Source organism: Coregonus clupeaformis, chromosome 37 (genome assembly GCF_020615455.1).
Source record: "Coregonus clupeaformis isolate EN_2021a chromosome 37, ASM2061545v1, whole genome shotgun sequence".
NCBI classification, from domain to species: domain Eukaryota; kingdom Metazoa; phylum Chordata; class Actinopteri; order Salmoniformes; family Salmonidae; genus Coregonus; species Coregonus clupeaformis.
Genome location: NC_059228.1, coordinates 7,120,083 through 7,264,261, shown reverse-complemented (window position 1 = coordinate 7,264,261; position 144,179 = coordinate 7,120,083). Strand labels below are relative to the sequence as shown.

Here is a 144,179-nt window from a genome sequence, read left to right as displayed (position 1 = left end):
ACTCCACTGGCTTCCAGTTGAAGCTGGCATCTGCTACAAGACCATGGTGCTTGCCTACGGAGCTGTGAGGGGAACGGCACCTCCGTACCTTCAGGCTCTGATCAGTCCCTACACCCAAACGAGGGCATTGCGTTCATCCACCTCTGGCCTGCTGGCTCCCCTACCTCTGCGGAAGCACAGTTCCCGCTCAGCCCAGTCAAAACTGATCGCTGCTCTGGCACCCCAATGGTGGAACAAGCTCCCTCACGACGCCAGGACAGCGGAGTCACTCACCACCTTCCGGAGACATTTGAAACCCCACCTCTTTAAGGAATACCTGGGATAGGATAAAGTAATCCTTTTTACCCCCCCAAAAAAAAAAAAAAAAAAAACTTTGTAAAGTGGTTATCCCACTGGCTATAAGGTGAATGCACCAATTTGTAAGTCGCTCTGGATAAGAGTGTCTGCTAAATGATGTAAATGCAATAATGTAAATATGGAAGTATTGAATATCACATTGATTACCTTAGACATACTGTCACAGAATAATCGTTTTCTCCATTTTTGTCAGTAGCCTCACATGATCAAAGTCAGACTCCTTTGGAAATGTGAACATTTTACCTGACAGGTCTGATGAGACACTGAGAGGACATGGTAAATACTGGTAGCCACCGTACGATGAACAAACTATTTACAGTACAATATATGCTCTGATATAAATGTATCTCCATCCTGTAGGCCATTGACATCTGAATAATTAGCATATTTGCCATGTGGAGAGAGTGGTGTCAGGTACCATCAACTTTTGAGAGAATTATGTATTCATTTAAATTAATTATTTTAATTATTCATCTTTGCATTTATTCTCAATTCATTTCTAACTAGAAAATAGACTGATTGCTGTTTTCTCAAGATCTTTTGGATACTTTGGCACCTACTTTCTGTCTCAGAAAAAGGGTACGTAAATAAATAGAATACATAGACAATATACATGTAGCATGACAAACTTTAGGTTCCCGATTTATGAATAAAAAGGTCAGAATTCTCACCTTGAGGCACAGCCCAACACATTGTAAACAGCACATGCAATTGAAGTACATTTTTATTATCTTAATAGAAAATTGCATTATATTACAGAATACATATTATACTGTACATTACATTTACACATCTGTACACATATACAGTGCATTCGGAAAGTATTCAGACCCCTTCCCTTTTTCCACGTTTTGTTACGTTACATACAGCCTTATTCTAAAATGGATTAAATAAATGTTATTCCTCATCGATCTACACACAATACCCCATAATGACAAAGCAAAAACAGATTTTTAGAAATGTTTGCAAATGTATTAAAAATAAGAAACAGAAATACCTTAATTACATAAGTATTCAGACCCTTTGCTATGCGACTCAAAATTGAGTTCAGGTGCATCCTGTTTCCATTTATCATCCTTGATGTTTCTACAACTTGATTGGAGAACACCTGTGGTAAATTCAATTTATTGGACATGATTTGGAAAGGCACACACCTGTCTATGTAAGGTCCCACAGTTAAAACAGCAAAAACCAAGCCATGAGGTCAAAGGAATTTTCCGTAGTGCTCCGAGACAGGATTGAGCAATCGGGGGAGAAGGGCCTTGGTCAGGAGTTAACCAAGAACCAGATGGTCAATGACAGAGTTTCAGAGTTCCTCTGTGGAGATGGGAGAACCTTCCAGAAGGACAACCATCTCTGCCTGAATGCCAAGCGTCACGCCTGGCACCATCCCTACGTTGAAGCATTGTGGTGGCAGCATCATGCTGTGGGGATGTTTTTCAGCGGCAGGGATGGGAGACTAGCCCATTTAATTTTTTTTATATTAGCAAAGATGTCAAAAAAACTATTTTAGTTTTTTTATTATGGGGTATCCTGTTTAGATTGATGAGGGGGAAAAAAACTATTTAATCCATTTTAGAATAAGGCTGTAACGTAACAAAATGTGCTTGCCTATGGAGCAGTGGAGCAGTGAGGGGAACGGCACCTCTGTACCTTCGGGCTCTGATCAGTCCCTACACCCAAACGAGGGCATTGCGTTCATCCACCTCTGGCCTGCTGGCTCCCCTTCCTCTGCGGAAGCATAGTTCCCGCTCAGCCCAGTCAAAACTGTTCGCTGCTCTGGCACCCCAATGGTGGAACAAGCTCCCTCACGACGCCAGGACAGCGGAGTCACTCACCACCTTCCGGAGGCATTTGAAACCCCACCTCTTTAAGGAATACCTGGGATAGGATAAAGTAATCCTTCTACCCCCAAAAATTGTAAAGTGGTTATCCCACTGGCTATAGGGTGAACGCACCAATTGGTGAGTCGCTCTGGATAAGAGCGTCTGCTAAATGACGTAAATGTGCCCTTGAGCAAGGCACCTAACCCTAATTGCTCCTGTAAGTCGCTCTGGATAAGAGCGTCTGCTAAATGACTAAAATGTAAATGTAAATGTAAAATATGGAAAAAGTCAAGGGGTCTGAATACTTTCCGAATGCACTGTACATTACACATTATAGTGCTTAAAATAACATTATTATAATGAACATATCTTAATGTTATGATAATGTTGCCTTCCTTGTAGGATTTGTGAGCTGTAACTTAGGGGATCCCTTCTCCTGTTATTCAAATACTCATCATCATCATGCAAGGGAGTAGCCTTTATTACAAAAAGCCCCTGGCTACCAGAAATTACATTTAGCAAGTTATGCGCTTTCACACACAAATAAGGTGATTTGAGCCAAAGTGCCTAAAAATGATGGTCAAGAAATAGTTTTCTGACTTCCCCATGATCATTAGTCATGGAGTTCTAATGTATCTGCAATTGTTTGTTCTAATGTATCTGCAAAGCCTTTTTCTGACTTTCTGTTATTCTTTTCAATCCGATTCTTTTCCTCTCGAATTCAATGAGTCAATTTCCCTTGACTTTAGAAATGTATTATTAAAGACTAAAAAAATATTCTGGATCAGGTTTATGACCATATAATAGAAATTAAGCAATTTGGTCAGATGCTCGTAGTCTATCCACGAGACATTGGTAAAGTATTATATTCTAGTGGATTTTATTATATTTTATTCTATATAAGCACATACAAAACATCACATAGAAGTAGTGTAGGCCTACGCCCTACATTATAGGCCATTGGACATTGAAACACAGTGCATCTGTAGCTCCTTTACTGTGATCATAAAACATGGAAACAGATACCAAATCAAATTCCTTATTCATAGGCTTACACTGTAGGTAGCCTACTGAATTGTATATGTGCCATGTGAAAAGATCCCTCTAACAAAATTATTTTACATCCCAATCTAGTGTACAAACTGAAGTATGTAAACGGCCTTTGTGCATTGGGATTGTGTTCTAAGAAAGACTGTTTTCCTTACTTTCAATGATTGCCACACACATTTCTAATTTATAAATTCATAAGGTAGACCCGAGGTGTTCTTGCATGGCTTGTACATAGGTTACTCTGGGTCACTTTAAACCAGCTTTACTCCTCCCTCATTTCCTTATCGTCAACGTGGGAGTACTGTTCTTTCACCCACATCAGAGATGGAAGAGGAAGGGAGACATCCCACACCCTCATTTTTTCTGTTACAATGGAGGTCAATGAACTAAGTAGACCAGACCCAGCTGCTATTGCATTGGTGTCTGTGGGAGAGCCACCCCCTTAAGTAGACAGGAACTGACTTTTCTTAATGGTAAACGGCCTGAGTGAACTGTCTTCATTTATCCACCATCTTTTTGCACATATTATAGATCCTATGAGTTATGCTGCATTCATAACCAATTGGGAAGTGGGAATTTACCACCTTAGAGTTGGAGGGCTCTAGATAGATTAAACATGTTTTCACATGGACATTGCCATTGAGGGCTTAAACCATTTTAAAGTAGTGAACTGGGTGGGACTTCCTATGGGTAAAGGAAGGATCCCATTATTCCATTGGGGTCATCAGAAGCGATCAGCCAATGAATTACACTTCTTAGCAAATATTCCATAACTGTAGGTGGCAGTAAATCGCCATCCTTGGCTTTCTACCTGTTAAAATAACCCACTCTAGGTGGCAGTATTCAACCTTTCAGTTTGTTTACCAACTCATAGAAGCAGTAAAATAAGAAAACAGACTACTTCGAAATGGAGATGGCCTCTCTTTGATCCTCTGTTTACCACATAGGACTGGGAAAAATCAACGGGTTTTATTATCTAGAGTTCTCTATCTAACTCTATGGTGCTAACTTTCCACTTGGCTACAAACGCAGCATCAGACAAAAAAACAGACTTACGGTAGGCGACAAAAGACAAAGTAGTTAGTCACAAAGCCTAGATGTCAATCTAGACGTCTCAGGATGAGGAAGAGGACTGCTGACCGTGACTCCAAGAAGCAGAAGACTGCCGAAGATGAAGCTGGTGTGTCATCGAGTGCGCAGCCGAGGTAAAATTGTGTAAATTATGCTCTCTAGACTAGAGTATAGTCTAGTAAGTAAATAGGCCTGTTAGGAGCTCGCCAGTTTGTAGTCCTAAAAAACAGAAATGAAACCTCAGGTTCGTTCAGCCATTCCTATGGGGGAAATTAATGTTTTGGGGGGATAAACGCCGAATGAAAATAAGGTCTGAGCAGTGGCGATTTTAGCATGTAAATCTTGGTGGGCAAACTCACCTATTGTTTTTTTTTAGAGACATGCCGTCAAAGCCACGACACGACACAACACAACACTAAACAATACGTTAATTGACCTATAACGATGACAAACGGTGCCCACAAACTGTTAGGGGCTACATAATGCTGTCCCAACACGTTACCACTGCTACACCTGGCTATCAGCTGAGCCATGTCTGGCAGCGAAACAGTTCATTCAGCCTCATTTACTGCCTTTTAGAAAAACGTAGCTGATATGGCTGACTTGCTTAAACAAATGTGGTTTCTACTGACAGTTGAGATATACAAACTATGGCATAAGGGGACGACGAGTGGATAAGAGACAATCCGTAATTTTGATTAATACATTAATAAGCGAGCTAGGATGCATGTAGTCAATTAACTATTTGTTCAGCACTTTTGAAATGTACAGCGACAGAATTCAGAACATGGGCCGTTCTTACAGTATTCTCCCTGTACACCAAGTCAGAACCGTAGGATAAATAAAGGGGACATATAAGCAGACAATGAAAGCTCTTACAATATTAAATGGTTACATTTCTCTAAAACAGGCTATAGGCTACATGTGCGCCACCAAGTCAGAACAGTAGGCTAAGTTATGATGGGGAAAGGGACTAAATTATTAGGGTGAGGCACATGGGCTACTAACAGCTTACTGCACAACATACACTTAGCATTACTTTCTTAGCTACAGTATACATATCTCCCTGGCATATTACATCATTTATGCAGCAGCATACAAGACATTTTTGGACTCCCCTTGTTGTGCAGTGCTCACTTGAACAGGAAGGTGGCACGGCGGTCCTTCGTGGGCAAATTGTCATCAAACTTTGTCATCAAAGTCTGGCATTCTCTGGATTTATGGTTCTTTCAAGACAACTGGGAACTCTGGGGGGAAAAAACAAGGTTGAATCATGACATCAGTGATCTTCAGGTCGGAGCTCTAGAAAGAGGCCAGAGTTCCCAACTTGGAATTCCGAGTTGGATGACCGTTCAAAATTCACTGAAGTCTGAGATTTCCCAGTTCAGAGTTTCCAATTGTTTTGAACGCGGCAGAGGTCATGCTGGATTGACAGCATGGCCAATGTTGAATGTTTATCCTTTTAAGCTTGGAAAAGAGACCCTTAACCCCAGACTTGGACCACACTCCCACTCCACTGAATAACAGGCTAGTGATTGCTTTGCAATGCTTGCAGTTAGCCACTGATTCCTTCCAAACCACTCATTGTTGAATTTGCAATTTCCAATTTGTTGTGTAATGTGTATGTCCAATGGCCGATGAGCACCGATACATTTTATCTATAATTTCTCTTCATAACTTCTCTTCATATGACAAGGATTGAAAAGGATTCGTCAGTAGATTGTTGATTTTGAAAGTATGATGTTGACATGGTCAGTCCAATCAAAGCTACGGTAGATATAACGTGATTTGACGTCATTTTATCTGTGGCCAATGACCTTAAGCTTTTTTGGATGGGCACTTCTAGTGTAACTCTATGGCAGCAGCCAAGGGGCTTGAATTTTCGAGCTCTCCCCGTAGATTTTGCGTTGACGTAGTGTCCCCATGAGTGACAGAACACTGGGCCAATCACGGCGCGACTAGAGAACATTTCCAACCCCTACGCTCTGTATTTTCCGCTGGCTGCCCCACCACCACAGAAAGCACTGAGCTAGGCTGAAAAACCTACATTTTGGAGCTGCCTTGCTCAAGAAAGCAAAAAAAGACACCATGTTTGGTGCAGTTTTACTAACTCAATTATTATTTTGTAAATACATTGTTTGCAAACTAATGTGACATGTATTAATGCCAAAATAACATGCAAATCAGGCAAACATGTGGGGCTCAAAACAGGCTCTGCCCCACCTGCCCTGAAATGGGTCGCCACTGGGTCTGAGGTCAACACAGGCTTAGGTGTAGTGGCCTTTTAACCATTTAAATGAGGATCTTCCTGCTATGGTACATGGGTAAGAATGGCTGTCCAACTGTAGACAATAAGAACAGACCCCTACGTAGCCCATGTACAAAGCACTACAAGCTTACTGAGTGACTGCTTCAGAGTACAGCAATATTTTCTGCCACGTATAAATAACCAGACAGAGATTTGCAGACCTTTTGCTAGAAATGTATTTATTTCAATGAACAAAATATCACAAAAGGGGACATGTGCAAAGGCAAACCAGTAAATTACTCACCACCTTAACATATGAATTATAAAATAAGCCAATGGCAAAGAAACCTAAAACAAACATGCAAAATACCCCCAGTAAATTACCCACCAACATAACTTGTGAATAAGAAGGGGAAAAAAATACAGAAAAACATGTTCACCACCAACATCTGTACAAATGTCTTTAGCACACTACAAAAGTTCAACGTCATGTCCCTGACAAATGCAATATGGTTGTCAGGAGGAAGACGCGCCATCCATGGTCCAATGGTGTCAATGAGGGCACTTGCTGGACTATGTCGCCGTTACATTATTTCCGCCACCTGCTGCATAATTTCAGCTTCCAAAGGACTCTCATCGGTCTTCCTCTTCCAGCCACTGGAGCTGGGTCGGGCAGATGGGGCGGAGGTTGATGGAGTGCTGGGTCAGAGAGCGATGGTGCGTCTGGAAGGTGCATTGAGCATTGGTGAAAAGGGCCAGGGAGGTGCTGAGATCGGGGAGATGATGAACCACCTGTTGATGGGCCATCGGGCCTCTGCTCGGTCTCTTGGCTGTCCACAACGCCATCCCCCCTCCAACACCTACAAGCAGATGGAGAACACATTCGAATACATTGCAAGCAATCTTAACATCTCCATGAGCTCCTTTGAGTTAAACATGCTCACACAAAACATACTCACCTCCTCAGACAGACGCTGCTCAAAACTGAGAGGGACATACAGTGCATTCGGGAAGTATTCAATCAATCAATTTTATTTTATATAGCCCTTCTTACATCAGCTAATATCTCGAAGTGCTGTACAGAAACCCAGCCTAAAACCCCAAACAGCTAGTAATGCAGGTGTAGAAGCACGGTGGCTAGGAAAAACTCCCTAGAAAGGCGAAAGCCTAGGAAGAAACCTAGAGAGGAACCAGGCTATGAGGGGTGGCCAGTCCTCTTCTGGCTGTGCCGGGTGGAGATTATAACAGAACCATGCCAAGATGTTCAAAAATGTTCATAAGTGACAAGCATGGTCAAATAATAATCAGGAATAAATCTCAGTTGGCTTTTCATAGCCGATCATTAAGAGTTGAAAACAGCAGGTCTGGGACAGGTAGGGGTTCCATAACCGCAGGCAGAACAGTTGAAACTGGAATAGCAGCAAGGCCAGGCGGACTGGGGACAGCAAGGAGTCACCACGGCCGGTAGTCCCGACGTATGGTCCTAGGGCTCAGGTCTCTCAGTTGGCTTTTCATGGCCGATCATTAAAGAGTTGAAAACAGCAGGTCTGGGACAGGTAGGGGTTTCGTAGTCGCAGGCAGAACAGTTGAAACTGGAATAGCAGCAAGGCCAGGCGGACTGGGGACAGCAAGGTGTCATCATGCCCGGTAGTCCTGACGTATGGTCCTAGGGCTCAGGTTCTCAGAGAGAAAGAGAGAACGAGAGAATTAGAGAGAGCATACTTAAATTCACACAGGACACTGGATAAGACAGGAGAAGTACTCCAGGTATAACCAACTAACCCCAGCCCCCGACACATAAACTACTGCAGCATAAATACTGGAGGCTGAGACAGGAGCGGTCCGGAGACACTGTGGCCCCATCCGAAGAAACCCCGGACAGGGCCAAACAGGAAGGATATAACCCCACCCACTCCGCCAAAGCACAGCCCCCGCACCACTAGAGGGATATCCCCAACCACCAACTTACAATCCTGAGACAAGGCCGAGTATAGCCCACAGAGGTCTCACCACAGCACAAACCAAGGGGCGCCAACCCAGACAGGAAGATCACGTCAGTAACTCAACCCACTCAAGTGACGCACCCTCCCAGGGACGGCATGAAAGAGCACCAGCAAGCCAGTGACTCAGCCCCTGCAACAGGGTTAGAGGCAGAGAACCCCAGTGGAGAGGGGAACCGGCCCGGCAGAGACAGCAAGGGCTGTTCGTTGCTCCAGCCTTTCCGTTCACCTTCACACTCCTGGGCCAGACTACACTCAATCATATGACCTACTGAAGAGATAAGTCTTCAGTAAAGACTTAAAGGTTGAGACCGAGTCTGCGTCTCTCACATGGGTAGGCAGACTGTTCCATAAAAATGGAGATATATAGGAGAAAGCCCTGCCTCCCGCTGTTTGCTTAGAAATTCTAGGGACAATTAGGAGGCCTGCGTCTTGTGACCGTAGCGTACGTATTGGTATGTACGGCAGGACCAACTCGGAAAGATAGGTAGGAGCAAGCCCATGTAATGCTTTATAGGTTAACAGTAAAACCTTGAAAACAGCCCTTGCCTTAACAGGAAGCCAGTGTAGGGAAGCTAGCACTGGAGTAATATGATCAAATTTCTTGGTTCTAGTCAGGATTCTAGCAGCCGTATTTAGCACTAACTGAAGTTTATTTAGTGCTTTATCCGGGTAGCCGGAAAATAGAGCATTGCAGTAGTCTAACCTAGAAGTAACAAATGCATGGATTAATTTTTCTGCATCATTTTTGGACAGAAAATTTCTGATTTTTGCAATGTTACGTAGATGGAAAAAAGCTGTCCTTGAAACAGTCTTGATATGTTCGTCAAAAGAGAGATCAGGGTCAAGAGTAACACCGAGGTCCTTCACAGTTTTATTTGAGACGACTTTACAACCATCTAGATGAATTGTCAGATTTAACAGAAGATCTCTTTGTTTCTTGGGACCTAGAACAAGCATCTCTGTTTTGTCCGAGTTTAAAAGTAACTCGGACAAAACAGACCCCTTGACTTTTTCCACATTTTGTTACGTTATAGCCTTACTCTAAAATTGCTTTTTTTAATGTTATCAATCTACACACAATACCCCATAATGACAAAGCAAAAACAGCTTTTTAGAAATTTTTGCAAATATATATGAAAAAAAAACAACTGAAATATCACATTTACATACAGTGAGGGAAAAAAGTATTTGATCCCCTGCTGATTTTGTACGTTTGCCCACTGACAAAGACATGATCAGTCTATAATTTTAATGGTAGGTTTATTTGAACAGTGAGAGACAGAATAACAACAACAAAATCCAGAAAAACGCATGTAAAGAAATTTATGAATTGATTTGCATTTTAATGAGGGAAATAAGTATTTGACCCCTCAGCAAAACATGACTTAGTACTTGGTGGCAAAACCCTTGTTGCCAATCACAGAGGTCAGACGTTTCTTGTAGTTGGCCACCTGGTTTGCACACATCTCAGGAGGGATTTTGTCCCACTCCTCTTTGCAGATCTTCTCCAAGTCATTAAGGTTTCGAGGCTGACGTTTGGCAACTCGAACCTTAAGCTCCCTCCACATATTTTCTATGGGATTAAGGTCTGGAGACTGGCTAGGCCACTCCAGGACCTTAATGTGCTTCTTCTTGAGCCACTCCTTTGTTGCCTTGGCCGTGTGTTTTGGGTCATTGTCATGCTGGAATACCCATCCACGACCCATTTTCAAATGCCCTGGCTGAGGGAAGGAGGTTCTCACCCAAGATTTGACGGTAAATGGCCCCGTCCATCGTCCCTTTGATGCGGTGAAGTTGTCCTGTCCCCTTAGCAGAAAAACACCCACAAAGCATAATGTTTCCATCTCCATGTTTGACGGTGGGGATGGTGTTCTTGGGGTCATAGGCACCATTCCTCCTCCTCCAAACACGGCGAGTTGAGTTGATGCCAAAGAGCTCCATTTTGGTCTCATCTGACCACAACACTTTCACCCAGTTCTCCTCTGAATCATTCAAATGTTCATTGGCAAACTTCAGACGGGCATTTATATGTGCTTTCTTGAGCAGAGGGACCTTGCGGGCGCTGTAGGATTTCGGATTTCAGTCCTTCACGGCGTAGTGTGTTACCAATTGTTTTCTTGGTGACTATGGTCCCAGCTGCCTTGAGATCATTGACAAGATCCTCCCGTGTAGTTCTGGGCTGATTCCTCACCGTTCTCATGATCATTGCAACTCCACGAGGTGAGATCTTGCATGGAGCCCCAGGCCGAGGGAGATTGACAGTTCTTTTGTGTTTCTTCCATTTGCGAATAATCGCACCAACTGTTGTCACCTTCTCACCAAGCTGCTTGGCGATGGTCTTGTAGCCCATTCCAGCCCTGTGTAGGTCTACAATCTTGTCCCTGACATACTTGGAGAGCTCCTTGGTCTTGGCCATGGTGGAGAGATTGGAATCTGATTGATTGATTGCTTCTGTGGACAGGTGTCTTTTTTATACAGGTAACAAGCTGAGATTAAGAGCACTCCCTTTAACAGTGTGCTCCTAATCTCAGCTCGTTACCTGTATAAAAGACACCTGGGAGCCAGAAATCTTTCTGATTGAGAGGGGGTCAAATACTTATTTCCCTAATTAAAATGCAAATCAATTTATAACATTTCTTACATGCATTTTTCTGGATTTTGTTGTTGTTATTCTGTCTCTTACTGTTCAAATAAACCTACCATTACAATTATAGACTGATCATTTCTTTGTCAGTAGGCAAACGTACAAAATCAGCAGGGGATCAAATACTTTTTTCCCTCACTGTAAGTATTCAGACCCTTTACTCAGTACTTTGTTGAAGCACCTTTGGCAGCAATTCCAGCCTCGAGACTTCTTGGGTATGACGCTACAAGCTTGGCACACCTCTATTTCGGGAGTTTCTCCCATTCTTCTCTGCAGATTGTCTCAAGCTCTGTCAGGTTGGATGGGGAGCGTCGCTGCACAGCTATTTTCAGGGCTCCAGAGATGTTCAATCGGGTTCAAGTCCGGCCTCTGGCTGGGCCACTCAAGGACATTCAGAGACTTGTCCCAAAGCCACTCCTGCGGTGTCTTGGCTGTGTTCTTAGGGTCGTTGTCCTGTTGGAAGGTGAACCTTCACCCCAGTCTGAGGTCCTGAGCGCTCTGGAGCAGGTTTTAATCAAGGATCTCTCTGTACTTTGCTTTGTTCATCTTTGGTGGAGTGCTGCAGAGATGGTTGTCCTTCTGGAAGTTTCTCCAATCTCAACAGAGGAACTCTGGAGCTCTGTCAGAGTGACCGTCGGGTTCTTGGTCACCTCCCTTACCAAGGCCCTTCTCCCCTGATTGCTCAGTTTGTCTAGGAAGAGTCTTGGTGGTTCCAAACTTCTTCCATTTAAGAATGGTGGAGGCCACTGTATTCTTGGGGACCTTCAATGCTGCAGACATTTTTTGGTACCCTTTCCTAGATCTGTGCCTCGACACAATCCTGTCTCGGAGCACTACTGACAATTCCTTTGACCTCATGGCTTGGTTTTTGTTCTGACATGCACTGTCAACTGTGGGACCTTTTATATAGACCGGTGTGTGCCTTTCCAAATCATGTCCAATCAATTGAATTTACCACAGGTGGACTCCAATCAAGTTGTAGAAACATCTCAAGGATGATCAATGGAAACAGGATGCACCTGAGCTCAATTTCTCATAGCAAAGGGTCTGAATACTTATGTAAATAAGGTATTTCAGTTTTAAAAAATACATAAATTAGCAAACATTTCTAAAAACCTGTTTTTGCTTTGTCATTATGGGGTATAGTGTGTAGATTGATGGGGGAAAAATAATTTAATCAATTTTAGAATAAGGCTGTAACGTAACAAAGTGGAAAAAGTAAAGGTGTCTGAATACTTTCCGAATGCACTGTAATTGCGTGTAGCGACAGTCGAAATAAAAGCAAACGTGCAAGTACTGTGGCAGTAGGAGCATGTCCATTGCTTCCGTGTTCATAAATACCATAAGGGTTGTGATGTAGACACACTTCTGTTGCAAAACTACCTCAATACTGCCCCCCAAGTCTGCGCAAGTAACTATACGCTGCGTTCCAAATTTCATGGGGAGCTCATGTATGTACAAGGAGCAGCCCATTTTGTGACTTAAAATGACACTGCGACACTCCGTCGGCTGTTTGCGTAGACAGTGTAGAGTCCTTTTATGAGATCTTATTAGTTTTGTTCTATCAGATAATATCAGTCAGCTAACATGACCTTTATGAATTATGAAGCCTTTCTGTGCTTATTTTGATGACAAATGCTTCAAAAATCAAAAAAGTGATGTTAATTTTCAACTATCTCATAGAACAAAACGTATAAGATCTTCTAAGCCTGTGTTTGCCACAGGCCTTATTTTCTGCGTTCATCCAAAAACCCTACAAAAAGCCCATTTATTTCTCCGTAGGCTTTGGCCAATGAGCCATTGCGGAGTTAGTCTCCATTAGCGCCTACAAAAAGACCCCATTACTATTGCTCCCTGTTATTGACCTAAAAAGCGCTTCAATGCCAATATCCAGTAAGATCCGCTGACACAGCATGGACCTTTGTCATTGCAATGTTGATACTTTTTGTCTTGCATTTGGGGAAGTGATGATGCTTTCTCTCTCTCTCTCTCTCTCTCTCAGACCTAGCTCCCGTTTGCTGTGGTGGTTCAAAAGAGGTCTCCTGGCCGTATGTGTCATTTATGTTTCTGTGCCTTTCATGATGCGACTGTTCCCTGACATCATAAAACACCTGGTGTATTCTCACAGAGGTGAGTGTAAGCTAATCATGAGAATTATCCAAAATACTGGACAAATCAGGAATAACAAATCATAAAACTTATAGTCTGTTTCTCTCCTTGTTTTTAGTCAGGGTCCCATTCTTTGTCAACCTTAGCCAGCCAGCTGACCTGTCTCTTAACCACACAGTGAACATGTACCTTCAATCTGAGCAAGGGATCTCATTGGGTGTATGGTGAGTAGGCTTTCTCCAGGTTACTTTGTGAGTATGGTAATTTAGCCTAATTACCTTACTTCGGAAGTACACTCACTGCCACTGGACAGTGTAGCTTTATAAAGACAGCATTGAACTTTATACATCAAAGTCTATACATCGTCCCTTCCACTTGTCACTTCCTAATGTTACTTACAAGTGTTGTCACTGTACAATATCTTCAAGGCACACAGTCCCTGAAAGTCAGTGGAAGGAGGCACAGGGAAAGGATTTGGAATGGTACCAAGATTCTTTGGGAGCTGGAATTCCGATTATCATTTATCTTCATGGCAATGGAGGCACAAGGTAGCAAGAACAATGGATTCCTGTACAATAAAATTGCAAATGGCCACTGTTCTCACTTTGAATCTAAAAGTACACATTCTTTCAAACAGGGCAGCAAGTCACCGTGTGGGAGTAATAAATGTAAGTGACTGTCGACTACATCAAAAGTTACTTCAACATGGCAGAATTACATTGGTGATTGATAAATTGGTGATTGGCCTTTGTGTCCACAGGTGCTGAGTTCAATAGGTTACCATGTTTTGGCTTTGGACTACAGAGGTTGGTTATACTTACATTTGACTAGACTGTTGAAACATATATGCTTTATTTATTTAGTCTGAATAAATTATAATAATCATTACACATATCCTTGATAACCTAGCATTAGTCAACATTTTGTGGTGAGACAGTGTTATTTCACCTTGCTTGCTGTAAAGAGACTCCGATAACCAACTCCCATTTCCTAATACTGCAGTAGAGCTTACCTCACCCTCTGTTGTGGGTTGCCTGTGACTGCCCCCTTGTGGTCATATACAAATCAGTGTACAACTCTGCATCAAGTTTACAGCAGACAGACATGATATGATAGGCCTATACATAGTCTAGTATGTTTGCATAATGTACAGACATTGATATAAGAAACTCTAACAGGTTTTGGGGACTCCACCGGAGAGCCCACTGAAGTTGGTCTCACCACTGACACCCTCTACTTGTACCAGTGGGTAAAAGCCCGCAGTGGGAGCAGTCTGGTGGTATTATGGGGACACTCCCTTGGCACTGGGTGAGTGACCAAACGTGTGCCTTCAGGTGGATGGTTCAGTTTGTAGAGATGAGATAAGCGAGTGGAAATGATTATTTATATCAATGCACAGCAGACCTGGGCAAAAAATAGTTGTATTTTGAAGTTTATTTGAATATACTAACTTTTCAAATACTTGAGGTAGTCTAATATAGTTTATATAGAGTTTCAACTAAAAGGCAACTATTTTCTTTGATATTCAAATACAGGTCTAAAAAACCCAAATAATATTTGAAAGTATTTTGAATACCTCTCAGAAAACCACATTTATATTTGAAGGTATTTGAAAAAAATATATGTATTTGATGAAGAACAGTTAGTTGAATTAGTCTAAATATATCATCATTAGCACATGGTCTGGAGTGCTCTTAATATAGCTTATAGCCTAGAATTAAATACATGAGGGACATGGAATCAATCACCTCAACATTAGAGTAGAGCACTTTTGCAGCTTCAAAATGACTAACAAAGTATTTTCATAATGAGTGAGACAAAGTAATACAGTAACACTTAACATCAAGTTATTATACATGTGTAGTACTAGTGCCTTTGTGATTATTACAATAGCAACATTGTTGTTACATAGGACTTTGGAAATTGCTTTATAATTGCATAATAATGGCGTTATTACTTAAGTGGAATAAGGAACAGTCACTATTCCTCTTGTGTACAGTAGAACACAAAAACTCTCAGCTCATTGCTATGCAATTAAAATGCAATTAAAGTATTATGTAACAACATGTTAATAAAATGTTGCTCTAGTAAGTGTCGAAAGGAAACAAAATATCCCAAAACAGCCTTCTTGAATCAACTACAGCCAAGGTAGGTGGAAAATCACGTTAGTTTGTATTCTGAGTAAAGTTCAGAGTAAAGTATCCCTTTTTAAAGATGGTATAGTGTGTGTTTGAAATAAGAACCATTCCCCTCAGATGGACAAAGACGTTCAAAGTTATTTTTGCTAAGCATCCAACTTGCTGTTTGCAATGTTTGCAAAAAATGCCTTTGAATTTCTCTTCAGTATTTTCAGGTATCATAAAATGAATTGCTGCTTAAACCTTTTCAGTGGCACGTTGAAAGAGCCACACAGTAGTTGAGCATCACAACTTATTTATACATATGTACTAAATATAATTGGTTAATTGGTTTGACTTGATTATGTACACCCGAGGCAATGGACGTTCAGGAGAATTTACATTTACAGAATGTTCAGATAGAAATGTATTGTGTAGATCAAAAATGATTGTCAGATTGGAATAGTATAGGAGATTCATTCTATTTCTATATGCAGTTTCATACAACCGTGCCATTAGTTAAAGGCAGCCAATCCAATAGTTTCTGAAAAGTAGTCACTTCCTGAGATTTGTATTCAAATAGTTGTAGTCACCTCCAAAGTAACTATTTATTCCCCCCAAAATAGTTACTTTCTACAAAGCATATACTATACAGTGCATTCAGAAAGTATTTAGACCCCTTCCCTTTTTCCACCTTTTGTTACGTTACAGCCGTATTCTAAAATTGATTAAATAAAACATTTTCTTCATCAATCTACACAGAATACCCCATAATGACAAAGCGAAAACCGGTTTGTCATTATTAAAAATAGTAGAGTGGCCAGACAGAAGCCATTCCACAGTAAAAGGCACATGACAGCCTGCTTGGAGTTTGCCAAAAGGCACCTTAAGGACTCTCAGACCATGAGAAACAAGATTCTCTGGTCTGATGAAACCAAGATTGAACTCTTTGGCCCAATGCCAAGCATCATATCTGGAGTAAACCAGGCACCATCCCTACGGTGAAGCATGGTGGTGGCAGCATCATGCTGTGGGGATGTTTTTCAGCGGCAGGGACTGGAAGACTAGTCAGGATCGAGGGAAAGATGAACGGAGTAAAGTACAGAGAGATCTTTGATGAAAACCTGCTCCAGAGCGCTCAGGGTGCTTCAACAAAGTACTGAGTAAAGGGTCTGAATACTTATGTAAATGTAATAGTTCCGTTTGTAATTTTTAATACATTTGCAAAAATGCTTGGTCATTATGGGGTATTGTGTGTAGATTGATGAGGGGGGGAAAAACAATTGAATTTCAAAGTAAGGCTATAACATAACAAAATGTGGAAAAAGTCAAGGGGTCTAAATACTTTCCGAATGCACTGTAGTTATCCCAGATCTGATGCACAGTTGCACACAATTGAGGGGTGGAAGTCACAAAAAATCTAATGAAACAAGCAAGCTTTAAATAAAACTATACACTGCAGTATCTTAAATGAACAATGTTCTGCTTTCAAATCAAACAAATATCAGTTAAATCATATGACCACGATTCGAATCATGAAAAGCCTAACAGTCAAATGAAATGCACGTCTCATGTAATGTAATTGGGGTGTAAGGCAAAGGTACAGATGTAGGATCACTCTTGGTGCTGAGAATTTTCCTGCACGGCAGGAAATGCAAACTTGTAGTGTATGTTGAGTTTTAAAAAGGCTTCTAAAGTTCGTAATTTCCACTTTGATATTTCAGACTTCATTTGACTTAATGAAAAATGTATCAACCCCTAGGAAAATGTCCATTTAATTATAATCCACATAATAATTCACATTTCCTGGATTGCATGGTTATTTTCCTGCTGTAGGAAACTGGCTCAAATGACGATCCTTCATCTGTAAAGGTAATCAAAGGTAATATTGTGTGTTACTGAATAAGCAAACAAAATATTACATTTGATTACTTGTACCTTGATTAACTTGACCTGTACCTGTATTACCTTTGCCTTACATTCCAAATAGATATGTATTTCATTCCACTGGTAGGCTTTTCATGATTTTAAATCGTATTATATTTAACTGTTTGAGCAAGGCACTTAACCCTCATTTTCTCTAGGGGCGCCATACTACTATGGCTGACCCTGTAAAAAAACAACACATTTCACTGCACCTATCTGGTGTATGTGACAAAAACATTTATTTTTAATTAACACTTATTTGTTTAATTTGTTGCTTGATCCACCCCTCATACACAATATATATATTTGTGAGATGTTTAAGTTATTAGAGAATGTCACCACTACTACTACTACTACTACTACTTATCTACCACCACTAATGGTGATGATTGATTTGAAATACTCCAATCAATGATTAGATATGACAGAACATTTTGACAGTGACTCAGAGTATGAGACATGATCAGTAAACACCATTTTACCCCTCATCTGTGTACAGAGTGGCCACTAATACTGCAGTCAAACTAATGGAACAAGGTAGGCTTTATTGAACCCATTCAACTTTAATATTTTATACCCTCTAGTTACAGTACAATACACATTTCATGAATGTTTTTTGTGTGACTCAGTTCATGGAAGCTGACTTGATATACTTAAGTTTTTGCTTTTATCAGGGATTGTTGTTGATGGTGTGATCATTGAGGGAGCATACACCAACATTCGACAGGAAGGTGCCCATCATCCGTTTGGCTGGGTAAGACTCACATCCTCTCCTCTCCATGGAGATGCGGTACATCTTAAAATGCCATGATTTTGTATTCATTCATGTACTAAACTATACTTGTCTTCATGTTTAATTTTCCTTGTGTCCTCAGTTTTATTGGACGTTCCCAGGTTTTGAGTACTTTTTCCTGGACACAATGGCAGAAAACAATGTCATCTTCCCTAATGATGAAAAGTACGTATTTTCTCGATTTAGATTCAGATTATTATTTTATTTTTTACATTTATTTTGCTTTATTCAACTTTTCTGTGTAGTTATCATCCTTTATTTTGAGGTTAAAAGGTTTGCAATATGCGGAGGTTATAAGGTTTGCAATATGCTGTATCAAATCAAAATAACTGCTACAGTGCCTTCAGAAATTATTCACACCCCTTGACTTTTTCCACATTTTGTTGTGTTACAGCCTGAATTTAAAATGGATTAAATTGAGATTTTATGTCACTGATCTACACACAATACCCCATAATGTCAAAGTGGAATAATGTTTTTACAATATTTTACAAATTAATTACAAATGAAAAGCTGAAATGTCTTGAGTCAATAAGTATTCAACCCTTTGTTATGGCAAGCCTAAATAAGTTCAGGAGTAAAAATGTGCTTAACAAGTCACATAATAAGTTCCATGGACTGTGTGTGCAATAACAGTGTGTAATGTCATTTTTTATGTGACTACCTCATCTCTGTGAATTGCAAACACAGATTCAACCACAAAGACCAGGGAGGTTTTTCAATTTCTCGCAAAGAAGGGCACCCATTGGTAGATGGGGAAAAAAAAAAGCAGACATTGAATATCCCTTTGAGCATGGTGAAGTTATTAATTACACTTTGGATGGTGTATCAATACATCCAGTCACTACAAAGATACATGCGTCCTTCCGAACTCAGTTGCCGGAGAGGAAGGAAACCGCTCAGGGATTTCACCATGATGCCAATGGTGACTTTAAAACAGTTACAGAGTTTAATGGCTGTGATAGAAGAAAACTGACTATGGATCAACAACATTTGAGTTACTCCACAATACTAACCTAAATGACAGAGTGAAAAGAAGGAAGCCTGTACAGAATAAAAATATTCCAAAACATGCATCCTGTTTGCAATGAGGCACTAAAGTAAAACTGCAAAAAATGTGGCAAAGAAATGAACTTCATGTCCTGAATACAAAGCGTTATGTTTGGGGCAAATCCAACACATCACTAAGTACCACTCTTCATATTTTCAAGCATGGGTGGTGGCTTCATCATGTTATGGGTATACTTGTCATTGGCAAGGACTAGGGAGTAAAAAAACAAACAAACTATTCTAACATGTATTGACTCAGGGGTGTGAATACTTATGTAAATTAGATATTTCTGTATTTAATTTTCAAATACATTTGCTAACATTTCTAAAAACATGTTTTCACTTCATTATGGGGTATTGTGTGTAGATGGGTGAGAGAAATGTTGAATTCAGGCTTTAACACAACAAAATGTGGAATAGGTCAAGGGGTATGAATACTTTCTGAATGCACTGCAACCAAATGTGTTTGAGAATCGTTCTGAGAGATTGAGGTTGACTGTTCATGAAAAGTGATGTTTCACCATCTCTCCACAGCTTGAAGAGGATGAGGAGTCGTCTTCTGATCCTTCATGCAGAGGATGACCACATAGTGCCCATCCACATGGCACAGCAGGTGTGGAATGATACTTTTACTGTAACTAACAATCATTTCTCGATTGTGATCTGTCCATAGTATCCCAAGCAACATTTTTGATATTATCTGTATGGGTTGAATGACTATATCAAGAAGAGTTCCTGGAAACATGATATTTACAGTAAAGGAAGTTTCCACCCCTAATACTTTGTGTTCCGATCAAGCTGTATGAAATAGCACAGAGTGCACAGAACTCGGAGAATCAGGTAAAGATGATACCGTTCGCCGGAGCCCTTGGGTACCTTCACAATGGATTATACAAAGACCCTCGCCTGCCAGACATCATCCGGTTAGAAAATCTTGTCAACTCTTCAGTTGCCATTTCTATTTGGCAAAAATTGCAATTCTGATTCTAAATTGTTTTATTCTAACAAGAATCGTAAAAATATTTCCATCCATATCGTTACAGGGAATTTGTACATACATTGGCCCCCTAATCCAGTGACCTATGCAGAAGAGCCTTTGGACATCAAGTGTTTCAACATAACTAGAGGACTGCAAATCCTAGATGCACAGTTTGCACATAAATGTGTCTCTTTACCTTATGGCAAATCAATAGGGTAAACCTCAATCACATGGTCCAATCATTGACCTAATATCAGATAAAAGTTACATTGTTAGGAATGTAAAGCACTTACTTAGCCGAAAGGACTGGGGAGGGAGAGAGTCTGAGGTCCAGCTCTGGGCTGAGAGGTCCAATGCATTATTATCTAGCTATAGCCTATGTGCAAATTACAAAACTTCTGAGATGGAACCAATGAATTTGTTGACTGTCAGTATGTTGCCTTTCTATGAATGATAAATGTGAAGAATGATGACTAATCAATGTTTAAAGTGTCAAGCTTAGGTGAAATCTTTGAGTTGATTACAGAAAGGTTACTGCTGTAAACTTTTATTTTTGGCTAGTATTATCCCCAGATTCCAAAATCATGTTTGCAAGTACAAATAAAACCTGATCAACGCTCATGAATCTTACTCCATGACTCATGCGCGCTTTGTTGACTATGAACTTGCTCGTTTACCCGACCGTGGGACAGACTACCCACTGGGAAAAAACTGGTTGAATCAACATTGTTCCCATGTCATTTCAACCAAAAAATTCAATGTGATGATGTTGAATCAACATGGAAAACTGATTTAGATTTGCAAAAAGTCATACATGTAAGGGAATTTTGTTAATTTTTTTAACCCAAATCCAATGACTGGGTGAAATTGTTTGTTGATTTCAGGTTGAATTCACTTTAGTTGACAACACAACCAAATGTAAATCAAAACTAGATGTTGAACTGACGTCTGTGCTCAGTGGGAATGTTTGTTTCCACATTCGAGACACTGACTATTGCCTACACAGACAAGGCCTTCCCACCAGCAATTCTACACAGTTTGGCATTGAGCTGAGAAACAATTTTGCAGTTTTAAAGCTAATTTCCTGCAATTCTATGTATTCTGTGTTCCCCTGCTCAAACATTACAACAAAATCAATGGGCATGTACTCTGAATGCACGATTTTTGGAATTTTCGATTCTCCAAGAATGTCTAGCTTTTATTTGTTTGTTAGTTCTCAAAGATGGTATTATTTTAAGAAATTTACACTTAGATGGCCAGCTTAACAAATTTCTATGCAGAAAAAAAAACGATTTAGCTCTCACAAACAACACTGTAGCTCAGCCCCGTTAATCACAGACTAATGGTTGGTATCTACGGATGCAGAAGAAATAGACTAATCCAATTAGTCTATTTCAGAAGTCTATAGCTCAAACAAACAATGTTTAAAAGGGGTTGGAAGTCCAAAATGAGCCGGCGTTACGGTGGGACTCATTTTAAATGACCTATCCTGATTTGTCAGACACTTGCTGAAAAACTTTAATGAGCAAGCCTTCCTTCAGGACCTCAAATCAAATGTTATTTGTCACATGCGCCGAATACAACAGTGAAATGCTTACTTACAAGCTCTTAACCAACAATGCAGTTTTAAGAAAAACAAGTGTTAAGTAAACAATAGGTAAGTAAAAAATTTAAGCAGTAAAATAACATTAGTGAGGCTATATACAGGGGGTACTGGTACAGAGTCAACGTGCGGGGGAACCGGTTAGTTGAGGTAATATGTACATGTAGGTATAGTTAAAGTGACTGCATAGATGGTAAACATAGAGTAGTAGCAGCAGCGTGAGGGGGTTGGGGGCAATGAAAATAGTGATTAGCTGTTCAGGGGTCTTATGGCTTGGGGGTAGAAGCTGTTAAGAAGCCTTTTGGACCTAGACCTGGTGGTCCGGTACCACTTGCCATGTGGTAGCAGAGAGAACAGTCTATGACTATGGCCTCTGTAAATTACATTTACATTTTAGTCATTTAGCAGACGCTCTTATCCAGAGCGACTTACAGTTAGTGAGTGCATACATTATTATTATTATATATATTTTTTCATACTGGCCCCCCGTGGGAATCGAACCCACAACCCTGGCGTTGCAAACGCCATGCTCTACCAACTGAGCTACATCCCTGCCGGCCATTCCCTCCCCTACCCTGGACGACGCTGGGCCAATTGTGCGCCGCCCCATGGGTCTCCCGGTCGCGGCCGGCTACGACAGAGCCTGGATTCAAACCAGGATCTCTAGTGGCACAGCTAGCACTGCAGTGCCTTAGACCACTGCGCCACTCGGGAGGTTAATTGGTATAGAATCAGCTTGATCCCCTCTGTCGAAGATGCTTAGACCTAATTTTTAAAAAATCTTTCAGTGGTATTGTTAACAAGCACACCCCCATAAAGAAAATGTGTATTAAAAACAGGTTCAGGCCCTGGTTTGACCGTGATCTGGCAGCATTACACCACCTCAAGAACACCTTTTGGCGAAAGGCTCAGAACACAAAAACTCAGGCTGACTGGCTGTTGTTCGGGCAAATGAGAAATAAGCGCACTCAGGCTATCTGGAAGGCCAACGTTAGTAACTTTAAGGAGCAGTTCTCTCTCTGTGGGTCTGACCCCAAGAAGTTCTGGAAGACGGTGAGAGACCTGGAGAATTAACCCCCCTCCTCACAGCTGCCCATGTCCATTAATGTTGATGATGTGGTTGTAACTGACAAGGAGCACATGGCTGAGCTCTTTAATCACCACTTCATTAAGTCAGGATTTCTATTTCACTCAGCCACACCTCATTGCCCGTCCAACACTTCCTCATCTCCCAGCCCTTCTGATGCGACTAGCCCTAATGCTCCTCCCTCTTTTTCCCATGCCCAGCTTCTCCCTGCAGGCGGTCAACAGAGTCTGAGGTGCTAAAGGAGCTCCATAAATGTGACACACAAAAAAACATCTAGGTCATATGGTTTAGATCCTATGTTCTTTAAGGTTGCAGCCTCTATCATCGCTGAGCCTATCTCTCACCTTTTTAACCTGTCTCTCCTCTCTGGGGAGGTTCCCAGTGCTTCAAAGGCAGCCACGGTACATCCTTTATTTAAAAGGGGAGATCAAACTGATCGTAACTGTTATAGGCCAATTTCTATCTTGCCCTGTTTATCAAAAGTGTTGGGAAAAACATGTAAATAATCAACTGATTAGCTTTCTTGATGTCTATAGTATTCCCTCTGGTACACAATCTGGTTTCCGCTCAGGTTATGGATGTGTCACTGCCACCTTAAAGGCCCTAAATGATGTCACCACTGCCCTTGACTCTAAGCAATGTTGTGCTGCTATCTTTATTGACTTTGCCAAAGCTTTCGATACGGTACACCATTACTTTCTTGTGGGTCGGATAAGGAGTATTTGTGTCTCTGAGGGGTCTTTGGCATAGTTTGCTAACTACCTCTCTCAAATAGTGCAATGTGTAAAGTCAGAACATCTGCTGTCTCAGCCTCTGCCTGTCACCAAGGGAGTACCCCAAGGCTCGATCCTAGGCCCCACGCCTTCTCAATTTACATCAACAACATAGCTCAGGTAGTAGGAAGCTCGCTCATCCACTTATATGCAGATTATAGAGTCTTATACTCAGATGGCCCCTACCCGGATTTTGTGTTGAACGCTCTACAACAAATCTTTATTAGTGTCCAGCAAGCTTTCTCTGCCCTTAACCTTGTTCTGAACACCTCCAAAACAAAGCTCATGTGGTTTGGTAGGAAGATGGTGTGATATTCATTTACCATTGGTGTTTTTTGGTAAGAAGAATGCCCCCCCTTTTTTTGTACATAATGTATCCGCCATCATTCCTATGACCGAAAACAGCTTCTGGACATCAGAACAGCGTTCACTAACCTCAATTTAGATTAACATTTCTACTTCAATGAGTCGGCAGCTCTGGACGTTCTGCTTACTCCAGACCAGGCCCTAATCCCCGGGACTCGCAAGAGGAAGCAGCGGAGACCGTGCAATCACTGGAGAACAAACTGGATGAGCTCTGTTCAAGACTATCCTATCAACAGGACCTGAAAAACTGTAATATCCTATGTTTCTCAGAGTTGTGGCTGAAAGAGGACATGGATATACATCTCTGTGGTTTTTCTATGCATTGTCAAGACCGGAGGGCAGACTCGGGTAAGACGAAGGGAGTAGGGGTATGTCTCTTTGCTAAAAACAGCTGATGCGTGATCTCTAATGTTAAGGACGTCTTGAATTGTTGCTTGCCTGAGTGAGAATATGATGATACGCTGCAGACCATACTATTTACTAAGAGAGTTTTCATCTTTATTTTTCGTACATGTCTATTTACCACAACAAACCGACGCTGGCACTAAGACCGCACTCAACGAGCTGTATAGGGCTATAAGCAAACAAGATGCACATTCAGAAGCTGTGTTTCTCGTGGCTGGTGATTTTAATGCAGGGAAATTGAAATCAGTTTTACCTCATTTTTACCAGCATGTCACCTGTGCAACTAGAGGTGACAAAACTCTAGATCACCTTTATTCCACATACAGAAACGGATACAAGGCCCTCCCTCACCCTACCTTTGGCAAATCAGACCATAACTCTATCCTCCTGCTTTCTGCTTACAAGCAAAAACTCAAACCGGAAGTACCAGTGACGCGCTCAATACAGAAGTGGTGTGGATGCTAAGCTACAGGACTGTTTCGCTAGCACAGATTGGAAAATAACTGCATCGACGATGTCATCCCCACTGTCACCGTACATACCCCAACCAGAAACCATGGATTACAGGCAATATCAGCACTGAGCTAAAGGCTAGAGCTGCCACTTTCAAGGAGCAGGACACTAATCCGGCTGCCTATAACAAATTATGCTACGACCTCCGACGAGCCATCAAACAGGCATAGCATCAATACAGGACTAAGCTCGAATCCTACTGCAGCTCGACGGATGTGTCAGGGCTTGCAAACCATCACGGATTACAAAGGGAAACCCAGCCACGAGCTACCCAGTGACGCAAGCCTACCAGACGAGTTAAATGTATTCTATGCTCGCTCCGAGGCAACACTGAACCATGCATGAGAGCACCAGCTGTTCTGGATGACTGTGTGATCTCACTCTCTGTAGCTGATTTGAGTAAGACCTTTTAACCTTTTACTGCAGTTGGCTAAATCAGGGTCACACAGTGTTTCTTGGTAGTCTTAAACACATCTACTTTGAAACAAAAAAACACCTCACACATGGTTATGGGCTTAAAAAAAGAAGACCTGTACCATGTCAGATTTAGAGTTGAAATGTATTCAATTTTGAGTTTGCATCCCTATATTACACTTTATATACATCACAGAAGACTGAAATATAAGAAAACCGTTTGACATAGAAACACCGGCTTTTCAGAGTAAAAAAAGTAATTGTATTAATTATGACATTATAAAAAATAACATTCCACCTAAGAGGCCATTCGGTCATTTGACTGCAAAAAAGGGATACACAGGTTAACATTTACAAGGCTGCGGGGCCAGGCGGAATACCAGGACGCGTACTCAGAGCATGCGCTGACCAGCTGGCAAGTGTCTTCACTGACATTTTCAACCTAACCCTGACGCGATCTGTAATACCAACTTGTTTCAAGCAGACCAACATAGTCCCTGTGCTCAAGAACACCAAGGTAACCTGCCTAAATGACTATCACCCCGTAGCACTCACATCTATAGCCATGAAATGCTTTGAAAGGCTGCTCATGGCTCACATCAACACCATCATCCCAGACATATTGGACCCATTCCAATTTGATTATCTCCCCAATAGATCCACAGATGATGCAATCTCTATTGCACTCCACACTACCCTCACCCACCTGGACAAAAGGAATACCTATGTAAGAATACTGTTCATTGACTACAGCTCAGTATTCAACACCATAGTCCCCTCCAAGCTCATCACCAAGCTCAAGACCCTGGGACTGAACAACTCCCTCTGCAACTGGATCCTGGACATCCTGACGGGATGCCTGCAGACGGTAAGGGTAGGCAACGGCACATCTGCCACGCTGACCATCAAAACGGGGGTCCCTCAGGGATGTGTGCTTAGTCCCCTCCTGTACTCCCTGTTCACCCACGACTGCGTCGCCACGCACGACTTCAACAATATCATCAAGTTTGCTGACAACACGACAGTGATAGGACTGATCACCGATGATGATGAGGCAGCCTATAGGGATGAGATCAGAGAGACCTGGCAGTGTGCTGCCAGGACAAAAACCTCTCCCTTAACGTCAGCAAGACAAAGGAGCTGATCGTGGACTACAGGAAACAGAGGGGCGAGCACGCCCCCATCCACATCGATGGGGCTGTATTGGAGCGGGTCGAGCACTTCAAGTTTCTCAGTGTCCACATCATGAAGGAATTAACATGATCCACACACACCCACACAGTTGTGAAGAGGGCACGACAGCACCTCTTCCCCCTCAGGAGGCTGAAAAGATTTGGCATGGACCCTCAGATCCTCAAAAAGTTCCACAGTTGCAGCATTGAGAGTATCTTGACTGGCTACATCACCGCTTGGTATGGCAACTGCAAGGCACCCGACTGCAAGGCGCTACAGAGGGTGGTGAGTACGGCCCAGTACATCATTGAGGCTGTGCTCACTGCCATCCAGGACCTCTTTATCAGGCGGTGTCAGAGGAAGGCCCAAAGAATTGTCAAAGACACCAGCCACCCAAGCCATAGACTGTTCTCTCTGCTACAGCACAGAAAGCGGTATCAGTGCACCAAGTCTGGAACCAACAGGACCCTGAACAGCTTCTACCCCTAAGCCATGAGACTGCTAAACAAGGCTGCTAAATAGCTAATCAAATGGCAACCCGGACTACCTGCATTTACCCTTTTTTGAACTAACTCTCTTGCACTGACTCTATGCACACACACTGTTCTGCCAGTCACATTCTGTTAAAGGTCACCAAAGCACACACATCCCTGGGTTGCTCCTCTTTTTAGTTCGCTACAGCTAGTGACTGGAACGAGCTGCAAAAAAAAACACAAACTGGACAGTTTAATCTCCATCTCTACATTCAAAGACTGAATCTTACTGACATTTGTGGCTGCTTCGCTTTGTGTTTTTGTCTTTACCATTTTTTTCTTTGAGCTGTTGTCTGTGCCTGACAATGTTTGTGCTGCTGCCGTGTTATTATTTTGCCTCTTGCTGGGCCGACATTGTAAATAAGAATTTGTTCTTAATTGACTTGCCTGGTTAATTAAAGGTTAAATAAAATAGATTGAAAAGGACTTGTTGGATGTTTTACATGGCTGGCTAAGTCTGAGATAAAGACTAAAAGAGACAAATCACTACAGTGGAAAATGATACAGTGATACATATTTTATGATTGTCACATGATGTAATGAGATGTACCTAGCATTCCAAGCAGATATGATGATGATGACAAATATGTTAAATGAGTTAGATATCACCAGTGTATGCCGCATTCAAGTGCTAGTCGGAACTCCGAAATGTTCGACTTGCTAACTGGTTGTAGTTATACGCTTGCCGCGTTCAACTAATGAGCAAGTCGAAAATTGCTGTGTTTTCTAGTTCCAATTAGCATGAGAACGCAATAGTCATACATGAGAAGTGGGCCGAGAAGGGTACAACTGCAGCCCGCGATTCGGGGCGTTCCAGCATCTGCAGGAACCCCTCTTTATACTAATATTGGTTCATTTTAAAGCTATGACTCCAGTACAGTAGATGGCGGTAATGCACCATAACATTGGATGCCAACTGCCGATAAACCCCACAGAAGAAGAAGAGGCGGGGCCGACAACAGTAGCTACATATAGCTAGTACACACCTGTAGCAAAGATTTTTATAACTCAACCTCATTGTTCTATCTGTGCTGGTAGTGTCCTTCGCCCCTGCCTGTCGGCCACTTTTTCCCCCCCGCAGTTCTGTTAACGACAGCGAGGGTAGGTGTTCGGCAGACTGGAGTGAAGGACACTGTGCTAGCTCAGCCAGCTAGTCCCAAGGAGCACTCCAGTACACAGCAGGCGGAAGCCGGAGGTGACACCGTGTGTTAACTAGAAACCTAGCAAAAGGTGTCACTCACGCCTACTGTGCTAACTAACAAGCAAGCTAGCACACAGTGCCGCTAGCTAGTTAGCACACTGTTTCGCCATTGTCTCCCGCCTGCTGTACTAGCGGGAGGCGGGGGCGACCGGTATACAGTGTCCTTCGCCCCACCTTTCGGGCACTGTTTTCCCACAGTTCTGTTAACATACCTACCAGGCGGGAGTGAAAAAACTCAGATAATACTGTTATTTCCCTTTTGACCCACATTCAAAGAGGAAGGGGGAGGGTGTTCCTGCAGATTCATGAATGCCTACCTGCAGGAACGCTCCTGAATTAAGGGATGCAGTTGCATACTATTGAGTGGCCCAGGTTTCATGCCAACAAAGGTGAGGCAATTCTGGTTCTCGCAGTTGGATGACGTGGCGGAATGTGTAAGCCCACAACCGGAGTTACATTATTCAACGGTTTTGTCATCGTCTTCGACTTTGATTGGCGAGTACAAGCCATGTGACATGTTTGCATCAATCACTTGCGAATGCGATGTGTGCTCGTGAGGCAATTTACGCCATATGCGTATGAAGAGCATCCTAAAAAACTGCCACTGTCATACAACCAGGAAGAAGGTGGGATAGCCTTAAGAAAGCTAACATCCCAAATCTGTAAACTTTCCCCAGAAAAGGATGGGGTCTTCCAGGTGGAAGATTGCAGTTGTGGTTCTTCTTTCGTTTGCCGAGTTATTAATGCTGATCGAGGCAGATGAACACGAACACACGGTAAGATCATTTGAGGCCGATTGAAAATGGAAAGCCTTGTGTGTGGCGGTGAAAATAATGGACGTTCTGGCTCGTTAGCTAGCTACATTATACAACCGATTAGTCTATATTTAAGATAAGAGGAATAATGTATGTAGTTAATATCATATTTGTGGTTGAACACTTTTTAAAGGTTGATAAAGAATTAATACAAGAACTAACGTTCGCGAACAAGTTAACTTAGGGGACCACGTAGCGTTAGTTAGCTAACGTTAGCTAGCAAAGAAGCTAACTAACAGTAGTTAGCCATCCAGTGACATCCGTGCATAGTAGTAGGCCTAACTATAACTGATTGAGGGCAATAATTTGCATAACCAGTTATCTATAGCATTTGGTTATTTAGTTGCTTAACTTGCTAGTTAGCTACGTATCGCAAAATATATCTGCTAGGAATATGCCCTAGCCAACTAGCTAGTATGTCAGTGCGAAGACTGCAGATCCGGTTATTCAGGCCTGTCGTTCTAGGTAGGACATCCAATGGTGAAGACAAAAGCAAATCGTCTAACGTGTTTTATGGTACAATTGGAAATGAAATGATTTTGCACGTCTTGATTTGTGGTTTGATCATGCTTAAACCTGATCTGGTAGCGTAGCCAGCTATCACACTAACGTTAGCTATTAAGTTTGCATCCGCACTCAGTGAAGAATGAACATCTAGCTAGGTAACTAACTACACCACCAGATAGCTGCAAGCAGACATCCTTAGTTACCAATGCTATGTTGTCAGTGTAAATGTGATCAGCAGAGTTTTTGCATTGATAAAGCACGTTGTTGTAGCTACATTGTGTTCTGCCCATAACTGTCAAGATGAAAACGACAAATGACAGTGCTTGTACTTGCTTGAGCTGTCACTCAGGTTGAAAAGACCTGTATGCAGTTAAGTATGCATTTCGTTGCTGTTGACTCATGCTTGTATGTCATGTGTGCATTGGTTTTGACATGGGGTCATTAAACAGTAACTTTATGACTCAATATCAATGTTTTTTTTGTCACAGACAGCTGATATCTGATTATCTTTATGGATGGAGGCTGCTTAGAATAGACTACCATGTTGGCTGAATAGAATACCAAATGGTGCCATCTGGCGACAAGCAAATCAAGTATAGCATGTTTGAAATGTGTAATGTGTTTCTTCCCTTTTGTAGTACACAGATAAAGAGGAGGTGGTTTTATGGATGAATACGGTGGGGCCTTACCACAACAGACAAGAAACGTACAAGTACTTCTCCCTGCCCTTCTGTGTGGGCACCAAGAAGACCATTAGCCACTACCATGAAACGCTAGGAGAGGCTCTGCAGGGAGTCGAGCTGGAGTTTAGTGGCCTAGACATCAAGTTCAAAGGTATCCAAAAAGCTACACCCACAGGCAGCTGTACTTATGTGGACTCTGTGGAATGACAGGAATAATAAAGATGTATATTATTAGTCACTATTTGATCCGCTTTGTGTGATTTGGAGTAGTCAATTGTATTCTTTCCTAGCATGAGGTTAGATCCAAAAGCAGCCTTGCATTCCTTCTTGTAGTGTGTTATGTCATACTAATACTAACACTTTTTGTTGTTGTTTTGTTCTCACAGATGAAGTCATGCAAACAACGTACTGTGAAATCGAGCTGGACAAAGCCAAACGGGATGCCTTTGTTTATGCCATTAAGAATCACTATTGGTACCAAATGTACATTGATGATCTACCCATCTGGGGTGAGTGATATTGCTACACAGCGCTGTTGCGACATGTCCAGTAATTTAGTTATGGGGATTCAAAGTCATGCTCCAGAGGCAGGTGAAAAGAAAGCATCCAAATGTTAATTCTGAAAGTTCTACTTTTCTTGGCTTATATATTACCTCTCTCACTGGTTGGTATAGAAAGTGGTTCGACCATTACAAAGGTTATCTATGGAAAAGCCTAGTTCACTAAGGTTGAGAAGGGCCCAGTTCTGTAATGAGGAAGGTCTTAAACATAGAGGTCTTTTATATGGAATGGTGCCTACAAACCCAATTTTTCCTGAACTTAGTCATTGAATACCCAATTGTATTTGGGTTCACAGTATATCTTGTCATTGGGCCTGTAGTTGTAATGTGAATCAGCCTAACTACATATTTGGTAAGTTCCTTCCTGTGAGCTTTCAACTGGGTACAGGTAACCAAGACGTCAATCATGGTCTATGACCTGTTTTTAAAGGGAAACAATCATGCATAGATACATTTGTATATATAGTGTATGTGGACACCCCTTTAAATTAGTGGATTCTGCTATTTCAGCCACACCCGTTGCTGACAGATTTATAAAATTGAACACACAGCCATGCAATCTACATAGACAAACACTGGCAGTAGTGACTTTCAATGTGGCACCATCATAGGATGCCACTTTTCCAAAAAGTCAGTTTGTCAAATTTCTGCCTTGGTAGAGCTGCCCTGGTCAACTGTAAGTGCTGTTATTGTGAAGTGGAAACGGCTCAGCCGCGAAGTGGAAGGCCACACAAGCTCACAGAACGGGACCGCCGTTTGTCCTCGGTTGCAACACTCACTACCGAGTTCCAAACTGCCTCTGGAAGCAACGTCAGTGCAAGAACTGTTCGTTGGGAGCTTCATGAAATGGGTTTCCACGGCCGTGCAGCCGCACACAAGCCTAAGATCACCATGCGCAATTCCAAGTGTCGGCTGGATTGGTGTAAAGCTCGCCGTCATTGGACTCTGGAGCAGTGGAAACGCGTTCTCTGGAGTGATGAATGACGCTTCACCATTAGCAGTTCGACAGATGAATCTGGGTTTGTCGGATGCCAGGAGAATGCTACATTTACATTTACATCATTTAGCAGACGCTCTTATCCAGAGCGACTTACAAATTGGTGCATTCAACTTATGATAGCAAGTGGGACAACCACTTTTTTTCTTCTTTTTTTTATGGGGGGGGTAGAAGGATTACTTTATACTATTCCAGGTATTCCTTAAAGAGGTAGGGTTTCAAGTGTCTTCGGAAGGTGGTCAGTGACTCCGCTGTCCTGGCGTCGTGGGGGAGCTTGTTCCACCATTGGGGTGCCAGAGCAGCAAATAGCTTTGACTGAGCTGAGCAGGAACTGTGCTTCTGTAGAGGTAGGGTAGCTAGCAGGCCAGAGGTGGATGAACGTAGTGCCCTCGTTTGGGTGTAGGGTCTGATCAGAGCCTGAAGGTAAGGAGGTGCCGTTCCCCTCACAGCTCCGTAGGCAAGCTCCATGGTCTTGTAGTAGATGCGAGCCTCAACTGGAAGCCAGTGGAGTGTGCGGAGGAGCGGGTTGACATGAGAGAACTTGGGAAGGTCGAACACCAGACGGGCTGCGGCGTTCTGGATAAGTTGTAGGGGTTTAATGGCACAGGCAGGGAGCCCAGCCAACAGCGAGTTGCAGTAATCCAGACGGGAGATGACAAGTGCCTGGATTATGACCTCTGCCGCTTTCTGTGTAAGGTAGGGTCGTACTCTGTGAATGTTGTAGAGCATGAACCTGCAGGATTGGGTCACGGCTTTGATGTTAGCAGAGAACGACAGGGTGTTATCCAGGGTCACGCCAAGGCTCTTTGCACTCTGGGAGGAGGACACAACGGAGTTGTCAACCGTGATGGCGAGATCATGGAGCTACGTCTTGCCGAGGTTCAGCGTGAGGTGGTGATCCGACATCCACACTGATATGTCTGCCAGACATGCAGAGATGCGATTTGCCACCTGGTTATCAGAAGGGGGAAAGGAGAAAATGAATTGTGTGTCGTCTGCGTAGCAATGATAGGAGAGACCATGTGAGGATATCACAGAGCCAAGTGACTTGGTGTATAGAGAGAATAGGAGAGGGCCTAGAACTGAGCCCTGGGGGACACCAGTGGTGAGAGCACGTGGTGCGGAGACAGATTTGCGCCACGCCACCTGGTAGGAGCGACCTGTCAGTTAGGACGCAATCCAAGAGTGAGCAGCGCCGGAGAGGGTGGAGAGGAGGATCTGATGGTTCACAGTATCAAAGGCAGCAGATAGGTCTAGAAGGATAAGAGCAGAGGAGAGAGAGTTAGCTTTAGCAGTGCGGAGAGCCTCCGTGACACAGAGAAGAGCAGTCTCAGTTGAATGACCAGTCTTGAAACCTGACTGGTTTGGATCAAGAAGGTCATTCTGAGAGAGAGAGCAGGAGAGTTCGCTAGAGACGGCACGCTCAAGAGTTTTGGAGAGAAAAGAAAGAAGGGATACTGGTCTGTAGTTGTTGACATCGGAGGGATCGAGTGTAGGTTTTTTGAGGAGGGGTGCAACTCTCGCTCTCTTGAAGACAGAAGGGACATGGCCAGCGGTCAAGGATGAGTTGATGAGCGAGGTGAGGTAAGGGAGAAGGTCTCTGGAAATGGTCTGGAGAAGAGAGGAGGGGATAGGGTCAAGCGGGCAGGTTGTTGGGCGGCCGGCCATCACAAGTCGCAAGATTTCATCTGGAGAGAGAGGGGAGAAAGAAGTCAAAGCATAGGGTAGGGCAGTGTGAGCAGGACCAGCGGTGTCATTTGACTTAATAAATGAGGATCGGATGTCGTCAACCTTCCCTGCCCGAATGCATAGTGCCAAATGTAATGTTTGGTGGAGGAGGAATAGTGGACTCAGGCTAGGCCCCTTAGTTCCAGTGAAGGGATATCTTAATGCTACAGCATACAATGACATTCTAGACATTCTGTGCTTCCAACTTTGTGGCGACAGTTTGGGGAAGGCCTTTTCCTGTTTCAGCATGACAATGCCCCCGTGCACAAAGTGGCCCGTACAGAAATGGTTTATTGAGATTGGTGTGTAAAAACATTTTTTACCCCCCATTTCTCCCTGTTTTTGTGATATCCAATTGGTAGTTACGATCTTGTCTCATCGCTGCAACTCCCCAACAGACTCAGGAGAGGCGAAGGTCGAGAATCATGCGTCCTCCGAAACAACATGACCTACCAAGCCGCGCTGCTTCTTAACACACTGCTCGCTTAACCTGGAAGCCAGCCAGCCGCACCAATGTCTCGGCGGAAACACCGTCCAACTGACGACCGAAGTCAGCTTGCAGGCGCCTGGCCCGCCACATTGAGTCGCTAGAGCCAAGGAAATCCCCCCTTCCAAACCCTCCCCGAAACGGGACGACTCTGGGCCAATTGCGCGCCACCCCAAGGGGCTCCCGGTCACGGTCGGCTGTGACACCGCATGTAAATTGTTGGTTTCATGAGCTGAAATAAAAGATCCCAGAAATGTTCCATATGCACAGAAAGCTTATTTCGCTCAAATGTTGTGCACAAATATGTTTACATCCCTGTTAGTGAGCATTTCTCCTTTGCAAAGATAATCCATCCACCTGACAGGTGTGGCATATCAAGAAGCTGATTATTACACAGGTGCAACTTGTGCTGGGGACAGAAGGCCAATCTAAAATGTGCAGTTTTGTAACACAACACAATGCCACAGATGTTGAGGGAGTGTGCAATTGGTATGCTGACTGCATGAATGTCCACCAGAGCTGTTGCCAGAGAATTGAATGTTCATTTCTTTACCATAAGCCACCTCCAGTGTCATTTTAGAGAATTTGGCAGTACGTCCAACCAGCCTCACAATCGCAGACCACGTGTATGGTGTTGTGTAGGCGAGCGGTTGGCTGACGTGAACAGAGTGCCCCATGGTGGCGGTGGGGTTATGGTATGGGCAGGCATAAGCTACGGACAACGAACACAATTACATTTTATCAATGGCAATTTGAATGCACAGAGATACCGTGACGAGATCCTGAGGCCCATTGTCGTACCATTAATTTGCTGCCATCACCTCATGTTTCAGCATGATAATGCACGGCCCCATGTCACAATGATCTGTACACAATTCCTGGAAGATGAAAATGTCCCAGTTCTTTCATGGCCAGCATACTCACCAGACATACTGTATGTCACCCACAGGTATCTGTGACCAACATATGCATATCTGTATTCCAAGCCAAGCTTTTCTGCCTCCTGAGGGGCAAGAGGCATTGTCATGCCCTCTTCATACCCATACCATGATGCAGCCACCACTATGCTTGAAAATAAGGAGGCAGTTACTCAGTGATGTGTTGTTGGATTTTCCCCAAACATAATACTTTGCATTTAGGCCAAAAGGTGTATTCTTTTTTGCAGTATTACTTTAGTGCCTTGTTGCGTGGAAGATGCATGTTTTGGAATATTTTTTTATATTTTTGTTCTTTTCAATCTGTCATTTAGATCATTATTGTGGAGTCACTACAATGTTGTTGATCCATCCTCTGTTTTCTCCCATCACAGCCATTGAACTCTGTAGCTGTTTTAAGTTCACCAATGGCCTCATGGTAACATCCCTGAGCAGTTTCATTTCTCTCCTGAAGCTCAGTTCAGTTCACATCTTTGATGTGTCTGGGTGGTTTAATACGTAATCCACAGCATAATTATTAACTTGATCATGCTTAAAGAGATCTTCAATGTCTGATTTTGTTATTGTTACCCATCTACCAATCACTGCCGTTCTTAATGAGGCTTTCGAAGAGCTCCCTGGTCTTTGTAGTTGAATCAGTGCTTGAAATTCAATACTTGACTGAGGGACCTTACAGATGTATGTATGGGGGACAGAGGAAGGGTTAGTCTTTCAAAAATCACGTCAACCCCTATTATTTCACACAGTGAGTCCATGTAAGTTACCATGTGATTTGTTAAGCCAAGTTTGACTCTTTAACTAATTTAGGCTTGCTTATACAAAGGGGCTGAATAATTATGCAACAACTATTTTACTTATAAATGTATTACAAATATATATTTTTTCTTCCACTTTGACAGAGTATTTTGTTTAGATTGTTGACACAAATGACAATGAAATCAATTTTAATCCCACTTTGTAAGGCAATAAAAATTGAACAAATCCAAGGGGTCTGAATACTTTTGCAAACCACTGTACGTATGCACAAACATGTATGCACAGGAGGTGGGGCAAATGGCCCAAGTTTTTACCCATACGGAATACTTCCATATTCTGAGTCTGAATAAATATAGACTTTGGCCCTGGATCTGGTTACAGCATTCCACACCATACTTGCCAAGTTGCCAGTACATTTCTGGTAGCAGTGCACTTATCCCACACATCTCTCTATATTCTAGGAATTGTCGGTGAGGCAGATGAAAATGGAGAGGATCATTATCTGTGGACTTACAAGAAATTGGAGATTGGCTTCAATGGCAACCGAATTGTCGATGTCAACCTGACAAGTGAAGGCAAAGTCAAGCTTGTGCCCAACACAAGAATTGCAATGTCGTACTCTGTAAGTATTTGCAATTTCGTGTTAGAGATGGGAAATGGGACTGGATTTTTCTAATATACACAGGGTTGAATATGTATTTTGGAGATGTGATGAAATTTCCCACAGAGCTTTATATTGTTTTACATAAAGTAAGGTCACATTTACATTTTAGTCATTTAGCAGTCACCTACGTCATCATCCATACGTGGCTCATTCGCCAAAGGAACAATTGAGTAAAACATCTCTTTTACCACAGGTAAAGTGGAAGAAGTCAGATGTGAAGTTTGAAGACCGATTTGACAAGTATCTTGATCCATCTTTTTTCCAACACAGAGTAAGTCTCTTCTTATCAGAAAAGCAATGCAATTTTGCACTGAACTGCAAAATACAGAAAAAGTGATCAGCCTGTTTGAACAATTCTCAAGGATGTCATGTTCTATACTCAGCAGAGGAATCTAGGGATGGGTTCTTTGTGTGCATTTTCGATATTCCTTGTGGTGTGGTAACGAAACGTTTTCTTCTTTAGATTCACTGGTTTTCCATCTTCAACTCCTTCATGATGGTTATCTTCTTGGTTGGCCTGGTGTCCATGATCCTGATGAGAACGCTAAGGAAAGACTATGCTAGATACAGCAAAGAGGAGGAAATGGATGACATGGTAACGTTCCATGGCCTTGGTAGCATTAATGATAGAAACTTAAATTGAACAACATGCGCTTAATATTTTGCTGTATTAGTTTAGGCTCCAGTACTTCGTATGATTTTGACTAGCTAGTCCTTTGTCTTAATGTACCCCTGGCCCTTTCCCGCTTCTCCCTGCTGCAGGACAGGGACCTGGGGGATGAGTATGGGTGGAAGCAGGTCCATGGAGACGTGTTCCGGCCGTCCAGCCACCCCATGATCTTCTCCTCCCTTATTGGCTCTGGATGCCAGATCTTCTCTGTCTCCTTCATCGTCATCATCGTGGCCATGGTTGAGGATCTGTACACCGAGTAAGTGATGAGCACCACCTGCAGACAGACACCTAATAGTGTGTTTCTTCACTGCTGTCTAACGTGTGTGTGTACGCACACTGCGGCTTCCCATTTGCCTCTACAGGAGAGGATCCATGCTGAGCACAGCCATCTTTGTGTATGCTGCCACCTCTCCCGTCAATGGCTATTTTGGCGGAAGTTTGTATGCAAAACAAGGAGGTATGTAAGGGTTTTTCTTAAAAATAGAAACTCTTCCTACACAGCACACTTCTATTATTAATGCATTCTGCAGGGGCAGTTTTGCAGACAGAATATTGTCACCTATGACATTTTCTTAACCTGAACATGGAGCTTGGGTTGTCAAAACATTGTTTGTGATACTTGGTGTGTTTGAAACATATTGACATGGATATTGACAAATTAGGCTACATTGTTAGTGTGATTATGTTTAAGTAACACATGGTGGATTATTGTAATTCACCCATAATGTGCACCCTTATGATAACTGATGATCCTTGATCACATAGGCAGACGATGGATTAAACAGATGTTTATCGGGGCCTTCCTGATCCCTGCCATGGTGTGCGGGACAGCCTTCTTCATCAACTTCATCGCCATGTACTACCATGCCTCCCGAGCCATCCCCTTTGGCACCATGGTGAGTGTAGATGCCACTCGCTCAACACCCGCCGAAACAACTAGCACATTTTATCTCATAGAAATTGGCATGCCAATTTTATTCCGTCTTCCTGTTAGTGTTTACATCAAATTAACCAAAAAGTGTATTTTCTGAAATATTGTCTGCTCTCTCACTATGAAACCTTTCTCATGGATTCTACTATTGCATTTTGTTTTCAGGTGGCTGTTTGCTGTATTTGTTTGTTTGTTATCCTGCCACTCAACCTTGTGGGGACCATTCTGGGAAGGAACCTCTCTGGCCAGCCCAACTTTCCCTGTCGTGTCAATGCAGTGCCACGGCCAATCCCTGAGAAGAAATGGTATCTATGACTTTTTTTTGTACAGCATTACTTAATAATAGCTATCTACAGTGAGGGGGGAAAAGTATTTGATCCCCTGCTGATTTTGTACATTTGCCCACTGACAAAGACATGATCAGTCTATAATTTTAATGGTAGGTTTATTTGAACAGTGAGAGACAGAATAACAACAACAAAAAATCCAGAAAAACGCATGTCAAAAATGTTATAAATTGATTTGCATTTTAATGAGGGAAATAAGTATTTGACCCCTCTGCAAAACATGATTTAGTACTTGGTGGCAAAACCCTTGTTGGCAATTACAGAGGTCAGACGTTTCTTGTAGTTGGCCACCAGGTTTTCACACATCTCAGGAGGGATTTTGTCCCACTCCTCTTTGCAGATCTTCTCCAAGTCATTAAGGTTTCGAGGCTGACGTTTGGCAACTCGAACCTTCAGCTCCCTCCACAGATTTTCTATGGGATTAAGGTCTGGAGACTGGCTAGGCCACTCCAGGACCTTAATGTGCTTCTTCTTGAGCCACTCCTTTGTTGCCTTGGCCATGTGTTTTGGGTCATTGTCATGCTGGAATACCCATCCACGACCCATTTTCAATGCCCTGGCTGAGGGAAGGAGGTTCTCACCCAAGATTTGACGGTACATGGCCCCGTCCATCGTCCCTTTGATGCAGTGAAGTTGTCCTGTCCCCTTAGCAGAAAAACACCTCCAAAGCATAATGTTTCCACCTCCATGTTTGACGTGGAGATGGTGTTCTTGGGGTCATAGGTAGCATTCCTCCTCCTCCAAACACGGCGAGTTGAGTTGATGCCAAAGAGCTCCATTTTGTTCTCATCTGACCACAACACTTTCACCCAGTTCTCCTCTGAATCATTCAGATGTTCATTGGCACGCTTCAGACGGCCCTGTATATGTGCTTTAATGAGCAGGGGGACCTTGTGGGCGCTGCAGGATTTCAGTCCTTCACGGCGTAGTGTGTTACCAACTGTTTTCCTGGTGACTATGGTCCCAGCTGCCTTGAGATCATTGACAAGATCCTCCCGTGTAGTTCTGGGCTGATTCCTCACCGTTCTCATGATCATTGCAACTCCACGAGGTGAGATCTTGCATGGAGCCCCAGGCCGAGGGAGATTGAAATTATTTTGTGTTTCTTCCATTTGCGAATAATCGCACCAACTGTTGTCACCTTCTCACCAAGCTGCTTGGCGATGGTCTTGTAGCCCATTCCAGCCTTGTGTAGGTCTACAATCTTGTCCCTGACATCCTTGGAGAGCTCTTTGGTCTTGGCCATGGTGGAGAGTTTGGAATCTGATGGATTAATTGCCTCTGTGGACAGGTGTCTTTTATACAGGTAATGAGCTGAGATTAGGAGCACACTCTTAAAGGGAGTGCTCCTAATCTCAGCTCATTACCTGTATAAAAGACACCTGGGAGCCAGAAATCTTTCTGATTGAGAGGGGGTCAAATACTTATTTCCCTCATTAAAATGCAAATCAATTTATAAAAAATTTTATATGCGTTTTTCAGGATTTTGTTGTTGTTATTCTGTCTCTCACTGTTCAAATAAACCTACCATTAAAATTATAGACTGATCATTTCTTTGTCAGTGGGCAAACGTACAAAATCAGTAGGGGATCAAATACTTTTTTCCCTCACTGTATGTGTGACATTTGTTTTTACATTTATTGGAGGCCCAAGTGTTTGTTTTAAGGCCCAAGTGCTGATATGGACTATGTTTGCTCCTTGTATAGCTCTGATTGTAAACAATTGGTGACACTCTGTTAGTATTGTGAGTTGACTGTAAATGATCAAATTTTACAGGTTCATGGAGCCAGCTGTCATTGTCTGTCTGGGAGGAATCCTTCCATTTGGTTCCATTTTCATCGAAATGTAAGTCCTGCCTCACTTTAACCACACTATACTATAATCTAGATACAGGTAACTACCTAAATAAAGGGAATACTTCTGGCAGCTCTGTTATGTTGTGGGGTGCATTTTCCTGGCATGGTTTAGGTCCATTCAACCCCTTAGAGCAGGGTTTCCCAACCCTCTCCTCGCCCCCCCCCAGACGTTTCACACCATTGTTTTAACTTTAAACTAGCACGCCTGATTCAAATAGTCAAAGGCTTGATGATTAGTTGACTAATTGAATCAGGTGTGCCAGTTTAGGGTTAAAACAAAAATATGAAACATCTGGGAGGGGGCCCCGAGGATAGGGTTAGGAAACCCTGCCTTAGAGGGCAAGGTAAATGTCAATAATACACAGCCGTTCTGGGTGATCACATTCAACCTATGGTGACTCATTTCTACCCTGATGGGAGTGGTCTCTTCCAGGATGACAATGCCCCCATCCACAGGGCACGAGTGGTCTCTGAATCATTTGATGTGCCTGAAAACAATGTAAATCAGGGGTGTCAAACTCATTACATGGAGGACCTAGTGTCTGCTGGTTTTTCCTTTCAATTAAGACCTAGACAACCAGGTGAGGGGAGTTCTTAACTAATCATCGACCTTAATTCATCAATCAAGTAAAACGAAACCCTGCAGACTCTCGGCCCTCCGTGGAATGAGTTTGACACGTGATGTAAACCATATGCCAGGGATCATCAACTAGATCGAGCTGCAGGACAATTTATTTATTGAGCGGATGATCAGGGGGCTGGAACATAATTTCAAATAATTTGTAGACTGCAAATTGACTGCAAGCAGCCACACAGATATAATATTTGACTAAAACATTATTTCACACCTTGCTTACATTTGTAGACGGTCACATATATATCTGTATTATGCGTGGGAATACTTTGGAACGGATTTCCTAAATTAAAATCACTTGGAGCTGATTTGCTGTTTTTTTTTACAGTCTTATGTCCAACAATGTTTTTGCTAAGAACTTCAGGGGCCAAATAAAATCACCCGCGGGCCGCCAGTTGGTGATCCCTGCCATTTTTTTTGGGGGGGGGGACATTTTAGTCATTTAGCAGACACTCTTATCCAGAGCGACTTACAATTAGTGAGTGCATACATTTTCATACTGGCCCCCCGTGGGAAACGAACCCACAACCCTGCCGTTGCTCTACCAACTGAGCTACAGGGGACTACATATGTCATGGCTGTCTCAGTCACCAGATCTCAACCCAATTGAACACTTATGGGAGATTCTGGACCGGCGCCTGAGTAGGAATTTTCCACCGCCATAAACATAACACCAAATTGTGGAATTATTCGTGTAAGAATGGTGGCACATCCATCCAATAGAGTTCCAGACACTCGTAGAGTCTATGCTTAGGCTGTTCTGGTGACCCAACGCTCTATTAAGACACTTTATGTTGGTGTTTCCTTTATCTTGGCAGTTACATGTATGTATACTTTTAGCCGATCGATCATTCACCATGTAAAACCTGTTCATGGCTAGAAGTGGAAATGCATTGTTTGCTTCTTATTTTACAGGTACTTCATCTTTACTTCGTTTTGGGCCTACAAGATCTACTACGTGTACGGGTTCATGATGCTGGTCCTGGTTATCCTCTGCATTGTCACTGTGTGCGTCACCATTGTCTGCACTTACTTCCTCCTCAATGCTGAGGACTACAGATGGTGAGTAGAAGACAGAGCCAGCGATGTATTTACTTGTCTCTACGATTACCTGAATCGTTAATTAAATGGAGGGACCTTGTGTGGGGGCCTTATACACCACTTGGTGTGATTTAGGTGTAAGTATAAGAACTATAACGCGGCTGAATTCAGGAAAATCCTGAACACTAAAGATACTGTAACACACTATCCTCATGCTGGCTATGGTATCTGTGGTGTTTTATTTGAAGTTCTCCATGTTTTTTTCTCCTCTCAGGCAATGGACAAGCTTTCTCTCTGCTGCATCCACTGCAGTTTATGTTTACATGTACTCCTTTTACTACTATTTCTTCAAAACAAAGTGAGTTCCAATACTATTTTTCTCATATAAAATACATGTTGTACACAACTGAAGTAAATCATCTGTTGACTGTAGAAAAGACTGTGTAACCCTAATGCATTCTGTCATAGATTAGGGATGGGCGTGAGTACTCAATTCAAGGTTTGTATTTGTTTACTAAAAAAACAAATACAAATACTCAATGTACAAATGAAACTGTTTAGCAGGTTACATTTATAATCACTGACAGAATTGAACTCTTAAGATGTTTGTTTGGAGTATGTCAGGTGCAGTGAAAATGTTTATTGAAAACATAAGTACATTTGCACAAGGAGCACATTTTGTCTCAAATACATCGTTACAGTTGTTTGGTTAGCTAGCTAGCTAATTTTAGCCATATTAGCATTGACATGAAATCAGTCAAAACACCTCAAAACAAGACATGGTATCAAGAACTAGATGAAACTAGCTGAAACAAGTCACTTACGATTCCCCACATGGCAGTTTCTTGTCATTGTTGGTAGTTATCTGGCCATCCAGAATCACAACAACTCAGACTTCTCTGCCCCATTTGAAGCGTATGAATCGTTTTCGTGACGTTGTCAGCTAACCTATCTGAGGTTGGAATAATATTGTGAAAATGATGATAATGCCCATTTAGTGTAAGAGCTGAGACCGCCTGAAATGTCTGCCAGTTGTGATGGGATGGAGTTTTGGCCTGCCTGGTGATAACACCAGGTGGTAAATTAGTTAATAGACCAATAAGAAAGAGTTCCAAACCTCTCTGCTAATAAGTTAGTTTTCCCCTACCCACTCAGATACCACTCCCAGACTATTTTGAATTGATAACAATCACCGTAAAATACTTGTTACCCAGAAATTATTTGATATTGAGATCAAAACAGCTGCATTTGGACCTTTTTTAAAGTTTTCAGTTGTGTAATTGGAACAACCGATGGTATGCAGCAAACTTCTTGCCTTCAGCCCCATTTCACGCTAACATGCGAGTACTCCAATATTTTCATGAAAGTGCTCGAACATAGACATTTTTTTTCAAATGACCATCCCTATTGTAGATAGTGTATGGAAGATGTTTCAGCATTGTCTTCCTGTATATTACATCCACTGACAGTTGTTTTGTCCCATCTGTTTCAGGATGTATGGTCTGTTCCAGACGTCCTTTTACTTTGGCTACATGGCAGTGTTTAGTTCTTCTCTGGGAATTATGTGTGGTGAGTTCCACTTCTCTTTTCACAGCATCTGATTTGATCCAAGTATTGGGATTCTTATGATATTACAGTTTAGGCTTTGGAGGTTGTTATTCCGTAAACGCAATAGTCTTTACATGTAGCTCAGAGTGCAAAACATGCATGGTTATTGATGCAATGACAATTTTGTAATATATCTTTATTTTGTAGGAGCTGTTGGGTATGTGGGAACAAGTGCCTTCGTGAGGAAGATCTACACAAATGTGAAAATTGACTAGGACAGACGCAAGAAACAAGGGATCCACAGATCAGCTGACGCTTTCCCCAACAGAAGGCATTTTTTTTTCAAATGTAGTTTTCCATTTTCTGAATGAATTTCAATGTTGCAAAACAAAGATTGTACAAGAGCAAAACTGCGGAAAAAAGAACATTCACACTGGTTCTGTTTTTATCAATTGCATTCAACCAACATTCTGGAGCAGATGATATTCAAAACGTAATATGGCTTCCACTTTCCAATCCAGTCCCACCCACCACCAGAGAACATAAAGATCTTTATTATGGAATAGTCTAGCTCTCTTCAGTGAAGAGGCCATATTGAAAGCCTTTGTTCTATTGTATTAGAATATCGGAGAGTTGGGTTTGCGTCCTTGCTCTGACTTTATTCTATTTTGTATTACTGAGTTACTCAGAATGCCATTATATTATTGAATTCTGACTTCCGCATTCATTTTTACTAGCTACACTAGACACAACATATACTGGATGTTATACTAACTTATCAGAGTTAGTCAAAATATGGGAGTGGTTCTATCTAATTTCCAAATACAGTAGTTTTAAAATCAGCCAACCAAGATAAATATTTTAGATCTACTGTAGTTTGCTGTACAGATGGGGGGGGAAAACATTCAGGAAAGGAAGGTGTGATCAACGGTAGGTTTTGAAGTACAGGATAAATGACAGATTGTTTTAAATGGATGTTTGATGCGAGTCAGTTACCCGTTTAGTCTTATGTTTTCTTAATGTTTGGGTTTGAATGAAGTCTACTTGTAAAGATAATATATGGATAGGGGGAAAAAAGTGTATATAACCTTAATAATGTAACTTTAGATGTAGATCTCAAATGTATTTTGGTTGTACAGATTTACTACAGGGTGTTTTTTTGTTTTTTTTAACAAATCATTCGGTTATAAACAAATATCTTTTTGTTTTTTTGGGTGCTTGGGCTGGGGCGGGTGGCGCTGTTATTGCCTGAAATTGCATGAAGTTTCCATCGAACCATATGCTTATCAAATTCTGTTTTGTTTGGCCATTCATTATCTATCTACATTTCTTTCACTTTCCCTGGTTGTGGACATCTCATGTAGCAGTCTCAAAAGATTCTAAGAAGCGTGTGCTGGCTGCTTGCCAAAGAGTGAGATGACAGAACTTACTCTTTATTTGGCTTGATGTATTATTTAAAGCTTTAAACGGCTCTCCATTCTTTGGTCAGCCACGTCCCTCACGTTATCTTTGGTTTTCATAACCTGAAACGTTGTGAATGTCAGACGAAATGAGGCAATTGTGCCGAGTTTTCACAAACAAAGTGACATTTATGTACACTTAACTAGATGTGTTTAAAAAGCATTTGTTTTTGCTGCTGTAAATACAGTATGTACCTTAAATGTATGAGAAGTGGCAATGCCTTCTTTCTCATTTCCAATACTGAAGTTGATTTATGGCACCTCGTTGTGTACCATACGTCTAAGACATTTTAAACCTGCATATTAACTTGCTGTAAAAAATGAACTAAATAAACATCTTTATGTACAGGGGTTATACAGGCATGGTTTGTAAATGAAGGTTAAGTTGTCTGACATTGTCATACATTTTTTAAACTGAGTCCTTTCTTTTTTTCAACTATCCAAGACCAGAAGCAACATTCTGTGTGAACACTGTTTTGGGAAAATACAATCTTTGTGTATCACACTTTTTAATGAATAGAATAAAACTATGATTTGATGGCTGTTTCCCCCCCCCCCCCTTTGCTTATTTTGATACTGTCAGAACTGCCAATATTTATTTACATGCTCTTTTCAATTTTAGAACCTTAGCCTACATGTGTTTAAAATAATGCAATCGCAATACTTGCAATGTGATGGAAGGAAAACTTTATTACATTAAGTTCATGAAGCTAGCTAACAGGATGAAATGTTTCAACTCAGACAACTGACCACTTCAAATCTTTATTTCTGATCTGATTACTTTGAACACAAATAAATGCACCTTTTTAAATCTAAACCTAATGGAAAATATTTGCTATATCTATACAGTTATTTTTCAGTGGTGTATAATTTATTGAATATTAAGCTGTGAAGTGCGAGTCCTCTAGTCGTTGACCTTCTCAAAGTACTCTTTTGAACCTTCGGGAGTTGGCTTGATCTGAAAAAGAAACAGTTCCATAATAAGCAAACTGATCATCCAAAAACAATGAACTGATGAGAGACCAAGAGTGCTTGTATTTTTTTCAGATGTCTGAGGCCCTGGCAGGGTAGTGAAAGAGGGCGCGAAGGGGAGTGGCCTCACCGTAGGAGAGTCGGGGGTCCAGCTAGCAGGGCACACTTCACCGTGAGTCTCCACAAACTGGAAGGCCCTCACCAGACGCAGGGTCTCGTCCACACAGCGGCCCACTGGCAGGTCATTAACGCTCATGTGCTTCACCACCCCATTTGGATCAATGATAAACAGTCCCCTAATGGACAAACAGACAATGGACAACTACTCAATATCATGGTAGAAATCCATATGATATACAGTGTCTAAAATTCAATGTTGATTTCCCTAAGGCAGTTTATGGTCTGAATACGTATGTATTTAACATGAAGACATCACTAATGGCACCCTATTCCCTATACACTACAGTGCATTCGGAAAGTATTCAGACCCCTTGACTTTTTCCACATTTTATTAAATTACAGCCTTATTCTAAAATTGATTAAATAAAAAAACAAAAACATCAAATCTACACACAATACCCCATAATGACAAAGCGAAAACCGTTTTTTTGACATTTTTGCAAATGTAAAAAAAAAAAAAAATGGACATAACTTATTTACATAAGTCCCTTTGCTGAGACTCGAAATTGAGCTCAGGTGCATCCTGTTTCCATTGATCATCCTTGAGATGTTTCTACAACTTGATTGGAGTCCACCTGTTGTAAATTCAATTGAATGGACATGATTTGGAAAGGCACACACCTGTCTATATAAGGTCCCACAGTTGACAGTGCATGTCAGAGCAAAAACCAAGCCATGAGGTTGAAGGAATTGTCCGTAGAGCTCAGACACAGGATTGTGTCGAGGCACAGATCTGGGGAAGGGTACCAAAACATTTCTGCAGCATTGAAGGTCCCCAAGAACACAGTGGCCTCCATGGAAGAAGTTTGGAACCACCAAGACTCTTCCTAGAGCTGGCCGCCCGGCCAAACTGAGCAATCGGGGGAGAAGGGCCTTGGTCAAGGAGGTGACCAAGAACCCGATGGTCACTCTTACAGAGCTCCAGAGTTCCTCTGTGGAGATGGGAGAAACTTCCAGAAGGACAACCATCTCTGCAGCACTCCACCAATCAGGCCTTTATGGTAGAGTGGCCAGACGGAAGACACTCCTCAGTAAAAGGCACATGACAGCCTGTTTGGAGTTTGCCAAAAGGCACTTAAAGGACTCTCAGACCCTGAGAAACAAAATTCTCTGGTCTGATGAAACCAAGATTGAACTCTTTGGCCTGAATGCCAAGCGTAACGTCTGGAGGAAACCTGGCACCATCCCTACGGTGAAGCATGGTGGTGGCAGCATCATGCTGTGGGGATGTTTTTCAGCGGCAGGGACTGTGCAACTAGTCAGGATTGAGGGAAAGATGAACGGAGAAAAGTACAGAGTGATCCTTGATGAAAACCTGCTCCAGAGCGCTCAGGACATCAGACTGGGGCGAAGGTTCAACTTCCAAAAGGACAACGACCCTAAGCACACTGCCAAGACAACGCAGGAGTGGCTTCGGGTCAAGTCTGAATGTCCTTGAGTGGCCCAGACTTGAACCCGATCGAACATCTCTGGAAAGACCTGAAAATAGCTGTGCAGCGACACTCCCCATCCAACCTGACAGAGCTTGAGAGGATTTACAGATAAGAATGGGAGAAACTCCCCAAATACAGGTGTGCCAAGCTTGTAGTGTCATTCCCAAGAAGACTCAAGGCTGTAATCGCTGCCAAAGGTGCTTCAACAAATTACTGAGTAAAGGGTTTGACTACTTATGTAAATGTAATATTTACGTTTTTTATATGTAATACATGCAGGGACGGCCTGTTCAATAGGGCGATATGGGCGACGCACTGCCAAACGGGAAAAGGAAGGGATTTTTTTTCTAATCAATTATATCACGGCAACAGTAGTTATCAGTGTTCACGTCTGATCTGCCAGCCACTAAATGTCAAATCAGGCTAAAGTCGTGCTTCAAATGGCCCCGCCCGTTTTTGGGGCGATTTCAGTCAAGTTGAAAATCGCCCAGAAGTCTCTCATAGCCTGTCATGTAAAATCTATTTTTTCAAATTTCAAAGCTTTCAATACATTCTCTATGGGTGTCTGTGGGCTTGCACTTACGCGCTTTCGTCATACGTGACGTAACCATGAACGTAACTAAGACAATAGCGGCTAGCAGCGTCTCTGTTGTGACCTGCAGTGTGGCGTTATTTTATGTTTTTAATTTGTAGACTTAGTTTACAAACATTCTGCCAACCATGGATTTCCAGTGGTTGGTTTTGGACTGATCTTGTTGATCGTGTACATACCCGCTACGAACGGACTAAATAATGAAAACGCTGCTGGCAGCGGAATCCCAATACAGCTGGGAGACTTGGCTGGATGACAGAGTCCCGGACAGAGAAGTGGAGCCGGCCGGCTTCACCCTGGTCAGAGCGGACCGCGATCCTGGTAAGAGAGCGACTCTGTACCCCGACATTGAACTGCTTTCTGTGTCATTGCGACCTTACTATCTGCCCCGTGAGTTCCCCCAATTGTTTGTTACCGTTGTGTACTGTTGATAATCACAAGTTTACTGGAGAACTGAGACCAAGTAGAGACTTTGGACAGGGTGGATATGGTATAATAAAGGCAGTTTATTCAGAGGTAAAGATATCTGGAATCGCGTGCACGGACTCGTTCGTGCACGCGAGTAAAGTAAAAGTGTCCTGTCTTAGGTCAGCTAGGATCACCACTCCTTGGCCACCTGCTGACAAGGCTGACAAGATAGGACTCTTTTGTCCATTGTTATAGGATAGGAACAGCATTGATTGAAAACAAACGCCCAACACAAAATGGGTCATGCACAAGATTTTAGTCAGACCAAGCTATAACATTATATATTTACTACGACAGTACATTCAACCAAAAGCTAATATAACAAAGGCATCAGAGATTATTTATAATCTGTCACAGAAACTGGAATCCATCTCCCCAGATCAGTCAATAAATGCTTCTGGTATTGACTTATATGCTGCCCCTGTCTTCATGTTGTTGCTGGACATATCTTTTTTAAAATGTGTGTAGGTCACCTAAATCATCAGAAAAATTGCCCCTCCTGAGAATTTTTTCAGGAGCCGCCACTGAATACATGTGCTAAAATTTTGAAAACCTGTTTTTGCTTTGTCATTATGGGGTATTGTGTGTAGATTGATGAGGGAGAAAAAACAATTTAATCAATTTTAGAATAAGGCTGTAACGTAACAAGATGTGGAAAAAGTGAAGGGATCTGAATACTTTCCGAATGCAGGCCAAAGAGTTCTTGGGAATAGGGTGCCATTTGGGACGCACCCATAGTTACTGTACCTCAGTGCAATGCCAGGGCCCTCCAGAAGTACACCATAGTCTCTAGACACCTGTTTGTTGAGGTCTGTCAGCAGGGGGATGTGGATTTCACCCAAACCTCCAGCCTGAGAACAAGACGCCATTACAAATGATTAGCATGTAGCCACACAAGTGCTGTTTGTGTCTCTATGGAATACTGTCTGTATTATAATAATAATAATCCTACATGGGATTTAAAGCACCTTTCAAAAAAAACAAGGACACTGTACAGCAAAGAGTGTAAAAAACTAAAACAGGGATAAAACAATTCAAATTGAAACGCAAGCTACTTAGCTTAAGTTATTGCTGAGTAAGGGGGCAAGCTATGTTGAGGGGAAAGCCAGACTGAACAGGTGGGTTCTGAGGCTGGTTTTGAAAGTGGTGATGGAGTCAGAGTTGCAGGTGGCAGGGGGGAGAGAGTTCCAGAGTTTGAGGGCAATGGAGCTGAATGCCCAGTCCCCCATGGTGCAGTCTTGTTTTTGGGATGGTGAGTAGTCCAGAGTTAGAGGATCGGAAACAGCAGGTGGGAGTGTGTGCGTGGAGGTCAGAAAGTTATGAGGGAGCGAGGCCATGGAGGGCCTTGTAGGTGAGCAGTAGGATCTATTGGTACAATTTCAGCCTGTTTAGGTGGGATAGAGTTTTGGCCTGCCTCAGGCGGTAAATTAGTTAATAGACCAATATGAAAGAGAGTTCCAAATCTCTCTGCCAGTAACAGCTATTTTTCAGTTTTCCCCTCCCCACTCAGACCACTCCCAGACAGTCCTAGCAAAATTCTTGCTTGAGAAATTGCTCTTTGCTTAGAAGTTATTTTTGATCATTTTAATTGAAAACAATCACAGTAAGGTACTTAATTGTTACCCAGAAATGACTTGATATTGAGAAAGAAACAGCTGCATTGGACCTTGAAGTTCAAAGACACACCAGAATGGCTTTACAAGAGGTGTCGAGTGTTCCTGAATGGTCCAGTCTCAGACCTGACTTAAATTTGCTTGAAAGTCAGAGACAAGGTTTGAATATTAATGATTCCCAATCAAATGTACTGAACTTCAGCAATTTTGACAAAAACAATGGATAAATGTTGCCCTAAGCGTTGTGCAAAGTTGGTAGAATCTTATTAAAAATTATTCACATCTGTAATGGCTGCCAAAGCCGCTTCCACCAAGTATTAACTTTACGGTGTGAAGACATCTTATGTTTTTAAATGTTTCATTAATTAGGAACAAAAAAATCTATGTATTCCCTTTTTATATTGAATTTTAAGGCAGCAAAAATGTGAAGACTGTGCAAGGGGTGTGTAGACTTTCACTAGCAGCAGTATGTACACTACCGTTCAAAAGTTTGGGGACACTTAGAAATGACCTTGTTTTCGAAAGAAAAGCAAATTTTTTGTCCATTAAAATAACATCAAATTGATCAGAAATACAGTGTAGACATTGTTAATGTTGTAAATGGTTATTGTAGCTGGAAACGGCTGATCTTTAATGGAATATCTACATAGGTGTACAGAGGCCCATTATCAGCAACCATCAGTCCTGTGTTCCAATGGCACGTTGTGTTTGCTAATCCAAGTTTATAATTTTAAAAGGCTAATTGATCATTAGAAAACCCTTTTGCAATTATGTTAGCACAGCTGAAAACTGTTGTGCTGATTAAAGAAGCAATAAAACTGTCTTTCTTGAGACTAGTTGAGTATCTGGAGCATCAGCAATTGTGTGTTCGAGATCTTTCTTCTGAAACTCGTCAGTCTATTCTTGTTCTGAGAAATGAAGGCTCTAACCAGAATAGAAAGAGGAGTGGGAGGCCCCGGTGCACAACTGAGCAAGAGGACAAATACATTAGTGTCTAGTTTGAGAAACAGACGCCTCACAGGTCCTCAACTGGCAGCTTCATTAAATAGTACCCGCAAAATACCAGTCTCAACGTCAACAGTGAAGAGGCGACTCCGGGATGCTGACCTTCTAGGCAGAGTTGCAAAGAAAAAGCCATATCTCAGACTGGCCAATAAAAAGAAAAGATTAAGATGGGCAAAAGAACACAGACACTGGACAGAGGAAGATTGGAAAAAAAAGTGTTATGGACAGACGAATCGAAGTTTGAGGTGTTCGGATCACAAAGAAGAATATTTGTGAGACGCAGACCAAATGAAAAGATGCTGGAGGAGTGCTTGATGCCATCTGTCAAGCATGGTGGAGGCAATGTGATGGTCTGGGGGTGCTTTGGTGGTGGTAAAGTGGGAGATTTGTACAGGGTAAAAGGGATCTTGAAGAAGGAAGGCTATCACTCCATTTTGCAACACAATGCCTTATCCTGTAGACGGCGCTTGATTGGAGCCAATTTCCTCCTACAACAAGACAATGACCCAAAGCACAGCTCCAAACTATGCAATAACTATTTAGGGAAGAAGCAGTCAGCTGGTATTCTGTCTATAATGGAGTGGCCAGCACAGTCACCGGATCTCAACCCTATTGAGCTGTTGTGGGAGCAGCTTGACCGTATGGTACGTAAGAAGTGCCCATCAAGCCAATCCAACTTGTGGGAGGTGCTTCAGGAAGCATGGGGTGAAATATCTTCAGATTACCTCAACAAATTGACAACTCGAATGCCAAAGGTCTGCAAGGCTGTAATTGCGGCAAATGGAGTTTGAAGGACACAATTATTATTTCAATTAAAAATCCTTATTTCTAACCTCATCAATGACTACATTTCCTATTCATTTTGCTATATTTCCTATTCAAACTCATTTCATGTATGTTTTCATGGAAAACAAGGACATTTCTAAGTGACCCCAAACTTTTGAACGGTAGTGTATATAGAATAATGGTAAGTCTATGTACACCCACTGTACCTTGCGTGGGGTGTTTATCCATGCCAGGTGGGTGAAGTGAGAGTCCACTGACACGCCCACCACTTCACAGTTGATGTCATGGAACTCGCTGGCCTTGTCACTGAACGAGATGATCTCTGTCGGGCAAACAAATGTGCTGTAAGAAGACAAAAAAATGTTTTTAAAATATATATAGAATGTCACATCCACAATCTCTTGCTTAGGTATCTATAGTGCAAAGAGCATAGGCCACTAAATAATTCCTTAAATTCTGAAGATGAATAAAGTCACATGTCACTGTGTACACCACATGCGGCTAATCATAGCAATCCATTCTTGTCTTTCCAGAGGAATAGCGGTACTCACAAATCGAGTGGGTAGAAGAAAAGGACCAGGTATTTGCCCTTAAAGTCATCTAGGCCCATCTCCTTAAACTCGCCATTGTGGACAGCTGTAGCTTTAAAATGTGGTGCATGTTGAGTGACAGCTGGAGCCCACCTAGCAGTACCTATTGGGAGAAAGATATTAAATGAATAAAGTTGATTCTATATTTACGTCATCATTACAAGAAGTGCATCCATCTCTCACTTTGGTCAACTTCATATCACATTCCCTGTCCTGAAGGTATATAGTCAATACCTACTGGTAGAGAAACAAGCTTTCTGCAGTGCAGGACAGGTGAGAATTCTTGAGGGCTTGCTCACTGAAGTTCCATGTGGCGAAGCTGCTTTCAGTCCTCCAGATGCAACTTTTACCTTGATGTGGAGCAGTGTTCATTTCATCAACAAAATATCAGTCAAACATGTATTTTTCAAGACTGACTAAATAGACCCAGAAACAAATATAACTGAACTAAAATTATTTTTCATTTCAGTTGACTAAATCGAGACAAAATTATCTCTGTGACTAAAATCTGACTACTAAGTAGACTGGGCAGTAGTTTTTCAGTGATAAGCACAATTAATATTATAATATTATAAACAACGTGAGCAAGACAAAGGAGATTATCATGGACCACAGGAAAAGGAGGGCCGAACACGCCCCCATTCACATCGACGGGGCTGTAGTGGAGCGGGTCGAAAGTTTCAAGTTCCTTGGTGTCCACATCACCAACAAACTATCATAGTCCAAACACACCAAGAAAGTCGTGAAGAGAGTATGACAAAGCCTTTTCCCCCTAAGGAGACTGAAAAAATGTGGCATGGGTCCCCAGATCCTCAAAAGGTTCTACAGCTGCACCATCGAGAGCATCCTGACCGGTTGCATCACCGCCTGGTATGGCAACTGCTCGGCATCCGACTGTAAGGCGCTACAGTGGGTAGTGCGTACGGCCCAGTACATCACTGGGGCCAAGCTTCCTGCCATCCAGGACCTATATACTAGGCGGTGTCAGAGGAAGGCCCAAAAAATCGTCAAAGACTCTAGTCACCCAAGTCATAGACTGTTCTCTCTGCTACTGCACGGCAAGCGGTACCGGAGTGCCAAGTCTAGGTCCAAAAGGCTCCTTAACAGCGTCTACCCCAAGCCATAAGACTGCTGACACATTGACTCGGTACCCCCTGTATATAGCCTCATTATTGTTATTTTATTGTGTAACTTATTTTTTTACTTTAGTTGATTTAGTAAATATTTTCTTAACTCTACTTTCTTAAAATGGCATTGTTGCTTAAGGGCTTGTCAGTAAGCAATTCACGGTAAGGTCTACACCTGTTGTATTCGGCGCATGTGACAAATAGAATTTGATTTGATTTGATAATGTGTTGTACTGGATTTGCCCCAAACATACCACTTTGTATTCAGGACAAAAAGTTAATTGCTTTGCCAATTATTTTGCAGTATTACTTTAGTGCCTTGTTTCAAACAGGATGCATGTTTTGGAATAGTTTTATTCTGTACATGCTTCCTTCTTTTCACTCTGTCAATTAGGTTAGTATTGTGGAGTAACTAAAATGTTGTTGATCCATACTCAGTTTTCTCCTATCACAGCCATTAAACTCTAACTGTTTTAAAGTCACCATTGGCCTCGTGGTGAAATCCCTGAGTGGTTTCCTTCCTCTCCGGCAACTGAGTTAGGAAGGAAGCCTGTATCCTTGTAGTGACTGGGTGTATTGATACACCATCCAAAGTTGAATTACACTTAAAAATATTAACGCAACATGTAAAGTGTTGGTCGCATGTTTCATGAGCTGAAATAAAAGATCCCAGAAACTTTCCATATGCACAAAAAGCTTATTCTCTCAAATGTTGTGAACAAATTGGTTTATATCCCTGTTAGTGAGCATTTCTCCTTTGCCAAGATAATCCATCCAACTGACAGATTTGGCACATCAAGAAGCTGATTAAACTGCATGATCATTACACATGTGCACCTTGTGCTGGGGACAATGAAAGGCCACTCTAAAATGTGCAGTTTTGTCACACAACACAATGGCACAGATGTCTCAAGTTTTGAAGGAGTGTGCAATGGCATGCTGACTGCAGGAATGTCCACCAGAGATGTTGCCAGAGAATTGAACGTTCATTTCTCTAGCATAAGCCGCCTCCAACATTGTTTTAGAGAATTTGGAAGTACATCCAACCGGCCACACAACCGCAGACCACGTGTATGGCGTTGTGTGGGCGAGCGGTTTGCTGATGTCAACGTTGTGAACAGTGCCCCATGGTGGCGGTTGGGTTATTGTATGGGCAGGCATAAGCTACGGACAACTCAGTAAAATCTTTGAAATTGTTGTATCTTGCGTTTTATATTTTTGTTCAGCTTTTCATTTTTTATTCATTTGTAATAATGACACCTTGTGTACAGGCCAGTGACAACAAATCTGAATTTTATCCATTTTTAATTCAGGCTGTAACACAACAAAATGTGGAAAAAGTGAAGGGATGTGAATACTTTCTGAAGGCACTGTATGCTTACTATAGGTTAATGAGGGAATACAAATGTGATCTGAAAATGTTACTAAAATTAAAGGGCATTTAGTTAACTAAAATGGCCCACTGTTTGTGATTTTGAAAATAACTAGACTAAATCATTATTCAAATGACAAAAATGTGCCTAAGACTTAATTATATATTAGTCAAATCGACCAAGAGTGCCAGAATTAACACTGATGGGGAGGGGGTAAAGTTAGAGAGGGAGAGATAAATTGCACATCGTGACAATTGTTATTATTGCCACTGAAGAGCATTAGACACTTAGTATAACAAGTGATTGTATATTTAGAGTTTTTACTTAATTTGGCATTAGCTGCTAAGCCTTTGAGCAGAGGGATTTGTCCTGAAAAGATCTCAGATGAGACTCATTGCAACTCTTCTTACATTTCGCATTGCCAATTTATATAGTTACAATGAAATGATAAATTGCCATTATACGGTTTGCATTTCAATGCAGCCCACTACTACTGGTAACTTTGTAACATAAAAATATACTTCTAAATGAACTTACAGAGGTCTTTAGTAGTCTCCCAACGGTGGCAGCCATTTTGAATTATGACGTTGTTTTAGGGGCGTCAAGCAAATGTTTTGCGCAGGTAGGCTGCGTAATGACGCTTAACTTATGTAGCTAGTTAAAATACATTTGGAATGCCTTGTAAAACGGCCTTTTTGAATATATATATTTTTAAAACATAGTTCAGAGAAATAGTATACTGTGGTTTGTTCGCCAGTATCTGCACATTTCTTGATCACGCTTGGCAATTTGCGCAGCGCTCAGCTCGCAGGCTACCCTGCCATTCTTCTTCGATGAGGTTTAACGGCGGTTGGCATCCAATAAATGTTGCATTACCTCCACCTACTAGACTGGAGTATAATTCCCTTGTACTTCGCTTAAAAAATATATATATTATAAAAAAGAAATCAACAAATACCCTACCATCTAACCCTACACTCACTAAAAACCCACCATCCTACTCCATTATTTAAATATATCTAGTCCTACCTCAGGCCAACAGCCCGAAAGGACAGGACACCACCATTCAACACACCCTGTAACTCTTCTAACGTCAAGTCTCGTACACCCAAATACGTCTGCAGCTGCCACCACAACCTCAATTTTCTGCAACTTACATTCCATCCCTGCAGTACCATTGCTATAAAATGCAAAAAATCCAATCTTACTGAAGCATATATCACTTGTTAGCCTATCCCTCTGTACTGGTACATATGTATTACTCACACAACTACTCTCAGGATCCATTGACCCATCTTCCTACACTTTCTTCACTTCCTCAGCATGCGACAACTTCTGCACTACTCTAACCCTGGAAACCTCAACCTGCCTCTCCCACACCAGACGTTTCTGATCCCCAGCCCATGAGCACCCATACAATTAACAAATACCACTACTTTCCCCAATGCTACACATTCGTTTGTCTCATGCCCTTCTGCACACTTCTCACACCTAGGAATCCGTCCTACACACTTCTGCCACATGCCCATCAGCTTGACACCTCTAAAAACGTAATGTATTCGGCACAAAGCTCGTATGGGATAACTTAAGTCGGAAGTTTACATACACCTTAGCCAAATACATTTAAACTCAGTTTTGAACAATTCCTGACATTTAATCCTAGTAAATATTCCATGTCTTAGGTCAGTTAGGATCACCACTTTATTTTAAGAATGTGAAATGTCAGAATAATAGTAGAGAGAATGATTTATTTCAGCTTTTATTTCTTTCATCACATTCCCAGTGTGTCAGAAGTTTACATACACTCAATTAGTATTTGGTAGCATTGCCTTTAAATTGCTTAACTTGGGTCAAACATTTCGGGTAGCCTTCCACAAGCTTCCCACAATAAGTTGGGTGAATTTTGGCCCATTCCTCCTGACAGAGCTGGTGTAACTGAGTCAGGTTTGTAGGCCACCTTGCTCGCACACACTTTTTCAGTTTTGCCCACACATTTTCTATGGGATTGAGGTCAGGGCTTTGTGATGGCCACTCCAATACCTTGACTTTGATGTCCTTAAGCCATTTTGCCACAACTTTGGAAGTATGCTTGGGGTCATTGTCCATTTGGAAGACCCATTTGCGACCTAGCAAATGTATCTTCCTGACTGATGTCTTGAGATGTTGCTTCAATATATCCACATAATTTTCCTTCCTCATGATGCCATCTATTTTGTGAAGTGCACCAGTCCCTCCTGCAGCAAAGCACCCCCACAGCATGATGCTGCCACCCCCATGCTTCACGGTTGGGATGGTGTTCTTCGGCTTGCAAGCAACCCCGTTTTTCCTCCAAACATAACGATGGTTATTATGGCCAAACAGTTATATTTTTGTTTCATCAGACCAGAGGACATTTCTCCCAAAAGTACGATCTTTGTCCCCATGTGCAGTTGCAAACCATAGTCTGGCTTTTTTATGGCGGTTTTGGAGCAGTGGCCTTTCAGGTTACGTCTATATAAGACTAGTTTTACTGTGGATATAGATACTTTGTTTCCTCCAGCATCTTCACAAGGTCCTTTGCTGTTGTTCTGGGATTGATTTGCACTATTCGCACCAAAGTACGTTCATCTCTAGGAGACAGAACGCGTCTCCTTCCTGAGCGGTATGACGGCTGCGTGGTCCCATTGTGTTTATACTTGCGTACTATTGTTTGTACAGATGAGCGTGGTACCTTCAAGCGTTTGGAAATTGCTCCCAAGGATGAACCAGACTTGTGGAGGTCTACAATATTTTTTCTGATGTCTTGGCTGATTTATTTTGATTTTCCCATGATGTCAAGCAAAGACGCACTGAGTTTGAAGGTAGGCCTTGAAATACATCCACAGGTACACCTCCAATTCACTCAAATGATGTCAATTAGCCTATCAGAAGCTTCTAAAGCCATGACATCATTTTCTGGAATTTTCCAAGCTGTTTAAAGGCACAGTCAACATAGTGTATGTAAACTTCTGACCCACTGGAATTGTGATACAGTGAATTATTAGTGAAATAATCTGTCTGTAAACAATTGTTGGAAAAATTTGTTGTGTCATGCACAAAGTAGATGTCCTAACCGACTTGCCAAAACTATAGTTTGTTAACAAGCAATTTGTGGAGTAGTTGAAAAACGAGTTTTAATGACTCCAACCTAAGTGTATGTAAACTTCCAACTTCAAGTGTATATGTGGCTTACAAAAAACAATAAATACAACTCCATTCATTAGCAGTCACATTTCCTGGGTACTCACGTCAGAGCTGAGCAAGGAACTTGGGTCAAGGATATTAAACAAGCGGCGGTCAACTGAGGAACATCTGAAAAAGAATTTCACATGCATTGAAACAACACTGCAGATAAAGAATATTTCAAAATATGCATCATGTGGCATACAACAGGGATGATGTCTGTTGCGCATTCATTCATTGCTCATTCAAGCCGTGTTGATGGGAGATTTGCCATGCCCTCGTTTTTCCAAGACACCTAGTTAACATCCATATGAACAAGCAAGCAACAACCACACACAAAGACACACTGAATTATTGGTGCCTAGGTCACATATGCTGCCATTTTTGTTGCATTATGTTAAGAAATATAGAAAGAACTCGGTTTGGATTGCATGTGTCTAGGTCAAGTTATATTTACAATTTACTTCCTGAATTGATCACATGGCAGGATCACGGTTTGGTTTGACCCAGAGGAAGATAATCAGTTTGACGGGAAAGAAAATGGCGTCCCTTGAGAGGGCAAGAACGAGATGTATTGTATGTCAGGAAAAGTGCAGTATTAGCATAAGGAGACATTTACTTGAAATACAGAGGAGGAATGGAGGGGAAAAGAGAGGCAGAGGAGGTCGAAGAGAGAAAGGGAGGAAGGGGGTGAGCTTGAATCGGTTAAAAATTGTGGAAAAAAGGGATATTGTTAGAGAAGAATGGTAGAAAGTGTAAGCAGAGTGAGCTGTACGCCCGGATCGAAGACAGGAGGAGAAATGGAAGTGAGTGAGGGTGAAGTATCGGAGGGGGTAGGTGTGGTGAAGATAAAACATAACACCTAGCGGTCAAACAGGGAAATGGTTCCAATTGTTTTTCCACCATTCATTTTTCCCATAGGGGATTTTAGAAAACACTTAAAATAAGGGCGGTGTTTCGTGTAGGCTTACCTTGGCATGACTTTTTGATAACCATGTAAATCTCTATCGGTCTAGGTGACTTATCAATACATTTGGCTCTATTTACTCTCAGATTCGAAAATGCTAATTAGAATCAAAGTAGACATCATGCAAAACTACAAATCCCTGCAAGCTCCTACCCATCATCTCTAGCTGAGACCTTTGCTAATACAGTGAGGGAAAAAAGTATTCGATCCCCTGCTGATTTTGTACGTTTGCCCACTGACAAAGACATGATCAGTCTATAATTTTAATGGTAGATTTATTTGAACAGTGAGAGACAGAATAACAACAACAAAATCCAGAAAAACGCATGTCAAAAATTTTATAAATTGATTTGCATTTTAATGAGGGAAATAAGTATTTGACCCCTCTGCAAAACATGACTTAGTACTTGGTGGCAAAACCCTTGTTGGCAATCACAGAGGTCAGACGTTTCTTGTAGTTGGCCACCAGGTTTGCACACATCTCAGGAGGGATTTTGTCCCACTCCTCTTTGCAGATCTTCTCCAAGTCATTAAGGTTTTGAGCCTGACGTTTGGCAACTCGAACCTTCAGCTCCCTCCACAGATTTTCTATGGGATTAAGGTCTGGAGACTGGCTAGGCCACTCCAGGACCTTAATGTGCTTCTTCTTGAGCCACTCCTTTGTTGCCGTGTGTTTTAGGTCATTGTCATGTTGGAATACCCATCCACGACCCATTTTCAATGCCCTGGCAGAGGGAAGGAGGTTCTCACCCAAGATTTGACAGTACATGGCCCCGTCCATCGCCCCTTTGATGCGGTGAAGTTGTCCTGTCCCTTTAGCAGAAAAACACCCCCAAAGCATAATGTTTCCACCTCCATGTTTGACGGTGGGGATGGTGTTGTTGGGGTTATAGGCAGCATTCCTCCTCCTCCAAACACGGCAAGTTGAGTTGATGCCAAAGAGCTCGATTTTGGTCTTATCTGACCACAACACTTTCACCCAGTTCTCCTCTGAATCATTCAGATGTTCATTGGCAAACTTCAGACGGGCCTGTATATGTGCTTTCTAGAGCAGGGGGACCTTGTGGGCACTGCAGGATTTCAGTCCTTCACGGCGTAGTGTGTTACCAATTGTTTTCTTGGTGACTATTGGCCCAGCTACCTTGAGATCATTGACAAGATGCTCCCGTGTATTTTTTAAAAACATTTTTAGTCATTTAGCAGACGCTCTTATCCAGAGCGACTTACAGGAGCAATTAGGGTTAAGTGCCTTGCTCAGGGGCACATCGACAGATTTTTCACCTAGTCGGCTCGGGGATTAGAACCAGCGACCTTTCGGTTACTGGCACAACGCTCTTACCCACTAAGCTACCTGCCGCCCCAGAGTTCTGGGCTGTTTCCTCACCGTTCTCATGATCATTGCAACTCCACGAGGTGAGATCTTGCATGGAGCCCCAGGCCGAGGGAGATTGACAGTTCTTTTGTGTTTCTTCCATTTGCGAATAATCACACCAACTGTTGTCACCTTCTCACCAAGCTGCTTGGCGATGGTCTTGTAGCCCATTCCAGCCTTGTGTAGGTCTACAGTCTTGTCCCTGACATCCTTGGAGAGCTCTTTGGTCTTGGCCATGGTGGAGAGTTTTGATTGATTGCTTCTGTGGACAGGTGTCTTTTATGCAGGTAACAAGCTAAGATTAGGAGCACTCCCTTTAAGAGTGTGCTCCTAATCTCAGCTCGTTACCTGTATAAAAGACACCTGGGAGCCAGAAATCTTTCTGATTGAGAGGGGGTCAAATACTTATTTCCCTCATTAAAATGCAAATCAATTTATAACATTTTTGACATGTGTTTTTTTCTGGATTTTGTTGTTGTTATTCTGTCTCTCACTGTTCAAATAAACCTACCATTAAAATTATAGACTGATCATTTCTTTGTCAGTGGGCAAACGTACAAAATCAGCAGGGGATCAAATACTTTTTTCCGTCACTGTAGGTATTGTGTCAATTTAAAACTTGCACAAGACAGTTCACAGAATTGTCCATTTAAAGAAATGTAGCCTATTTATTAAGTACTACATTTAGCTAACATTAGATAGTTAATCCAGATATTCTTACCTTTGCCTCGATTCGGCAGTCTCGTCCAGATCATCATGGCATTTGTAGTTCTTTATGATAGCCACATTAGCAGCTAATTAGTATTACATTTTTGGGGGGTTAATACAGACTAATATATTGATAAAAGTCACCTTGTGCTAGAGATAAATGTTGATCCCTTATGGGAAAATTGAATGGTGGAAAAACGATTGGAACCATTTCCCTGTTCGACCTCTAGGTTTTATCGGTATTATGACTCATACTGTGGTAATCTATAGAGCTCGCCAGCTTAAATCGGAAATGAGTTACCTCTGGTTCGTTCAGCCATTCCTATGGGGGAAATGCATGGGGAAAGAATGGGGTTTGGGGATAAACGCTGAAAATTAAGGCTTAGGAGATCTTATACGTTTTGTTTTGAGATAATATCAGTCAGTTAACATGACCTTTATGAATTATGAAGCCTTTATGGTCTTGTTTTGATTACATACAGTGGGGGAAAAAGGTATTTAGTCAGCCACCAATTGTGCAAGTTCTCCCACTTAAAAAGATGAGAGAGGCCTGTAATTTTCATCATAGGTACACGTCAACTATGACAGACAAAATGAGAAAAAAAAATCAAGAAAATCACATTGTAGGATTTTTAATGAATTTATTTGCAAATTATGGTGGAAAATAAGTATTTGGTCACCTACAAACAAGCAAGATTTCTGGCTCTCACAGACCTGTAACTTCTTCTTTAAGAGGCTCCTCTGTCCTCCACTCGTTACCTGTATTAATGGCACCTGTTTGAACTTGTTATCAGTATAAAAGACACCTGTCCACAACCTCAAACAGTCACACTCCAAACTACACTATGGCCAAGACCAAAGAGCTGTCAAAGGACACCAGAAACAAAATTGTAGACCTGCACCAGGCTGGGAAGACTGAATCTGCAATAGGTAAGCAGCTTGGTTTGAATAAATCAACTGTGGGAGCAATTATTAGGAAATGGAAGACATACAAGACCACTGATAATCTCCCTCGATCTGGGGCTCCACGCAAGATCTCACCCCGTGGGGTCAAAATGATCACAAGAACGGTGAGCAAAAATCCCAGAACCACACGGGGGGACCTAGTGAATGGGAGCTGGGACCAAAGTAACAAAGCCTACCATCAGTAACACACTACGCCGCCAGGGACTCAAATCCTGCAGTGCAAGACGTGTCCCCCTGCTTAAGCCAGTACATGTCCAGGCCCGTCTGAAGTTTGCTAGAGTGCATTTGGATGATCCAGAAGAGGATTGGGAGAATGTCATATGGTCAGATGAAACCAAAATAGAACTTTTTGGTAAAAACTCAACTCGTCGTGTTTGGAGGACAAAGAATGCTGAGTTGCATCCAAAGAACATCATACCTACTGTGAAGCATGGGGGTGGAAACATCATGCTTTGGGGCTGTTTTTCTGCAAAGGGACCAGGACGACTGATCCGTGTAAAGGAAAGAATGAATGGGGCCAGGTATCGTGAGATTTTGAGTGAAAACCTCCTTCCATCAGCAAGGGCATTGAAGATGAAACGTGGCTGGGTCTTTCAGCATGACAATGATCCCAAACACACCGCCCGGGCAACGAAGGAGTGGCTTCGTAAGAAGCATTTCAAGGTCCTGGAGTGGCCTAGCCAGTCTCCAGATCTCAACCCCATAGAAAATCTTTGGAGGGAGTTGAAAGTCTGTGTTGCCCAGCGACAGCCCCAAAACATCACTGCTCTAGAGGAGATCTGCATGGAGGAATGGGCCAAAATACCAGCAACAGTGTGTGAAAACCTTGTGAAGACTTACAGAAAACGTTTGACCTGTGTCATTGCCAACAAAGGGTATATAACAAAGTATTGAGAATTTTTTGTTATTGACCAAATACTTATTTTCCACCATAATTTGCAAATAAATTCATTAAAAATCCTACAATGTGATTGTCTGGATTTTGTTTTCTCATTTTGTCTGTCTTAGTTGACTTGTACCTATGATGAAAATTACAGGCCTCTCTCATCTTTTTAAGTGGGAGAACTTGCACAATTGGTGGCTGACTAAATACTTTTTTTCCCCACTGTAAATGCTTCAAAATTCTCAAAAAGTGACGTTAGCTGATTAAGATGATCTATAACAAAACATATAGGGTAACGATATTGTGCTGATACTATTAAAAAATGTATGCCAAACAAAAACCATTGCTTTCAAAGTTTAACAAACCATACAGTTTTATGCACAAGGAGAACTTTCAACAATTTACAGTGAACATTATACAAAAACACATTTACTGGAAGAACTGTGCAGATGCAAAGTTTGTTAACAGAATTTCAGTAAAATCTCCCTCAGTTTTTTGTGTCCACGTTTTTCAAAAACAATGTTAAATATCTGCCGAATTAAGATTCAACGATGTCTGCAGAAAGAATGGGGTCAGCTTTGGCATGACACACTGACTTTGAAAAAATATATTTTGGTTATTGAACTACAGTAATTAAAGTGGATTTACACCCAATAACGGAATTCTGTGTTGGGTTCTAACTTGAAATATACTTATTCCTGTCTCTATATAAGAACTTATTGATTACGTTACATGTATGATAACTAATTATGTTCTGTGTCAATGAAGGGTAAACAAGGAATGTGTATGGAAAGTTACTGAGGGAGGCGAAGGGTAACAGTTAGTCTCTGATAAGGCAGGCCAGCTGCGGAATTAGGGGGGGAGCGAGGAATTCGGCTCGAGGTCAAATCAACAGATGAAGTGAGAAGAAACCTCTGGGAGGGGGGCCAGAGGGGCTCAACCCAACGACCCTCCTACTACAGTTCTATCTCACACACATACACCTCCACACCCATGAAGGTTCTAGCATCAGGCAGGGCCATGACTACACCAGTGAGAGGAACCAATTAAGTTCCTGCCTAGCAACAGAGATGTATTGGCTGTCTAGATATATCCCTAGTGGGAGTTTATAAATATATGTGCTTGTGTAATCATACCTTGTCTTTGCAGCTGTATGACCCAATGGGATGAATAAACTTGGCTTGAGCTTTTTCTAGTCGTCCGTTTGAGTTATTACTATTTGTTCAGAACCTAACAGCCGTAACAGAATTTCATCATGGGACCCTGATCTATACTACACAGAAATGCATAATTATGGATATTAATGTCATTGTCTTCAGGGTGATGTATCCTAAATAGGTACACAAAGGTAGAAATATGCAATGTCCTCCTTTGCCTATTTGGGTATTATTCTACACACTGGATATTATTTTAATGAGCTCTACCGCAAACAAGACCAAATTTGGTTGGTCCGGACCAAATCTGAACCAATCATAGACTATGTTTCACAAGTTTGGACATCAAAGTACAGCACAGTAGAGCTCATTAGCGTACAGTAGAGTACAGCACAGCACAGTAGAGTTCAGTAGAGTACAGTAGAGTATAGTACAGTACAGTAAAGTATAGTTTAGAACAGTAAAGTAGAGTATACTACAGTACAGTAGAATTCAGTACGGTAGAATATAGTACAGTAAAGTACAATACAGGACATTATAGAGTACTCAACTCTAGTCGGCTCTACTGTTTACTGTACTGAACTCTACTCTTCTTTACTGTACTCTATTGTGCTGTGCTGTCCAAACTTGTGAACCCAACTGTGGCTTGTGACTACTATGATTTACCATTGTAGCCAATTCAATTGCAGAAATTCCATTACAGATTATTTGGGAAATTCCGTTACCAATTTGGTATCAAAGTTTCAAGTTTTAATCACTTAATAATTCAGAAACAAAATGTATAAGAATAAAAACACTATAACTAATTGATAGGTCTACCTTTACTTGTTACTTCTATGAACTGTCATCATCCTCCCTCCTCACGAGGGAGAGAAATTAGAAAATATGTGGGTTTTTGGTAGCAGAATTCAAGGCATAAGGCAATGTTTCTTAAACTTTCAGAAGGCAGAAACATTTCTTAAACGAAATATACAGTGCATTCGGAAAGTATTCAGACCCCTTGACTTTTTCCACATTTTGTTACGTTACAGCCTTATTCTAAAATGTATTAAATAAATAAAAATCCTCATCAAGCTACACACAATACCCTATAATGAAAAAGCGAAAACAGGTTTTTTGATTATTTTGCAAATGTATTAGAAACAGAACAGAAACACCTTATTTACATAAGTATTCAGACCCTTTGCTATGAGACTCAAAATTGAGCTCAGGTGCATCCTGTTTCCATTGACCATCCTTGAGATGTTTCTACAACTTGATTGGAGTCCACCAGTGGTAAATTCAATTGATTGGACATGATTTGGAAAGGCACACACCTGTCTATATAAAGGTCCCACAGTTGACAGTGCATGTCAGAGAAAAAACCAAGCCATGAGGTCGAAGGAATTGTCCGAAGAGCTCCGAGACAGGATTGTGTCGAGGCACAGATCTGGGGAAGGGTACCAAAACATTTCTGCATCATTGAAGGTCCCCAAGAACACAGTGGCCTCCATCATTCTTAAATGGAAGAAGTTTGGAACCACCAAGACTCTTCCTAGAGCTGGCCGCCCGGCCAAACTGAGCAATCAGGGGAGAAGGGCCTTGGTCAGGGAGGTGACCAAGAACCGGATGGCCACTCTGACAGAGCTCCAGAGTTCCACTGTGGAGATGGGAGAACCTTCCAGAAGGACAACCATCTCTGTAGCACTCCACCAATCAGGCTCTTATGGTAGAGCGGCCAGACGGAAGCCATTCCTCAGTAAAAGGCACATGACAGCCCGCTTGGAGTTTGCCAAAAGGCACCTAAAGGACTCTCAGACCATGAGAAACAAGATTCTCTGGTCTGATGAAACCAAGATTGAACTCTTTGGCCTGAATGCCAAATGTCACATCTGGAGCAAACCTGGCACCATCCCTACAGTGAAACATGGTGGTGGCAGCATCGTGCTGTGGGGATGTGTTTCATCGGCGGGGACTGGGCAACTAGTCAGGATTGAGGGAAAGAGTAACGGAGCAAAGTATAGAGATCCTTGATGAAAACCTGCTCCAGAGCACTCAGGACCTCAGACTGGGGTGAAGGTTCAACTTCCAACAGAACAATAACCCTAAGCACACAGCCAAGACAACGCAGGAGAGCTTCGGGACAAGTCTCTGAATGTCCTTGAGTGGCCCAGCCAGAGCCCGGACTTGAACCCGATCGAATATCTCTGGAGAGACCTGAAAATAGCTGTGAAGCGACGCTCCCCATCCAACCTGACAGAGCTTGAGAGGATCTGCAGAGAAGAATGGGAGAATTCCCCAAATACAAGTGTGCCAAGCTTGTAGCGTCATACCCAAGAAGACTCAAGGCTGTAATCGCTGCCAAAGGTGCTTCAACAAAGTACTGAGTAAAGGGTCTGAATACTTATGTAAATGTGATATTTCAGTTTTACATTTTTTATACATTTGCAAAATTTCAAAAAAACTGTTTTTGCTTTGTCATTATGGGGTATTGTGTGTAGATTGATGAGGGGCGAAAACAATTTAATCAATTTTAGAATAAGGCTGTAATGTAACAAAATGTGGTAAAAGTCAAGGGGTCTGAACACTTTCCGAATGCACTGTAAGTGTTGATATTAGTTTGCAGGGGTCTTTACTTCAACATTATTGCATTTTGATGAATTTTTCTGGTAGATGTTTTCCAAGACCCCTTTTCCAGCTGTTTGGCCAAAAATCTAAGCCTTTGCTTATTCCAAATTTATAGGACGGAAAATGTTGGGAAAATCTATACCTTAATTAGAAATATATATATATATAGATTCTTAGACACCCACTCTTAGACACTCATTTGACACCCAATTTGACATGCTCCTAAATTCACATGTTGGTGCTCATCGGTCCTGTTTACCAAATACCTTATTTTCTGCGTTTATCCAGAAACCCTCTAAAGACCCCATCATTTTCCAATAGGCTTTGACCAACGAGCCATGGTGGAGTTAGTGCCTACAAAAAGACACCATTACTATTGTGACTCGATTGTAATGGTTGTGGAGGGAACAGTTAGCTGGACTTGAACCAGTGGGAGTTCACCTGACTGTTATGTCTCGTGGGCAGTGGTGGAAAAAGTACCCATTCGTCATACTTGAGTAAAAGTAAAGATACCTTAATAGAAAATTACTCAAGTAAAAGTGAAAGTCACACAGTAAAATATTACTTGAATAAAAGTATTTGGTTTTAAATATACTTAAGTATCAAAAGTAAATGTAATTGCTCAAATATACTTAAGTATCAAAAGTAAAAGTATAAAAAATGTCAAATTCCTTATATTAAGCAAACCAGACGGCATCATTTTCTAGTTTTTTAAATTTACGGATAGCCAGGGGCATGCTCCAACACACACACATAATTTACAAACAAAGCATGTGTTTAGTGAGTCTGTCAGATCAGGGGCAGAAGGGATGACCAGGGATGTTCTCTTGATAAGTGTGTGAATTGGGCAATGTTCCTGTCCTGCTAAGTATTCCAAATGTAACAAGTACTTTTGGGTGTCAGTGAAAATGTACGGAGTAAAAAGTACATACTTTTCTTTAGGAATGTAGTGAAGTAAAAGTAAAAGTTGTCAAAAATAGAAATAGTAAAGTAAAGTACCGATACCCCAAAAAACTACTTAAGTAGTACTTTCAAGTATTTTTACTTAAGTACTTTACACCACTGCTCGTGGGTTTCATAACCACGTCTTTATAACAATTCAATAATGATGAGACGGGAGAAGGGAATCAGTTCAACCATTTATATAGAAAGTTTGCATCTCAACACTAACAACTCCCATGATGCTCTGCAGCACAACCCCACTACACAACAACTCCTCCCCTCCTACATTAACTGTCAGGAGATTCTGTTCTACAAGTCCAACCGTCTAGGTGCCCGCCTATCTCTCGTAGGGTAACAGCAGTCAACCTGACTCTCAACAACAATGTCTTTAGACATTTAGGTGTAGGCATGTGAGTAGCCTGTGTCACAATGTCGTCACACACTTGTGTGGTTGCGGCTGAGTCAGTGCTCCGAGAAGGTGACTGTGAGCCCCTAGGTGACAACTGCTGGGTCAGGGTGTTACCCAGTAACAGTTCTGCACCACTCATGGATGGTGGTTCTGTCAGTGTGGCTTTACTCAACAGTAACTGATCTGTGTGCCTTTTCCAGATGACGTCCTCTGCAGTCTGGACAGTGTAGGACACATGACCAGTCTGAGCAACGACTAGCAAGAACCCACTTTGGTCCATTGATGTAGTTCCTAGCTAAGACAGTTTCTCCAGGATTGAAAGCTCTGTCCTTTGCTCTCAGTTCACAACGTTTGACTTGGCTCTCCTTTGCGTTCGAAGGTTTGAGTAGGTCGAAGCTTGTGCGTAGCTCTCTCTTCATGAGTAGCGATGCAGGTGAAGGTTTGGTGGTTGCATGTGCAGTTGGCGAAAAGGGACAATTTCCAATGCATATTTAGAGTTTTGTGGATATGCACCATATCCTGACAAATTCTGAATCCAGATGTGTCTTTTAGACATAAAGTATATGATTTTAGGGTTACTCAGAATATCTCACATGGACATTTTCAATGGCCGGATATGGACTCATTCAATATCCTGAGATATGTGACATCCGTTTTTCTCTCTTCATGTTGACAAATACTGACTGTATACATTGCATATCTGTGTTTTCTCAGCACATTCAATATATTAAGCTATACTGATTCCAGATATGCTTCTCTTGGCTGAGGTCCACATCCGGATCTTGATGCTTTTTGATATGCTGAAAATAATTGGACAAATATTAAGTCCATATCATTCTTATATAGCTATAAAAAGCTATAAAAAAATGTTTTCCCTCTGCATTCAGGTGCGCACAAACCGTAAGCTAAAAGCACTATAACTGGAAGCCCAGCAACAATAATCACATATTTTCTGCTATGGAGTTACAACTGTCATTTTTTTATTTGGACGCCACAAATGAGTATGTAAACGATGTGTGGTCGAACTGGAGAAACAAAGAAGTGAGAAGCTGTTCAGAATATACCTCAAAGAAGTTAACGCTAAAATCAATAGCTAATTTGAGATGTTTTATTTATCTTAGTAACTAGAATTAAGAACATTAGCTAATTTGGACAGCAGCCAGTAGGGCTAGCCAGTAGGGTACAGTAAAAGCTAACTGGTAGCCTAGCAAGCTAACAAATAATGAAATTGCCTTCCCTCCAGGGAAAAACATTTCTCAAGGTGCCAGCTAACGTTTTAAAATGTTTAGGCGTATTTTGTATTACTTGGCTAGCTAGCTAGCTTGTTCCAGTTAGTTTTCTCGTCGTGAATGAAGCAGGTAGAGTAACTACCTTGTGGTATGATTATGTGAAATTACAATATTTTCTTGCAATATTGACACAATTTGGATTAATGACTTATGCACTGACAGTTTGGAGTTGATCACAGTTTGGAGTGGATCACCAACACTACCACCACGTTGGGTCTGGACTGCGAGGGACCGCCGATGACGACCCAATCTATCTGCACCCATTGCATCCATAGTCAATAAAAAACAGGGCAGGCAGGGGTATTGAGGGTGTGCAACATTTATTTGCTTTTAAATAAATAAAATAATTTATTTGCAAAGATTGGCCTACATTTTCAGATTCAGAGTGTTTTTAATAGTCACATGTACAGGGTTGTAGGTGTGATTGCAGGGTACAGTGAAAACCTTAGGCTCCGACCTCCAATATGCAGGACTAAGTGAAATAAAACAATGAAAATGGTAATAAAAAACAGCAACAATATGAATAGAAATAGCACTATATACATAATAGCAACGGCAGCAGTGAAGAATGTTCATAGGGGGAGTAGCAGGGGGGAGGGGGGATGGTCTGGGGGTAGAAGCTATTGGCCTGTCTTCCAGTTTTCGCCATGATGCTCCTGTACTGCCCGCGTCTGAGTGATGGAAGCGGGGAGAACAGGCCGTGGCTCGGGTGGCTGAGGTCCCTGATCATCTTCTTGGCCTTCCTGCGACACCTGGTGTTGTAGGTGTCCTGGAGGACAGGCAGTGTGCACCCAATGGTGCGTTCGTTTGCATCTTCACAGAAAACGTGTTGTGATTGGAGCTCTGGATTTGCTATGATGCATTTTTTAAACAGAAATAGAAGAGATGTGCTTTGGAAATAGCAACTTGGATTAAATATGACAATGGTGAAAATGTATGCTCAGATATGTTACCTTCATTTTCGATCAGACATACGAGGATAAATATTACATATCATGTAAGGATATCTATTGAAATTATGATTTTTTTATATACATGGATACATAAATGATCAGGTAATGACTAAAGCTATCACACATTTCTGAAGATATGTGGATTCATTCATGCCTAAGTATAAAGGCTTAGATATGTCAGCATGTTGACACATACCCTTTCCGGAGGTAAAACATTTCACAAATACGTAAGCGGGTGCGGTGCATGTGCATCAGGTGCATGTCTTGAATGTATCTCACCCCAGATATCTCCCTGGACTCATACGGTAGCAGGGAGATTTCTGAGGTCTGGATTGGATGCATGTAGAAACTGTTCCATTACGGATAATATCCTAGCTCCGTATATGAAATTAAGGACATCCGTATCTGGAGCATGTCTACTCCTTATATCTAATAAAATGTCAGATATCCGGAAATATATAGATAAATATATCCCCTGATATTGACCCTTTTCGCCCAGGGGTGGAGTGTTCCTGTAGGATAGCAGGCAGCTGTTCTAGTGTTAGTGCAGTGTCCCTTGACCCTGAGACACTTTTAAGGCATGATTCATGGCCTGTACAAACCTCTCTGCCAGCCCGTTGGTAGATGGATGATGCAGTGCAGACCTGATGTGTTGTACGCCATTCACCTTTAGGAACGTAGCCATTTCTTGGGCCACTAGCTGCGATCCATTGTCGCTAATGATTTGGATTGGCGATCCGAACAGTCTAAACATTTCTCCAAGCTTCTTGATGATCTTCTCAGCAGTAGTAGACCTCATGATGGCAACCTCTGGCCACTTGCTATGAGCATCCATGACCACGAGAAACATTCTGTTTTCGAATGGATCTGCGATGTCGATGTGTATGCGTTGCCACGCCTTCTCCGGCCAATCCCACGGATGAAGAGGTGCAAGTTGAGGTACGTTGCGAACCTCCTGACATGAAGAACATGTTTTCGCTTTCTCCTCAACGCTTCCAACCAATCCAGACGACCAGAAGTAGCTTCGTACAATTTCCTTTATGTGAACCATTCTACAATGACCTGAGTGTAGTTGTTGCAACGCTGGTTTTCTCAGCGAAGGTGGAATTCTAACTCTCCTCGCCAACAGCAGACAACCGGACTGTACTGACATCTAAAATCTCATGGAAGGGTAAGGTTTCAGTTCAGGAGCTCTTTGATGATAATAAAACCGGGTCGTTTTCTCCACACTTGTGTTAAAGTGACTGGTGCGTTTTCCACTTGTCTGAATAGAAGATGTCCACTTGGCGTGACTCTGGCTTGACCACAGGTAGTGGTAACCTGGAAAGTCCATCTGCGTTGCAGTTTAGTTCTGACTTGCGGTACTCGCTTCGAGGCAAGCAACACTGAAGCATGCATGAGATCATCAGCTGTTCCGGATGACTGTGTGATCATGCTCTCCGTAGTCGATGTGAGCAAGACCTTTAAACAGGTCAACATCCACAAGGCTGCGGGACCAGACAGATTACCTGGACGTGTACTGGCAAGTGTCTTCACTGACATTTTCAAACTCTCCCTGACCCAGTCTGTAATACCTACATGTTTCAAGCAGACCACCATAGTCCCTGTGCCCAAGAAAGCAAAGGTAACCTGCCTAAATGACTACCGCCCCGTAGCACTCACGTCAGTAGACATGAAGTGCTTCAAGAGGCTGGTCGTGGCTCACATCAACACCATCATCCCAGAAACCCTAGACCCACTCCAATTCGCATACCGCCCCAACAGAACAAGAGATGACGCAATCTCAATCGCACTCCACACTGCCCTTTCCCACCTGGACAAAAGGAACACCTATGTGAGAATGTTGTTCATTGACTACAGCTCAGCACCATAGTGCACACAAAGCTCATCACTAAGCTAAGGACCCTGGGACTAAACACCTCCCTCCGCAACTGGATCCTGGACTTCCTGACGGGCCACCCCCAAGTGGTAAGGGTAGGCAACAACACATCTTAGGGGTGCGTGCTTAGTCCCCTTCTGTACTCCCTGTTCACCCACGACTGCGTGGCCAAGCACGACTCCAACACCGTCATTAAGTTTGCTGATGACACAACTGTGGTAGGCCTGATCACCGACAACGATGAGACAGCCTATAGGGAGGAGGTCAGAGACCTGGCAGTGTGGTGCCAGGACAACAACCTCTCCCTCAGTGTGAGCAAGACAAAGGAGCTGATCGTGGACTACAGGAAAAGGAGGGCTGAACAGGCCCCCATTAACATCAACAGGGCTGTAGTGGAGCAGGTCGAGAGTTTTAAGTTCCTTGGTGTCCACATCACCAACAAACTATCATGGTCCAAACACACCAAGACAGTCTTGAAGAGGGCACGACAAAGCCTTTTCCCCCTCAGGAGACTGAAAAGATTTGGCATGGGTCCCCAGATCCTCAAAAAGTTCTACAGCTGCACCATCGAGAGCATCCTGACCGGTTGCATCACCGCCTGGTATGGAAACTGCTCGGCATCTGACCGTAAGGCGCTACAGAGGGTAGTGCGTACAGCCCAGTACATCACTGGGGCCAAGCTTCCTGACATCCAGGACCAAATACGAGGCGGTGTCAGAGGAAGGCCCAAAAAATTGTCAAAGACTCCAGTCACCCAAGTCATAGACTGTTCTCTCTGCTACCGCACGGCAAGCGGACTGCTGAACAATTAATGAAATGGCCACCCTCACTATCTTCATTGACACCCCCACCCCACCCCTTTATTTTTACACTGCTGCTACTCGCTGTTTATTGTCTATGCATAGTCACCTACATGTACAAATTACCTCGGTACCGGTACCCCCTGTATATAGCCTAGTTATTGTTATTTTATTACTTTTTCTTTCATTTTATACTTTAGTTTATTTAGTAAATATTTTCTTAACTCTATTTCTTGAACTGCATTGTTGGTTAAGGGCTTGCAAGTAAACATTTCACGGTAAGGTCTACACCTGCTGTATTCGGCGCATGTGACAGGTAAAATTAGATTTTATTTTATTTGATATCGTAGGTGTGTGCTGACAACAACAAAGCCCACCCTTGCATTCTGCTTGCAGCAAGTGACGGACTCTCAGTTTGCAGTCCAAAAATGGTCGTCAGTGGACGATGATCTGTAAGAAGGGTGAACTTTTTCCCGTACAGATACTGGTGAAACTTACGCACTCCAAAAATAATGCCTATGGCTTCTCATTCTATCTATGCATAGTTACTTTCTGCTTTGTTCAATGTCCTCGATGCGAAAGTGGTTGGCTTCTCTTCACCGGAAGGCATGATATGGGACACGACTACTCCCACACCATATGGTCTAGCATCACAAGCTAGTTGGAGACAGCCTACAGGGAGGAGGTGAGGGCTCTGGGAGTGTGGTGCCAGGAAAATAACCACTCACTCAATGTCATCAAAACAAAGGAGATGATCGTGGACGTCAGGAAACAGCAGAGGGTGCACCCCCCTATCCACATCGACAGGACCGCAGTGGAGAAGGTAGAAAGCTTCAAGTTCCTTGGCGTACACATCACTGACAAACTGAAATGGTCCACCCACACAGACAGTGTGGTGAAGAAGGCGCAACAGAGCCTCTTCAACCTCAGGAGGCTAAAGAAATTTGACCTGGCACCTAAAACCCTCACAAACCTTTACAGATGCACAATTGAGAGCATCCTGTCGGGCTGAATTTCCGCCTGGTACGGCAACTGCACCGCCCGCAACCGCAAGGCCCTCCAGAGGGTGGTGCGGTCTGCACAACGCATTACTGGGGGAAAACTACCCGCCCTCCAGGACACCTACAGCATCCGATGTCACAGGAAGGACAAAAAGATCATCAAGGACATCAACAACCCGAGCCACTACCTGTTCACCCCGCTATCATCCAAAAGGCGAGGTCAGTACAGGTGCATCAAAGCTGGGACCGAGAGGCTGAAAAACAGCTTCTATCTCAAGGCCATCAGACTGTTAAATAGCCTTCACTAGCACATTAGAGGCTGCTGCCTATAGACATAGACTAGAAATCACTGGCCACTTTAAGAAATGGAACACTAGCCACTTTAATAATGTTTACATATCTTGCATTACTCATCTCATATGTATATACTGTATTCTATACTATTCTGCGGTATCTTAGTCACTTTAATAATGTTTACATATCTTGCACTACTCATAATAAATAATAATAATATGCCATTTAGCAGACGCTTTTATTCAAAGCGACTTACAGTCATGCGTGCATACATTTTTGTGTATGGGTGGTCCCGGGGATCGAACCCACTACCTTGGCGTTACAAGCGCCGTGCTCTACCAGCTGAGCTACAGAGGACCACTACTCATCTCATATGTATATACTGTATTCTATACTATTCTACTGTATCTTGGTCCATGCCGCTCTGATATTGCTTGTCCATATATGTATATATTCTTAATTCATTCCTTACTTAGATTTGTGTGTATTGGGTATATGTTGTGATATTGTTAGATATTACTGCACTGTTGGAGCTAGAAGCACAAGCATTTCGCTACACCTGCAATAACATCTGCTAAACACGTGTATGTGACCAATAACATTTTATTTTATTTTATATGGATGGGCAATGACGGGTCGAAGTGTGTCAATGCCTCAGATTTTAGTAATGTTTCCTTGGTTTTCACAAATGCTTCCTCACATAGTTCTGTCAATTTCCATGTTTTGTCCTGACAAAGCAACTGTTTCAGTAGCTTCAGCTTCGTTGCTCACCTCGGGATAAAGAGTCCGTACTAATTCAGTAACCCCAGGAAAGAACATGGTTTGCTCACGTTCTGAAGAGCTGGGGCGTCTAAGATAGCCTTGACTTTGGACAGAGCGTAGCGAAGGCCCATAGTGCCGATGACGTGTCCGAAGATTGGAACATTTGTCCTTACGAACTCGCAGCCCGTAGTCCTTCAATCTCTATAAGGTCGCATCCAAGTTCTGGAGATGGTCCAGTTTGTCCTTTCCACCTACGAGGATGCCATCCAGGTAGCATTGTACTCCTGGCAATCCACTCAAGATCTGGTCCATCGCCCTCGAATAGCACTGGTGCACTTGTTTTTCCATATGGTAGACGGCAGTACCTGAAGAGCCCCTTGTGTGTCACGACAATCAGCAGCTCCTTTGACTTTTCATCCACGTGCATCTGCAAGTGGGTTTGACAGAGGTCTATTTTGCTGAACTTTTGCAGACCCCCAGCTAAGACCACAAAAAGTTTGTCAATCTGTGTTAGCGGATACTGCTCAGCGGACAACACAGGGTTAACTGTGACTTTAAAGATTCCACCATCCTTCTGGTTCAATGGGTGTCGCCCATTCACTCACGCTGACCGGCTCCAGTACTTTGTTCTTGACTAAAGCGCCCACTTGACCCTCGACTTTTGGTCTGATAGGATAAGGTATGGGTCGTGCTTTCAGAAACTTTGGTTTGCTGTCTGGCTTAATGCTAAACTTAACTGTAATGACGTTCATGCTACCCAGCTCTCCATTAAATACTTCTCCATGTTTCTTTAAGATGGTGGGTAGGCCTGTGTCTCCATGTGTTCAGTATGATTTTCTCCAACTACGAACCTCCCTGTAGTGATGGATAGACTCCTTTCATGACATAGAGTGGCAGCTTTTCAGTTTGTCCGTTTAACTGAACTGTGACCTCGATGATGTCTTTCACGGTGACAGATTCACCTGGGTAAGTCTTTAGTGAAGTGGAAGGTGTTTGTGGCTTTTTTTAGACTGTTTCTGACACGAGATACAGCTGCCCCTGTGTCAATCTCCATACGCACCGGCTGCCCCTCTAGCAAGGGAGAGACATAGTAGCCTTGCAGCCCCACAGCAACAGTCAGTATATTCAGAGTGAATTCCTCATCTGATGAGCCACTCACCTCAGTGATCTCCTGCTCAACAGCATGAACACGTCTCTTTTTCTTTCATTGTAATGTCTCTTTCTTGTTTTCAGTCTTTGTCGTTTTCTCTAAGCTCTTTTTGTTTTCGCAGGCTTGTTCAATGTGTCCCTTTTTACCACAGGCTCTGCAATCCATGTCCTTACACCAGCATGCAGATGCCTGAGGTCCCGGTTTGCACAGTAGAAGCATATGCCTTGATTTCCCTGTCTCTGATTTCCAGTTGCAACTCTGTGCACTCATCCTGATGAACCCAGCTGCTGAGCTTCTTTAGCAGCTAGTTCCATGGACACACTGACTTCAATGGCACTTGCCAAGGTCAGATTACTTTCAGTCAATAGTAGCTTTTGTGTAGCTTCACTCCGTATCCCACATACTAGTCTGTCTCTAATTTAGAACATCAGTGCTTTGATAGTTTATTTAATACAGCACCAAACATTGTTTTCCCGCTCCGACGTCAGTCTCAAATCCTTTTTTGCCGTCCATGACGATGCCAATTATCTTAGCTAGCTCGACTATGCACTTGCCTCTGCTAGCAATACACTGTGCTAACATTATCCTAGACTGTACCATGGAAAATAAGTTTTAAACTTGTAAAAATCGACTTCTTCCTGACAGAATAGTTCCCGTTGGGTCAGACTTAATCCTCGGCAATCTTTTGTTACGTCTTGTGCGTTTCATAACCACGTCTTTAAAACAATTCAATAATGATGAGACGGGAGATGGGAATCAGTTCAAGCATTTATACTGAACAAAAATAGAAACGCAACATGCAACTATTTCAAAGATTTTACTGAGTTACTGTTCATATAAGGAAATCAGTCAATTTAAATAAATGCATTAAGCCTTAATCTATGGATTTCACATGACTGGGCAGGGGAGCAGCCATGGGTGGGCCTTGGAGGTCATAGGCCCACCCACTTGGCAGCCGGGCCCACCCACTGGGGAGCCAGGCCCAGCCAATCAGAATGAGTTTTTACCCACAAAAGGGCTTTATTACTGACAGAAATACTCCTCAGCAACCCCCCACCACCCCTCAGACGATCCCGCAGGTGAAGAAGCCGGATGTGGAGGTCCTGGGCTGGCGTGGTTACACGTGGTCTGCGGTTGTGAGGCCGGTTGGACGTACTGCCAAATTCTCTAAAACGATGTTGGAGGCAGCTTATGATAGAGAAAGGAACATTAAATTCTCTGGCAACAGCTCTGGTGGACATTCCTGCAGTCAGCATGCCAATTGCACATTCCCTCAAAACTTGAGACATCTGTGGCATTGTGTTGTGTGACAAAACTGCACATTTTAAGTGGCCTTTTATTGTCCCCAGCACAAGGTGCACCTGTGTAATGATCATTCTGTTTAATCAGCTTCTTGATATGCCACACCTGTCAAGTGGATGGATTATCTTGGCAAAGGAGAAATGCTCACTAACATAGATGTAAACAAATGTGTGCACCAAATAAAAAAAATAAAAAAGGTTTTTGTGCGTATGGAACGTTTCTGGGATTTTTTATTTCAGCTCATGAAACATGAGACCAACACTTTACATGTTGCGTTTATATTTTTGTTCAGTGTATATAGAATGTGCGCATGATGCTCTGCAGCACAACCCCAATACACAACATGTGCCATTAAGGTCGACTTTGCCAAGGCTGTAGAGTAGACTGTAACAAACAGTTAAGGCTAAGGAGGCCACACTGTCAATGAGTCACATTTGGGGTTATATCTCTTTGAATATGCGTTTTTGCTGCACAGAGAATTTGAAGCACCATGATTTGTAGCTCAAAAAGGTGAAAAATATTAAAATGAGGTTATATCTTTATTTCTCAGGCTGAAATAGAAAATACCCACTCACTCATTGAAAGTGGGGAGAGAAAGCTGAATGATGAAAAGGTATGCAACATTTTTTGAAAAGGTACAGTACGTTTTACCGTTTTCCTGTCATCATGGCAAATGTCTTCATTTTATACATTTTAAATAAAGTTCTGTTTCCTCTAGGCTGGAGATGCAGCATGGATGCTTTCTCTTGTAAGTGAGATACTACAACCAGCGAAATCTACAACCTGTACTAAATCCATTCAGAGTGAATTGAAAAGTCCTAACATAATTCATAATGGCTTGAGTTAAACATCTATTTTGAAATCTTGCAAAGTTTTAATATCTATGATTGTTTCTGTAGTCTTCTGTTCACACGACATAATGATATCTTCACAATGTAGTTATTTTAACAACCAGTTAATCCAATAGCAAAAAATGCAACATACATGTTCCTAAATTGCCCTTTGAATGTAGAATGCTACAGTACTGTAAATTACAGTACAGCACACTGTTTTCGCATTAGGCAATACCCATTAAAAGTGACTGAACATCACATTTCCACCATTTCTATCCCATGTGTGATCAAAGGTGTGATCATTGAAGACATCTTTCACAATGTAATCAAATGAAATTAATAAAAAAACATGTTTGCATCAAGCCTGTCTTGAGCATTTGGCCAAAGGTTCTCTTCAAAATCGCAGTAAATGTCCTCATTGTTCATGCACCTGGTGAATCCAAGCATGACATAGGCCTAGGTCTGGATTGAAATCATTGCATGCCTCATACAGGGCCTGAAAGAGGGTGATACGCTCACAGCCGGCCCGCTGTGGATATGGTAGAAGGATATGGTAGAAAGAGTATGTGGCCTTTTCTGTAGCCTACTGGCTGGAGATAAAATGTATGACAATGTAAAGAGATGGACACTTTTTACATCATGCAGCTTTCTAAATGGTGCTCAATCATATAAAAAATGAGCTGTCATGTTAACAAACAACACATCCTAAAAACAGTATAGGTCAAAGTAAAATGGACAATATGGAATGGACAATCACAACTGTTGTCCAGGAATACTTTTTTTAGGGGGTAGATCAGCTTTAATATTGCAGATAGATTGTGGCTTCCATCAATGTAATTGTCTGCATCATTTCCAATCCCCCATATATTTTTTGTAAATATTTATACAGTACCAGTCAAATGTTTGGACACACCTACTCATTCAAGGGTTTTTCTTTACTTTTACTATTTTCTACGTTGTAGAATAATAATGAAGACATCAAAACCAGATGGGATGGCGTATCGCTGCAAAATGCTGTGGTAGCCATGCTGTTGAAGTGTGCCTTGAATTCTAAATAAATCAACAAAGCACCCCCACACCATCACACCTCCTCATTCATGCATCACGGTGGGAACCACACATGTGGAGATAATCCATTCACCTACTCTGCGTCTCACAAAGACACGGCGGTTGGAACCAAAAATCTCAAATTTGGACTCATCAGACCAAAGGACAGATTTCCACCGGTCTAATGTCTGTTGCTTGTGTTTCTTGGCCCAAGCAAGTCTCTTCTTATTATTGGTGTCCTTTAGTAGTGGTTTCTTTGCAGCAATTTGACCATGAAGGCCTGATTCACGCAGTCTCCTCTGAACAGTTGATGTTGAGATGTGTCTGTTATTTGGGCTGCATTCTGAGGTGCAGTTAATTGCCGATTTCTAAGGCTGGTAACTCTAATGAACTTATCCTCTGCAGCAGATGTAACTCTGGGTCTTTCTTTCCTGTGGCAGTCCTCATGAGAGCCAGTTTCATCATAGCGCTTGATGGTTTTTGCGACTGCACTTGAAGAAACTTTCAAAGTTCATGACATTTTCTGGATTGACTGACCTTCATGTCTTAAAGTAATGATTGAATGTTGTTTCTCTTTGCTTATTTGAGCTGTTCTTGCCATAATATGGACTTGGTCTTTTACCAAATAGGGCAATCTTCTGTATACCAACCCTACCTTGTCACAACCCAACTGGTTCAAATGCATTAAGAAGGAAAGAAATTCCACAAATTAACTTTGAACAAGGCACACCTGTTAATTGAAATGCATTCCAGGTGACTACCTCATGAAGCTAGTTGAGAGAATGCCAATAGTGTGCAAAGCTGTCATCAAGGCAAAGGGTGGCTGTTTGAACATTTAACACTTTTTTGGTTACTACATGATTCCATATGTGTTATTTCATAGTTGATGTCTTCACTATTATTCTACAATGTAGAAAATAGTTTTAAAAAATAAAGAAAAACCTAGAATGAGTGGGTGTGTCCTATTGTAAAATATACTGTGTCCATAAAAGGTATATAGTATGTTTAAGCTAGAAGTAGAAGACTAAGAGTTGTTGTCTATTAGTTTACTCCAATTCGGGGAGGGATGGTAGGGTTAGGGGAAAATAATAAAGGAAAATATATTAAAATAGAGTATCAGTCAAATTTGTATACATTTGCAAAAACTCCTGAAGAAGAAAATTAATTTAATCCATTTCAGAATAAGGCTGTAACGTTACAAAATGTGGAAAAAGTGAAGGGGTCTGAATACTTTCTTAATGCACTGTATATATGAATTCTAGTCGTAATTTATCAAAAGCCTTTTCAATGTCAGCTATGAATACCAGGCCTGGTTTCCCAGACTTTTCATAGTGTTCTATTGTTTCCAGTACTTGTCTTATATTATCTCCAATGTATTGTCCAAGTAAAAAACCTGTCTGATTAGGATGAATAATATCCAACAATACCTTTTTAATTCTAAGCGCTACGCATTTTGCTAGAATTGTTGCATCACAACACTGAAGTGTAAGGGCCTCCAATTTTTTTAATGGACTGGATCTTCACATTTACCACTTGGGTCCTGTTTCAGTAATAATGAAATCAGACCTTCTTGTTGAGTATCTGATAATCCACCATTTTTATAGGAGTGTACATAAAAAAAGGATTGGCATACCTCAACCATCCAACCCTGGAGTTTTCCCGGACTTAAAGGCTTTAAATGCATCAAGAAGGTCCTCCTTTGTAATTTGGCCTTCACATGAGTCTTTCTGTACAGCTGTTAATTTTACATTATTAATAGGAAAAAAATCCTTACAATTAACTTCAGTTAGTGGAGATGGAGGAGACTGAAATGAAAACATATGCTTAATTTACTTTGCTTCCTCTTTCAAAAAATAGTTTGGTGAATCATGGGTGACTCCGTCATTTGCAACAAGTTTCAGTAATATATTTTTGGTAGCATTTATATGTTGAAGATTGAAATAAAAAAGTTTGCTTTGTTTGTATAATATATTACACTTGATCTTTCTTGAATAAGTTCCTCCATTTCTGTGCCTCTATGGTACTGTTAGTCCCTCTATTTCATTTCTTAATATGGATTATTTGGACTCAAATTGCTTTTGTTTTAAAGATGAGTATTGAATTGCATGGCCTCTAAAGGCACATTTAAAAGCGTCCCGTACAATAAGGGGATCTGCTTTACCTACAGTATGTTATGTAGGAAAAAGTCAGTTATAAATTCCTCTGTCCTTGTTAAAAACAAGTTGTCATCCAATAGGCTTTGATTAAATTTCCAATATCCTCGCCCATGTGGAAATTCTGTAAGAGTTATGTATATGCCAATTATTTGATGGTGCGCATTCTGTCCCCTATCAACAATTTTTAAACTTTTGGTGCCAACGAGAATGACATAAGAAAGTAGTCAAGACGACTAGCTTGATTGAGCCTCCGCCATGTATATCTCACTAGGTCAGGATATTTAAGCCTCCATATATCCACTAGTTCCAATATATCCATGATATTCGTGATTTCCTTAAATGCATAAGGGTGATAGTTTATGGTGTGATTTCCTTTATTACATTTAAGTCATTTAGCAGACGCTCTTATCCAGAGCGACTTACAGTTAGAGAACACATATTTTTTTATACTGGCCCCCCGTGGGAATCGAACCCACAACCCTGGCGTTGCAAACGCCATGCTCTATCAACTGAGCTACATCCCTGCCGGCCATTCCCTCCCCTACCCTGGACGACGCTGACCCCATGAGTCTCCCGGTCGCGGCCAGCTGCGACAGAGCCTGGATTCGAACCAGGATCTAGTGGCACAGTTAGCACTGCGATGCAGTGCCTTAGACCACTGCGCCACTCAGACTTTATGGGTCCATTGAGGTATTTAAAACCGTGTTATAATCTCCCACCATAATAATATAGTCTTGTATTGCTTGTAGGCTTGATAAATTATTATATATACTTTCAAAGAAGCATGGATCATCATTATTTGGACCATCTCCCGAGTGGCGCAGTGGTCTAAGGCCCTGCATTGCAGTGCTAACTGTGCCACTAGAGATCCTGGTTCGAATCCAGGCTCTGTCGTAGCCCATGGGGCGGCGCACAAGTCGTCCAGGGTAGGGGAGGGAATGGCCGGGAGGGATGTAGCTCAGTTGGTAGAGCATGGCGTTTGCAACGCCAGGGTTGTGGTTTCGATTCCCACGGAGGGCCAGTATGATTTGGCCCAAACATAGACGTCTATAAATGACTTATTTTCAGCTTTCATTCAGAATAAAAAATTGGCCTGATTTCAACATCCTGAAAATACATATTTTCAAGATGTGGGGAGTAGTTGACTCAAAGAGAGAAACGGACAATAGTTGAACAGTTTTGAACAAATTAATTTCTAAAAATATTAAGGAGAAGCAGCAGAGAGAGAGAGGGAGCTAGCTAAATTTCATTTTATTATTTTTCCACTTTCACTTGCTTAGCTAGCTAGCTAATGCAGCTAGCTAATTTAGCCTACTCAAACACCCGGCTCAAACAGAGAGGAATGCTATTTATGTTAGCTAGCAGGCTAAGGCTACCAAACACTGGAACTCTTCCAAGTCAAGGTAAGCTTTCAGTTTTATTTATTTATTGCCACCGGGGCCCGCTGGTGTAGCGGGTTTACTAACGCGTTAGTTTGTGTGTTGTACTTAGTCAATTGAAAATGTGTTAAAAATTTTGAAACAACTGCCTTGTTGATGATCTGTTTTGAGTTTTGTACCAAGAGTTGTGAAAATTGCACCAAAGCGATAAATAAAACTGTAATTTATATAATCTCGTATTCACCACACATTAATGGTTGATTAACAGACTTTTCATTTTCCTTCAGGTTGTTGCCACACAGTGGAGTCAAACCGGCTCTATTCTGCCAGGTAAGGGACTTGTACGTAACCATGTACTCAATACTGTTCAAAATTAGAATTAGATGCTTCAGAGTTAAAGCGCTGAATTCAATCAAGCAAACAGAAATACTTCTTCTGACAAAGTAAATAGTTTAAGAAATGACCTTCTTTCCACCCTATTATGTCTTCCCACTTGCTGTGTTCTGCATTTTATCTGTGTTTTATATGAGTTTCATATCTTTTCAACTAATGAGTTGCAGTTAGTTTCAGAGTGGGTGGCAAGGAATAAGTTAGTACTAAATATTTCTAAAACTAAAAGCATTGTATTTTGAACAAATCATTCACTAAACTCCAAATCTCAATTAAATCTTGTAATAAATAATGTGGAGATTGAGGAAGTTGAGGTGACTAAACTGCTTGGAGTAACCCTGGATTGTAAACTGTCATGGTCAAAACATATTGATACAACAGTAGCTAAGATGGGGAGAAGTCTGTCCATAATAAAGCGCTGCTCTACCTTCTTAACAGCACTATCAACAAGGCAGGTCCTACCGGCTCTAGTTTTATCGCACCTGGACTACTGTTCAGTCATGTGGTCAGGTGCCACAAAGAGGGACTTAGGAAAATTGCAATTGGCTCAAAACAGGGCAGCACAGCTGGACCTTGGATGTACACAAAAAGCAAACATTAACAATATGCATGTCAATCTCTCCTGGCTCAAAGTGGAGGAGAGATTGACTTCATCACTGCTTGTGTTTGTGAGAGGTGTTGACATGTCAGACACCCATGCATACCCCACAAGACATGCCACCAGAGGTCTCTTCACAGTCCCCAAGTCCAGAACAGACTATGGGAGGTGCACAGTACTACATAGAGCCATCACTACATGGAACTCTATTCCACATCAGGTAACTGATGCAAGCAGTAGAATCAGATTTTAAAAACAGATACAAATACACCTTATGGAACAGAGGGAACTGTGAAGCAACACAAACATAGGAACAGACACATGCATACACACACATGATAACATACGCTCTATACACACACACGTACACATGGCTTTTGTGTTGTAGATACACTACCTTTCAGAAGTTTGGGGTCACTTAGAAATGTCCTTGTTTTCGAAAGAAAAGCAATGTTTTTGTCCATTAAAATAACATCAAATTGATCAGAAATACAGTGTAGACATTGTTAATGTTGTAAATGGCTATTATAACTGGAAATGGCTGATTTTTAATGGAATATCTACATAGGCGTACAGAGGCCCATTATCAGCAACCATCAGTCCTGCGTTCCAATGGCACGTTGTGTTTGCTAATCCAAGTTTATAATTTTAAAAGGCTAATTGATCATTAAAAAACCATTTTGCAATTATGTTAGCACAGCTGAAAACTGTTGTGCTGATTAAAGAAGCAATAAAACTGGCCTTCTTGAGACTAGTTGAGTATCTGGAGCATCAGCAATTGTGGGTTCGATTACAGGCTCAAAATGGCCAGAAACAAAGATCTTTCTTCTGAAACTCGTCAGTCTATTCTTGTTCTGAGAAATGAAGGCTATTCCATGTGAGAAATTGCCATGAAACTGAAGATCTCGTACAACGCTGTGTACTACTCCCTTCACAGAACAGCGCAAACTGGCTCTAACCAGAATAAAAAGAGGAGTGGGAGGCCACAGTGCACAACTGAGCAAGAGGACAAATACATTAGAGTGTCTAGTTTGAGAAACAGACGCCTCACAGGACTTCAACTGGCAGCTTCATTAAATAGTACCCGCAAAACACCAGTCTCAACGTCAACAGTGAAGAGGCGACTCCGGGATGCTGACCTTCTAGGCAAAGTTGCAAAGAAAAAGCCATATCTCAGACTGGCCAATAAAAATACAATATTAAGATGGGCAGTCTGAGATGTGGCTTTTCCTTTGCAACTCTGCATAGAAGGTCAGCATCCCTGAGTCGCCTCTTCACTGTTGACGTTGAGACTGGTGACCCCAAACTTTTGAACGGTAGTGTATGTGGTAGTGGAGTAGGGGCCTGAGGGCACACACTTAGTGTGCTGTGAAATCAGTTATGAATGTATTGGAATGAAAAATGTGGGATCCATAATAAATACTAATAGAAATACAAATGATTAGTTGCTTTTCTCAATCAGGGGATTAAGACATATTTTAAGCAGGGTCTGTTGATAGGCAGATCAGTTGCATATGCAACATGTGCAGGGGTGAGTATCACTACTGGGAGGGAAATGTATTTGGTTAATGAATTACTTGTCAAACAGAGGAGTAGATGGTGGCTGTCAGAGGCTGTTTGATTATCAAGATGACATTAGGTTTGACTTTACTTGTGTTTCAGGCAATTCCTCAAATAGTCATACAGCAACTTAGCATGAGCAGCCCAGCTGTCCAGATGTTTTTCAGGTCCGTATTACCAATTCCCCTCTCAGGTAAGTGCTTAGGATTTGAAATACTGTATAAAGTAAGTCTGATCTGGGACATCAGGGTACCGTTACAAAGAATGATAAAAATAGCAATTTTAGATAAAATGGTATCATTTCTGTTCAGAATCAGTGCCCCAGTTCTTGAGTCCTAACATTAACTGATTGTGTCTTATGAACAAAGTACTTGATTGATTTATTGATCAAAGGGTGTTTGTTTCTGAAGCCATTATCCACATTTTTGGATAGGCTGGTGTTCCTTCTCTCAGATCTCTGCTTTATCCCATAGCCTCCCTGGTCTATTATCCCATAGCCTCCTTGGTTATTGTTAGTGAGGAGTCCGAGAATGGAATCCAGGTGTTTGATTCCAATGGGAATTCTGTTGGAATCTCCCAGGCAGCTGGAGCAAAGGTGAGAGGAAAAAGTTACTGATGGAAAATAAAAAGGAATTAGCAGGCTTTTAATATACCTTTGTTAATGGTTGTTGACATGTTTCCTGGTTAGGCTGTGAAGGAGACTGCTTTTTCCAGAGCTGCGTTGTTAGGCACTACGGCTGCTTTTCCTAATCTTCTTGTGTTCCTCTTGCAAAAGGAAGTCACCCGTCTTGTGCTGGGGCTGCATTTCCCACTATGACCTATTCAATTATTTGATTACATTGTTACTTGATGGATATATTGTACATTGTTTTGATATGATAAAATTAGCTAATCCGTTTATAAAGAAATACTTGGTCAAACAGCTTTGTAAATATTGCCTATGATATAACTAATACAATAGATGTATTTACCTAAAACTATGCACAAATTGATCCCATCTTTTTCTGTCATTTCAGAGCAAGGTTTTTGCAAAGGAGGCCTCTGCTGGTGGCTCCTATACATCACATCAGCACCGTTTGTCCTGGGCCTGATGATCCCAGTGTCCTTCAGTGTCTATCCACAGCTTGGAATGGTAGGACTTAGATACATTACATTAATACTGTATTTACTGTGCATTTCTCAAAACCCAATCAGACTGCAACTCAACATTGTTTCTTCTGCTTTACAGATCAAAAAAAGGAAACTTGGAAAAATAATTACAGACTGCAGCAGTAAGTGGTCAACTATTCTATCACAGGGGGCTCTGAGGCACCGGCGAACAAGTACTACAGACTTCAATGTGGGAGCAGGAGCACCAAATTCGGGTGACTTCATTGACTGGGCAGCATGAGAAGCAACCTTTCGAAGGCCACAGGATGCAGTTTATGGAATATGCCCTGTTACTTCATACACTGGGATGATGAATCCAGTCATAATTAAAGACATGCTCCAGAACTTTGGCCACTGCTAAGTATTTTTTCAACCTCTCGCTTTGGGCTGGATGTGTCAGTGTGTAGTTCATACATGCATAATCTATAAGCAGATTTACTGTCTTACCTCAATAGGTTGCTATAACCTAGCCTACGAATGAAAGTTTATAACGTAGGTGCACAGGTCGAGAGACAAATTGGAGTAATCAAGGTGACAGACAGTGACACATTCAATACCGCCTTGCACAGTCTTGCCTGCATCTAGCTGATCTAGGGTGTAATCATTAGTCCAAACAGTTGCAATCGAGAGTTTCTATTAGACAAATTCAGGTAGGTTTATCCCCGTTTTGTTTGCTACCAGTTAAGAAACGTTAACAGAATCAGCGGAATGAATATACCCCTGATCACCTGCACACACAGTTCACTTTCATAGCAGCCACATACAAACAGCATGGTCACTTTGCTCGTTGTATAAGTCCTTCTCGTATCTACGCGCTCTCTTCCTCCTCTCACCTTTTCCCTTCTCTTGTGGACTTCAGTTCACAACACAACAGCTGTCTGTGACCAGCTGAAAAAACCTTTCCAAGCCAAACCTTTCCATACCATAACCGCTACACACAGCCTACACCGTTGTCACCATATTAGCTAATGTCATAGTCTACTAGAACTAACGCGTTAGTAAACACGCTACACCAGAGGGCCCCGGTGGCAACAAATTAATACAACCGAAAGCTTACCTTGACTTGGAAGAGTACCAGTGTTTGATAGCCTTAGCCAGCTAGCTAACATAAATAGCATTCCTCTCTGTTTGAGCCGGGTGTTTGAGTAGGCTAAATTAGCTAGCTGCATTAACTATTGTCCTTTTCTCTCTTTGAGTCAACTACTCACCACATTTCATGTACTACAGTGCTAGCTAGCTGTAGCTTGTGCTTTCAGTGCTAGATTCATTCTCCTTGATTGGGTGGACAACATGTCAGTTCATGCTGCAAGAGCTCTAAATAGCTGTCCTCTGGCTAAACCATGGTGCTACCCCAGAAAGTGCTGTTGAGGCTACTGTATACCTTAATTGAAAACAATGTGTTTTAATCAGTTATTTGGTGATATGTGAATATATTTAGTATAGTTTTATCTGAAAATGATAACTTTAATTTCACTATTTATTTGTTAAATTCACTGAGTAGGATGATCATCCCCTTCCTTCTTCCTCAGTGGGGCCTGATACACAAGTACTGGAAAATCCCTTTAATTACAAATTGATAAAGAACAGAGTCCATGTTCATATTCAGTTTAATGTAATAACTGCAACTTGTATGTGGATGTAAATAAACAAAGCACTGCAAATGAATTGTAACCATGAGAATTTGTATAGCAAAAAATATTCTTCCTCGTACAGCTTTTCACATGTGATTTGGTTTGCTTGTATTCATATTGCACTCCATTATTTATTTGTTAAACATTTAAAGGAGATATCCCTATTTTTCTCCCACGTCGTGGAAGCTTGGCATATTACAACAACAGTTTTCAAACAACTCTCCCCCCCGCCCCCTTTCTCAACAAGCCTAGTCATTCCCCCTTTGCATGCTCTCTCCCTTTCATTCTAAAACGTGTGGATTTGTTTACATAGGCATAGCTAGCCAGCCATTCCATACAGCTACAGCAGCAGTTTACTAGCTAACCACTGGACACACAGAATGTCGAGTGATGAGGTGAAATAAAACGTTAAACTCCAAAAATTATTTGTATTGTAATACCATATGGCAACATTGTGCAATTTGTCACGTTTCCGTGATGTGTTCTGTCGGTTACTTTGCCAGCCTTGCTAACGTTTGCTAAACCAAAGCTAGTTTGACACAATGCTAGCTGCAATAGTTTCAACCTTGTGAAATTGTTTTGTAATAGCCAATGGATGTAAGAAAGTATTTCACATAGCAGGACATCTAGCTAACGTCATTCAGGGAGAGCCAGGGGCAGAGGACAGACATGTAGAGGCAGGCAGCAGAGATACAGAAATGAGGATGAGGAGAGGCTTTTTGCTCTCCAACGTGATAGAATGGCTGCCTCACAGGTTTGTATTATGTTGAAAATGCCTATATATTTAACAAAAATAAAGTATTATTCCTTGAATAGTTGAATAGTTCATGTATGAACAGAATAATTGGTGGCTGAATACATTTAGGTTTTTGGTATTTCTCCATACATACTACTTTCAATAGAAACAAGATCTAGATTAATCAATTTGCAATAGAAAGTAGTGTTTGAATTGGCTTTGAATGGATCGTAGACCTTGACCATACATATGAGAAATATATTTTGTTGGGTGTGTTGAGAAATATCACATTCTGCCTTACTGATAATAGGCTATGTGTGCATCTGTTAGTTCAGGAATACCTCATCAGGGATCTGGATGATGCAGACAACAGGGAGGTGGTGAGGCTGATGTTTCAGTGAGAGCCAGGGTTGGTTTTTGATGTCCTAGAGTTTTACCGGCAGTGCAATGGTGAGCCACCACCTGCACATGTACCAGGTGCACCTGTGGCAACTGCAGGGAGATGCCTACAGACCGAGAGAGGAAGTGTTGCGGTCAGGAACCAGACCTCTGTGTAAGCGTGCTGCCACATTTCACCCATTACATTTACATTTGACATTTTAGTCATTTAGCAGATGCTCTTATCCAGAGCGACTTACAGGAGCAATTAGGGTTAAGTGCCTTGCTCAAGGGCACATCGACAGATTTTTCACCTAGTCGGCTCGGGGATTAGAACCAGCGACCTTTCGGTTACTGGCACTACGCTCTTAACCACTGAACTACCTGCCGCCCCATTACTGCTTAGACAACAGATATTTAAGTTTGCACAGGCGGTATAGGGTTGACGTGTTGGCAGTGGCTGATGCAGCAGAGCCTGGAGATGACGCCGGGAGTACCGGCATTCTGCCTACACACAGTTTGTGATGAGGCAGCATGGTTCCCTTGGTGCAGGAAACTGAGTTGTCATCCCCAGTTGCTGTGTTTGGAGAATCAGGGACACTTTCCCTGATCCCCATTCACAGTACACTGGCTTCCACCCTGGGCGCTAGGATTCTCAAAGCATTTGGCATGATAGTGTTATGCCCAAAGAGTGTCCATTGCCAGACACTTATTGGCATCACATCAGTATGGCATCATGTCACTTGCTGTGAACAGAATACAACCTCTCCCTCAGTTTGCATTCTCCACACACAAACACCTGCCAGGTGCATCTTCAGGACATCAAAAACCTTCTTACTGGTCACACCATGTCATATCATCGTGTAGCTCAGTTGGTAGAGCATGGCGTTTGCAACACCAGGGTTGTGGGTTTCCCACGGGGGGCCAGTATGAAAATGTATGCACTCACAAACTGTAAGTCGCTCTGGATAAGAGCGTCTGCTAAATGACTAAAATGTAAATGTAAAATGTAATGTACTGCATGTAAAACGGTTTGTATGTATGTGGGTCGTTACCTGGGTTACTCACAGGGTTACTGAGCTGGAGGTTGTTTCTGGAGCTCCTGCATGGTCTCGAGGTTCACCCAACTCTAGGGGGAGGGAAAGAATGAGGAATGTGGAGGTTTAGTGTACCGATACCGTGAAAGTATAAAAAGACAACTATTCATTGACTGCATATATATCATCTCCTACAGGCTTTGTTATTACTCATGCTGATGTCTGATGCAATTCTACCTGATATTCCTGCCTTCAGTTTTCTACATACCTAGGCCTCTTCTCACTTGTGATTGCACAAGTTCCTCAGTTGTTGGTGGAGGAATAGGGGGTAGGAGTCCAAGTCTTCTAGGGTCTTCAGGCCTTAGGGTTCTTCTCCTTGGCATCCAGCCACCAGATTACAACCGCTTCCTCAAAATCTTGCATTGGAGGTCCGGAATGTATCTACATGTCTTCTTAGTTTTTAGTGAGTAGACACTCCAACGTTTTGCTTATTTTTTTTTATACAGTCTTATATAGCTATAAATCAACATAATTTGAGAGTATGCGTTGTGTTATAAAATATAACAAATGTACTTTCAAGGACAATTAGTAAGGTCACAGATCTTGCAATCTGAGTACAACAGAACAAATAAGGTTGTGCATCACCTCCCTCAATGGTTTAGAGAAAGGAGATTGGATGGTTTACAATACACTGCAAATACACTTAGAAGTTCCTGTTAAAAGGAAGCCACACTTTTGAGTAATTATTCCCAGACAGCAAAATGTTTGCGGCCAAAAAAAAGTCACCTGACAGCATCACATGCTTCACTGTGGGCTGAGACTTCCATTTCCAGACGCAGAGACCTTTGGGGCCGATCTGTAAGATTACATTTACGTCATTTAGCAGACGCTCTTATCCAGAGCGACTTACAAATTGGTGCATTCACCTTATGATAGCCAGTGGGACAACCACTTTACACATTTTTTAAAAATATTTTTCTAAAATGTTTCATTTTTAGAGTATATTTTTAATTTTCATTTGTTATATATATATATTTATACAGTGAGGGAAAAAAGTATTTAGTCAGCCACCAATTGTGCAAGTTCTCCCACTTAAAAAGATGAGAGGCCTGAAATTTTCATCATAGGTACACGTCAACTATGACAGACAAAATGAGAAAAAAAAATCCAGAAAATCACATTGTAGAATGTTTTTATGAATTTATTTGCAAATTATGGTGGAAAATAAGTATTTGGTCAATAACAAAAGTTTCTCAATACTTTTATATACCCTTTGTTGGCAATGACACAGGTCAAACGTTTTCTGTAAGTCTTCACAAGGTTTTCACACACTGTTGCTGGTATTTTGTCCCATTCCTCCATGCAGATCTCCTCTAGAGCAGTGATATTTTGGGGCTGTCGCTGGGCAACACAGACTTTCAACTCCCTCCAAAGATTTTCTATGGGGTTGAGATCTGGAGACTGGCTAGGCCACTCCAGGACCTTGAAATGCTTCTTACGAAGCCACTCCTTCGTTGCCCGGGCGGTGTGTTTGGGATCATTGTCATGCTGAAAGACCCAGCCACGTTTCATCTTCAATGCCCTTGCTGATGGAAGGAGGTTTTCACTCAAAATCTCACGATACATGGCCCCATTCATTCTTTCCTTTACACGGATCAGTCGTCCTGGTCCCTTTGCAGAAAAACAGCCCCAAAGCATGATGTTTCCACCCCCATGCTTCACAGTAGGTATGGTGTTCTTTGGATGCAACTCAGCATTCTTTGTCCTCCAAACACGACGAGTTGAGTTTTTACCAAAAAGTTATATTTTGGTTTCATCTGACCATATGACATTCTCCCAATCCTCTTCTGGATCATCCAAATGCACTCTAGCAAACTTCAGACGGGCCTGGACATGTACTGGCTTAAGCAGGGGGACACGTCTGGCACTGCAGGATTTGAGTCCCTGGCGGCGTAGTGTGTTACTGATGGTAGGCTTTGTTACTTTGGTCCCAGCTCTCTGCAGGTCATTCACTAGGTCCCCCCGTGTGGTTCTGGGATTTTTGCTCACCGTTCTTGTGATCATTTTGACCCCACGGGGTGAGATCTTGCGTGGAGACCCAGATCGAGGGAGATTATCAGTGGTCTTGTATGTCTTCCATTTCCTAATAATTGCTCCCACAGTTGATTTCTTCAAACCAAGCTGCTTACCTATTGCAGATTCAGTCTTCCCAGCCTGGTGCAGGTCTACAATTTTGTTTCTGGTGTCCTTTGACAGCTCTTTGGTCTTGGCCATAGTGGAGTTTGGAGTGTGACTGTTTGAGGTTGTGGACAGGTGTATTTTATACTGATAACAAGTTCAAACAGGTGCCATTAATACAGGTAACGAGTGGAGGACAGAGGAGCCTCTTAAAGAAGAAGTTACAGGTCTGTGAGAGCCAGAAATCTTGCTTGTTTGTAGGTGACCAAATACTTATTTTCCACCATAATTTGCAAATAAATTCATTAAAAATCCTACAATGTGATTTTCTGGAGAAAAAAAATCTCATTTTGTCTGTCATAGTTGACGTGTACCTATGATGAAAATTACAGGCCTCTCTCATCTTTGTAAGTGGGAGAACTTGCACAGTTGGTGGCTGACTAAATACTTTTTTTCCCCACTGTATCCCCAAAAAATTAAATAAAATATAGAATTTAGCCTTTCCTACTACAGCCCGTAGAAATGCATTGAATAACACATTCAGAATTGGCAAAACACAGTCGAAAAATATATAATCATAAGGAATAAGGTTGAAGTGTCTGTGCTATATCTAGGAGATGTAAGAAAGCTCAGGAAATATATATATATTTTTTTGTACACATATTTAACCCCCCCCCAAAAAAAATTTTTTTGGGGGGGGAGACAAAACTACCTCCATACTTCCATAATTTTTTTTTGCCAGAACTGGGTTACCTTCAGACAAGTCCCGTGACATTTGTAGGTCATAGAGAAAAACGGAGAACACCATCATGTTCGTGAGAGTCATCATTCCATAGAGCATAGATATTGGTGGCACCATAATTGGGGAGAACGGGCTCATGGTAATGACTGGAGTGGAATCAGTGGAATGGTATCAAATACATCAAACACATGGTTTCCAGGTGTTTGATGTCATTACATTTGCGCCATTCCGACCATTATTATGTGCCGTTCTCCCCTCAGCAGCCTCCTGTGCCATAGAGTGGTTATATTAGTTAGTAGGCCAAACCGTTCAGACGTGTCGTGGATAATTATCACTATACTTGTTAAAAATCAAAAGTTCTTCCAGAGTTTTTGTAGAATGAAAATATACTTTTATTACACGAAGCAACGAAAGCCAAGATGATCTGCAGAACATCTGTTTTCCCTGATTCGGTGCGCTGCTTTTATACAGACACAAAAGCATAGTCATGCTTATACAACCTACACAGTTATGTACATGATTAACATCCTTCGGTGTCACATGTTGTTTACTCACAAGGGCTATGTGCGCTTCTCTAATTGGGGCCTCTGTCACTTATCTCATTATAATGGTGGCGTGACTCAAATAATTATATACATACGTATGTTAAAGAACAATCACACTCTGTATTGACTATATTCACTATCCAGGCATGCATCTGGAGTACAAAGTATCAATCATGTTCATTCTGTTTTACCCTTATCATTTCATAACACATTATAAAACATGTCATGTCATGTCCATCACCCATTCTCAACCACATACATTTAAGCCTGTCCCAACAGCCATCGTCCATGGACCTTAAGCCACTATGGTTTTTCCTTGTGACTATGTGCATGTGACTATGTGTGTCAGGTCATAAGCACAAACAAGTGACAACACTAGTTCCATTGTTACTCCAATCTCCACACAGCTACAACGAGAAGCTTTATCTACATCACATTTCAATGACATACCCAGACCAGCTGCAGGGATTTAGTGGGAATCATCCATTATCAGAAGCACAGCGTTTGCACTAAAGAAATGTCTCTGCTCTGTTTTAACCCTTTATTTGGTTCTTAATCCAGAAGCATTTAAAGTATATAGGCATTTCATTCTACAACATATGTACTAGAAAATCATCCATAGACGCTACATACATTTTTGTGAGAAGACTGGTCTGACATATAGGACTGTAGCTCTGCCACTTTTGATGGGAAGTTTTTGCTTTATTTATTTATGTTAAATAAATTGCCTCATGGGAGCGTCAATAGACTCTTAAGGATTAAGTTAACTGATAAAATTACATTTACAATAAGAAACTACATTGAACAAAAATATAAATGCAACATGCAAAGTGTTGGTCCCATGTTTCAAGAGCTGAAATAAAAGATCCCAGAAATGTTCCAGACACACAAAAAGCTTATTTCTCAAAAGATCTATCTAAAATCCCTGTTAGTGAGCATTTCTCCTTTGCCAATGTGAGGGGAATTTTTTTTGTCTGAAGAGATAGCATTGAATTGTACACAGCATCTCCTCTCCCTCTATCTTGGTTCATGCAGGTGACTGTGACCTCCTCCTCAGACCAATTGGCAGTACGCCCAGAACATTGTTCTGGGAACCAAAAGGGAAATCTCAGTTTCAAGGTCTCAGCTTGGAGAGAAGAAATCTCGTGAGGTATTGGTAGGTCACATGCAGGAACCAAACGTTAATGATGAATTATGAATAATGTAAATCATGCAAATATAACTTGTCTGTGTAAGCAGTATATAAAAGAACTAACGGGACTGCCCCAGCAGAGCTCCCAACTGACGTGTACTATGGTGCTTTAAGTTTGTTGGAACCTCTCCAGCTTGATAATCAAGAATGATGCATTTAATGTTTACTTCAGGTGTCGCTGGTGGTAATTTACACAACACCAAGATAATCCATCCACCTGGCAGGTGTGGCATATCAAAAAGCTGATTAAACAGCATGAACATTACACAGGTGCACCTTATGCTGGGGACAATAAAAGGCTACTCTAAAAAGTGCAGATTTGTCACACAACACAATGCCACAGATGTCTCAAGTTGAGGGAGCATGCATGTTTTAGAGAATTTGGTAGTACATCCAAACGGCCTCACAACTGCAGATTTCGTGTATAGCGTCATGTGGGCGATCAGTTTGCTGATGTCAACCTTGTTAACAGAGTGCCCCATGGTGCTGGTGGTGTTATGGTATAGGCAGGCATAAGCTGCGGACAATGAACACAATTGCATTTTATCAATGGCAATTTGAATGCACAGAGATACAGTGACGAGATCCTGAGGACCATTGTCGTGCCATTCATCCGCCGCCATCGCCTCATGTTTCAGCATGATAATGCACGGCCCCATGTCGCAAGAATCTGTACACAATTCCTGGAGGCTGAAAATGTCCCAGTTCTTCCATGGCCTCCATACTCACCAGACATGTCACCCATTGAGCATGAATGGGATGCTCTGGATTGACGTGTACGACAGCGTGTTCCAGTTCCCGCCATTAACCAACAACTTCCACAGCCATTGAAGAGGAGTGGGACAACATTCCACAGGCCACAATCAATAGCCTGATCAACTCTATGCGAAGGAGATGTGTCGCGCTGCAAATGGTGGTCACAACAGATACTGACTGGTTTTCTGATCCACACCCCTACCCTTTTTTTAAGGTATCTCTGACCAACAGATGCATATCTGTATTCCCAGTCATATGACATCCATAGATTAAGGCTTAATGAATTTATTTCAATTGACTGATTTCCTTACATGAACTGTAACTCAGTAAAATCTTTGAAATTGTTGCATTTATTGTATATTTCTGTTCAGTATACATATTTCTCATATTTGCCTTAGATCTGTTTCTTTAAATTCTGAAATCTAACAGGATAAATCAAGGTTCTTGAGAACTCAAATGAATCTGTTAACGGTCTTAAAATAAACTATTGAATTGCTGAACTATGGAATGCCATGTAAATGCTGTTATTGTATTATTGTCAAAACAAGACAATGTCTGTATATCTCATTTGACTGTTACATTGTAAAAAGTAGGCTTTGTTAGTATTGTTAAGAGTCAGGAATGCAATAGTGTGTGATACCCGAGTTCTTCCCATTCTCCTTAACATGCCACTATATGTATAATTACATAGATGAATGCCCATGCTAATATTCAGTGTCCTCACACCACATGGCATGTTACACGATGTAGGAGGTCAAGGGTCATATCTTGAGGAGCTGCTCAGCAGCTGCCAAGTGGAACAGGAAGTTCTCCGTAGCAGGCGGGAAGTGATGCTGCTTTAAGGTCTCGAGGGTGATTTTAGAGTTCTCACATTCCTCGGCTAATGACGTCAAGTTAGCAAGGATCTCCCTCGTCTTTATGGAAATGTCCTGAAAACATCATAGCAAACAGACAGCTTTTTTAATGATTGTTATTATAAGTATCCAAGTATTTAGCACAATGTATTACTTTTAATTTTTTACTGTATAAACACTGTACATCTTGTTTTTTACACTGTAAATCTTGTTTTTTACACTGAAAATCTTTGAAAATACATACCGCACACCTTCTCTGATCACAGAATAATTAATGGTAAGGATGTGTGCTTTCAACTCTCACCTTGATAACCTGCCCATCTGTTCTATCAGGATCCTCTGCAGACTGGACAATGACGAGCCCAATGTCTTTGTGCAGCTTTCCCATAGCCATGGCCTCTTTGGTGTATAGAGATAGATAGATACAGTAGATAGATAGATAGATGTCATATTGTTTAAGAAATTGTGGATGCTTGCATTGGGATAATGAGGGAGGACTAGGTAGCAAGGTTTCTCTTCCTTCAGTTACATTTTTTAGATACAGAGCATTCTTCACTTTGAACAGACTGTCTTTTACAGTAATAGGAAGGAGATTCGAATTGAGACACCCACCTTTGGCACTCTGGGATACGGTAATCTCACTATCTGGGAGGTTTACATACACATCAAACAAGTCCGATCTGTTGCTCACTTCTGGATCAACAAATCCTGCAACATATCCTGCAGAGACAGTGAGCATATGGGTGAATCAAATATTCATTTCTTCACCATAAGGCTTTTCAGGGACAGTGCAGATGGGGGTACTCACTGAACTCTAGGTTGAGAATCTTAGAGGAACATATTTTCAAAACAACAGGCAAGTAAATACATTTACTGCAAGTCAATTATTGAATGAGTCTTCCTGTGTGTGTGTCTGTGTGTGTGTGTGTGTAGAACTGACTGTTGGGAGACAATGGGGATCCGTTCAATATCTGGGTTGTGTTCATTAGGACACGCAAAGGAAAACATTTAAAACATGTTGCAACAGAAAAGGAATGTATTCTATTGGACAGGTTAAGGAAGTCCCTCCCTGTTACAGTCCATGTTCTTCTCTTTGGTGTTTAATGAACACGACCCAAGTCTGAATCAGTTTGCTTTAATGTGGATCTAATGAACCAGACATCCTCACCAGTGCATGTCCTGAGATTCTCTAGCTCACTGTCAGTCAGGTGGACATAAGGGTACAGAATGGACCAGTCTTTCCGGTGCCATGTCAGAGCTGGAAGAGCTCTAGGAAGGAAAAATACAATCAAATCATACATTTGATATAATGATTATAATGTTCTCTCAAAAACATAAATTGTAATCCACTTCTACAATGAAGTCCATGAACAGTCAGAGGTCTGGGCCCAGTTTCCCAAAAGCATCTTAAGGAAAAGTTCATCGTTAGAACCTTCGTAGGAGCATTGTTAAATCTCAGAGCTGTTTACCAAAACCACCGTTACTAAAGTTGCACTTGAAAAGGCTTGTTATTTAACGACTGCATCAGACCACTAGTAGAACAGCTAAGTGAGTCATTTGATGCTTTTTTGCCCTTCCGTGTCAAGATGTTTATCTGTCTTTCTGTAACCGCTGATTACTTCAGACCGATTGTGACTACAAATACAAAGTTGCCAATGTCTTTGCAACTGATACAAACAAGCGAAGGATATAAGATGCTTCAAATAAAAACCGAGATGACTGTACTAAAAGATAAATTCAGTATAGGCACTATATATTTCAATGATATTGAAATACATTTCTTGTTAATTCAATTGAGTTTTATTTAGCTATTTGTACGCTACTGTCTGTTATTTTTGCCTCAATATACATCATGAGGGTTGCCTACATGTGCGCAATGATGTGTCAAATCTTAATTTAGTGCATATAGGATAAGCATTAGAATAAGCCGCCTCAATATTTGTAGAGATAGGTGATAATATCTCATAGGAGCTGATCTGTCATCAGTATTGTGGAATAATTCTAATGTTAAGGTAAGATTTGAAAGGGAGAACGCTGATCCGAGAGCAGCGGTGTTTCTTTCGATCCCATCACTTAGCGAACTCTCTATCTCTGCGCGGTGGTTGTGTTTTGGGAAACGCATGTTACATCTTCAGCCGCATTTTCTTCGGTGCATTTTCTCTATTGCCATAGTCACCTTGTGAACTCCAACAGTGCTTCAACCCGAGGGTGATGGACCACAACCCTCTTCTTTAGCATAAGGGCTGTGTACAGGATGATGGTCTCCATCCCAAACTGGGACACCACATCTGAAACCGTAATCACAAGATAGTCTACCTAATCCTGTTAATCAAATGGGATCAGCTTCTTCATGGACATGCTTCTTTGCATGCCAATAAGGAAACTGGATAGTGTCAAGCACCTTGTATGAACAATCATGTCCTTATACTGTAATAAGTGTTGTATATTTGTACATGTGTAACCTTTCACTGAGCCTGCTAAATACGCCTTCCTGACATCGTAGTCCTTGATGAGAAAGGAGCCATTCTCATCACTCTGGCAGATGCCTTTGGTGAGGACTGCAATGTAACCCTCCATCATTTTCACTGGGCTCCCATGTTTAATGTACATCCTGAATGATAAAATACACATGAAGAAATGAATGAAGAAATACATTTTGGGGAAGTATTAAATAAGCAGACATTTAGCCATGGGGATGCATTAGTGTAGTATGCTGTACCTGCATAGTACTCGACTGAATGCTGCATACTTCTCAGGGTTGAAGTCCTTTGCTGTGACAACTATTGAAAAATGTGTGACCTAAAAGGAGAGAAATACGAGCAATATAATTTACCTTCTCATTAGACCTACAAGTTACAATTATTTCAATGAATGAAGAATTTCAAAAGTAACTGTACCTTCTTTAGGGTGGTGGGTTCCTGCACCTCTACAGTGGATATGTAGTACCAGGTACGGCAGAACTGGCCGAACACAAAAGTGTGCAAACCATGGCTGTCCTGTCTGAGACAGCACTTACTGAGCAGGACCTCCCGAAACTCAGCACTGACTGAGGGATAGCACCACACCCACAAGGTGTCCGCATTCATGTCTTTCTCTGTGTGGGGAAGAACATGAGAATCCTGTGTCGTATTGCTATCACAACTCATTATTATCAATATTACCAGATCTTTAACGAAATTGAACTGTTCTCATGCTTACAGGGAGTAAAATCAAAAGATGGTCAAATACTTCATCACATTGATATCACAGATAGAACAATGAGACATATTTCCCTGGATGTACAGTTGAAGTCGGAAGTTTACATACACCTTAGCCAAATACATTTTAACTCAGTTTTTCACAATTCCTGACATTTAATCCTAGTAAAAATTATCTGTCTTAGGTCAGTTAGGATCACCACTTTATATTAAGAATGTTAAATGTCAGAATAATAGTAAAGCGAATGATTTATTTCAGCTTGTATTTCTTTCATCACATTCCCAGTGGGTCAGAAGTGTACATACACTCAATTAGTATTTGGTAGCATTGCCTTTAAATTGTTTAACATGGGTCAAACGTTTTGGGTAGCCTTCCACAAGCTTCCCATAATAAGTTGGGTGAATTTTGGCCCATTCCTCCTGACAGAGCTGGTGTAACTGAGTCAGGTTTGTAGGCCTCCTTGCTCACACACGCTTTTTCAGTTCTGCCCACAAATGTTCTATAGGATTGAGGTGAGGGCTTTGTGATGGCCACTCCAATAGCTTGACTTTGTTGTCCTTAAGCCATTTTGCCACAACTTTGGAAGTATGCTTGGGGTCATTGTCCATTCCTCATGATGCCATCTATTTTGTGAAGTGCACCAGTCCCTCCTGCAGCAAAGCACCCCCACAGCATGATGCTGCCACCCCCGTGCTTCACAAAAAGTACGATCTTTGTCCCCATGTGCAGTTGCAAACCGTAGTCTGGCTTTTTTATGGCGGTTTTGGAGCAGTGGCTTCTTCCTTGCTGAGCGGCCTTTCAGGTTATGTCGATATAGGACTAATTTTACTGTGGATATAGATACTTTTGTACCTGTTTCCTCCAGCATCTTCACAAGGTCCTTTGCTGTTGTTCTGGGATTGATTTGCACTTTTCGCACCAAAGTATGTTCATCTCTAGGAGACAGAACGCGTCTCCTTCCTGAGCGGTATGACAGCTGCGTGGTCCCATGGTGTTTATACTTGCGTATTATTGTTTGTACAAATGAACATGGTACCTTCAGGCGTTTGGAAATTGCTCCCAAGGATGAACCAGACTTGTGGAGGTCTACAATTAGTTTTCTGAGGTCTTGGCTGATTTCTTTTGATTTTCCCATGATGTCAAGCAAAGAGGCACAGAGTTTGAAGGTAGGCCTTGAAATATATCCACAGGTACACCTCCAATTGACTCAAATGATGTAAATTAACCTATCAGAAGCTTCTAAAGCCATGACCACATTCTTTTGGAGAGACTGGAAACCCAAATTGGTCTACACGGACAAGTTCTGGCCTGGTTTAGATCTTACCTGTCGGAAAGATATCAGTTTGTCTCTGTGAATGGTCTGTCCTCCGACAAATCAACTGTACATTTCGGTGTTCCTCAAGGTTCCGTTTTAGGACCACTATTGTTTTCACTATATATTTTACCTCTTGGGGATGTTATTCGAAAACATAATGTTAACTTTCACTGCTATGCGGATGACACACAGCTGTACATTTCAATGAAACATGGTGAAGCCCCAAAATTGCCCTCGCTAGAAGCCTGTGTTTCAGACATAAGGAAGTGGATGGCTGAAAACTTTCTACTTTTAAACTCGGACAAAACAGAGATGCTTGTTCTAGGTCCCAAGAAACAAAGAGATCTTCTGTTAAATCTGACAATTCATCTTGATGGTTGTAAAGTCGTCTCAAATAAAACTGTGAAGGACCTCGGCGTTACTCTTGACCCTGATCTCTCTTTTTGACGAACATATCAAGACTGTTTCAAGGACAGCTTTTTTCCATCTACGTAACATTGCAAAAATCAGAAATTTTCTGTCCAAAAATGATGCAGAAAAATTAATCCATGCATTTGTTACTTCTAGGTTAGACTACTGCAATGCTCTACTTTCCGGCTACCCGGATAAAGCACTAAATAAACTTCAGTTAGTGCTAAATACGGCTGCTAGAATCCTGACTAGAACCAAGAAATTTGATCATATTACTCCAGTGCTAGCTTCCCTACACTGGCTTCCTGTTAAGGCAAGGGCTGATTTCAAGGTTTTACTGTTAACCTATAAAGCGTTACATGGGCTTGCTCCTACCTATCTTTCCGAGTTGGTCCTGCCGTACATACCAATACGTACGCTACGGTCACAAGACGCAGGCCTCCTAATTGTCCCTAGAATTTCTAAGCAAACAGCGGGAGGCAGGGCTTTCTCCTATAGATCTCCATTTTTATGGAACAGTCTGCCTACCCATGTGAGAGACGCAGACTCGGTCTCAACCTTTAAGTCTTTACTGAAGACTTATCTCTTCAGTAGGTCATATGATTGAGTGTAGTCTGGCCCAGGAGTGTGAAGGTGAACGGAAAGGCTCTGGAGCAACGAACAGCCCTTGCTGTCTCTGCCAGGCCGGTTCCCCTCTCTCCACTGGGGTTCTCTGCCTCTAACCCTGTTACAGGGCTGAGTCACTGGCTTGCTGGTGCTCTTTCATGCCGTCCCTAGGAGGGGTGCGTCACTTGAGTGGGTTGAGTTACTGACGTGATCTTCCTGTCTGGGTTGGCGCCCCCCTTGGTTTGTGCTGTGGTGGAGACCTCTGTGGGCTATACTCGGCCTTGTCTCAGGATTGTAAGTTGGTGGTTGAGGATATCCCTCTAGTGGTGCGGGGGCTGTGCTTTGGCAGAGTGGGTGGGGTTATATCCTTCCTGTTTGGCCCTGTCCGGGGTTTCTTCGGATGGGGCCACAGTGTCTCCGGACCGCTCCTGTCTCAGCCTCCAGTATTTATGCTGCAGTAGTTTATGTGTCGGGGGGCTGGGGTTAGTTGGTTATACCTGGAGTACTTCTCCTGTCTTATCCAGTGTCCTGTGTGAATTTAAGTATGCTCTCTCTAATTCTCTCGTTCTCTCTTTCTCTCTGAGAACCTGAGCCCTAGGACCATACGTCAGGACTACCGGGCATGCTGACACCTTGCTGTCCCCAGTCCGCCTGGCCTTGCTGCTATTCCAGTTTCAACTGTTCTGCCTGCGATTCGAAACCCCTACCTGTCCCAGACCTGCTGTTTTCAACTCTTAATGATCGGCTATGAAAAGCCAACTGAGAGACCTGAGCCCTAGGACCATACGTCGGGACTACCGGCCGTGGTGACTCCTTGCTGTCCCCAGTCCGCCTGGCCTTGCTGCTATTCCAGTTTCAACTGTTCTGCCTGCGGTTATGGAACCCCTACCTGTCCCAGACCTGCTGTTTTCAACTCTTAATGATCGGCTATGAAAAGCCAACTGAGATTTATTCCTGATTATTATTTGACCATGCTTGTCACTTATGAACATTTTTGAACATCTTGGCATGGTTCTGTTATAATCTCCACCCGGCACAGCCAGAAGAGGACTGGCCACCCCTCATAGCCTGGTTCCTCTCTAGGTTTCTTCCTAGGTTTTGGCCTTTCTAGGGAGTTTTTCCTAGCCACCGTGCTTCTACACCTGCATTACTAGCTGTTTGGGGTTTTAGGCTGGGTTTCTGTACAGCACTTCGAGATATTAGCTGATGTACGAAGGGCTATATAAAATAAAATTGATTGATTGATTGATGACATCATTTTCTGGAATTTTCCAAGCTGTTTAAAAGCACAGTCAACTTAGTGTATGTAAACTTCTGACCCACTGGAATTGTGATACCGTGAATTATAAGTGAAATAATCTGTCTGTAAACAATTGTTGGAAAAATTACTTATGTTATGCACAAAGTAGCTGTCATGCACAAAGTAGATGTTCTAACCGACTTGCCAAAACTATAGTTTTTTAACAAGAAATGTGTGGAGTGGTTAAAAAAAGAGTTTTAAATGACTCCAACCTAAGTGTATGTAAACTTCCGACTTCAACTGTATAAATGTGAAGCATCTGGTTGGCGTTTCCTATCACTACCAAATATGGTGATGAGAGGAAGCCCAGTGGCCGGCATTGGGAGAAGATGGAGTGAGATGGATTTTGGCTAACATTTAGCAAATTTTTCCATCAGTGAAACATTTGATCTTAATACAGCTTTCTGTTTCCTAAATTAGAATCTGTTACGAACAGGGTGGACCACGTTTTGTAGACTTTACCCTTTGCCAAAGTTTCTAAAAATGTAGTTCTTTAGAAGGAATGCAAGGGCGAATTTAGTTATTGCGTTCCCTAACGGAAATATGCAAATACATGCTAGAACGCGCCAATAGAATCTCGCTAGCTCGGGCTTGGCTCTGCCCACCTTGTTTTGCCCTCTATGATTAATTTGCTCCCATTGGAAACGACAGGCTGTGGACTATCTTGGGTTAGTTATAAAAAATCTTTGTTGATATCATGTGATGCCGGTTAAAGCCAAACAGGAGCAAACTTGGCATGCATCAACCAAAAAAGCAGGGTAAAAATAATTAGAAAAAGGGAACGGTATTTATTTTCTTACCAATTAATCCAACGCTTAACATGAGCTGAGTTTCTGGTGCCGCCATATCCCATCACAATTCTGTCGTACTGTCGGGAGTTGACAATTAGGGACTCATGAACAGCTAGCTGTTCCTGACTGTTTGGAGATGGGAGGAGCAAGAAAGATGAGCAAAAGCTATGATAAAACATGTTCATTAGCTCTAGCAAGTTAGCGGTTATACCGATATCAACAAATTAGCCACAATGAATGATTAGCTACAAGTAGTTCGACTGATAACATTTGATTTGAGAAGTCATGCACAGTTTGCTGATAACGTTAGTCTTAGGCAACTAGCTAGCTACAGTATAGGACACGCTAAATTGATGAAAGTACAGTTACCGTGTGTCTGGCCCAGATCTGCGATTATTATCGTCTGGATTTAGCGAATCTATAAAATGTATAAATGATTAGCTAACATTGATGCTTTCAAAACACACAAGCATTGTGAACCTAGCGCCATTAAGGTCATGTGATCATACGGCAAATATTCAAAATAAAAGTCCCATGAAAAACTGTTACTTGACTGTTACAGGACGTTTTACAGATTTTAAAATCACAAAACGTATAGTTTAAAGTTACTAAACATTTGAAAATACAAACAATATATTATTAAGATAAATTAACAAAGATCGATTTACTGTATTATTATTTTTTTTAACTATAGCCTAATGATGATGCTTTCCATTATAGTCCCCTGTAAAAAAACAACAACAACACAATACCAACACTGTTGCTGGAAGTATTAGTGGTTTTTAACTACTGTCAACACGTAACAGAACAGGATTTAAACATGTTTTGAAGATAGCATTTTCACATTGGCCCGGTCCAGGGATAACTTTGGACGGGCCACAGTGTTTGCCCTGTACAAGGCCATAGAGGAAGCGGTGAACCACATGACAGTGTCTGCCTTCCAGCAGAGACCCCAGACTGTGTTTTTATGTGAGGAGGACGCTACCCTGGAACTGAGGGTTAAAAGTGTCACCTACTTCCAAGGTGAGCCCATGCTTACCAAATGGTCCATGCTATCTGGGATCCTTGGGACGTCCCTACCCCCCATTGAAGTTGGTTAACATAAGGGTTAGGTTAGGGATGTCCCAAGAATGCTGGATAGCACTGAACCTTACCAAATGACTTAATCCCCACTGTTTATTTCATGATTGTGGTCCTCTGTAGCTCAGCTGGTAGAGCACGGCGCTTGTAACGCCAAGGTAGTGGGTTCGATCCCCGGGACCACCCATACACAAAAATGTATGCACGCATGACTGTAAGTCGCTTTGGATAAAAGCGTCTACTAAATGGCATATTAATTTAATATTAATTGTGCCTTATGAACAAATGCTTCATCGATTCAGTGTTTCATGTTATTTTTGGCCTAGGATTTATTTATTTTATTTAACAAAAACTAAAATGTGAGTAAAATGAAAATCTAACTCACTTGAGCTATTGTTATTTCCCCTTTAGGACACATCTGGAAACCTGCAATGACAAAGATGCAGGACCTTCCTGGATAGGAGCAGGATGGAGGACAGTGCCATCGAGTGGAATGAAAATTAAACTATTATTACAGATATAATTTAAATGAACAATATTGAACTTTCAATCATTCATTCGTTTTCAACTCATGTATATTTAACATTGTAAAAGCATTGTGTTTAATACACATTTCGATGTCCCCTTATTCAAATAATTACATGTACTGATTGCATGTTTTATTTAAATGTAATTTACCCACCTTGGCAACATTCACAAGGCCGCAGGGCCAGACGGATTACCAGGACGTGTACTCCGAGCATGTGCTGACCAACTGGCAAGTGTCTTCACTGACATTTTCAACATGTCCCTGACTGAGTCTGTAATACCAACATGTTTCAAGCAGACCACCATAGTCCCTGTGCCCACGAACACTAAGGTAACCTGCCTAAATGACTACCGACCCGTAGCATTCACGTCTGTAGCCATGAAGTGCTTTGAAAGGCTGGTCATGGCTCACATCAACACCATTATCCCAGAAACCCTAGACCCACTCCAATTTGCATACCGCCCCAACAGATCCACAGATGATGCAATCTCTATTGCACTCCACACTGCCCTTTCCCACCTGGACAAGAGGAACACCTACGTGAGAATGCTATTCATTGACTACAGCTCAGTGTTCAACACCATAGTGCCCTCAAAGCTCATCACTAAGCTAAGGATCCTGGGACTAAACACCTCCCTCTGCAACTGGATCCTGGACTTCCTGACGGGCCGCCAAGTCTAGGTCCAAAAGGCTTCTCAACAGCTTCTACCCCCAAGCCATAAGACTTCTGAACATCTAATCATGGCTACCCGGACTATTTGCACTGCCCCCCCACCCCATCCCCCTCTTTTATGCTGCTGCTACTCTGTTTATTATTTATGCATAGTCACTTTAACTCTACCCACATGTACATATTACCTCAATTACCTCGACTAGCCGGTGCTCCCGCACATTGACTCTGCACCGGTACCCCCCTGTATATAGCCTCCCTACTGTTATTTTACTTTACTGCTGCTGTTTAGTTATTTGCTTTTATTTTTTTACTCAACACTTTTTCTATTTTAATTGTTTTTAATTGTTTTAATGCATTGTTGGTTAAGGGCTTGTAAGTAAGCATTTCACTGTAATGTCTACACCTGTTGTATTCGGCGCATGTGGCAAATAAAATGTGATTTGATTTGATTTACAAATAACCACTAGCACTCAACAATAAGCCTTAATACCTCCTAAACTAGCATGAAAAGAGGTGGGTAGGAACAATGAAACAGAATAAGGCATCTTGATACAGCCTACATATACTACCATTTGTGAGTGTTCAAGTAAACTAAGGACTTTTATTTTGAAGCTTTTTGCGCGATTTGGACCCGTTAATGACGCTTATTGGCGCTGATTTTATCATCGGTACCCAAGGACGACCCACGTGACCTTAGTGAAACGGTTGTCCTTAGCGTCTATATGCCGCGTTCAAAACAACTGGGAAATCGGAAATATCCGACTTCAGTTTGTTCAAGACAACTGGGAACTTGGAAAAAACAGTTTTGACCGATCATCCAACTCGGAATTCCAACTCGGGAACTCGGACCTCTTTCTAGACCTGAAGATCACTGACGTCATGATTTGACCTCGTATTTTTCCGAGCTCCCAGTTGTCATCAACGCACCAATAGCCACAAAGTCATAAACAATATCAAACACAGAAACCGATGAAAAGCTCTTCGTGTACATACGGGAACTTATGTCGTCACTGATGTGGGCCGCTCACGAGCAAGGTTGCCATGTTCGTTTTATCCTGAATTTAGGCAACTTTTAAAACGATGTTGCGGGTGAAAATGTATATAAAATATATATAGAAAAAAAAAATTCTTCCCATTGTGACCTGTTGCTGCTGACTATCAGGCAGTGAGGCTGGCTGTTGCTGAGTGAGTGGTGGAGAGGGCAGGTGGCGTGTGTGTGTGTTGAGAGAGACCGCTGCATGCGATAGTCCACTATTGGCTGGAGACAGAGCAGCAAACGCGCACGCCTTGACAACTTTATACCAGTTGTAGGTAGGCTATTTAACTTGTCATTATGCGGGAGTGGAACTTTTAAATAGATGTTATGTAACTCCCTCGCGTGCTTCTGTTATTGGGAAAAGTCTTCAATGAAACTGACATTAAATGTGGAGAATGATACATTTGCATCTGTTGGCCATCAAGTAGCCTATTGATTTAAATGTCATTGTAGGCTACCATTTGATACAATAAATATGTTGAAATGACTATCACTGGAGTCATTGCAAATCAATTTGTGCCACTTGTGTAGCCTACTAGGAACTGGCAAACGGATTTAATAAATAGCCTATAACTTCAGTGTATTGTTGTTGTAGCCTTGTTTTATTATGCAATTATTAAATGGGCCTGTTTAGTTAATTAAATTGGAAGTTATCAAAGCTATCGCAATTGCCGATCAGTTGTTAGAACGTATTTGATTGACGGTAAATCAGTCAGTCAGATTAGGCTACGGGTTAAAAAATAAATAAAAAATAAACACTGGCTGTTGTTGACAAGCATATTAAGTTCATATAAATATGATTAGTATTTAATTCAGTGATTGAAATTATGACCCAATCATCAGTAGCCTATTCCAGCAGCCTATAGGGAAACACACGCACGTCTTACCTCGAAATGGCCAAACTATTCATGTTGAACAGATTAGTCTGTTAATTTGAATTAAGCAAGCTGCTAAATCGTTCAGTTTAGATCTAGCCTACCTTTTGCCTAGACTACTGTAGACTATCTGAAATAAGATGTAGGCCTATCAGGGGCTATAGGCTACCTGCATATATCTAAGCAAACCATGGCAAAGTTGAATTATAACCATTAACCCGGATTTTAGTCTGTAGCCATTTATAACTTTTTGTAGTGTTAATAAATAATAAAGGCACAATTGCCAGAAAATAGCCTAACATTCGTTTTTTAAAGTTCATCCAAGTGTTTCTTGCTCAAAGATTTCGAGATCCTCTGTCCAACTTTCATCACTCACACTCTCCTGTTTAATTTATCTATAGTTATGTACATGGGCAAAAGGGATTTATATACAATTATAAACAGGTTCCAGCCATGAATGCTGATTGGCTGACAGACATGGTATATCACACCACATACCATGGGTATGACAAAAAAGTACTTTTATGTTGGTAATCAGTTTATAATAGCAATATGGCACCCTGGGTTTTGTGGTATATGGCCAATATACCACAGCTATATCCAGGCACTCCATGTTGGTCACGCTTAAGAACAGCCCTTAGATGTGGTATATTTGCCATATACCATACCCCCTCATGCGTTATTGCTTAATCATAGCAGTCAAACGAGTTAAATCGACATCCATTGATGGAAAATTATCTGGCAAGTTTAATAAGTGCAAATTATATATATGTTATCTTGCAACATATTCAAAATAGTTTATTACATGTCATGGTTTGCAATTATTATTATTTTGATGAAAACCGAATTTAGCGTTACAAGTTATGTCGATATTCCGTGTTAATTGGCTCGATAACATTATGGAAAAACAGTTTCTTCTATAAATGTGTCAACTCATCTCTTGCTGTTGGGAAAAAAAAGTAGTAGTTTTCAGGGCTTTTGTGCGGGTTTTGAGTAGTCGTTGGTACATACAGTTTTGCTACACCTGGCAACCCTGCTCACGAGGTTAACTCCTTTCCCAGGAGCTTGTTGGAGTGGGTGAATGCGTCGCGCCGATGGACCGGTGAAATTAGTAAAATTCACCTAAACCAACCTTCTCTTCATTCCGCGAGCAAGCTATAAAAATGCCGGCATATTTCCAACGTCCGGAGAATGCTCTCAAACGAGCAAATGGTGAGTCGTAGAGGGTAATTTGCTAGCTAGGTATTCATTGTTGGTTTGCCATGGTTAACGTAGCTAGCTACGCATGGCGGGGAAGCCATGTTTCAAGTATACACTCGTTCAGGCCACCCGTGTCACCAGGCCTTAGTTAGGGTTCCACCACCCAATGACGTTAAATGTGTCATGGCCCTGCCAATTCAGCAAGATTAGCCACTTGAAATCGAAAATCACACTAACTATCAGATTGTCTCACTGACATCAAAAAGTACCTGCCATCTTTGCTCACACTGACACTGATTACAGTAGCATTTAAACGTCAGCACATCCTAGCCCTGAAGAGGGGCTAACGTATTAACAATACCCCGTCATCATCAAGCTAAGATAGTAAGTGGCTAACTAGTGGCACAGTGAGCAACTTGTCCAACTCGCTTTGATGTCCATAACTAATCAGTTTAGCCACATGTAACGTTAACTATCAACTGAAAGGTAACAAGTTCTGCTGGTTAATGTTTTTAGAATTGTCTTGGATATATAGCTAGCAAACTAAATTGCATCACCAAAACAAGGCCCTACTAAGATTGTCTATCAATTGCAGTAGCTAAATGTGGTAGTTAGCTAGTTAGTCACCGTTAATTAGGATGAATGAGTCAGTTGTCACAGCTAACATTCTCTGTACTCACTCATCTTGCAGTTATATTGTCGCTTAGTAGTACCAATAGTGGTAATTCGTCAAAATATGGTTGGTTTGAGGAGGAGCTACCCCATTCATAGACGCTAACTGCTCTTTAGTGCCTCTGATGATAGTTTGTTCTGGTCGGGGATCTTTTGTTAAAAGCGCCTTCGCTCGTTTTGAACGTTAAAACGCATCGCATACGGTACAGTTTTGGAAACATAAAGAAAGTGTCTTTAATATGAGCGAGAAACAATACAAATAAATTAAAAAAAGGTTCTTCTTCGATTTGTTTTAACGGTGGTTGGCATCCATGTTGCATTACCGCCACCTACTAGACTGGAGTATAACTCCCTTTGCTTAAAAAATAAAATAAAAAATACAAAATTATAATACTCTACCATCTAAACATAAAAAACAATAATAATAACCATACTCCACTATTTAAAACTATTTAGTCCTACTTCAGGCCAACAGCCTGAAAGGATGGGACACCGCCACTTAACACACCCTGTAACTCTTCTGATGTCAAGTCTTGCACACCCAAATACCTCTCTGCAGCTGCCACCACAACCTCTATTTTCTGCGACTTACTTTCCATCCCTGCAGTACAGTTGATAACCATTGCTATAAATGCCAAAAATCCAATCTTACTGAAACATATATCACTTGTTGGTTTATCCCTCTGTACTGGTACAGATCTACTACTCTCACCATTCCTCTCAGGATCCCTCCCCCTTGACCCATCTTCCTCTACTTTCTTCACTGCCTCAGCATATGACAACTTCTGCACTACTCTAACCTGCCTCTCTAGCACGGGACATTTCTGATCCCCAGCCCCATGGGCACCCCTACAATTAACACATACCACTACTTTCCCCAATGCTACACATTCCTTAGTCTCATGCCCTTCTGCACACTTCTCACACCTAGGAACCGCCCTCCTACACACTGCTGCCACATGCCCATAAGCTTGACACCTGTAACAATGTAATGTATTTGGCACAAATGCTTGTACAGGATAACTTGTATATCCTAACATCCCTTTGTCGTGCAAATACATATAACTCAAAAGAACAGACAATGACTCTTCTGTTTCTCCACTCATGCCACCCTGTTTGCGTTGCACCAAACGACGAGCATCACAAACCCCGGGAATCTTCCCCTTCAGTTGGTCAGCTTTCACATTTACCGCTATCCCAGTAATCACTCCTGTCAATGGCGCCCTTTTCTTAAGATCAAAACAATTCACATCTCTTGCCCCTATTCATTAAACACGGAGCGCCTGCTCCCTCTGACCAGCAGAAACACAAATAATTATCACTAGACCACTTCTGGTTACCCTAACCGATTCCACAGCACCCAACTCTGTTTACACCCACCCTGAAACCGCAAATGGATCAGCCATAAGGCAAGGGTCCATTTTTTCCAAAACCTTCACTCCTACTGTCACAGACTCATCTTTATCCTGAACTTCGGTGCAAGCCTCGGGCTCCAAGAAGTTCACCACACCTACCACCTCCGCCCTCGTTCACTTCCATTTCTCCTCCTGTCTTCAGCTCACTCTGCTTATACTTTTTACCATTCTTCTTTAACAAACCATCTCCCTTTTTCCCGCCATTTTTAACCGACTCAAACTCACCCCCTTCCTCCCTCTCTCTCTTAGACCTCCTCTGCCTCTCTTTTCCCCTCCATTCCTCCTCCATATTCCAAGTAAAACTCTCCTTATGATAATACTGCACTTCTCCTGACATCTTGTTCCTGCCTTGTCAAGGAACGCCATTTAATCGGCTGTCACAATCTCCGTACAATCAGTACGAACCCCTCGGGATGTAGCGCTCAACAGCGCATCCCACTTGTAAATCAGCTGCTTCGTCTTGATGTTCTTCTTTATCATGATCTTTTCCATTTCAAACAAGCGCGCTCTCTTTCTCCTGGATTCCGACGCGCTCCTTCAACCACCAACCTCAAAACAAAAGGTTAAATGACCACACACCTTTTTGTAGGGTTACTTCTTGCGCTTCCCAGAGCAGAGCTGTTGTCAAGGAAGTGAGTTTTTGTGTTTATACAGGAGCTCCCGCCCACACCTACCGTCAACCAATCATGTCAATGCGGAGCTATACAGAGCCCTCCACATTATTAAATCATTTGGGAGGCGCACGGCGTCGCCTTACTAAGCTCGATTTGGCCTCCGGAGGCTCTGCAATCGCATCACACCCTCCATACAGAATTGTCGGATCAAGCATAAATCAGCTGTTTAGTGTTCTCACACGGCCATATCTCCATGTTACAGCGCTTGTTTACGGAAGACGGATGGAAGATATAGGTGGTCACCAGTGCCAATTAGCTATCTAGTGCGGTCCTAACACGTGTGTATGCGTAACTGGGGAAGAAGTGTAGTTCGTCAACTGGAGGCACATAGCGTTTAGATCTGTACAAAACTGGTACAGTAAGTGTAAAACATTTATTCTCGCTGATATGAAAGATAAGGGGCATATCTGCATATGTTTCAAAAGCCGTTTTGCAATCAATGATTATTGACGTTTCTAAACTTTAAAACACAGCGTCGAAATTGTAGTTTGCATGCAGCCAACCGTGGAGGAAGCTAACTGCTGAAAACCCTATGTATAATAAGACAGGTTTTCAAGGGCTAGGGAGTAGCTATCTAAATGGTTAGGTTGATAGCTCTACTTTCAACTATCAGATATTTTTCATCCATTTGGTGTCCCATGAATATAAATGTTATATTATAGCAAGTAGCAACTAATTCACCATCAAAACTATTATGCTGTTTGCATCCATTTTCATGTAATTTGCTGTGTTTGTACAGAGTTCTTGGAGGTTGGCAAAAAGCAGCCAGCTTTGGATGTTTTGTACGATGTCATCAAGAGCAAAAAGCATCGAACATGGCAGAAGATCCACGAGCCCATCATGGTCAAGTACCTGGAGCTCTGCGTCGACCTGCGCAAGAGCCACCTGGCAAAGGAGGGTCTCTACCAGTACAAGAACATCTGCCAGCAGGTCAGAAGAAGCACACTCTTTGATAACCCTAAATGTTGGATACTATTGATACTATTGAGTCACTCACCTGCTGTAGTTAAAAGTCCAATGCAGCCGTTTTTATCTCAATGTCAAATAATTTCTGCGTAACAATTAAGTATCTTACTGTGATTGTTTTCAATTAAAATGGTCAAAAAGAAACAAATAGCTTCTTAGCAAAGAGCAATTTCTCAAGCAATAATTTTGATAGGACTGTCAGGCAGTGGTCTGAGTGCGGAGGGGAAAAGTGAAAACTACCAGTTATTGGCAGAGAGGTTTGTAGCTCTTTTTTTATTGGTCTGCTAACTAATTTACCTCCTGGTGATGCCACCTGTCAGGCCAAAACTCCACCCCACCAAAACAGGCAGACATTTCAGGCGGTCTTTTCAAACAGCTCTTACACTAAAAGGGAATTATAATTTTCACAGTATTATTCCAACCTCATTTTATATATACAGTACCAGTCAAAAGTTTGGACACACCTACTCATTCAAGGTTTTTTATTTATTTGTACTCTTTTCTACATTGTAGAATAATAGTGAAGACATCAAAACTATGAAATAACACATATGGAATCATGTAGTAACCAAAAAAGTGTTAAACAAATCAAAATAAATGTGAGATTCTGCAGAATGCTGTGGTAGCCATGCTGGTTAAGTGTGCCTTGAATTCTAAATAAATCACAGACAGTCACAAGCAAAGCACCCACACATAAACACCATAACACCTCCTCCTGTGTGTATATTAAATATACACTGGGCCTTTAAGCATGAGCCTCTATTTCGTGTTGTAGGTGAACATCAAATCCCTGGAGGATGTGGTTCGAGCCTACCTGAAGCTGGCCGAGGAGAAGACTGAGACCGCCAAGGGGGAGTCGCAGCAGATGGTTCTGGACATTGAGGACCTTGATAACATCCAGACTCCTGAGAGGTATTTATTTCACCTTGAATTAAACTAGGAAGTTAAATGGGGCCATTAAACATTTATTGTGATGGGCTGATACTATAATTCAGATATATTGGACTATCCGCACACTTATTGTTACTACCTTTAATAGTGGTAACCATGCTAACAGTCGTGCTTCACCTCTGCTGTAAACCATTCAAGTGGTGGTGTGCACAGTGATGGGAAAGGGGGATACCTATTCAGTTGCACAACTGAATGCATTCAACTGAAATGTGTCTTCCGCGTTTTAACCCAACCCCTCTGAATCAGAGAGGTGCGGAGGGCTGCCTTAATTGACATCCACATCTTCGGCGCCCGGGGAACAGTCGGTTAACTGCCTTGCTCAGGGGCAGAACGACAGCTCGGGGATTCGATCCAGCAACTTTTCGGTTACTGGCCCAACGCTCCTACCCGCAAGGCTACCTTCCACCCCGCAATGTTGACGGTGTAGTTCTGTGAGCTCAAGTATTGATGTATGACTTTCTGTGTGATCCTAGTGTACTTCTAAGTGCTGTGAGTGGTGAAGACACCCAGGATCGTACAGACCGTCTGCTGCTCACTCCTTGGGTGAAATTTCTGTGGGAATCCTACCGCCAATGCCTGGACCTGCTGCGGAACAACTCCAAGGTGGAGCGCCTCTACCATGACATTGCCCAACAAGGTGAGAGAAAGAATCCCGCCTAATTACACCAAAAATAACAAATAACGGTTGAGCATGCTTTGTAATGTTTCTAAAGCAAGAAATGTATTACTAGTAAGAAATAATGTGGTATATTGCTCAATTTAATTTTTGTGACCGGAGTCTTTTAACCAATCATTTAGATACAATAGTAAAACAGACAAACAGTTCTACAACTGAACATCACAAATCAACAGTGCCTGCCCTGCCACAAATGAGTGATAAGTCTTATTTATTATTATTATTAGTTCAAGGCTCTAACGCTGACATTTTTTACAATGAGTACATTTCTCTATTTAGGAGCACACAAATACATTTAGGAGCACAATGCAATTATTTGGATGTTTTAATGATAAGGAATTACTAAAAGTTCATGAATAAGCGTTTTTGGAGTGTTCCATGCTCATTCAAGCACAATGTACCCCCAAATATTTGAGTAATTTAGGTGAGACAGAAATGTTCAGCTGCTCCTTTAAACTTGTACAATTGGGCTTTGGATGGATTCTTTCCCCCTCCCAAATGCTGTGTGCCCACCCGCCAACGTGGCTAGTGAAATAGACATTCTTACCCGCCAATGCCTAAATCTACCCACATGTTGGCGGGTGTTAATTTCCCACCCTGAAGATGTACATGAGGGTCGGAAAATATTAGTATCTCCAGAAAGATTGTATTTGAAAATAACATAATCATTTCGTATCCGTGCCTGGTCTGAGTTTAGGTTTGACATTATCTAACAATCTTGTTATTAGAAATATATATTAGTCTGAGATGGGTAAGTGTAGTATGCTGTGACTTAGTTTTTTTCCTAACGTTAGGTTTACTCACACTGTCACCATATCACAGTATGAAGTGTAATTATGGTTCATAATTCAAGCTAAAGTCAACAGTTGCCAGTGTTGTAAACGTTGATGTAAATGTAAAATAATATGTATTGCTCCGCATCCTAACCATATCCTGATGTGCTCCACAGCTTTCAAGTTCTGCCTTCAGTACACCCGTAAGGCAGAGTTCCGGAAGCTGTGCGACAATCTACGCATGCATCTGGGTCAGATCCAGCGCCACCACAACCAGAGCACGGCCATCAACCTGAACAACCCTGAGAGCCAGTCTATGCACCTGGAGACACGGCTGGTGCAGCTGGACAGTGCCATCGCCATGGAGCTCTGGCAGGTATGAGGTCATAGATGCAGGGATGGAAATGAAGCTTGCCTGCTCGCCTGGGGCGAGTGTTTTTCAGAACGGAAGCAGCTGCCTAGCCATCAGGCGGGTGAGATTTTCAGAGAGCGAGGGAAATGCATTTTAAGGTGTTTTATGAACCGCTGTGATTTGCACATGTATTAAAATGCTCTATATCAACAACTCCACCTTAAAAATCTAATTACTGCTCTGGGGTGGGCTGGCTAGCTGTGGGCTACTTAGCTGGCCATTGGCGAGTGTTCATGTTGACGTAGCTAGCTACAGTGTAGTTGATTGATTGACATGCGAGTAGACCGCTAGCCTCGATCCTCTGCCTTCGAGGCGGCGGGTAAACGGATACGCACAAGCTTAGTTTGGTTGCCAAGGGAAAATTGTTTCGTTTGACAGCTGTGTGTGAAGTGTTGTCGTCGGTAGCTAGCAACAAAGAAAAAATAAAATATATTTTTTGCAAAGTACCTTCCACCCCAACACCAAATAAAAACTGACACAAACAAATAGTTGTTACAACCTAATTTAAACTTTGTAAAATGTTCTGGGAACGAGAGGTTTGCCAATATGTTTTTATGCCTGACTCTGACTTGATCTCAATATGTTTCCCATTTCAAAGCAAATACATACAGTGCTATGAAAAAGTATTTGCCCCCTTTCTACTTTTGCATATTTGTGATACTGAATGTTATCAGATCTTCAACTAAAACCTAATATTAGATAAAGGGAACATAAGTGAAAAAATAACACAACAATGACATATTTATTTCATAAACAAAGTTATGCAACACCCAATTCCCCTGTGTGAAAAAGTAATTGCCCACTTACATTCAATAACTGGTTGTGGCACCTTTAGCTGCAATGACTCCAACCAAATGCTTCCTGTAGTTGTTGATCAGTCTCTCATGTCGCTGTGGAGGAATTTTGGCCCACTCTTCCATGCAGAACTGCTTTAACTCAGTGACGTGTGGGTTTTCAAGCATGAACTGCACGTTTCAAGTCCTGCCACAACATCTCAATTGGGATTAGGTCTGGACTTTGACTAGGCCATTCCAAAACTTCCAATTTGTTGCTTTTTAGCAATTTTTCATGTAGACTTGATTGTGTGTTTTGGATCATTGTCTTGCTGCATGACCCAGCTGCAGTTCAGCTTCAGCTCACAGACAGATGGTCTGACATTCTCCTGTAGAATTCTCTGATACAGAGCAGAATTCATGGTTCCTTCTATTAAGGCAAGTCGTCCAGGTCCTGAGGCAGCAAAGCATCCCCAAACCATCACATCACCACCACCATGCTTGACCTTTGGTATGATGTTCTTACTGTGGAATGCAGTGTTAGGTTTTCGCCAGGCATAATGGGACCCATCTCGTCCAAAAAGTTGACTCAAGTTTGCCAAAAAGCACCTGGATGATCATCAAGACGTTCTATGGACAGATGATTCAAAAGTATAACTTTTTGGACGACATGGTTCCAGTAATGCCTGGCGAAAACCAAACTCTGATTTCCACAGTAAGAACATCATACCAAAGGTCAAGCATGGTGGTGATGGTTTTGGGGATGCTTTGCTGCCTCAGGACCTGGACGACTTGCCTTTATAGAAGGAACCATGAATTCTGCTCTGTATCAGAGAATTCTACAGGAGAATGTCAGACCATCTGTCTATGAGCTGAAGCTGAAGCGCAGCTGGGTTATGCAGCAAGACAATGATCCAAAACACACAATCAAGTCTACATGAAAATTGCTAAAAAGCAACAAATTGAAAGTTTTGGAATGGCCTAGTCAAAAGTCCAGACCTAATCCCAATTGAGATGTTGTGGCAGGAGTAGAAACGAGCAGTTAATGCTTGAAAACCCACACGTCACTGAGTTAAAGCAGTTCTGCAGGGCCAAAATTCCTCCACAGCGACGTGAGAGACTGATCAACAACTACAGGAAGCATTTGGTTGGAGTCATTGCAGCTAAAGGTGGCACAACCAGTTATTGAGTGTAAGGGGGCAATTACTTTTTCACACAGGGGAATTGGGTGTTGCATAACTTTGTTTATGAAATAAATATGTAATTGTTGTGTTATTTGTTCACTTATGTTCCCTTTATCTAATATTAGGTTTTGGTTGAAGATCTGATAACATTCAGTATCACAAATATGCAAAAGTAGAGAAAATTAGAAAGGGGGCAAATACTTTTTCATAGCACTGTATGTCTATATCTGCTGGGCGCTCACCTCACATATATACGACTATATAAACTGGGCTAGTAACATCTTAGCCGGGCTAGTAGCAATTCCAGTCTACTATCCCGGCTGGCCAGTGCCCAAAAGCCTTGAGTTCCATCACTGCATATATGATTAGCTTGCAATATTGTAACTGTTGCATCTAGAAGAAGAATACTTTATTGTCCATATTTTCTTTTTTCAACAAGCAATTTTTTGATCTACATTTTATTATGAACATTGATTTTATGTGTTATGGATGGTGACATTAGAATTGTGATTTTTACAGGAAGCTTTCAAGGCTGTGGAAGACATCCATGGCCTCTTTGCCCTTTCCAAGAAGCCCCCCAAGCCTCAACTTATGGCCAACTACTACAACAAGGTGTCCACTGTGTTTTGGAAGTCTGGGAACGCCCTGTTCCACGCCTGCACCCTCCACCGCCTCTACCACCTCTCCAGGGAGATGCGCAAGAACCTCACCCAGGAGGAGATGCAGAGGTATGCTATCCCAGTCGTAGAAATATATAATTACTAGAACGGCCATTCTCAAGCCAATGTTTGATAGGCAGATCCGAGGTTGCAGGTCAGGCAGGTGCTCGCGGCTCTCTTTTCTCTCTCTTCCTCAGGATGTCCACAAGGGTCCTCCTGGCCACCCTGTCCATTCCCATCACCCCGGAGCGCACGGACATCGCCCGCCTGTTGGACATGGACGGCATCATCGTGGAGAAACACCGCAGGCTGGCCACACTACTGGGCCTGCAGTCCCCACCAACCCGCCAGAGCCTCATCAATGACATGGTATATACACACACACATACATGGAACAGACTATAAAAATAACCATAGGGATTTGTGTTTGTGAGCAGGCTGGGTATAAGAGGCTGGTGACAGAATGTCTCATATGTCAGACAGTGTTAGGAGTTTGCATTCTAATGCTAGACTTGTTTTAGTCCTGTGAACAACCCATACAGATACATTTGTTTATTACATCACCTTAACTAACTGCTGTTGCTTTTGTCAGGGGTTGTTCACTGAGTGCATGTTATGTTTCCCTTTAGGTGAGGTTCAATCTGCTGCAGTACATTGTACCTGAAGTGAAGGAGCTGTACAATTGGCTGGAGATGGACTTCCACCCACTGAAGCTGAGCGGAAGAGTAGCAAAGGTAACATTTGAATTCAGATTCAGAAAAGCTATAGTGTCGCAACATTGGGCAATTTGACTTGCAACTGTACAAAAACAATACACAATGTACAATGCATACATACAATTCCTCTAAAATGACAGCTATTTGTTACATGGCTGATTTGTTTACCATTTGTTTTCTTCATCTGTGGTATTGACCTGCCCCCCTCTTCTGCTTAGGTGTTGAACTGGGTGAGAGACCAGTCTGAGAAGGAGGCAGACCTCCAGCAGTATGTTCCCCACCTGCAGAGTAACACCATCCTTAGGCTGCTGCAGCAGGTGACTTATTGCTCATTTTGGATTGTTTGCTTACTTATACTTTGATGGTCTGTTAATCTCACTCGTAGTTAAATGTCACGAATATGTGTCAAACAATAACTAATCAAATACAATACAATAGAACTTTATTATTAACCATGTCTGTTGTACTTGTTGTAACTCTATAGTGCAGGGATGGGCACCAGGAGGCCCGCGAGATGATTAAATGCCGTCCACAATAGATTTAGTTAATAAAAAAATTGGGATTAAAAAACAACTCCAGGCTACATTTGAACGTCTAAAACCTTATAGAAAGTATGTAGAAGTTATAATGTACTTATGTATTTTAAAATAACTGCCCTTTTTCCAGCCCACAAATAGATTTTGACGCACAAAATGGTCAACAACAAAAAAAACGCAGCCTCAAGATGTTGCCCATCCCTCCTATAGTGTGTAATGCATGTTGTCATTGCAACAAAATGCTTTGTAACTCATGTCATGTATTGTATGTAAATTGTGGTCCTATGAGCTAATCACTGAAAACTGTTTATTTTAATGGGATATTAGGTGGCTCAAATCTATCAGAGCATTGAGTTCAACCGTCTGGCCTCCCTGGTTCCATTTGTGGATGCCTTCCAGTTGGAGCGCTCCATTGTGGATGCTTCCCGACACTGTGATCTGCAGGTAGAGTACTAGACATGGATTTTGCCTGGAACAATGAGATTCTCTGTGCAAAATCCTAGAAAGTGGACTTTTCAACTAAATACATTTTTGTGTTTTCATACCTATACACTTTGAATTCAGTCAGTATTTCCAGGACTAAAATATGAACACTTCTGTTTATATTACACAGAATGGTCACAGGAGGTTGGTGGCACCTTAATTGGGGAGAACGGGCTCGTGGTAATGACTGGAGCGGAATTGTATCATACACATGGCTTCCAGGTGTTTGATGCCATTCCATTTGCTCCGTTCCGGCCATTATTATGAGCCGTTCTCCCCTCAGCAGCCTCCGCTGAGAATGGTACACGTGAAAATATTTTGGAAATGTCTGTTCTAGGTTCGAATTGACCACACCACTCGAAACCTGAGCTTTGGTTCAGACCTGAACTACTCGACCAAAGAGGACTCTCCTGTGGGACCGTTCCTGCAGAACATGCCCTCTGCGCAGATCAGGAACCAGCTGAGAGCCATGTCGTCATCCTTGGCCAAGGCGATCCAGGTCATAAAGCCTGCATCCATGCTGGTGAGCACAGCCCCCCGTCGAGATAGCATTTGGATATGGACAGCTAGCCCTAAAAACGTCAAGTCGACGATGTCGCTGTCCTCCCTGATCAAATATCAAAACTTGCTTTCTTATCTATCATCCCCGATGCACATTCCATAAATTATTCTATGGTATTTAGGGCCAATACTGTATGTATTGTTCCATGCATATACATACAAACACACCACCAATTCACATTGATACTGCATTCATGCAAAATCTCTGTTACTCCTTTTCATTCTCGCTCTAACAAACCTGTCCCTATCTCTCACTCTTCTACCCTCTTGTCTGCCATGTCCAGCAAGAGCGCGAGGAGCAGAGCCAGCTGGCCATCACCGCCTACCTGAAGAACGGCCGCAAGGAGCATCAGCGCATCCTGGCCCGCCGGCAGACCATCGAGGAGCGCAAGGAGCGCCTGGAGAACCTGAACATCCAGCGGGAGAAGGAGGAGCTGGAACAACGCGAAGCGGAGCTGCAGAAGGTGCGCAAAGCGGAAGAGGAGCGCCTGCGCCAGGAGGCCAAGGAGCGCGAGAAGGAGCGCATCATGCAGGAGCACGAGCAGATCAAGAAGAAGACGGTGCGCGAGCGGCTGGAGCAGATCAAGAAGACAGAGCTGGGAGCCAAGGCTTTCAAATACTTCGATATAGAGGTAAGCTACACAAACTCAACGAAGCTGTACATTCTGCCACTCATCAAACATATTAACCTTAGAGATCCTATTAAAGCTGCAATATGTAACTTTTTGATTGACCGGACCAAATTCACATAGAAATGTGCATTATAGATCTGTCATTCTCATTGAAAGCAAGTCTAAGAAGTGGTAGATCTGTTCTTTGTGCTCTATTTCTATGCTTCCCATTACGTTTTGTTTTTGCGTCTTTTACTTTCGGTTTTGTACATCAGCTTCAAACAGCTGAAAATATAATATTCTGGGTTATGGAAAATATATTTCACAGCGGTTTAGACGGTACAATGATTCTCTACACTATACTTGCTTGTTTTGTCACAAAAACTGAAATTAGGTTAACTGTTAGAATTTTAGCAACTAGGAAATGGCGGAGCGATTTCTGCATAGTGCATCTTTAAATTACTAGACGGGCTATGTCATAATCCCTCAAAGTTCCAGAATGGGGTGATACTCTGTAGCTCAGCTGGTAGAGCACGGCGCTTGTAACGCCAAGGTAGTGGGTTCGATCCCCGGGACCACCCATACACAAAAATGTATGCACACACGACTGTAAGTCGCTTTGGATAAAAGCGTCTGCTAAATGGCATATTATTATTATTATTATTATAATGGCAGCAATATTGGTCGGAAAAATCCAAACCAGTCTAATTGGAATGAATGGCATTAAATAAAAGTAAGGCATGTTATGTAATAGAATTGTCAACCTAAAATATTGTCATATAAATACACTGAGTGTACAAAACATTAGGAACACCTGCTCTTTCCATGACATACACTGACCAGGTGAATCCAGGTGAACTCTATGATCCTGGAGAAACTTATTGATGTCACCTGTTAAATCCACTTAAATCAGTGTAGATGGGAGGAGACAGGTTAAAGAAGGACTTTTAAGCCTTGAGACAGTTGAGACATGGATTGTGTATGTGTGCCATTCAGAGGATGAATGGGCAAGACAAAAGATTGACGTCTCTTTGAATGGGGTATGGTAGTAGGTGCCAGGCGCACCGGTTTGTGTCATGAACTGCAACGCTGCTGGGTTTTTCACCCTCAACAGTTTCCCGTGTGTATCAAGAATGGTCCACCACCCAAAGGACATCCAGCCAACTTGACACAGCTGTGGGAATCATTGGAGTCAACATGGGCCAGCATCCCTGTGGAACGCTTTCGACATGTTGTAGAGTCCATGCCATGATTAATTGAGGCTGTTCTGAGGGCAAAAAAGGGGGGGTGCAACTCAATATTAGGAAGGTACAATACTGGTTCTATACGAATTTTCTGTATAAATAGCCTCTAAAATATATGTAAACAGACCATAAATGTCTCAGATTTTGTTTTCTTGGAAAGCTGTGAGTGCTATTATACAGAACAAAAATATAAACGCAACATGCAACAATTTCAAAGATTTTACGGAGTTACAGTTCATATAACGAAATCAGTAAATTGAAATAAATTCCTGAGGCCCTAATCTGCATCCATGCTGATGAGCACAGCCACCCATAACTGGGAATACACATACTATATGCATCTGTTGGTCACAGATACCTTTAAAAAAAAAAGTAGGGGTGTGGATCAGAAAACCAATCAGTATCTGGTGTTACCACTATTTTCCTCATGCAGAGCGACACATCTTCACATAGAGTTGATCAGGCTGTTGATTGTGGCCTGTGGAATGTTGTCCCACTGATCTTCAATGGCTTTGCGTAGTTGCTGGATATTGGCAGGGATTTGAACACGTTGATCCAGAGTATCCCAAACATGCTCAATGGGTAACGTCTGGTGAGTATGCAGGCCATGGAAGAACTGGGACATTTTCAGCATCCAGGAATTGTGTACAGATCCTTGCGACATGGGGCTGTGCATTATCATGCTGAAACATGAGGTGATGGCAGCGGATGAATGGCACGACAATGGGCCTCAAGATCTCGTCACGGTATCTCTTTGCATTCAAATTGCCATCAATAAAATGCAATTGTGTTTGTTGTCCGGAGCTTATTCTTGCCCTCACCATAACCCCACCTCCACCATGGGGCATTCTGTTAACAAGGTTGACATCAGCAAACTGAATGCCCACACAACGCCGTACACGTGGTCTACGGTTGTGAGGCCGGTTGGACGTACTGCCAAAATGATCTAAAACAATGTTGGAGGAGGCTTATGGTAGAGAAATTAACATTTCATTCTCTGGTAACAGCTTTGGTGAACATTCCTGCAGTCAGCATGCCAATTGCACGCTCCCTCAACTTGAGACATCTGTGGGATTGTGTCGTGTGACAAAACTGCACATTTTAGAGTGGCCTTTTATTGACCCCAGCACAAGGTGCACCTGTGTAATGATCATGCTGTTTAATCAGCCACTTGATATGCCACACCTGTCAGGTGGATGGATTATCTTGGCAAGGTGAAATGCTCACTAACAGAGGTGTAAACAAATTGGTGTGCAATTTTTGAGCAAAATAAGCTTTTTGTGCATATGGAAAATTTCGGGGATCTTTTATTTCAGCTCATGAAACATGGGACCAACACTTTACATGTTTCGTTTAATATTTTTGTTCTGTATATATGATACAATGTCAGCACTAGTTGCATTTACAATTCGTCTAAGTCCTATCATCAACTGACTGATTTCAGCCAGTGTATGGCTGAGGGTTGACAGCATTGTTTGAATGGAATGTTGGCTTATTGGCAGTTAATTTGACAAATTAATGGAATTGTTCCTCTCAAACTGGCTGGCTATCTAACAAACATACAGTGCAGGTACATTCTTAAAATGCATTATTTTACACTGTCTTATCACAGCTCTGGCAAACCATCGTTGCCCAACTCCCTGACCAAAATGGCTGACCTTTATACCATCATAAGAAGGTTAATGACCATTCTAGTATTCTAATTCTATGTCAATGATGTTAAGACAAGTTTTTTCCCAATGGGTCATACCTGTATCAGTACCGTAAGTGTTAACCTGGAATGTAGATGCAATCTAGAATGGGTTTTGGAAAAGAAGTGTGGATGTACAATGATGAAATTAACTCTTAACCACCCCTTTCACAGAACCTTGAGGACCTGGACCCTGACTTCATCATGTCCAAGCAGGTGGAGCAGCTGGAGAAGGAGAAGAGAGAACTTCAGGACCGCCTGAAGAACCAGGAGAAAAAGGTGAAGACATTGAATTTTCAACAAATTAGGCGATTCCATGTTTTCTGTCTTGCCTGTTACACAAACAGGTGATACGTAAAGACCTCTACTAGGGGAAAAATGACTCTCTCAACATTGTTTCATGTGTGGACTGGTCCTTGCAGATTGACTACTTTGAGCGGGCCAAACGTCTGGAGGAGATCCCCTTGATCAAGAAGGCCTATGAGGAGCAGCGTGTAAAAGACATGGAGTTATGGGAGCTCCAAGAGGAGGAGAGGGTATGGCAATATATTTCTTCAGTGTCTATGCCTTTGTAAATCCTAGACAAAAAACAATCTTGGTCGAACAAGAGTCGTCTGTTCTTAAAACGTGTATTTTTTCCATATATTGACACATCCTATGTGTTTTAATCAAATCAACTATATTCACTGAGCTTGTCTGATGCTTTAATCACACTGTTTGATTAAATAATTAAGAAACACAAATGACTAGAGGGAGTCCGACCAGCAATTGATTTGATTGTGCTGGGCCAGGCTCAGACTTGCTGCGCTGTGTTTAAAAAAAATAAAATTTAAAAAAGACAGCGAGTGACTGTGTGACTAGCACCCGCTTGTTCGTTCTCCTCCCTGCTGCAGCGTCCACCACAGAACATCAACAGTGTTTATCACGCTGTCCGTGTTGCTGAAGCTGCAACATAATTACAGCCATTTCTAACTGAAAAGTTCTGTTACAGAAATCCCGCATTTGTTTAGGAAAATAATTCCCTATTCCCTCAACCCTTGCTCTCTTTACGTGACACATGTATGAATCACATGCACGTGACCAAAGACCTATTCGCATTGGACTAGTATTACTAGAGAATGTTGGTTATGTAATTATTACTCCAGAATGTCTGTTATTCCAGAGGACGATTAGAACAGGATTATTTATTTCCAAACTGCCCCCTGTAATTATTATTATTTTTTAAATAAATTGACAGTTATGACTAAAGCCTGGAGGTTTTTATTCTAGGCTTGAAGATAGGGCCACACTGATAACTCGAGCTTGCTTCCCAAGTTTCTAAACCATATCAAACTATCTTTGGTATAGTGTCGCCATAATATTTGAATTGAGGAAGTGTGATCATAATTATTAGGATATTTTAGCCATCCACAGTACGTCCTAAATGCCCCCCAGCCTTCAGATGTGAGCTAAACAGTGCAATTGCACTTGAGATTTTAAGGCTATGGATGAGAAAGTTAATTTATAATTTCCAAACTTTTAGGTCAGTTGTATGCTGCTTTGCGATCTATTAACAGAAAGGGTTGCATTACATAGGCTCAATATTTTTTACTGATGCATTTGGCAATATTCAATTCATATGCACAAAACATATAAACAAAAGATTTCACTGTGAAAGTTGATGGGCTACATGTAGGCCATTCATATATATAGCTTATGCACAGCACTTAGTTCAATTTATCGAATCAGTTATTGATTTCTTGTGCAAACCGCCGTCAAACTCAGCCATTTCTCTCAAAACACAGGGATGTCAATTCGCACGGGACTAGTATTATCAGAGGACCTTGGAGTTCTACAAAAAACTGTAGGTTATTCTGGCTGGAATTGTTACTCTCCTGCCATGTAAAAATTACTGACATGGCAGATTTGGACGGGACTAAAATTACATATGTAAAACTAATCCTGCCTGAATAGGCCAAAATAGGGCCTGACCTATAGTATATCATAACCACATTAATAAATTGGTTATAACAAACTCTGAACACTGTAACACATGTGACAGCAAAATGGATGCAGAGGACGTGACAAACTCAAAATGGGGGAATGTTTACTGGTTGCTCAGGAGGTAAAGGGAAAGTCAGATGTGTGGAATAAATTTGACTAGTTGTGGAAAGTACTGGAGATCAAGAAAAATAAGGTAAGGAGCAAGCGCTGCGTGTGCCAATCAGGCACTGTATAAATTACAATATAATTTTCTGACCGTTTGGAACAATGTAAACAACACTAAATAAATTATAAGCGTATCTAGAGAGTCTGTAACGTTTTTTTGCTTAGCCTTTATTACAGCAAAGACTAAAAACAGTTGCATTCATTAATGTAATTTCTGAAATGGAACGGTTTATTTATTGTTTAAGCTAATTATTCAAAGCTTGCTTAATTTTTTATTTTAAAACTCAAATGGTTGATTGCATTTCAAATCATGAATGACTCCTATGCTGTGTGATGACATGAACCACTTATGACTTATTGATTGATACAGTAGCCTATATAAGTATTGAAATATAGGCTTAAGTAAGTTACGGTATTAAGACTAAATAGGATGCACTCTTAGGCCTGCAGCTCAATGGTGGTTATACAAGGCTGCTATACTAAGCCTACTAATGATAGACATCACTTATGATCATAATAACAATAAGAAGTAGATGAAGAAAAAGGAGCGCTATTATTATTATTATTATAAATATTATTTTTAGGATAATTTGGAACAGTGTAAACTACACTAAATAAATTATAAATAATACCAGAGAGACTAAGGGAAAAAAGTATAAAGCCTTTATTACAGCAAAGATTAAAAACAGCCACATTTGTGAAATTGTTTACTTGAAATGTTGTTGCGAGAGGTTTGGTGTTCACGGAATCAATAGGATATTAAACAAACAGGCAACAGAAGCAGGATCTGTCTTATTTCTGTAGATATATTGATGATTTATAAAGCCAGGCACATTTAACAGTTAGGCTATTGATTATAGACCTAATTAAGTTGTGGTTTCCTCTCCTCACTTTTCTTAGTCAATAAGGCAATGGCTGTTTTCTCATCTCCTCATTCTGCTGCTGCCTCCGCCGCATTGTTCTCAACACCAATATGCTGGTTAACTTTGCTATTATGCACATAGCAACATGGTCTAGGAAAAGGTGCCATTTCAACAGCGCACTGATGTGTTTCTGAACCGCGGACAGTGACCACTATCCAACGCGGGAGAGCGCATTTTGTTATAATATTATTTGTATTAGTGTTGCACCATTGTTCTTATGTAATATAACCATATACAATTTCAGTAGCACGTCTTAGACTGATGGACTGTGCCATCCCCACGGTCTCCACAATGGATCAGTCCACTCAGACAGGAGCCAATCAGACAGGGTTCTTGTACACCATGATCTTTTTATTTGTGCTACTGCTCGACTAAAGAAATCTCGGTCGACCAACAGCCTATCGACCAAACAATCGACCAGTCGACTAAATGGTGTCAGCCTGAAAGCCATCATAGATAGGATGCATGAACTGAGCGCTCTAGTGATGGCAGACTGTCAGGCTGACTGGTCCATGTTTTTTGTGTAATAATAAATAAAACAATTATGGTTACACAATGGTCAATGATTATGGTCCATGTGTTTTGTGTTGTAGATCAGCAACATGAAGGTGGATCGTGAGAAGGCCTTGGAGCACAAACAGAGGATGTCCAGAATGATGGAGGACAAGGAGAACTTTGTGGGCAAAATAACCGACGCTCGCAGCTTCATCTACGAGGTGAACGCCATTTGAACGTGCATGAAACCACAGATTCTAGAAGCCCATTGGCAATGGCATTAAAGAGCTATTATCAATTGCTACAAAGAAAGCAGGAGTAACCAAACAAATTATTACCAGTGTCAATGGTGTTCTACCATGAGTTATTTTGCCAGAGTTCTTTTTCATTTATTAAGAACACGCCTCAGTAAGAATGTAATGAGTTGAAAGAGTTGGCCAAAAATGTCTTTGTTCTTCTTACCTTCCAAGGAAAAACTGAAACAGTTCCAGGAGCGCCTGGTGGAGGAGAGGAAGAAGCGTCTAGAGGAGAGGAAGATCCACCGTATGGAAGATCGCCGCAACACCTTCTACCGCAATAAAGAGGAGGAGGCCCAACGCATCCACGAGGAGCAGCTCAAGAAAGGTACCTCATAGTTACCTCTCAGGCCCAGAGATGACTAGATATATAGTATGGATGTCAAATTAACTTAGATCTAGTCCTCTGAGTTTCTCTTAAAGGGTGGAATACAGGGCATAAAATGTAACTTTTTGGTCCACCAGCCACTTTGGCAGGTAGATTTACAAGTCTACCAGCCAGCCAGATTTGTTACCAGCCAAAATATTATTTTTCCGCTAAAATTACAGCGCAACAAAACACACATGAGCATGTTTTGTAATGTTTCTAACACAATAAACGTATTACTAGTAAGAAGTAATGTGGTATATTGTAACAAAAAAAATTGGGGGACCTGGCTTTTAACCAAAGTATCACAGATGACAGAAAGTAGAAGCGTTGTCTTTTCTTCCCTAGCAGTTGAAACTCAAATATAGAAAAACAACCTAGCTTGTGAACAAAACAATGGAAATAACCAATAAACACAAGGACAAAGTCTAACTTCAGTAGACTTTTGATTCAAGTAAATTAGACCAACTTTTATGCCTGTGCGCAGCGCTTCTAAAAATGAATCTTTCACTCAGCTCTTCACGTTCGCACAGCCCCCGCCCAGGCAGTGTTGCAGCGTGAGGTGGAATAGGCTATATAGGATTCGTAGTTCTTTGACTTTGTGTGATTAATTTTCCAGCTATGAAACAAAATGGCGGAAATACTTTGAAAACAGCTACTGCAGCATTTCTTTTACTATAAATGTGATCATACTTTACTATTTTTATTTACAAATGCGAGTGAAATGCTCGCAATGTGGAGGCCTGACCTGCCACCAACGTGGCTGGTGAAATAAACATCTTACCCGCCAATGCCAAAATCTACCCGCAGGTGTTAATTTTAGGCCTTGGTGGAATAGTTGAATTGATGTCAATTGAAGATGTGTGAAAAAACTTGAGTTATGCGCACGGATTTGGGTAGGTTAGATTTTGGGTCCAATGTGGTTTTTGGTTGGCGCTTGTTCATCTGGGTGTCCCATGTGACGCTTGCCCCATAGTCTTCAGTGGTCCTGTGTTCTGAATCGACGTATTATCCATGTGTTGTTGCAGAGCGCGAGGAGCGTGAGCGCATCGAGCAGGAGGCACGCGAGGCGGAGGAGGCGGTGTACCAGGAGCGCCTTGCCAAATTGGAGGAGCAGGAGAGGAAGCAGCGCGCCCGGCAGCAGGAGATCGAGGAGCGTGAGCGCCGCAGGGAGGAGGAGATGAGGGCCCCTGCTAGGTCCGAGGAGAAACCCAGAGGAGAAACCAAGGTAGCCTACTACACATCCTGGCCAACATCTCCTCCCAGAGCAGTTTCACACAGCCTCACTTTGTCTGTTGAGTCAAAGGTGACTCGCTTTAAAGCAGTGTTAAGATCAATATATAATATTAATAAATGGGTTTTATGTAGCGCTTTTAATGGACACAAAGTCGCTTAAAAGTTTTGTTCGCTCAGTGATGATTCTCCTCCATTGATCGCTCAAAGAGCGACATGAAATTAAATGCACTTCTATTTCACCGGCGAACTGAGAGCGACAAGCACAGGCACCCGTCTGAAAGTAAAATATAGCTGTTTTTCCTCTTCACAATGTGAAGTGTCTTGACACTTTGGGTGTAAAATGCGACATGAATGTAGTCCTTTTCCCTGTCAACTTAGTACCCTGTTAACTTAAAAATGAGCTTAGATAAAGGTTTATTGAGTAGGATAAAATGATCATAATTATGCAAATATTTGTATTATATTTTGTATATATGTTGTAAAGGTAATGAAACCCGTCACTCAGTGTTGGACACTCTTTTCCTCTCCAGGACTGGGGTGCTGAGAAGGAGGAGGGAGGAGGAGGATGGAGGAGGCGTACCGAGGTTGAATCAGAGAGGCGTCGCCCCGTGCCTGATAAGTGAGTGTGATTTCATTCAGACTGTATTTTTGAAGCACTTCATCTGGTTAAAAATACTTTGTGTTCACTGGTCAAAATATTGTTTATTATTCTCTATAGTGTCGCCGTACCAGCTAAGTGAGTGGGATTTCATTCAGATTGCACATTTTAAGTATTTTACATGGTTTAAAATACTTGGTATGTTTGTGTTCACTGGTCAAAGTGACATGTCCCTATCTGTCCTATAACGGTGCTGTCCGCTCGCTCTCTCTAGGGACTGGAGAGCCGAGGGCCGCGAGGAGGGCGGCGAGGACAGAGACAGAGAGCCATCCTTCAGGAGAGGAGGAGACGGCCCTCGCCGTGGCGGAGCCGATGACCGCGGACCCCCACGCAGGGGCTTCGGGGATGACGACCGCCCCCTGCGCAGAGGCATGGACGAGGACCGTCCACCAAGGAGAGCCTTTGGGGATGATGACCGCGGTCCCAGAAGGGGAGGGGATGAGGACCGCGGTCCCCGCAGAGGCTTTGATGATGGCCCCAGGCGTGGTTTTGATGACGGCCCCCGCAGAGGCATGGATGAGTCCAGGGGCTCCAGACGCGGGGCTGATGATGACACCTGGGGCCCCAGGAGAGGAGGAGATGACGAGAGGGGCGGGCCCCTTGACGACAAGCCATGGAAGCCCGCTGTCCGACCCGGTATGGATGCGTTTTTCGTTTCATCTGTTCCAAATATGGATTATTGAATTAATGTGGTTGCATGTTTGTCTTGTGTAGTAAGTGTGTTGTCGTTGAAAGAGCCCTTGTACTTGTTCTCCTGTTATTCTGTTCATTATTTATTGAACTTTATTGAACCAGTTCTTTTCACACGTTGTGCTGGATCATGGGCAGTTGCTCTGGTGTCTGCTTCAGGTGGTGGCTGGCGTGAGAGGGAAAAGGCCCGCGAGGAGAGCTGGGGTCCACCCCGCGAAGGTGGCGGCCGCAAGGAGGGCGAAGAGGGCGAGAGGGAGGAGAGAGAGGAAAAACAGGAGAGCGACCGCTTCCCAGAGCGCCGCCCACCCAGGTCAGACACACAGTAGGTGGACTACAAACAGCACTACTGTGATATGGAGGCTCATATAGCATATGATCAGGAGTGGCCCTAAACGGGTGGATGGTTTACTGATACTGTGAAAATAAGGTAGTCATACATGTGTGTTATGGCGAGGTGTAGCTCAGTTGGTAGAGCATGGCGTTTGCAAAAATGTGTGCACTCACTAACTGTAAGTTGCTCTGGATAAGAGCGTCTGCTAAATGACTAAAATGTAAATGTGTAGGTTTTTTTTATGGAGTAATTCGGGGACCTCTGTTTTCAGGGAGGAGGGTGGTGGAGGTGGTGGTGCCTGGAGAAGGCCAGGTGCTGATGAGGCGCCCAAGAAAAGCTGGAGAGACTCTGTTCGTCAGGAAGAGCCTGACCGCGAGGACCGCCCTACTATCCGTCGAGAGCGACCTGATCGCAGGGACGACCATCCCCCGCCCAGCAGAGAGCCTGAAGAAGGTAAGACGAGCCTGCTCAGTCCTCTGCAGACACGTTTAAAGTTTTGCAAAAAGCTTTTATTTTACACCATTTAGCCAGCAGGTGTCCCCACTTGCTCTGTATTCATTGCAAGCGTCAACCGGTATCAAGCATCAACCTGTTAATGCAGCAATACTCTATCATTCATTGCCGTACCATGAAAATCGAGTCTACTGTAACCCCTGTCCTGTGGCAGTATTTCCAATCTGGAGGAGGTCTTTTTAAACAACACTTAGTTAAGATGCCATCCCCTAACGAGACGGGGTTCTGTGCACACAGGAGGAGGCTCTTGGCGCTGTGCCGGTGACGACAAGCGTGAGGAGCGTAAAGAGGAACGTCCGACTCCCCCCAGACCCAGAGAGGGCGAGCGTGAAGAGGACGGAGAGAAGAGCTCCTGGCGCTCCGAGAAAGACAAAGAGAACGCTGGTCGTGCCAAGAAGACCACCGACGAGACCGACGATGACGGCTGGACCACTGTGGCCCGCCGCTGAGTCCACCCGCTCTCTAAGCATCTGCTTCAAAATAGCCCCACTGGCTAATGTACCAGCCTCTTAGTGGTTTAACCTTGGCATAAGTTTATTAAAACGTTGGCATAGCAAAGCTGTTTAATTGTTAAATCAAATGTGTCATCTTATCAACAACTATCTCTTGCCATTGAATATGTATTTTGTTAAAGTGGCTTCTTAACCTAAAAACAAGTTGATTCCCATGTTGATGTGCATTCTTAGAGTAACTACACTGAACCAAAATATAAACACAACATGTAAAGTGTTGGTTTCATGAGCTGAAATAAAAAATCCCAGACATTTTCCATATGCACAAGAAGCTTATTTCTCAATTTTTTGGCACAAATTTGTTTATATCCCTGTTAGTGAGCATTTCTCCTTTGCAAAGATAATCCATCCACCTGACAGGTGTGGCATATCAAGAAGCTGATTAAACAGCATGATCATTACACAGGTGCATCTTGTGCTGGGGACAAAAGGCCACTTTAAAATGTGCAGTTTTGTCACACAACACAATGCCACAGATGTCTCATGTTTTGAGGGAGCGTACAATTGGCATGCTGACTGCAGGAATTACCACCAGAGCTGTTGCCAGAGAATTTAATGTTCATTTCTCTACCATAAGCTGCTTCCAACGTTGTTTTAGAGAATTTGGCAGGATGTCCAACCGGCCTCACATCCACAGACCACGTGCAACCACGCCAGCACAGGACCTCCACATCCGTCTTCTTCACCTGCGGGCACCTGCGGGATCGGGGGGGAGGGGGGGTGTATGTCTGTAATAAAGCCTTTTTGTGGGTAAAAACTAATTCTGATTGGCTGGGACTGGCTCCCCAGTGGGTGAGCCTGGCTGCGAAGTGGGCCCTCCCAGGCCCACCCATGGCTTCACCCCTGCCCAGGCATGTGAAAGCCATAGTTTAAAGCCTAATGAATGTATTGCATTTGACTGATTTCCTTATATGAACTGTAACTCAGTAAAATCTTTGAAATTGTTGATGTTGCGTTTATATTTTTGTTCAGTATAATTGGTCTCACTCAATATCTAGTGTGTGGTTCTATCTTAAATCATTCAACCATATTGCATGTTTATAGATAAAGCCTTTCTTTATAAAGTACTTTGCGCAACAGTTTATTTCTCTGTGAAGGCTGAAGGTGTGGTTAGAGCATAGCTAGCAGCTGCTTTGTAGAGCTTTTCTTACACTTGGTCCTTTTTAAATGATGGGCAAGATTCATGATTTCCCTTCTAAGACACACGTTTTAATAACTTTTGGGTCTTTACTTGGCTGCATCAATAGTGGCTTTAAAGCCACACTGTACTGTGCATACCATCAAAGTGTGGGTCATTTTGAGACCCAACTGTCAGGTGATTTCCATATCTGTAATGTTCAAGGAGTGACATTCCATGAGTGCTTTCTACATGATTTGAAGCGTTGCTTCATTTGTTTATAAATCAATGGGGTAACAGGTCTTTAATTTTTTTTATATGGTAAGTCCGTTGCTCTATTAAATCCCATTAATATCCTTCAAAATGAAGGCGTAGGCAATGGATGCGTTCTGATTCTCAACCCTTCACCCACAAGTGTACACGTTCACGCACCCTCGTGCATTTAACCCAATGAGTCCCACCATAAAGCTGGCAGGTTTTAGACTTCTAACCCCTTTTCAGCATTGTTTGAGCTACAGACGTCTGGGTTGTACAATTGGATTTCTCTATTTCTTCTGCATCCGTAGATAAACCATTTGTCTGTAATGGGGGCTGAGCTAGAGCAGTGTTTGTGAGATGAGAGCAGGGCCCGGGGCCGTGTCTTTCATACAAAAACCTCTGTAGAGTCAGAATGGTTCGAGCTACAAACTATTACGAGCTACAAACTATTAAAAGCTATCTATGAAAAGCTGAGACTCTCACTAACTTGCACGTGACATGTTTTGCTCTATGACGCTCACAAGTTACAGAAGTTAGAAGGTAAGCGGGTCTTCTATATAGATCATAGGAAATCCCAGGACAGAGTGTCTATAATACTGTAATAAGCTCACATAGTTGCTGTCACAAACTCCACACAGTTGTCATTGACTAGTTGGATATTCATTTCCCAGTGAGCAAATAATGTATGTACTTACAGCATTCATATAACTTCATTTTGATCAGGCTTTTCCTTTGGCGGACCTTAATCTTTTATTGACGTTTGTCAATAAAAGTCATGAATGCAACTATCAAATTGTTTTGTGTTCTACTTGTAGCCCTGGTTGTCTTGAAATTAAAATGGTAAAACACTTAATTGTGAGGCTAAATATAAGGGCTGGATAATTTTAAGACAGATAAATGAAACGCCGATTTTTGCTGGAATCTCGGGACTGATAGGGTTACACCCTTGGATTCGTGTGTGCATAGTTTCCACCATATTTCTTACAGCAGTCCATTCCTTTTAAATCCATAAGGGGGAGTGAAGGCTAGAGAATCGCATTTCATCTTATATCTCAATTGAAATAGCTGAAATCTTAAATCCAGAGTTTAGTTCATTTGTTAAAAAGTTGTTCCCTGTTAGTTTTAATTCTCTGTAGGGGAAATACATGTTTCTACTTGAGAATGTAAAAAATTAGGTAACAAAGCTCTTTGTGGGTTTATGTAGCCTAGGCTGGCTATACAATTATGTAGGCATAGGCTATGTAACAAACGGTTCAATCATCTCCCAGTCCCATCCCCCTTGAGTGTAGGCCTACTCGTTTGACCTTTGGATTCTATCCATAAGCATGTGTAAAGAACCTACGGTTGGTTTCACTTCGAATCTTACATTTTCATGCAACCAGTCATTGCCCCTTCTTTAGGTGTCCTATTAACTTAACTACCCAAAACACAACAATCACCCTCATTAGTTCGATAGACCTTATTGCAAATGTTTGTGTGATTTTGGATCTTAGGCCTATTTGATATATTATTGGTGGGCCAACCATGATGAGTCTGAAATGCGTGTAGATTATGCCCCAAAGGGATAACCAAAATATGTTATATTATTTTGCCACCATGGAAGGAAGCTATTTGCAGTGATCTCTGCAAGGAATGGGCTAAAACTATTTCCTCTCCTCTTGAGGTATTGAAATGCAGTTGTGTTTGAAGTAAAGCCATGTAAAGTAGCTACATAGCCTATATCAGAAAGGCCTCGGTGAGGTATAAATACAATACGAAAAAGCTACAAATACAATTAATAAAATATAGGCCTAATGTAGTTTTCAAGATTGTTTGAGATATGCTGCAGCATTCAAAGGGCTGTCAAATGCAGAAAGATTATTCAGTTGCGTACCCATCTGTTGTTGTTTTTTTCTTTTAAAAGAATGTTAACTTTATGGGAACTGGGGAAACTGTTTTTCATGTCAATTTAAAAGGAGTCGGTTAACACGGTAGTCTGAAAAATCAGGTGGGATATGTCGACACACAGTCACACACTCACATATAGACTTACACCTTCAGTTTCGTAAGCCACGGCCGATTAAAATGTACAATATTAGGGCTATGATTATGAAAATTTGTTTTGTTGTTGTTGCCAGAATTAGTTCGCGAAAGTGTAACAGAGTGCAAATGATATGATATAGCGTATTAGTTTTACATGTAGCCTGTAGAAAAATGTATAATTCATAGGCTATAGGCATACTAGTCCTACTTTACACAGCTTATCATTCGACAATATTTTACGCGTAGTTATTTTTTCAATAGTCATTATGCAAAAATATTGGATCTATAATAGTTTGTAGGAATTATTCTGCCTCAACAGCTATTTTCATCCGTTTCAATTTGATGAACATGGAAAAATATTATATTACTATATTAGCTTACTATATTAGATATGTCAATGCATCGTAGCCTATGTTGTGACTTAACAATCGATAACTTTATTATTTTAGGGGAATAGTTTGAAGGCTAGCCTAGGCCTACTATGTGAAATTCTCCATCTTTACACATAATTATGGGAATTAAATGGGCTTATATCAGAAATGTACAGTGCCTTCAGAAGATATTCACACCCCTTAACTTTTTCCACATTTTCTGTGTTACAGCCTGAATTTAAAATGGATTCAATTGTAATTTTTTACATTATTTTTTTAAATGACTATTTCGTCTCTGTACCCCACACATACAATAATCTGTAAGGTCCCTCAGCCAAGCAGTGAATTTCAAACAAAGAGTCAACCAAAAAGACCAAGGAGGTTTTCGAATGCTTCGCAAAGAAGGGCACCTATTGGTAGATGGGTAAAACATACTTTTTTTTAAATAAGCAGATATTGAATATCCCTTTGCGCATGGTGAAGTTATTAATTAGACTTCGGAAGGCGTATCAATACACCCAGTCACTACAAAGATGCAGGCACCCTTCCAAGAACTAAACCACTCAGGGATTTCACCATGAGGCCAATGTTGACTTTAAAACAGTTACAGAGTTGAATGGCTGTGATAGAAGAAACTGAGGATGGATCAACAACATTGTAGTTACTCCACAATACTAACCTAACTGACAGAGTGAAAAGAAGTAATCTTGTACAGAATATTCCAAAACATGCATCTTGTTTGCAACAAGGCACTAAAGTAATACTGCAAAAAATGTGGCAAAGCAATTAACTTTTTGTCCTGAATACAAAGTGTTATGTTTGGGGTAAATCCAATACAACACATTACTGAGTACCACTCTCCATAGTTTCAAGCATAGTGGTGGCTGCATCATGTTATGGGTATGCTTGTAATTGGTAAGGACTGGGGAGTTTTTCCAGATAAAAAAGAAACGGAATGGAGCTAAGCACAGGCAAAATCCTAGAGGAAAACCTGGTTCAGTCTGCTTTCCACCAGACACTGAGAGATGAATTCACCTTTCAGCAGGACAATAACCTAAAACACAAGGCCAAATCTACACTAGGGTTGCTTACCAAGAAGACAATGAATGTTTCTGAGTGGCCGAGTTACAGTTTTGACTTAAATCTACTTAAAAATCTATGGCAAGACCTGAAAATGGTTGTCTAGCAATGTTCAATAACCAATTTGATAGAGCTTGAAGAATGTTGAAAATAATAATGGGCAAATATTGCACAATCCAGGTGTGGAAAGCTCTTAGAGAATTACCTAGAAAGAGTCACAGCTGTAATCGCTGCCAAAGGTGATTCTAACATGTATTGTCTCAGTGGGTTGAATACTTATCTAATTAAGATATATTAGTGTTTTATTTTTCTTCATTTTTTTTTTTATACAGATGTTAGAATTTTTCTTCCACTTTGACATTACAGAGTATTTTGTGCAGAATGTTGACAAATAAATGACAATTAAATCAATTTGAATCCCACTTTGTAACACAACAAAATGTGGAAAAAGTCAAAGGGTGTGAATACTTTCTGAAAGCACTATACAAAGCGATGACAGGATATGTTTCTCGATGAAGACAATTCCGAAGACATAGTTCAATTTTTCTCACTTTCTTGTTGTTTCCTGTAACTGAAATTAACACATTTAAAGCGTTAGCAAAGAATAGTTAGGCTACAATATTTTAATAACGGATGGAAAAGCCTACTAATAATTCCACCACACTTTCACAAGATGTCCACCGGAGGCCGGCAGCGCACCATGGCTGAATATTGGTCAAAACCATAGAGAATGATAGAGGACTCTTGTTTGTATCTGTCCGATTAATGGCATCTGTGAGAGTACCTGCAGCACCTTTGAGGCCATCTCCATTTTTAAGTAGTCAATTTGTTTATTCTACTACTTCTATGAGTTGGTAAAGAAACTGCCTCCTGCAGTGTGTTGTTTGAACAGGTATAAAGCCAAGGTTGGCGATTTCTCATCGACACGGCTGTAGTCGAGCGGGTCGAGAGCTTTAAGTTCCTCGGTGTCCACATCACTAAGGATCTATCATGGTCCAAACACACCAACACAGTCGTAAAGAGGGCACGACAATGTCTCTTCTCCCTCAGGAGGCTGAAAATATTTGGCATGGGCCCTCAGATCCTCCAAAAGTTCTACACCATGCACCATTGAGAGCATCTTGACTGGCTGCATCACCGCCTGGTATGGCAACTGCTTGGCAACCGACCACAAGGCTCTACAGAGGGTAGTGCATACAGCCCAGTACATCACTGGGGCCAAGCTTCCTGTCATCCAGGACCTCTATACCAGGCGGTGTCAGAGGAAGGCCCTAAAAACAGTCAAAGACTCCAGCCACCCAAGTCATAGACTTTTCTGTCTGCTACCGCACAGCAAGCAGTACCGATGCACCAAGTCTGGAACCAACCGGACCCTGAACAGATTCAACTCCCAAGCCATAAGACTGTAAATAGTTAGCTCGGGTAGCTATTTGGATAACTATTTAACTATCTGCATTGACCCTTTTTGCACTAACTTTTATTGACTCATCACATACGCTGCTGCTACTGTTTATTATAGGTCACTTCATTCCTAGTTATTTGTACATATCTACCTCAATTACCTCATACCCATGCACATGCACATCGTCTCGGTACTGGTATCCTTGTATATAGCCAAGTTATCATTACTCATTGTGTATTTATTATTACTTTTATTATGACGTGTTTTACTTTTCTATTATTTCTCTATTTTCTTTCTCTCTGCATTGCTGGGAAGGGCCCATAAATAAGCATTTCACGGTTAGTCTACTCCTATTGTTCACAAAGCATGTGATTAATAAAATGTTATTTGATTTACTGCCACCTGTCCTTATGGAATGTTTGCTCACAAGTATAAATCATTGGATGATCCCCCCTTGATGACCCGGATGGAATTATGTGATCCTTCCTTAACGCTTAGGAAGTCCCACCCACTTGACTACTTGAAAATGGCGAAAGTAGTCAATGGCGCTGCTCATGCTATAAAACAAGCTTTTGGGTACTAGAGTCCTCTATCTATCTCTATGGCTTCGAACCATCCGTCATGGATGCTTGAAAAAAATAAAAGGTGAGTTTTTCATAATAATCTAGGACTATACAAACAGATATGCAACGGGAAAAAAACTGCAACTAAAAAAAATCTATGATAAACAAACGATTTTCCGCATAAGTACATACTTTGCATTGACAAGGCTACCAGTAGGTGACGCAGTTTTGAACAGCTAGCCTACTAAACCTACACCCATGAGAAACTCTCTTTCATCCCTGATTCATTGAATGGATTCCAATAATAAACAATGCAAAGAATGAGACCAGTGTAATATAAGGGGATCTTGCTAGCTATATTGTTAACAATGTTTTGATTTATTTACATCTCAGCATCAATTCACTAAAGTAGGTCTAACTGAGTAGACCTACATTTATTCGTTAATACATAAATAAGGGCATGTGGCCTATTGATATTATTAGGCTATTAATGTTATCATTTCTGTAACAATAATCCTGATGAACTGATAATAATAATAATAATAATAGTAATATTTTTTGTTATTTTATTATCACTAAATAACCCCAATATTCTGCCTTAGTGCTGTAGGAGATGCATTAGCCTACTGTTTATCAGTCTGTAACTGCAAAACGCCAGTTTCCTCATTGAGTAATGCAGGCCAATATGATATATAGGCTATCTGATGCCTGGAGTATGACAGACAGTGTGTTGCTGTTGGGCTGCACAAAGAAGCAGCAAGCTGCACTGGGTACAGAAAAGGGCAAGCAAGATAATAACAAAAAACTGAGACATCCCACTGACCCTTCCACCACTACAGTCACGGAGAGAGCAAGCAGCAGTAAGATTGGTCACTGCCATGCACCAACCTGACCACCCTCCACATGATCTCCTACCACAGAGAAGGGGAGACGGTATTGGCAGAGTCCTCTGAAACCAGAACCGACTGTCCAAAATCAACGCAAGGACAAAAAGGCTGGACAATTCTACAATAGCCACTGCCATCAGACTTTTGTGAATTTTTAAACTGTCATTTTTTTATTCAATGTAATATCTTTTTTTAATTTGTTTATATTGTCTAAATGCCACTGTGCATTCTGCAAAATTTAGTATTGTGGACTGCGAGCATTAATTAAATAAATCAAATCAGGGCTACAGCAGATAAAATGTAAATCATAAGCACAGGACGTTTTCAAAGACATATGGGACTTTTTTAATTGAATGCAATATCTTGTGTTTTTTTTTTGTATTGTCTAAATGTAACTGTGCATTCTGCAAAATTCAGTTTTGTGGACTGCGAGCATTAATTAAATAAATCAAATCAGGGCTACAGCAGATCAAATGTAAATCATATGCACAGGACGTTTTCAAATTACTACGCAAGGAGACAATGGCCTACAATGGTGCAATGTTGTAAGATCAATGTGCAACACAAACGCTTATTGGGGTTATAATTGATTAAAATAACACAATGCTTGCTGACTTCAGTTAAGTTTTCATCATCCCAGTTTTCAGGTACAAGTCATGGCTAGCTAACATGCTATCATTAGCCCGACTTGGCAATATAGCCTACAAGAGGTGTCCCGATGTAAAATTTGTTCAACTGAAGTCAACCTTCGATATCTTTCTTATATATTTTTAAGTAAATCTTAGATTTAATTTACAAAAGTGTAACCTTGTCATAATATGAATAGGCCTAATTAATAATCGTAATCATATATTTTTTTTAATGGATTTGTTGTCCATTCATAATAATTGTACCATCAATGACATGGGCTTGTAGTAATGCAGGAGGGATTGGCCTCGTAGATCTAAACAGCAGAACATCGCAAATTAAGTTAAACTACAGAGACTCATAGCCAAGGGCAGATTTGGACTCATACCCCGATAGCATTTTCTTATAGCCTACTTGTGGTTGAATCATAGATCCCCGAAGATGGGCATCATAATAATGACAATGAGTAAAAACCTACAGTTAAATGAAAGAAAAACAGAGTTATCTTATCCCAACAGAGCTCATTTATTGGATTAAGAAAACCCTCATGCGCATTTTCATGGAATTCAGCAATAGCAAAATAATGAAGATATCACTAAGACATGTAGGCCTATTGCGGTAGTAGGCTATAGATTACGGGTGGTTTTATTATGACGGTACAGACATTTGTGCTAAATTAATGATAAAATGAAAGGCATACCAAATATATTTCTAAACTCGTGCGTGTGTATAGGCCTATATCTTCCTATGCACTTTGTAAACCTCAAATTACAAATTATAAACCTTTCATCAGTGAATGCTTGACTTGCATGGAGCAGGAATTAGCCTACACAAAAAGTTGTATGTAGGGTAATTTCGGAAGGCCTAAATGAATGGGTCGTTTATATGTCAATACAACAATACAACAAACCAACTGCACTGAACATCCTGTGGATTCAATATTCTGGCCAATAGAAATTGGGGAGCCTTCAACCCCTAACTAATCACAAACTGATCGGAGAAAATGAAAACACGGAGAGAGGAGGCCAGGGTATGTAATGGGGTATTCTGTAATTATCATAATAATGGAAAATATACATTAAATATAAGGTAGGCCTAAATGTAAAATACTTTTATACTAAGAACGTATCACACTTATGTCAAAGAATGTTAAACCGACTCCTAGCCCTATACTTCAACATAAAAATCAACACTGATAAACATAAAGGCCCCTTTAAGACCAACTGTCCTCAGGCCTTATCGGTAGACATAAATGCAAACGTAAGTACCTTGAGCTTTTCTACTGGTTCAGCTGAGTAGCCTATGTAAAAATGTTCTGAAGATCTGGTTCTGAACGAATCCGTTCCGTTTTGCTCGAGTCCGCCTCTCCGTGTCTGTTCCTATTGACGCACGTAAAGACTCTTCCCTCAACCTTAAGGCGAGTAGCAGCGACCAATCACCATGCCATTACAGGCTTCAGAGGAAGCTGTTTATGTGACTCCAGCGCTAATTAGGCTCATGAACTAACAAATCGCTTGCACAACTGGTGAGGAACCGATCACATCCATGGATTGTCTGGCGCAGTTGACCACCTTTATGGCTATTTGTTGATTTGTTGTTACTGTGGCTTCTATTCTTGCTGCACTCTTCGTTCCAAAGTTATTTATGCTGACAAACTTTCTCGGTGTGGAGTAGTAACCTATTTTTACGAAGAACGCCTGCACCTCTTAAACTCTAAGCTGGGGAATATTGACTATCAAACCATGTTTCAACCTACACCGAAGAGGTGTTTTACTATAGAATCGTTGGTAGCGAAGGATAATCCTCTACCAGTGTCTAGGTCTGAGGAGCCCATACGACCAGCGGCTCTGAGCTATGCAAACTCCAGCCAGATGAATCCATTTCTGAACGGGTTTCATTCCAGCGGCAGGGGCGTCTACTCTAATCCGGACTTTGTGTTCGCTGAGGCGGTCTCACATCAGAACAACTCCGGTGTCCCAGTTCATTCGGTGCCACCTCCACATGCTTTGGCTCACCCACTTTCATCCTCACACAGTCCGCACCATCTTTTTGCCAGCCAGCAAAGGGACCCCTCAACTTTTTACCCATGGTTAATACATAGATATAGGTACTTGGGTCACAGATTCCAAGGTAGGTTGAAGTTAAATTAGTCTCTAACGCATTTATTACGTATTTATGCTGTTTAGCCCTTTTGGATGTTCCATAGCATTTCTGTAGACCAATATAAAATGTAATTATGAGAATAAAGAAACGAATGCTAAATATCAGTGAGCTATCGAATTTTGGAAATATATGGGCTATCGCCATGCCTGGAACAGTTTTAGAAACTGTTTTTGTCTGTTATAATTAGAACACTGTTCAACTGGAATAGACTAGCGTACTTTTAGTAGCCTAATGTAGGGCATAGTATTTCTCAATGTGGCGACACGGGTTCACATTTATTTTGCTGGTAGCCTATAGCCTATAATTTTACATTTTGTTAAAAAAGGAATTGCAAAGAGTGTACTTTTAAAAAGTCAGTTTGCATCTAAAACAGTTAAATGAAACAAAAAGAAGCATAAAACCTTACAACTGGAATGTGTAGGCCTATATAATTAATTGGCTTGTTATTTTGAACAAAATGGTTGAAAAATAATGATTTAATTAGACCTAGTTATTTACTTCATTTTCACTTCAATCTTCTTATATTTAACCTGAATGCAAATCAACTTAACTACATTGATAGATGCCCGTGTAATTTATTGCAATCATCTGTGCCAAGGAATAGGCTATGGGTCGTATTTGTGAGCTATGCTTTTATAGCCCAAACTGCTGTTTAAGAAATTGTACACAATGCACTTTTAAAAATCGCACTATTCATTTATCTGCCCC

The 144,179-nt window shown here is 41.7% G+C and overlaps 6 protein-coding genes and 1 pseudogene across 11 annotated transcripts in view; 5 read left to right on the top strand and 2 right to left on the bottom strand.

Annotated features, from left to right (window-relative positions):
• The first annotated feature begins 4,106 nt into the window (after positions 1-4,106).
• On the top strand, positions 4,107-20,803 carry si:ch211-117n7.7 (Monoacylglycerol lipase ABHD12-like). The gene is made up of 13 exons (XM_041866329.2): positions 4,107-4,438; positions 13,202-13,329; positions 13,427-13,532; positions 13,737-13,856; positions 13,946-13,976; positions 14,069-14,114; positions 14,487-14,616; positions 17,851-17,888; positions 18,026-18,105; positions 18,227-18,309; positions 19,729-19,807; positions 19,993-20,117; positions 20,238-20,803. The coding sequence occupies exons 1-13, from the start codon at positions 4,353-4,355 to the stop codon at positions 20,263-20,265; spliced, it is 1,080 nt and encodes a 359-aa protein (XP_041722263.1). The 5' UTR covers positions 4,107-4,352; the 3' UTR covers positions 20,266-20,803.
• Positions 20,804-28,811: 8,008 nt separating this feature from the next.
• Positions 28,812-45,211, top strand: LOC121553672 (transmembrane 9 superfamily member 3). The gene is made up of 15 exons (XM_041866964.2): positions 28,812-29,017; positions 30,202-30,397; positions 30,633-30,755; positions 36,171-36,331; positions 36,567-36,644; positions 36,837-36,968; positions 37,136-37,302; positions 37,409-37,503; positions 37,812-37,942; positions 38,143-38,282; positions 40,101-40,169; positions 41,730-41,876; positions 42,130-42,213; positions 43,348-43,424; positions 43,611-45,211. Exons 1-15 carry the CDS (start codon positions 28,925-28,927, stop codon positions 43,676-43,678), a joined length of 1,761 nt encoding a protein of 586 aa, XP_041722898.1. The 5' UTR covers positions 28,812-28,924; the 3' UTR covers positions 43,679-45,211.
• Positions 45,212-45,533: 322 nt separating this feature from the next.
• Positions 45,534-55,640, bottom strand: LOC121553673 (thioredoxin-dependent peroxide reductase, mitochondrial-like). The gene is made up of 7 exons (XM_041866965.1): positions 55,540-55,640; positions 52,741-52,852; positions 52,464-52,605; positions 52,119-52,254; positions 49,256-49,359; positions 45,966-46,131; positions 45,534-45,821 (listed from the first exon to the last, which is right to left on the bottom strand). The coding sequence occupies exons 1-7, from the start codon at positions 55,573-55,575 to the stop codon at positions 45,768-45,770; spliced, it is 750 nt and encodes a 249-aa protein (XP_041722899.1). The 5' UTR covers positions 55,576-55,640; the 3' UTR covers positions 45,534-45,767.
• Positions 55,641-71,276: 15,636 nt separating this feature from the next.
• Positions 71,277-86,911, top strand: LOC121553294 (annotated as a pseudogene).
• A 9,369-nt stretch (positions 86,912-96,280) lies between these two features.
• On the bottom strand, positions 96,281-105,907 carry LOC121553617 (DENN domain-containing protein 10). Its single transcript, XM_041866872.2, has 11 exons — positions 105,889-105,907; positions 104,793-104,841; positions 104,433-104,549; positions 99,700-99,896; positions 99,522-99,601; positions 99,265-99,413; positions 98,979-99,090; positions 97,971-98,071; positions 97,415-97,522; positions 97,107-97,201; positions 96,281-96,877 (listed from the first exon to the last, which is right to left on the bottom strand). The coding sequence occupies exons 3-11, from the start codon at positions 104,476-104,478 to the stop codon at positions 96,710-96,712; spliced, it is 1,056 nt and encodes a 351-aa protein (XP_041722806.2). The 5' UTR covers positions 104,479-104,549; positions 104,793-104,841; positions 105,889-105,907; the 3' UTR covers positions 96,281-96,709.
• Positions 105,908-109,656: 3,749 nt separating this feature from the next.
• Positions 109,657-133,236, top strand: LOC121553720 (eukaryotic translation initiation factor 3 subunit A). Of its 6 annotated transcripts, none has more exons than XM_041867053.2 (23): positions 109,657-109,828; positions 113,317-113,507; positions 114,319-114,455; positions 114,968-115,131; positions 116,120-116,319; positions 118,832-119,040; positions 119,169-119,340; positions 119,601-119,705; positions 119,906-120,004; positions 120,551-120,667; positions 121,044-121,229; positions 121,552-121,899; positions 124,987-125,091; positions 125,235-125,348; positions 128,477-128,599; positions 128,849-129,002; positions 130,070-130,269; positions 130,808-130,896; positions 130,996-131,013; positions 131,150-131,571; positions 131,785-131,935; positions 132,228-132,409; positions 132,707-133,236. In XM_041867053.2, the coding sequence occupies exons 1-23, from the start codon at positions 109,780-109,782 to the stop codon at positions 132,916-132,918; spliced, it is 3,747 nt and encodes a 1,248-aa protein (XP_041722987.2). In that variant the 5' UTR covers positions 109,657-109,779; the 3' UTR covers positions 132,919-133,236. The 6 variants fall into 6 exon arrangements, with proteins under 6 accessions (XP_041722987.2, XP_041722986.2, XP_041722984.2 ...); XM_041867052.2 differs by having other exon boundaries at positions 109,658-109,828; positions 131,785-131,947; XM_041867050.2 differs by having other exon boundaries at positions 109,658-109,828; positions 131,764-131,935.
• A 9,395-nt stretch (positions 133,237-142,631) lies between these two features.
• Positions 142,632-144,179, top strand: part of LOC121553560 (homeobox protein EMX2) — a 9,139-nt gene continuing 7,591 nt past the window's right edge. The window contains exon 1 of the mRNA XM_041866748.2: positions 142,632-143,438. Coding sequence (XP_041722682.1) covers positions 143,051-143,438 — 388 coding nt within the window. The 5' untranslated portion in view covers positions 142,632-143,050. The remainder of the gene's footprint in view (positions 143,439-144,179) is intronic.

What these genes read in the sequence shown, in the direction of transcription:
- si:ch211-117n7.7 (XM_041866329.2), top strand. Translation starts at nt 4,353, where the DNA reads ATGAGGAAGAGGACTGCTGACCGTGACTCCAAGAAGCAGAAGACTGCC. An exon ending in TTTGGCTTTGGACTACAGAG is followed by an intron (nt 14,115 to 14,486) that starts GTTGGTTATACT and finishes AAACTCTAACAG; the next exon opens with GTTTTGGGGACTCCACCGGA. An exon ending in AGTCAAACTAATGGAACAAG is followed by an intron (nt 17,889 to 18,025) that starts GTAGGCTTTATT and finishes TGCTTTTATCAG; the next exon opens with GGATTGTTGTTGATGGTGTG.
- LOC121553672 (XM_041866964.2), top strand. Translation starts at nt 28,925, where the DNA reads ATGGGGTCTTCCAGGTGGAAGATTGCAGTTGTGGTTCTTCTTTCGTTT. An exon ending in TGATGATCTACCCATCTGGG is followed by an intron (nt 30,756 to 36,170) that starts GTGAGTGATATT and finishes TCTATATTCTAG; the next exon opens with GAATTGTCGGTGAGGCAGAT. An exon ending in GGTTCCATTTTCATCGAAAT is followed by an intron (nt 40,170 to 41,729) that starts GTAAGTCCTGCC and finishes CTTATTTTACAG; the next exon opens with GTACTTCATCTTTACTTCGT.
- LOC121553673 (XM_041866965.1), bottom strand. Translation starts at nt 55,575, where the DNA reads ATGGCTGCCACCGTTGGGAGACTACTAAAGACCTCT. An exon ending in GAAAGCTTGTTTCTCTACCA is followed by an intron (nt 52,606 to 52,740) that starts GTAGGTATTGAC and finishes TTCTCCCAATAG; the next exon opens with GTACTGCTAGGTGGGCTCCA. An exon ending in GGCCCTGGCATTGCACTGAG is followed by an intron (nt 46,132 to 49,255) that starts GTACAGTAACTA and finishes TTTGTCCATTAG; the next exon opens with GGGACTGTTTATCATTGATC.
- LOC121553617 (XM_041866872.2), bottom strand. Translation starts at nt 104,478, where the DNA reads ATGGCGGCACCAGAAACTCAGCTCATGTTAAGCGTTGGATTAATTG. An exon ending in AACCCACCACCCTAAAGAAG is followed by an intron (nt 99,602 to 99,699) that starts GTACAGTTACTT and finishes CTCTCCTTTTAG; the next exon opens with GTCACACATTTTTCAATAGT. An exon ending in GAATCTCAGGACATGCACTG is followed by an intron (nt 97,523 to 97,970) that starts GTGAGGATGTCT and finishes CTGTCTCTGCAG; the next exon opens with GATATGTTGCAGGATTTGTT.
- LOC121553720 (XM_041867049.2), top strand. Translation starts at nt 109,780, where the DNA reads ATGCCGGCATATTTCCAACGTCCGGAGAATGCTCTCAAACGAGCAAAT. An exon ending in CCATGACATTGCCCAACAAG is followed by an intron (nt 115,132 to 116,119) that starts GTGAGAGAAAGA and finishes TGTGCTCCACAG; the next exon opens with CTTTCAAGTTCTGCCTTCAG. An exon ending in CCCGACACTGTGATCTGCAG is followed by an intron (nt 120,668 to 121,043) that starts GTAGAGTACTAG and finishes TGTCTGTTCTAG; the next exon opens with GTTCGAATTGACCACACCAC.